This window comes from Narcine bancroftii, unplaced genomic scaffold (genome assembly GCF_036971445.1).
Source record: "Narcine bancroftii isolate sNarBan1 unplaced genomic scaffold, sNarBan1.hap1 Scaffold_180, whole genome shotgun sequence".
NCBI classification, from domain to species: domain Eukaryota; kingdom Metazoa; phylum Chordata; class Chondrichthyes; order Torpediniformes; family Narcinidae; genus Narcine; species Narcine bancroftii.
The window spans coordinates 1-143,574 of NW_027211915.1; the positions used below are offsets into that span (position 1 = coordinate 1).

Sequence of the window (143,574 nt, forward strand, 5' to 3'; positions counted from 1 at the left end):
CTAGGGAGGGGAGTAGGTTCAGAAGGGGTTTTCTAGTTGAATGTCGACCGCACATTCACTGAAGGTTCTGGCAGCAAGGGGCAGTACAACATGATTCATGACAAATAACATAACATAACAATTTACAGCACGGAAACAGGCCATTAGACCCTTCTAGTCCGCACCGAACCAAACACCCCTCTCTAGTCCCATTTACATTTGCCTCACAATGTGTCCCTGCAAACATACAGAAATGAAGGTGGTTTAAAATTCCTGGCAGCTCCCTCTATACCATACTGTCACATACTCCCAAGGATACAGAGTGAAGATCCCTCCGCACCATCCCATAATACACTCTGGGGACAGACACAGATTGACGCTCCCTCCACATCGTCCCGTCACATACTCCCAGGGACAGGCACAGAGTGAAGCTCCCTCCGCACTGTCCCATCACACACTCCTGGGAACAGACAGAATGATATTCCCTCCGCGCCGTCCCGTCACACATTCCCGGGGACAGAGAGAGTGAAGCTCCCTCCGCACCCTCCCAAGCACACTCCCGTCACACACTCCTAAGCACAGTGTTGCGTGTGTGAAACTGGTAAGATAGTTTCCAAGGGCAACAAATCTGAACATGGGCTGGCTGAACTGTACTGTTTTATTTACACACGTAGGGGAATTTTGTAATGGGGTAAAAGACACACACATACACACACTCGGCAGATTAAATGACACACTCGCAACCACTCGCAGACAGAAAGCTATACGATCAAGTTACAAAATACGATACCCGCCACTCTTTGATATCTCTCAAAGGCACGGCTCCTAACTAAACTAGGGACAGTGATTTGTAGACACAGTACCACAGCTCCCACCCTTTGTCCACATCTTACCAACGATTCTCCTGCCTTGCCCACAGTTCCAACCTGGAGTGGAGCTAGTGTTCGTCCCAGAAGAGGCAAACGGTCCACACATGGTGAACTTTATAGTGCCATCAGCTGGAGAGTCCGGCCCAGGTATTGATGAGGCAGGGCTTGATCTTGATTGGCAGGTGAGGTGACTTCTGACTAGGTTCCAGACAGAGAGGTCGCATGACCCTCCACAATCCACACCGCAGACTCCCTCGGCGCCAATAAAGTGACACACTCCCAGGAACAGAGGATGAAGCTCACTCTGCACTGTCCCATCACACACTCCCGGAGACAAAGGGTGAAGCTCCCTCTGCACTGTCCCGTCACTCACTCCCAGAGACAAAGGATGAAGCTCCCTTTGCACCGTCCCATCACACATTCCTGGGGACAAAGAATGAAGCTCCCTCCTCGCCATCCTGTCACATAACATATACCTGGGGCAGAGATAATCACCGGCTTTTATTCTGTTGCATTTATCTCTCTCTCCCTGGACGGCTCCTGATCAGTGCCATTGATGAGCTGAGGGCTCCCAAGGGTATGGCAGATGACCTAGAACATGGACCAATCTGTAGGGTGATGATGTTGTTGGGGTGGGGGGGGGGCAATGTCACAGGGTTTCATTGTTGCAGGCAGGAAAGGGAGAGGTGGAATGGAGATGGGGAGTAGTTGCATGAAAGCCAGGAACATCACCGAAACACACCCTTTGTCCTTCTGAGTCTGTGCCAAACTATTATTCTGCCTAGTCCCCTACTGACCAGCACCATCACCCTTCATACCCCATCCATCAACGTAACTCACCAAATTTCTCTAAAAAGTCAAAATTGATCCCACATTTATTCTTTACCTGGCAGCTTGTTCCACACTCTCACCATTCTCTGTCTGAAGAAATGCCCCCCCTCCCCACCATGTTCCCTTTAAATATCTTGCTCTTAAGCCATGTCCTCCAGTTCTTGCCTCAATGGATAAAGCCTGCTTGCATTTACTTCATCAACAGTTTTGTACGCTTCCGTCAAATCTCCTTGGTTCGATGAGGCTCCAGGGAATAAAGTTCTCACTGAACTAAAGTCCCTGCATCCTGCTTGTACATTTTCTCTGCACACTTTCAATCTTATTGATATCTTTCCTGGCCAAAACTGCACCCTGCAATCCAAATCTGGCCTCATCAATGACGTGGAAATCTTCACTGACACTTTTACTGAAGGAGGCAAACATGCCAGAAGATGTTTATCTGCTGAACGGAGTCCATGGCCACAGGAAACTCAAAGGTGATAGCGTTAAGAAGGCATGTGAACTTGGTTATTTCTCCTTGGAGTGACAGAGGATGAGGGGTGACCTGATAGAGGGGAATAAGATGATGAGAGGTATTGGGAATGGACGGACGGAGGGTATTCCCCCAGAGTAGGAATGGTTAACATGAGGGGGGAGAGAGGAGGGGGAGAGGAGGGGAGAGGAGGGGGGAGAGAGAGGAGGGGGGAGAGAGAGGAGGGGGGAGAGAGGAGGGGGGAGAGAGGAGGGGGGAGAGAGGAGGGGGGAGAGAGGAGGGGGGGAGAAGAGGGGGGAGAAGAGGGGGGGAGAAGAGGGGGGGAGAGAGGAGGGGGAGAGAGGAGGGGGAGAGAGGAGGGGGAGAGAGGAGGGGGGAGATAGGAGGGGGAGAGAGGAGGGGGAGAGAGGAGGGGGGAGATAGGAGGGGGGAGATAGGAGGGGGGAGAGAGGAGGGGGGAGAGAGGAGGGGGGAGAGAGGAGGGGGGAGAGAGGAGGGGGGAGAGAGGAGGGGGAGAGAGGGGGAGAGAGGAGGGGGAGATAGGAGGGGGGAGATAGGAGGGGGGAGAGAGGAGGGGGGAGAGAGGAGGGGGAGAGAGGAGGGGGAGAGAGGAGGGGGAGAGAGGAGGGGGAGAGAGGAGGGGGGAGAGAGGAGGGGGAGAGAGGAGGGGGAGAGAGGAGGGGGAGAGAGGAGGGGGAGAGAGGAGAGAGGAGGGGGAGAGAGGGAGGGGAGAGAGGGAGGGGAGAGAGGGAGGGGAGAGAGGGAGGGGAGAGAGGGAGGGGAGAGAGGGAGGGGAGAGAGGGAGGGGAGAGAGGGAGGGGAGAGGGAGGGGAGAGAGGGAGGGGAGAGAGGGAGGGGAGAGAGGGAGGGGAGAGAGAGGAGGGGGAGAGAGAGGAGGGGGAGAGAGGGGGAGAGAGGAGGGGGAGAGAGGAGGGGGGAGATAGGAGGGGGAGAGAGGAGGGGAGAGAGGAGGGGGGAGAGAGGAGGGGGGAGAGAGGAGGGGGAGAGAGGAGGGGGAGAGAGGAGGGGGAGAGAGGAGGGGGAGAGAGGAGGGGGAGAGAGGAGGGGGAGAGAGGAGGGGGAGAGAGGAGAGAGGAGAGAGGAGGGGGAGAGAGGGAGGGGAGAGAGGGAGGGGAGAGAGGGAGGGGAGAGAGGGAGGGGAGAGAGGGAGGGGAGAGAGGGAGGGGAGAGGGAGGGGAGAGAGGGAGGGGAGAGAGGGAGGGGAGAGAGGGAGGGGAGAGGGGGAGGGGAGAGAGGGAGGGGAGAGAGGGGGAGAGAGGGGGGAGAGAGGAGGGGGGAGAGAGGAGGGGGGAGAGAGGAGGGGGGAGAGAGGAGGGGGGAGAGAGGAGGGGGGAGAGGAGGGGGGGAGAGAGGAGGGGGGGAGAGAGGAGGGGGGAGAGAGGAGGGGGGAGAGAGGAGGGGGAGGGGGAGAGAGGAGGGGGAGGGGGAGAGAGGAGGAGGAAGAGAGGAGGGGGGAGAGATGAATGGAGAGACCACTCACTCCCCAGTGCCAACGCATTCCTGCGTGTTTACAGAATTCCTGGCCTCTCCTCATTACTGCTATTATGGGATGTCAGAGATCCCGGCGACAGCTGACAGGGCGGATAGACTCCAGTCAGGGTATTGGGTTACAGCGTCTGACCATCCCGTGGGGGTTTACCCCTCCTGCCCCCACCACTGGGGTTTACCCCTCCAGCCCCTGCCTGGTAGAGGCACCACCCACTATGGTTCAATCCCTACCTCCAGCAAGACAGAAGCCCCTTTTCCATGGGCATCCCAGTTAATTGGCCATGCAATGTCTCCCAGGATAGGACGCCCTTTGTGCCGTTTCCGCTGGGTCACCCTTCACTGGGACACTAATTGCTTTCCCACTGAACACAACTCATCCCTGGAGATCAGAGTGTTCAAACTTCCACTGAAAACGGGTACCTTTCTGCTGTCCCTTTTCCATTGGTTTTATCAGCAAACACCGGGAGTTGTGATTAGGGGCCCAGGTGGTTAATCCCCGACGTGAAATGACATCATCTGATGCCAGCGTTCGGACACCATTCCTTTTCCATTGGACCCTGTCCCAGTAAATTCCCAGTTAATTCCTGGGGGAGGGTGCCAGTGAAAGGGAAGAGAGACAGTGTGTGGGTGCAAATACCTGTGTCCCCGGGAGGGAGATATTGTGTGTGCATCTAAGAGAATGGGAAGAGAATGACCATATCTAAGAGAGAGAGAGAGTGTGAGTGTGAGTGGGTGTGTGTGAGTGAGAGAGAGAGAAATTGCATGGGAAAGATGTCAGGGCAGTGGTGGGGAGAGAAGGGGGTAGTGGCAGGTGTTGGCAAGAGGATGAGGGAGGGTGAGAAGCAACTAAAGCGATGAGGGTTTGAGAAAAAGAGGGAGGGAGGGGATCGGGGAGGAGGTGGGAGAGAGTAGGTTGGTAGAGAGGGGGAGAGTGGGAGAGGGAGGGAAGAGGTGAGAGAGGGTGTATGAGAGCGGGGAGGAAATAAGAGGGAGGGGTGTGTGAGAGTGAGAGGGGGTGTATGAGAGAGGGGGTGTATGAGAGAGGGGAGGGGGTGTGAGAGAGGGAGTGAGAGAGAGGTGTGTGAGAAGGAGGTGGTGAGGAAGGGGAGGTAGGGGATGTGAAAGAGAGAGGGAGGTGTGAAAGAGAGGGAGAGAGGGAGGGAGAGAGAGGGAGGGAGGAGAGGGTGAGAGAGAGGGAGGAGAGGGTGTGAGAGAGGGAGGAGAGGGTGTGAGAGGGAGGAGAGGGTGTGAGAGAGGGAGGAGAGGGTGTGAGAGAGGGAGGAGAGGGTGTGAGAGGGAGGAGAGGGTGTGAAAGAGGGAGGAGAGGGTGTGACAGGGAGGAGAGGGTGTGAAAGAGGGAGGAGAGGGTGATAGAGAGGGAGGAGGAGAGGTTGGGAGAGAAGGGGTAGGGAGTGACGGTGGATCTGACAGACTCCATGTCTGTATTTCCATGCGTGAGAGAGGTGAGGAGGGAGGTCATGGGGGTAGGTGATGTGTTGGGGGAGATAGTGTGTCTGAGAGGGAGAGTGTGCGTGAGTGTGTGCACGTCTGCATATGTGCATCTCTCCCTCTGTGGTTAATCAGGGCCCCTCCCATTTCTGCCCTGCTGGCAACATCTCTTCCAAGGACTTTTCTGATCACGCTCTTCAACACCTTCCCATTTGTCTGCTGAGCTATAACTACAAACTCTTACTTCATCCAAACCCACTTGGCCTTGCCCCACTTCAGGATTTTAGATGTGGTCCTTTTCCATTACGGTCTTAAACCTGATGTGACATTGATGAGAAGGCTCGGGCCCTTCACGTTCCTGGGGTGGTCTATGTGTTGGCGGAGCTCTCCTGGAGCCAGCACATCATGGCAACAGTGAAAGAAGAGGCTCATTGACTGGAACATGCCATTTGGCCCATTGAGGCTGTACAAAACCATCATTCTGCCTGAACCCAGATCATATCTCTCCATACACCTCCCATCCATGTTTCTGTCCAAATATCTCTCTAATGTCAAAATTGAGCCTGCATTCACCACTTCAGTTGGCAGCTCCTTCCACTCTCTCACCGCTCTGTGTGACGATCTTCCCCTTATACATTTCCCTTCCTATCCTAAACCCATGTTCTCCAGTTTTACTCTCACTCAACCACAGTAGGAAATCCCTGCATGCATTTACACCATTTATACCAGTCATCATTTTGGAGTCAGAGGAGATTTGGCAAGTTGTTTGATTCTCTGGAGAACTTTTCAGATGCACTGTGGTCGCAACCAAGCGTAGTTTGGGAATTCACTTGCTCAGGAATACGGCCTGCTCCAGAATGCAGAAGATGGAACCAGGACCATAACAAGCTCTAACGTTCTGGCCATTGAGTGCATCATCGTGAGGCGCTGTGTCAAGAGGTCAGCCAAACATCACAAAAAAGTCCCCTACACACTGGGTACAACCGAGGCTAATTCAGTGAGGGGGATCTTCAATCTGTGTCTGTCCCCAGTTGTATGTGATGGGACAGTGCAGAGGGAGCTTCACACTGTTTCTGTCCCCAGGAGTGTTTGACGGGATGGTGCGGAGGGAGCTTTACTCTATCTATCCCCAGGAGTGTGCAATGGGACGGTGCAGAGGGAGCTTCACTCTGTATCTATCCCCGGGAGTGTGTGATGGGATGATGCGGAGGGAGCTTCACTCTGTGTCTGTCTCTGGGAATGCCTGGTGGGATCGTGTGGAGGGAACTTCACTCTGAATTTGATGTAGGTGTGTGTGATGGAACAATACGGAGGGAGCTTCACTCTGTGTGTGTCCCCAGCAGTATGCAACGGGAGAGTGCGGAGTGAGCCTCACTTTTTGTCTGTCTCCAGGAGTGTGTGACAAGACAGGATAGAGGGAGCTTCACTCTGTGTCAGTCCCCGGGAGTGTGTGATGGGACAGTGTGGATGGATCTTCATTCTGTGTCGGTTCGTGGGAGATGGGACAAGACGTAGCAGAGGGTGTGTGAGATGGGAAGGTGCAGAGGGAGCTTCACTCTCTGTCTGTCTCTGGGAATGTGTGACAAGAAGTGGAGAGGAACCTTCACTGTCCCTGTTCCTGAAAGTCTGTGACAGGACAGTGCGGAGGGTGGTTCACTCTGAGTCTGTTCAAAGGAGTGTGTGACAGGATGGTGCGGAGGGAGTTTCACTCTGTGTCTGTTCCCAGGAGTGTGTGATGGGAGAGTGCAGAGGGATCTTCACTCTGTGTCTGACCCCAGGAGTGTGTGATGGGATGGCGTGGAGGGAGCTTCACTCTATGTCCGACCCCGGGAATGTGTGATGGGACAGTGCGGAGCGAGCTTCATTCTACTGTCTGCCCCCAGGTGTTTATGACAGGATGGTGCAGTGCAAGTTTCTTTCTGTGTCTCTCCTTGGAATTGTATTATGGGACGGCATGGAGGGAGCTTCACTAATTGCCTGTCCCTGGGAGTGAAGGCACGGTATGAAGGGAGCTTCACTGTGTATGTCTGTGCGAGTTTTTGACAGGACAGTGTGGAGGGAGCTTCACTCTGTGTCTGACCCAGTAGTGCTTGACGATGCGGTGCAGAGGAATGTTCACTCTGTTTGTGTGCTTGTGCGATGGGTCAGTGCAGAGGGAGCATTACTCTGTGTTTGTCTTGTGACAGAGTATATAGATATGTCTATGGGATATAAATTGGGAGTAGGTCACATACTCCTAGAACGCTTCCACCAGCGTTGTCTCCGCTCCATCCTCAACATCCATTGGAGCGTTACATCCCTAACGTCGAAGTACTCGAGATGGCAGAGGTCGACAGCATCGAGTCCACGCTGCTGAAGATCCAGCTGCGCTGGATGGGTCACGTCTCCAGAATGGAGGACCATCGCCTTCCCAAGATCGTGTTATATGACGAGCTCTCCACTGGCCACCGTGACAGAGGTGCACCAAAGAAAAGGTACAAGGACTGCCTAAAGAAATCTCTTGGTGCCTGCCACATTGACCACCGCCAGTGGGCTGATAACGCCTCAAACCGTGCATCTTGGCGCCTCACAGTTTGGAGGGCAGCAACCTCCTTTGAAGAAGACCGCAGAGCCCACCTCACTGACAAAAGGCAAAGGAGGAAAAACCCAACACCCAACCCCAACCAACCAATTTTCCCCTGCAACCGCTGCAATCGTGTCTGCCTGTCCCGCATCGGACTTGTCAGCCACAAACGAGCCTGCAGCTGACGTGGACTTTTTACCCCCTCCATAAATCTTCGTCCGCGAAGCCAAGCCAAAGAAGAAGGTCACATACAAACACTTTAAAACAGATCTTATTTGAAATACTGGAGCTATGCTAGGAAGAGTGGCTTCTCACACCTTTTTTGTAAGAGCTTTGAAGAGTGCTCATGAGAGTCACTAATGGATTATTGTTTGCCAAAGCAACAGATGAAAGAGCAGGCTAGAGCCACTGCTGTCTGAAAGGAGAATTTGCTGTTGTAAGAGAGTCATGTGGTTTTGTAAGCAGAGAGAGTCAAACAGGCTTTCTCTCAGTCTCAGTGTGTGTGAGAGAGAGAGAAGCAGAGATCACTTGACAGTGTCTGTGAGCAGAAGTTGCCAGGACTGAAACAGGACAAACTGACAAGCCCTAGTTTGGAAGACGGCCTGGTTGAAGCCCTTGTGTTTCATGCAAGAGGAGAGGGCTGGCTGTCTAATGATTCACTTGGAATAAATGAAACAAAAAGGAACTCTGTGGTGCCCTGAAAGAAAGAGGTCATCATCTGAAGAACCCTGATGGGGCAGGTTTCGTCAGCAAGACACTGAGGTGACTGATAGAAGTACATTAGTTGTGGATGTCCTGGAACAACACATCTCTCGGAAAACTGACAAGAACCTTCCTGAGCAGTAACCATTTACCTTTTGAGCACCAAAACCTGATTAACATTATACATGTTAAATTCTGTGCACTGTTTAAGAATTGCCTGCAACCAGTGAATTTGGAGGAATGAAAAATGAGATTGGACTGTGAACCAAATAACTTTTCTGAACTTACACACATATTACATACTCATGTGTTTAGAATTAGAAGGGGGTTAAGTTAGGTTAAGCTAAGTTAATAATAGATAAGTTAAAGTGTGATTCTGTTTTCATGTTTAAAGATAATTAAAAGCAACTTTTGTTTAAGTAACCATTTGTCTTGGTGAATATCTACTGCTGCTGGGTTTATAGGTCCTCTGGGCTCGTAACAGTCTCCAGTAGTGTGTAACAGGACTGCATTGAGAGAGTTTCACTCTGGGTCTATCCCTGGGAATGTGTGATAGGACGGTGCAGAGGGAGCTACACTGTCCATCTATTCCTGGGACTGTGTGATGGGACAGTGCTGAGGAAGTTTCACTCTCCATCTGTCCCCGGGAGTGTGTGACGGGACGGTGCGGAGAGAGCTTCACTCTATGATTGTCCCTGGAGCATGTGACAGGACGGCGTGGAGGGAGCTTCACTCTGTATCTGTCCCCGGGAGTGTGTGATGGGACTGTGCAGAGGGAGCTTCACCCGGTGTCTGACTCCAGTTGCCTCATAAGTTTAAATTTTTTTTTTGCCTCAATCCAAGCCGTCAATCACTGCCTGAGCCCCTCCAAAAGAAACACAAGGCAGGTAGGGTTCCAAACAAAAGTGCACAACAGCGCATGTGTGAGGAGTCGCGCATGCGCAGTGCGCTCACTAAGGAAAAAAAGAACACCGACGGGAGGGGGGTCCAGCTGAGGAGTGAGCAAACACAGCACGACAGGAAAGGGAGTGATAGGAAAGAAGAGCAGCAACAGGAGGCCCAACAGTGAAATGAAAAGAATTTAGTGAAAAGAAAAATGAAAAGTACAGGAGAAAAAGTGAGTAGAATAGAGCTGGTCGTGGCAGAAATAGGGAAAAGATTAGAAAATGTGGAAGAACGAGAAATGGCTGTAGAAATGGACAAGAAGAAAATTGGAAGAAAGTGACAAAAATGTTAGAGTCACAAGAGTTAGTGCAGAAGATGGATATAATGGAAAACTATAGTAGGCAAAACAACAAAGATAGTGGGACTAAAGGAGGTCGTGAAATGGATTCAGCAATGGTTGGATGGGAGGTGAGTAGTGGTAGAAAATTGTTTGTCCAATTGGAGGCCGGTGACTAGTGGAGTTCCTCAGGGATCGGTCCTGGGTCCACTATTGTTTGTTATATATATTAACGATCAGGAAGTAGGGGTGGAGAATTGGATAAGCAAGTTTGCGGATGATACAAAGATTGGTGGTGTTGTGGACAGTGAGGAAGATTACCGTAGATTAAAATGTGATTTAGGAAGGCTGGAGGTGTGGGCTGAGAAATGGCTGATGGAATTTAATACAGATAAGTGTGAGGTGTTACATTTTGGAAAGGCAAATCTAAATAGGTTATATGCATTAAATGGTAGGCTATTGAGATGTGCAGAGCAACAAAGGGATTTAGGAGTGATGGTAAATAGTACCCTCAGGGCTGATACTCAGGTAGATGGTGTGGTGAAGAAGGCATTTGGAATATTGGCCTTCATAAATCGAAGTATTGAATTCAAGAGTAGGGAGGTTATGATGAAATTGTACAAAGCATTGGTGAGGCCAAATTTGGAGTACTGCGTACAGTCTTGGTCACCAAATTATAGGAAAGATATAAACAAAATAGAGACAGTGCAGAGAAGGTTCACGAGAATGTTGACAGGATTTCAAGGTTTGAGTGACAAGGAAAGGTTGTGCAGACTAGGACTTTTTTCTCTGGAGCGTAGAAGATCGAGGGGGGACTTGATAGAGGTGTTTAAGATTTTAAAAGGGACAGACAGAGTAAATGTGGATAGGCTTTTTCAATTAAGAGTGGGGGAGATTCAAACGAGAGGGCATGGTTTAAGATTGAAGGGGGAAAATTATAAGGGGAACATGAGGGGAAATTTCTTTACGCAAAGGGTGGTAGGGATGTGGAATGAGCTTCCGGGAGACGTGGTTGAGGTGGGATCATTGGTTGCATTTGATAGACTGGATAGTTACATGGAGAGGACTGGAGGGGTATGGACCAGGTGCTGGTCAGTGGGACTAGGAGGGTGGGAATTTGTTATGGCATGGACTAGTAGGGTCGAACTGGCCTGTTCTGTGCTGTAAGTGGTTATATGGTTATGAAGAAGGCATAAATATGAAAGAATTTATAAAAGAATGGATCCCAAAGGTCCTGAGAATGCCAGAAATATAGAAAGGAATGGAAATAGAAAGGGCACACAGAACACTAGCCCTGAAACCACAGTCACAACAAAAACCAAGATCCGTTTTAGTAAAATTTCTGAGATACTCGACAAGAGAAAATATACTGGAGGGCAAGGAATAAAATTAGAGAAGACAAAAAACCACTGGAATCTAAGGGTCAAAAAATATTTTTTTACCCAGACATAAGTTTTGAACTCCTAAAGATGAGGAAGGAGTTTAATACAGCAAAATCAATCTTATGGAAAAAAGGTTATAAATTTATGTTAAGATATCCAGCTGTGCTTAAAATCTTTATCCCGGGGGAGAAAAACAGACTGTTGTCGCATCTGGAGGAAGCACGAGAATTTGCAGAACGCCTGCAGGACAGAAGGAGAGATGAAGAGATGTAACAAGAATGAAGAACAACGACAAAATACATATAAAGATATAAAAATAATGTACAAGTAAGAACTAAAGGGAAAGAAAAGGGAAGAAAGGAAGTAAGGGGGAAAAAAAGGAGGGGGAGCTTTGATATATGTGAAGATAAAAGTCTTTTCTGGCGGGGGTTGGGTGGGAGAGTTGATGCTTGAGAGCAGGTTCACAATCCAAATGAAGAGGGGAGTTGTGGTTGTCTGGCAAGGGACAAGGGGCATCTCAGAGAAGTGGGGGGGGGGACACACTTGGGATTAAGGGAATTTTAGATGTGGGAGTTGTTGAAGTATTTTATGTTTTAAAAGTGTTGTCATACATTGAGTTCAAAAAGAGAAAACAGATGAAAAGGGGGATGGTGGTGGTGAGGAAGTGGAAATGAGGTGTAAACAGGATATGAGATGGCCATGTTGAACTATATGACTATAAACATTAATGGAATACATAACCAAATTAAATTTCCTGAAAAAAGAAAAAATAGACATAGCATTTGTGCAGGAAACACATCTAACTGAAGTGGAACATAATAAATTAAGGAGAGACTGGGTAGGGCACATAGCGGCAGCATCATATAATTCAAAGGCCAGAGGTGTAGCTATATTAATCAATAAAAATGTACCAATCAAAATTGAGGAGGAAATAATATTATGTAATGATAAAGAGGTATGTAATGATAAAGAGTCAGATATATTCAGAATTCTGGAATTTGATCAATATATATGCACCTAATGAAGAGGATCAAAAGTTTATGTAAGATATTTTTTTGAATATTGTAGATATGCAGGGGAATATATTGATAGGAGAGGATTTTAACCTTAATCTGGACCCAATGTTGGATAAAACTGGACAAAAGATGAGCAAAAAGAATAAACTGGCCAAATTTATGGTTAATCAATGCAGGAAATGAAACATCAATATATGGAAGAGGCAGCACCGAAGGGAGAAGGAATACTCATATTATTCGAATAAGCATAAAACATACTCAAGGATTGATATGTTTTTGTTGTCGGCCCATATTCGAGGGAGAGTTAGAAAAACTGAATATTTCTATCTGATCACTCACCCCTGTTATTAGCAATAGAACTGGAGGCAGGTAGGGTTCAATGTCAGCCTGCGTCAGTAGTGTGGAATCACTGGTGATGTCTCAACTAATCCAAACAACAGAGGAACCTTGCATCATGTCTGCATTCTCCTCCCTGGAGTGTGCTCCTGCCACTCCCAGGAGAGGGAAAGGCTCCTCCTGAAAACGATAACATCCTTTCTGTCTGTCTGATTATGTCAGCTCGCAGAGAAGGCAACCTGCCCTGCACTCCCATCGTCCCCAACAGATCCCTTGCAAGAGGGAGAGTGGAGCCATTGGGGGAGTAACAATCGTGCTGGAGACCCTAAGCAGGTCATGCAACATCCATAGGAAGCAAAAGACTTGAGGGTTCGGGCTGACCTCTTTATTGAACATCAATATCAGCCTCCAATTTCTGTAAATCCCCTCCCCACAGGCGTCTCTTTCCTCCAGCTCCCCACACCCAAACCTTCCTTCTTCCATCGGAGAGCTACCTCCTCCCTCCATCACCTCAGCTTCTATCCTCCCAGCTGGATCCACCTGGGGCCTGCTACCTGTTGGCCTATGCCTGTCCCTTCCTCCTGTTCCCTTTTTATTCAGCTGCCCGCATTTTTTGCTTACCCTTCACAGCGAGCGGGACGGATCAGTCGGGAGCAGTAAATCCATATATAAACTGTCGCCTGTGACTCGAAGGCGAGACAGATGCACTGACTCACACCTTCTAATGCAGAATACCTCACAAACAGCACATTCTCCCAGCACCCTGTAACTGACTGTACCCTCACTAACATTGACCCCATTCCCACAGCACTCCATCACTGACTGTACCCCCAATGATATTGACCCCTTTCCCCCAGTGCCTTCACTGACTATACCACCACTGACATTGACCCCTCCCCAGCACCCCATCAGATTGTATCCCCCTTCCCTCAGTGATCCCTCTCCCCCAGTGCCTCATGTCACTGACTGTACCCCGAGATTACCCCCTCCCTCAGTGACCCCTCTCCCCCAGTGCCCCATGTCACTATACCCCCACTGATGTTACCCCTTCCCTCAGTGACTCCTTTCCTCCAGTGCCCAATGTCACTGTACCCTCACTGACATTAATCCCCCTCCCTCAGCAACTCCTCTCCTCCAATGCCCTGTGTCACTGACTGCTCCCACACTAGCATTACCCTGTGTCACTGACTGCTCCCACACTAGCATTACCACACACTGTCCCTCAGTGAACCCTTTCTCAGAATGAGTGGTCTGTGTTGATTAAACCCTCTTGGCCCCAATTCATTTTCCAGGATGAGTCAAGATCAGGGAGCTTGGCACAGATTGTCACCAGCATGCACACAGGTCTGAGACTCTGTCCCCTACCCTGCTTTCAGTCCAGTTCCCAGTGCCTCCCTGCCTCACCTTGCCAAGGTCACCAGAACCGAGACACACACTGGTACATGGGTGCACACACAAACACGCCTGTACACAACCCCCCACCAACTCACACACAACCAGAACACACTTGGTATACAAGCAAACACAGTCAACATTGCACTCAGTCCTGGCTCTCACACACCCTGAAATGAGTATACCCCTCTTGCTCTCTCACTCACACACAGGGTGCCATATGCACATCACCTACAACCTACTCACCTCTACAGACACAGTCCCACACTCCAACCACAATACCCTGACACATCCCCTCCTCTCTCTCTCTCTCTCACACACACACACACACACACACACACACACACACACACACAGTCAGTTTAAAACACACACAGCCAAGCATCTGGACATAAATGAACACTCAAACACACCTACATAGCCAGACACACGAATATTCAGATACTCAAATACACACAAACACCTCCACACAGTCGACCACACCCCCATATCCAAACACCCACACCGTTAAAGATCCACACATCCCTACAATGAAACCACCCTTCACACACCAAACACACCCTCAACCCCACACAGGAAAACACCCAGCACATCTAGTGAAATAATCTTTCACATAACAGACACATTAGACCCTCATTCAAATAAAAACACAATTTCCCCACACACATCCACCCCAACACATCCACTTCTCTCATACACACACATTCTCACACTCAGTCAGACACTCTCACGCACGTGCACTGTCTCTCACACACTCACACACACACAGACCGTCTCATATACACAGACACACACACTTGCACAGACCCGCGCGCAGACTCTCACACGCACACACACTCAGATACACAATCTCCCCACGCGCGGACACTCACAGACACTCCCACTCTCTCGCTCTCTCACACACACACATTCAACACCCGGAGGCTGGCTGACAGCGAGATAAATAGACAGGTACGCATCTGCCCAGACAAGAAGGTGCAGCGGCGCCAGCGACTGCAGCCGCGCAGGGAGCGCCCCAGGGCGGCTGACCAAGTAGGCACCTCTTACCTGGCTCCGCTGCTCTCCGCTTCGCCTGCTCGGCTCTCTCCCGTCCGCCGCTTTGCTGGGTTTTACCGGCCGGCCCCTCCCTCCCCTCCGCCCGGGAGCTGATCTCAACAACCCCTCTGTTCCCTGTTGTCAGTCAAACGGAGACAGGCGGGTCCCAGAGAGACCAGGAGAAACGGAGGGAGGGGGCGACAGGTATTTTACTTCAATGCACATCGCATTCGTAACTAGGTGGATGATCTTGCTGCACTGCTACAGGTTGGAGAGTACGTTGGAGGGCCATGACTGAGCCATATGATGGATGCCATTGGGAGCTGAACGTCCAAGGATACAAAGTGCATCGGAAGGACAGTCGAGGAGATAGAGGGGCAGGTTTAGCTCTGCTGATAAGCAGCAATATTAAGATGGTGAGTCCTTCTGGATTGAATTAAGGAATAGTAAAGGTAAGAGGCAGTTGTATACAGGCCCCTCAACAGCAGCCAGGATGTAGACTACAAAATACAACTGGAAATGATTAAGGCATGTCAGAAGGACCGTGTTACGATCATTATGGGGTATTTTTAATATGAAAGTTGATTGGGAAAGTCAGGTTGGTAAGGGACCTCAGGAGTTTGTGGAACGCCTACGGGACGGCTAGCTAGCGTGTTGATGAGTCCACGGGGGGGGGGGGGGGGGGGAGAATCGGCTGTTCTGAGATAGCTGCTGTGTACTGATTAAAGAAATTAAGGAACCCTGAGGAGGCAGTGATCACAACATGATTGAGGTCACTTTGTTCTTTGAAAAGGAGAGCTGTCGCTATTGACCCCTTTCCCCCAGTGCCTTCACTGACTGTACCACCACTGACATTGACCCCTCTCCCCAGCACCCCATCACTGATTGTATCCCCCCTTCCCTCAGTGATCCCTCTCCCCCAGTGCCTCATGTCACTGACTGTACCCCGAGATTACCCCCTCCCTCAGTGACCCCTCTCCCTAGCACCCTGTGTCACTGACTGTATCCCCACTGACGTTACCCTCTACTTCAGTGATCCCTCTCCCCCAGTGCCCCATGTCACTATTTCCCTTACTCCGCAATGGAGTAAGGGAAATTACAGTCGCAAGAGAGAGGAACTGGCCAAATAAAACACACGAATGGGGAAGGCAGCGGATCAGCAACAGCTGGATTTTATGTACAAAATGAGGAAAGTGCAGGGCAGGTACATACCAAAACGAAAAATGAGACAATTGTGGCCGATGAGAGAAGGTAAAGCAAAAGAGAGGTCATAGAAGAAAGCAAAAATTAGCAGGGAGACAGAAGACTGGGGAAATTTAAAACTTGGAGAAGACAGCCAAGAAGGTGATTCGGAAGGAAAAGATGAATTATGAAAGGAGGTTAGCAAGAAACATCAAAGAGGATATTAAAAACTTTTAAAGATATATAAAGAGTAAAAGAGTGACCAAAGTAGACGCAGAACCAATAGAAAATAACACTGGAGAAATTGTAATGGGAAACAAGGAGACAGCAGAAATGAATGAATACTTTGGATTAGTCTTCACTGTGGAAGACATGAGTAGCATACTGGACTCTCACGGGTCTCTTGGTAGAGGAGTGAGGTTGGTTGAGATCACAAGAGAGAAGGTACTTGAGAAGCTCAACGGTCTAAGGGTGGATAAGTCTGCTGGACAGGATGGAACGCACCCTCGGGTTCCGAAGGCGGTAGCTGTAGAGATTGTGGAGGCACTGGTAATTAGTCTGGCGAATGTCACCTGTTTAAGAAAGGAGCAAGGCAGCAGAAGGGAAATTATAGATCTTTTAGCCTGACTTCAGTGGTTGGGAAGATGTTGGGAGTCAATTATCAAGGATGAGATTACAGAATATGGAGGTGCATGACCACATAGGCCCAAGTCAGCATGGTTTCCTTAAAGGAAAATAATTCCTGACAAACCTATAGCCATTTTTTAAAAAGAGATCACGTGGGAGATTCAGTGGATGTTGTGTATTTGAACTTTCAAAAGGCCTTCAACAAGGTGCCACACATAAGGCCCCTAAACAAGATGAGAGGCCATGGAATTACAGGAAGGACCCTAGCATGGGTAGGGCATTGGCTGGTCCGCAGGAAACAGGTGGAATAAAGGGATCCTATTCTGCGAGGGTACTGGTTTCACAGAAGTCAATGTTGGGGCTGCATCTTTGTATATAAATTATTTGGATTATGGCTTTATGTCTAAATTTGCAGATGACACCAAAAAAGGTGGGAAGGAAAGACTCCAGAGGCTTGGATAGATTAGGAGAATGTGCAAAGAGGTGGCAGATAAAATGCACTGCTGGAAAGTATATGGTCACTCTCCTGTCACTCCATTCCCTTTGCACTCTTCCCCCATCCACACTCTCCCCTTCCTCCCTCACCCCTCCCCTCTGTAACCCTCCACCTATGCTCTCCCCTCCCTCCTGTAACCCTCCCTCCCATAACCCTCCACCCACACTCTCCCCTCCCTCCTTCACTCTCCCATCACCCTCCACCTTGCTCTTCCCTCTGTCACCCTCCACTCTTGCTCTTCCCCTCTCTCTTCTCCCTCAGTCTCCCTCCTTCCATGTTCAGCCTATCCTACCTCCAAACTCACTCTCCCTCCCCTCACCTCTCTGGCCCCTCTGAGGGCCTCCGTTCACTTTGCTCCAATTCCAAGGTGACTGAGGGGCGATGCGTTGATACCTTGTGATTCTTCTCCCTACCCTGGTACCATCACACCAGGACAACCAACTCCAGGTCAATTGACTCCTCTGACCTCCTCCAAAGGATGAGGACCAGGAACCTGGGCCTCAGCATCAAGACCAACTTCAATGTCACCATCTCTGTCCGGGACCCTCCGCTTTCAGAACTGTTGACCTCTGGCCAGTCCTGAATTGAGCCACCAGTGAGGTTCTGTCTTGATGGTCCAAATCTTACTGACTGTAAGGCGTCTCAGGGAGAATTCAAGAGACAGCGAGAGAGCAGGGAGAGAGAAAGAAAGACACAGACAGACTGACTAGGTCGGGCTTTTGGCAGAATCAATAACTTTTCTATTATCATGCTCCAATTATCAATCTGTGATTGGACACAATGTATGGTGGAGTGTCATCCCAGGGCATTGATGAGGTCACAGTGCTAATGATTCACGGAGAGCTTCACCTTTATCTGTGAAGGACCTCGATGTACAAGGGCCTTTATCTGTGAAGGACCTCGATGTACAAGGGCCTTTATCTGTGAAGGACCTCGATGTACAAGGGTAGGACCTGGGAGTGGTGGGGACCTGGGAGTGGTGGGGACCTGGGAGTGATGAACAGAGGGACTTCAGACACTCACACACCACTCTCCTTCATGCACTCACACACTCTCTCATGCACACTCACTCTTAACACACACACACACACACACACACACACACACACACACACACACACACACACACACACACACACACACACTCACACTCAAAGACACTTCCTATCTATTGGTGGAGCTGGTGTGAGTGCAGTCACCAGGAGTGTGGAGCAGAGCAGTGAGTTAACAAGGGGTGACAATATGGATGGAGTGACACTCAATGGGAGTGACTGGGCCTGGAGAAAGACACTGTTTCTGTTTGGGGGAGGTGCCCAAGGGCATCAGCAAGACCTTAGCCTGACGGCCAATCCTTTCCCAGCTAGTCCAGATCGGCACTGCTGCCTGGGCCTAACCAGAAGGTCATGGCTGCCCCCTGGGCATGGAGAGGAGACACTCTCCCAATCAGACCCTCAGGCAGAGACCAGGATCATCCATCCTGAATAACTACAACCCCCAATCTAAATCCACTCTCACTTGTTCCGCAAAGTTGAAGTGGGAGGGGGAGGGGCCAGAAGGGAGAGAAGGTATGGAGGGAGGGTAGGAGAGAAAGGGTAAGAGAGGGAGTGAGAGGGTGAGAAAGGCAGAAAAGATTAGGGAAAGGGAAAGAGAGTAAAAACTAAGAGGGGGATTGGTGGGGGTGTGTAGAAGGGGAGAGGGTGAGAAAAGGAAGGACAGAAAGGTGGGGGAAAAGAGAGGGAAGGAGGGAAAAATATAGAGCAAGGGGGGGAGACTGAGGTGAGAGGGAAATAGGGTGTCAGATAGATAGAGAGCAGGTGTCCAATGTGATAGAGGGAAGAAGTGGGCTTTGGTGTTGGCTGTAGTGCCAGTTGTTGAGTGAACAGTTTGGGCAGAATCCTGGTGACAGATGCTTCTGAGTCGTGGGAAAGTCCCGGGGAAGTCACTCACCACTGTGTGGGGCTGTGGGAGTTGGGGTGGGGGGGGGGGGCGCAGACAGGTCCTCTCACAGGATTAACCCCTCTTTTGTGCAGCCGGAAATCTGTTCCTCCTATGATGGGGCGGAGATCAGGGGAGAGGGAGGTGGTTACTGGTCTTTCTCTCCTCCACTGATGCTGCTCGACCTATCAGTGAGGCAGGAGGAGGGGTGGAGGAAGGATTGAGGGGGGTACAAGTTGGGAGAGCAGTGGGGCAGGGGCTGAATGTCCTGCTCCTGTCCCAGAATTTCTGGGCTAGAAGTCTGGGGACTGCAGGATCCCAGGGTTGGTGGGGATCTAATGGAGAGTCCATGGGAGGGAGGGGGGCGGGGTCAGAATTAGAATTTGATTTTATTGTCGTGAACATGTCACAAAATTTGCTGTTTTACGGCTGCAGTATTGTACAACACAGGTGCGAAAATTGTTATAAATCACATTTCAGTAAATACACTCATTAAAAATAATTAGTGGCAACAAAGAGAAAAGAAGTGAGGCACTATCTGTGGTTCATTGTTCATTCCAAAATCTGATGGCGGAGGGGGAAGAAGCTGATTTTGCCACATTAGATGTTTGTCTTCAGGCTCCTGTACCACCTCCTGGATGGCAGCAGTGAGAAGAGGGCATGGCCTGAATGGTGAGGGCCCTTGAGGATTGAAGATGCTTTCTTGAGACACTGCTTCTCAAAGATGTGCTAAATGGAATGAAAACTAATGCCCATGGCCAAGTTCACAACTCTTGTCACCTTTTCCCATCCTGTGCATTGGCACCTCCATACCAGACATGATGCAACCAGTCAGAATGCTCTCCACGGTACACCTGCAGAAATTGGCAAGTCTTTGGTGACATACTGAATCTCCTCAAACTCCTAACAAGATATAGCTGCTGGCAAGCTTTCTCCATGATTGCATCAACACAATGGCCTCAGGTCAAGAACTTCAGGACTTTGAAGTTCCTTGCTTTTGCCAATGTGACAACAAGGTTGCTGTTGTGACACCACTCAACGAGCTGATCCATCTCCTGTACACTTCCTCATTGCCGTCTGTGATTCTGCCGACAACCGTGGTGTCATCGGCAAATCTGTAGAATTGTGCCTGGCCTCACAGTCATGGGTGTCGCGAGAGTAGAGCAGTGGGCTAAGCATCCATCCTTGAGGTGCGCCTGTGTTGATCGTCAGTGAGGAAGAGAGGTTACTGATCCACACTGACTGTGGTCTTCCGATGGGGAAGTTAAGGATCCAGTTACAGAGAGAGGTGGGGAGGCCCTGATTTTGAGGCTTGCTGACCAGTTACTGAGGGGATGATGGTGTTGAAAGCTGTAGTCATTGAAAAGCAGCCTGATGTATATATTGGTGTTGTCTTGTGATCTAGGGCTGAGTGGAGAACCAGTGAGATTGCACCTGCTGTGGGATGATTGTGGTGGCAGATGAATTGCAGTGGGTCTGAGTCTTTACTTAGGTACAAGTTAATTCTGGCCGTGCCCCCAACCTCTCAAAAAGCATTTCATCCCGGTGGATGAGTGCGATGTTGAGGCTGCTCACCCTGCTCTTCCTGGGCTCCAGGATGATTGAAGCCCTTTTGAAGCAGGTGGGAACCTCCAATGGCCACAGTGAGAGATTGAAATTGTCCGTGACCACTCCAGCTAGTTTGTCGGGACAGACCTTTCAGTACCCTGCCAGGTTCACCCTCTTGAAAGACATTCGGATGTTGGCCTCTGAAACAGGTATCACAGGGTCGCCAGCATCTGCAGGGATTCTCACTGGTACAATCGAGTTCTCCTTTCCAAAGCAAGCATAAAAGGTGTTCAGCCCATCGGGGAGTAAAGCATCACAGCCATTTGTGATGCAAGGCTTTGCCTGGTAGGATGTAAAGGTGGGGTAAGGAAGAGAACGTGCAGTCAAAAAGATTCACATCAGGCTGCAGACTGCTGGAGACTAGCTTGAGAGGTACCAGGTATGGGAACCAGAATGCAAATAGCACTGATGCATTCATCAAGATGCTCTTTATCCACTACAGTTTGCCAGTTTAACACCATAATTCCCCTCAAAACTAATCAACAAACTCCTAGACCTGGGACTCAACACCCCACTGTGTAATTGGATCCTTGATTCCCTCACCTCCAGACCACAATCAGTGAGGATTGGAAAGAACTTCTGCACAATCTCCATCAGTACCGGAGCACCATAGGGCAGCAATACTTTGCCCCCCGTCCTACTCACTTTACACCTACAGCTGTATGGCTCGGTACAATATCACCGTCTACAAATTTGCTGATGATACCTCAGCCATTGGGTGGTTGTATGGAGATTGAAAACTTGGTCGAATGGTGCACCAACAACAATCCTGCACTCAGCGCCACCAAAACCAAGGAGCTGATTGTTGATTTCAGGAAAGGGAAGTGAGAGGTGTATGATCCAGTGATCATTGGGGGAAATCAGAGGGGGAGAGGGTGAGCAAATTTAAGTCCTTGGGAGTCACCATTCCGAGGATCTTTCCTGGACCCGACACACCAATGGCATCAGGAAGAAAGCCCATCAGCGCCTCTGCTTCCTCTACCTACGATGTCCTGGGCTTTGTCCACTCCCTTTTGCAGGGCTTTAAGCTCAGGGATATTGGTGCCCCACACCAGACTGTGATGCAGCCAGTCAGCACACACCTGTAGAAATTTACCAGGGTTTCCGATGTCATCCCAGACCCCCGCAAACTCCTGAGGAGGTAGAGGTGCTGACTGGCTTTTTTCACAATGCCATTGGTATGTCGAGTTCAGACAAGATCCTCTGAGATGGTGACTCCCAGGACACTCACCCTTTGCATACCTCATTCCTTGAGGAAGGGCTCAGGCCTGGAATGTTATTTTTCTTTACTTCATGTGGATGCTGAGTTTCTTCAGTGTTTTTCCTACAATCACAGCACTGGCAGACTTTGGTGTTTCACTTCTAGTGCAGGCTTAGCGTGGTGGCAGATTGGGCAGCCGCTTCGCTCCGTCTTGGATCAGGTGAGGTCATGTTGCCATGGAGATGCCAGAGAATCTGCCAACTGAGCCACCTGCTAGTGGGAGGTCTGCACGGCAAGCGCACAAGCAAGACTGGAATCGGGAAGCGATGCTGTCTGCTGGTGGGAGGACCACACTGCAGAAGCAAAGGAGGTGCTCGGCATGCCCTGCGTTCGCCAGTCAGGGGCACAGAGTCCAGGAGCTGGGAGGTCAGTCACACCTAACTAAGTGGCGAGCCTGGGCTCAGTGTACAGTGCACAGTTCCACTCTCCCAGCTGTAGGAAGGAAGCCACTGAGTCGGGTCACTCCTGAGGACTAGAGGGGCCTGAGTTGCTGAAACATTTCTCCCTAGAGTTTCGGAGACTGAGGGGGAATCTTGTCCTGCATATGTATTGTTTGTGTGTGATGGCTTAGCATCGAGGAGCGGCAAATACAGTTTCCTCAGGTTGGACCTGTGCAATCAGGTGACCCTAAACTGGACACGAGAGCTTTCTAAAATCAGGAAGGCCAGTGCATAAGATGGACGGTCACCCCAGGATCAGGAGACGAGGACACGAATTTAAGGTGGGAGACTTCAAGGGGACACGAGGGTGCACCTTTTTGCACTAAGAGTGGTGGGTGCAACAGGCTGTCAGAGGAAGGATAGAAGCTGGGGAAATTCCATTCAAGATATTTCGGTGAGTGTCAGGAAATGTTTTGAGGGAATGTGAGCTGAATGCAGGCAAATAGGTGCAGCTCAGGAAGCCACAGAGCACAAAATGTGAGTAATAAACAAATGTCAGGAAGGCGAATTTGGTTTTCATATTCTTCAAATGTTTAATTAACCCAACAGTACTGATACAGTGTGAAAGTCTAGAAAACATACAGACTGCGTTCTACTGCTGGACTCGTGGAGGCCCAGCATGCCTCGACACAACCCACACCCCACCACCTCCCCGCTCTCTGAAGCGGGCAGTCTATTTAAAAAAAGGTAATAGCAGGTAAAGCTTTCAGCTTTCATGACTGGACAGGAGGGGATGGAAAGAGGAGGAATGAGTGGTTGGGTCTGAAGAGGTGGAGGACTCGAAAAGATCTGTCAGCTCCTCCCAAACCTGCTGATAACTCAGCCACGAGACTCCCCACACCTGAGGGGATGGGGGGTTATCTGCCCCATATTGCAACCTGATCACCTGGAGGGAAGTGGGGGGGGTGGTTGTAGAGATCCAGAGGCTGGACCCCAGTTAGCACCCTACCCCACCCTTGACAGGGGGTCTGAGGGGGCACAGGGTCACTGCCATGGAAAGAAGGGGGGGGGGGTGGGGTGAATACACCCCTCCACAGACCTATAACTCGCTCCTGTACAGTGCCCAAATCCTGGCCCCAGTGACAGGAGGAGGTAGGATTTGCCTCCCAAATCCATCACAGACACAGAAATTATCTATGTTTAATGAAGAGCCGAGCTCTTCACTTGCACCCCCACCTCACCCAAAAAGGTGCACCAGAACCTTTTTAAAAAAACCACTCGATCAGGGAGGAAGGAGAGAGTAGGTTTGAAGGAAGTGAGAGGCGACATCGGGAGGGGGTAGGTATTGAGACCTGGGTGGGGGAGGGTGGGTGTATTCTCCCCTCCCTGTGACCAGGAGATACCCTGAAATTCTGACAGAAGGAGCGAGCAAAGAGGGGTAAAAGGCAGGGAGGGGGGTGGGTGAGAAGGTAAGATGGGTGAACAGATAGCCTTACCCCTCCCACTTTTTTCATTTTGTTTTTTTTAAGATGCTATGTTTAAAGTCACAATAAAAACCAGCTCGAAACAGCTGTTGTCTGACCAACAGAAAGTTTTTTTTTAATATAGAAAACAAGAACCCAACGAGGAGAGGGGAGGTGGAGGACAGAAGAGTAGGAATGGGTTTCAGGGGGGGGAGGGGGGGGAATTATCGCATTTGTTATTTCCCGCAGCGCTGATTTGGGACCGGGTGCTCCTAGTGGTCGTCCTGGCCGTTGGCATCATCCCCTCCATCCTCTTCACCCTCCTCTCGTTCCTTCCGGCCCTTCCTGTCCTCCAACTAGAAAGAGGGGAGGTGGGGGGGGGGAAGATCAGTTTGCAAGGCTTGGAGCAAAGGGACCCTGGGGGATCAACATCCTGCACCCCCTCCCAAAGGACCCAAATCCTGGCGTGCAGGCCCCCTCTCCCCAATTCCCCCGCCACTGCCGTGGATCCCACTCTCACTATCCTGCACCTCACCCTCCCACCCCCGCAGTCCAAACCTATCAACCCCCCCCCCCCACCCCCTTCCCCTACTCTCCCCTCAATCAGTGCGGAGGTTCCACTCTCTTTCCTGCACCCATCCTTCCCACCCCAGGACCCAAATCCCCAACCCCTCCCAACATCCAATCTAAGGCCAGGTCCCTCCCACATGTCCACCTGACTCCCCCCATCCCACCCGCTCGCCAGTCCATGCCACTGGCTGCTACCTGCTCATCCTCCTCGTCCTCCAGCAGGTCTCCCTCTTCGCCTGTGCCTTCGCTCTCTGTCTTCTTCAACTCGCTGGCCCCCTTGGCGCTGCTCCCCTCTTCCACCTTCTCGCTCTTGGTCTCTGTCCGGGATGGGAGGGATTTGGGTTGAGAGAGGAGCCAGAATTTAATCAGGATGGCCTTGGCTGCAGGAAGACCCCTACCATGGATGGGTCCCATGCATTCCAGTGTGTGGTGCACATAGAAGGGGTGTGGGGGAGCAGGGAGATGCAGCAATACTCAGCTTCCTCCCCCTCCCCAACTCCAATTATGGAGGAAGGAAGGGGTGTCACTTCTACAATACCTCAACAGTGAAGGTGGAGGGGGGTGGTGAAGAGGGGTATGTGGGGGTCACTGGGAGAGCCTACTCACTCCTCCCTTTCACTGTCCTCCACACCCTCTCCCCCCACCACAACAAGCATCTCACGTACCAGGCCCAAAATTTCTCACCTGAGGTAGGGGAAGAGGAAGGATAGAGAACAAATCTGTCACTGAAGGCCCACCATCCCATCCATCTGGTTTGGGGGGGGGGGGGGGGGGGGGAGGGAGGGGGGGGGGCGGGGGGCAGTGATGGGGAGGGAGGTTCAGACACACTTACCTGTTGAAGTGGGACATGTCCATATCTCTCAGCCGTCCACCCCCAGAGACTAACTGACAACACAAGGCACAAGGGGAGGGGAGTTACTGGTGAAGGTGGCAAGGGCAGGCGAGGTGCATCTTGGGGCTCAGCGTTTGCCAGACGTGGCGACTGAGGTTCAATCCCCGCCTCTGGGCAACAGTGAGAAGAGTCCATAGCTTCTCCTAGAACCCACAGCCTCCACGTGGAAACAGAAAGGGACTGGGGGGGATTGAACCAGGTGCAGGAAGGTGGAGTCTCTACAGACACAGCGGGAGAGAGTGGGTTTGGGGGAAGGAGGGGATCCAACTAGTGTGGATAACCAGGCGTACAAGCCTCAGCCAGCTCACGGATGGGCAGAGCTTGGTGATGCTTGGATGTAGACAGCTCACCGGTCTGGTTAGATTGCTCCTTCTCAATCTTTTCAAGGCTGTCGAGCAGCGAGTCCACTTTGCTCTTGATCAGCGTCAGCTCCTTTTTGATGGTGGCCAGGTCGTTGGCTTTCACTTGTCGCCGGCGAGGGGTGCGGGCAAAAAGGCGAAGACGGAAGTCTGTGAGTACATGGGGTGGGCAAAGTTCTTCCCAATTATCCCACCCCCCATCATCAGCCCTCAAGAGATTCACATCTCTGACGCCATCCTCAGGAGTACGTGACGGGAAAGTACAGAGGGAGTCTCACTCTGTGTCCATCTCCAGGAGTAACACGGGACAGTGAGGTGGGAGGTTCACTGTCTGTCTGTCCCTGGGAGTGTGAGACAGGACAGTAGGCTGGGAGCTTTACCTGGTGTTTGACCTGGGAGTGCGTGACAGGCCAATGCGGATGGAGGGAGTTTCATTCTGTCCAACCCTGCCCTTGGTGGAGGGTGAAGGGATGGTACACAGGATATCTGTATTCTCTAATACATATGTTGTTGCCCTGGGATTGGGCAACCAAAGAAGGCGAAAAAAAACTTTGTGTCAAGGTTGAGCTGGATCGGGTCGAGAGCCGAGGACACAACCTAGAGTGAGTGAAACCTCTGACGCCAGTACCTGGTTTCCCTGATGATGCCGACTTCTGCCCAGACTTGCTATTGAAGTTCCCTTTCCCTCTCCTTGGCACAGGCACCGTGACCCGTGGACGCTTGGCAATGGTGACAGGTCGGGGTAAGGGGGGAGGTACCCGGCTGGGGAAGGGGTACATCCTGCAGAAGAGGAAAAAGTGGACACATCAGTATACGAGTACAAGGTATAGATGAGGCGAGATTATTGTCATGTACAATAATCGTGTGCGGATGGGGGAGACACGGCGTACGTGGTGCGGATGGGGGAGACATTGCGTACGCGGTGCGGATGGGGGAGACATTGCGTACACAAGTACACGGTGTGGATGGGGGTGGGGAGATATTTTGTACACGAGTACATGGAGCGGATGGGGGGGCAGATATTGTGGACACGAGTACATGGTTCAGATGGGGGAGATATTGTTGTGTATATGAGTACACGGTGCGGATTGGGAATGATTATAGTCCTGTACATGATATGTGGGGGCAGGGGGGGGGGGGTGGAGAGATTATTGTTGTGTGCATGAGTACACAGTGCAGATGGGGGAGAGATTATTGTTATGTACGTGAGTACAATGGGTTCATGAATCCACAAGAGCAGGAGGGGAAAGTGGGACAGATTTGTTTCCCACCCTCTGTAACTGCAGCAGGGTCAAATGCTTCATGGGGACAAGGAGAGGGGCACAACTGAAGGAAGGTCAAGCCTCCTTCTTTCCTTTTCAATATTTGTATTAATCATATTAAAGGTAATACAAGAATAAAAGTACGTAATCTAGGATAAATAATATTACCATATAACATATGGCATTACACCGCCATTAACGAATATGTTCTCAGCTCCTCAAACAGAAATCTTCAAAACTTATTTTTATTATATAAAACCTCACCTAATCTCAGGAAAAAAAAAACTGGGAAGCCGATCCTGAGAGTTTATTAATAAAAATTAATCTGGTTTTCACCAACAAAGAGAAAAGAAATAAAAGTCATGGGGAAATAATTTAAAAAAGGTGGCCAAGTCTCCAAATTTAACAGAGGTATCAAATGTGCAACTCCTAACTTCCTCTAAACTTAATCATGACACAATTGGAGCGAGCCACTCAAAGTATGTGGATTTCAATCTTTTAATTTAAATAAGATTGCTCTTCAAGCCAACAATGTAGAAAAGATTACAATCCAATACGTGGAAGTGGGAACTTGTCCCACTTTTGGAAGTATAATTCCAAAAAGAGCAGTCAATGGGTTAGGTTGCAAACTAATATCCAGCAGAGCTGACAAAGTCTTAAAAATATCTACCTTTCCAAAATAGGGCACGACCTAAACATTCGAGCAAGAGAAGTCACTTCTGATTTACATCATAAATAGGACTAACAACAGAATAAATATGGGGCAATATGTCTTTCGATATAGGAGCCCGATGTTCCACTTTAAATTGAATCAAAGAATGACGAGCACATATTGAAGAGGTATTAACCAATCCAAAAATCTTCTCCCATCATTCCTCTGGAAGATGTAACTGAAGTTTATCCTCTTAGGGCCTTTTAATTTTGGCATTAGAATTTGATTCCAATCTTAATAACATTATAAATGTTACCTATTAAACTCTTATGAGAAGGGTTCAAATGAAAAAAGTATCAACCAAATTCAATTTGTACAATGTTGGAAAGTTAGGCAGTATTCAGAAAATTTTTAATTTGGAAGTATCTAAAAAAAAAAAGGGAAGTAGGTATATATTTATTAGATAATTGTTCAAAAGACATTAAGCTATCATTTATAAACAAATCTGAAAAAAAAGTGATTCCTTTAACTTCCCATAAAGGGAAGGCTTGATCACTTATAGACAGTTGGCGAAAAAAATTAAGAGAAACAGTATTAGATAAAATAAACTTTTTCAAGTCAAAGAACTTCTGAAATTGAAACCAAATCCGTAATGTATGTTTACATATTGTGTTGAAAGCATGTCTACTAATCTTAGAAAGTGTAAAAGGAAGAGCTGGTCCCAATAAAGAAGCCACTGAATACCTCTGCATGGAATTTAATTACAAATCTACCCAATAAGGGTGTTCAAATTTATCAGAATGGTAGATCCAGAAAATAATATAGCGGATGTTAACTGCCCAATAATAGAATCTAAGATTAGGTAAAGCCATACCACCATCTTTCTTTAATTTCTGCAAATGGAATTTGGGATTCTTTTTATTCCAAATATAAAGAAGATATTTTAGAGTCAATATTATCAAAAAAGGATTTTGGAATAAAGACTGGGACTACTTGAGATAAATCCCAAAATTTAGATAAGATTATTATTTTATATGACCATTAATTAATATGACCTATTAAAGATAAAACCAACAGAGACCATTTAGAAAGAGATAATTTCACATAATCGATCAAAAGAAGAAAGTTAAACTTGCATAATCTTTGAATATTTTGGTAATTTTAACCTCAAGATAGATAAAATGATTGTTAACCACTCTAACAGGTACATGAATGTTTATGGGAAATAATTTGCTCTGATAAAGATGGGCCAAGCCTTCTTACCGGGTTAGTGATGGGATCTCATAAGCTTCCGACTGCCTGCTTGGGGGTGCGCTGAGGGGAGAGAACATCGTGCACACATGATTAGTTCTATGGTCCAAGGCCCAGCAAATTCTACAGATTTCCTCACAGCAAACAGCCCATCCTTGTGCTGGGGTCTCAACACAAACCAACCAATCCTGGTTCTCCAGTCCTGCATCTCCTCTGCTCTATGTCCTGGGGCCATTTCTCCCCACACCACCAAACGCCTGGGCCGTCTCTCTCCCCACCCCTCAAACTGTGCAGACTTATGCTTGAAATACAGTAATCTCAATGCCCTCCCAGCCCTATCACATCTTCCACACCACCATTTTCCTTTCAAGTCTTCTTACAAGTTTGATGATCAGCCTTATCACCTGGATACCTCCTTCTCCCCAATCTAACTCAGCATGCTGAAATGGCTCTTGTTCTTACACTTTACATTGCTGTACACACGTTAGAATTTACCTCAGACTGATCACTGAACAACCCTTCTCATAGTGCCAAGTACAAGGTAGTTGAGCTTAAACTACCCTGTTTCTGATGCCACTTACCTGTGAGCTCCCCCGCCAAGGGTCCGCGAGCCCCCGGTCCCCCCCGTCAAGGGTCCGCGAGCCCCCGGTCCCCCCCGTCAAGGGTCCGCGAGCCCCCGGTCCCCCCCGTCAAGAGTCCGCGAGCCCCCGGTCCCCCCCGTCAAGGGTCCGCGAGCCCCCGGTCCCCCCCGTCAAGGGTCCGCGAGCCCCCGGTCCCCCCCGTCAAGGGTCCGCGAGCCCCCGGTCCCCCCCGTCAAGGGTCCGCGAGCCCCCGGTCCCCCCCGTCAAGGGTCCGCGAGCCCCCGGTCCCCCCCGTCAAGGGTCCGCGAGCCCCCGGTCCCCCCCGGCCAAGGGTCCGCGAGCCCCCGGTCCCCCCCGGCCAAGGGTCCGCGAGCCCCCGGTCCCCCCCGCCAAGGGTCCGCGAGCCCCCGGTCCCCCCCGCCAAGGGTCCGCGAGCCCCCGGTCCCCCCCGCCAAGGGTCCGCGAGCCCCCGGTCCCCACCCGCCAAGTGTCCGCGAGCCCCCGGCCCCCCCCCCGCCAAGGGTCCGCGAGCCTCCGGTCCCCCCCCGCCAAGGGTCCGCGAGCCCCCGGTCCACCCCGCCACTGACCCGCGAGCCCCCGGTCCCCCCTGCCACTGACCCGCGAGCCCCCGGTCCCCCCCGCCACTGACCCGCGAGCCCCCGGCACCCCACCGCCACTGATCCGTGAGCCCCCAGCACCCCACCGCCACTGACCCGCGAGCCCCCGACCCCCCCGCCCCTGGGCCCCCCCCACCACTGACCTGCGAGCCCCCAGTCCCCCCGCCAATGAACCGCAAGCCCCCGGACCCCCCGCCAATGACCTGCGACCCCCTGCTCTCTCCGCCACTGACCCGCGACCCCCTGCTCTCTCCGCCACTGACCCGCGACCCCCTGTTCTCTTTGCCACTGACCCGCAACCCCCTGCTCTCTCCGCCACTGACTCATGACCTTGCATCCCTTCCCTTTCATGCAATATTTCCTGACCATCTCATGTAGAAAGGAGGGCACCTGCAGTTTGGGGGGGAGGAACAAACCTCAGCATTGCTGTCTGGATAAGGGAGGGTGAGAGCCATGTAGGGGTGGATCCCACAGCGAGTATGGGGGGGGGTTGGGTGAGCCATGCAGGGTGGATCCCACAGTGAATATGCGGGATGGAACAAACCTAACGGGCTGGATCCCACAGCGAGTATGGGTGGGGGGATGATGGGCCATGCAGGGTGGATCCTACAGCAAGTATGGGGGGGGGGGGGCGGTTAGGGTGAGCCATGCAGGGTAGATTCCATAACGAGTATGTGGGCGGATCCCACAGTCAATATGCAGGATGGAACGAGCCTTGCAGGGTGGACCCCACAGTGAGTACTGGGGGTGGAATGAGCCTTCCAGGGTAGATCACACAGTGAGCATGGGGGGGGGGGGGGGGGGGGGGGAGGTGGAATGGTGAGCCATGCAGGGTGCATCGCACAGTGATGATGGAAGAGGTAGCATCCATACCTGTCATAGAAGTCGGTCCTGAAGTAGTCGTAGTCGAGGTCTGATGTGGACCTGTGAAGATAAAGGGAAAGGTGTTTCAAATGGAGAGAGAGAGAAACAGAGGGAGGGAGGAGAACCCAGGGTAGGGATGGAGGAGACTCGGGGAGGGAGGGAGGGAAACAACAGGAAAGGAGGATGGGAGGAAGGAGGGAGACACTGGGGATGGAGGAAGGGAGGGGAAGGAGGCAACCGGTGGCCCTCAGACCCTTGCGCACAGCTGACTCACCCGTACATATCGGAAGCCGACCTCTTCTGGCCGCTCTTGGGCCTGTTGGGTTTTGGCTCACCGGCCAGGTTGATGTCTACAATACGGAAAGTGGATGGGGGTCAGCAACCGAGGGAACTTCCCCGACATTAGTGTAGAGACATGGCCCACCCCAGGACCTGTCCACACATTGCTGCCAGCTCCCCATCACATCCTCCATCCCTTGAACATGCATGTCCAACATCTGCTCCATCCCCCGTGATTGGAGGGATAACTGCCCCACAGCCTAATCCCCCACACTCTATGGATGAGAGGGAAAGGTGGGTGGCTGGGAATCAAATTAAGGGCAGTGTATTTGAGAGGATGGGAGCCAGTGGATGGACCAAAAGGTCTCCTCCACCCAGTGGACCAGCCTTCCCTCGTAAGACCACCCCTTTCCCCACTCACCACTCCCTCACACCACTGTCTCGTAAACCATCATGTTTACCTTCAATAGGGGAGAAGGTATGGACACCCATCGTGCATTTGGGGCTGGGGTATCAGCAGTACCTCATCTCAGCACCCAGCCTGTGAACAGCCATGCTCCCTCCCAGCCCCTTCCCTCTCTGACCCCTCCATCACGCTACCTGCTCTCACCCTCCCCATCCTCCTCCCAGCTCACCCAGTGGCTGCCCCGCAATGATTCGACCATCCTCTGCCGCCACCGCAGTCCTTGCTGTCCTCTCGTTTGCATACTGCACAAAGGCATAGCCCTTGTGCACGGAGCAGCCTACGATCTTGCCATACTTGGCGAAGAGAGCCTCCACATCAGTCTTCTTCCACACCGCCGTGTTGAGGTTGCCGATGAAGACCCGGGAATTCAGAGACCTGGGGTCATTCTTGTTGGTCACGTTGCTGGCCATCAGCTTGGCTGCCATGAGGCTCTCGTACCCCTTGGAGAGTTTTGTCCCGAAGGGAGGAAAGTGTTGGGGAGGGAGCGGGGTTGGGGAGTGAGGGAGGGAGAGAGGGAGAGAGAGAGAGAGAGAGAGAGAGAGAGAGAAAAAAGAATCGATCGCAAATTATTAGCCCCTCTTAGACCTCTCACCCATCCCTTCACCATTTTGGTGCTCCCGAAGCTTCTCGACCAAAATCCACCTCTCAGTTCGGGTTTCCCATTGGACCGCACCCTCTCCAGCACCCATGCCCTTTCCCACCTCCTCCAAACTTACCGAGGACAGAGGGCCCCAACTCTGTCCAAATTCACCGGGGGTGGTGGGGGGGGGGGGGGGGGGGGAAGAGGGAGAAGGAGAGAGAGTGGGAGACGCACACCAGACAAAACTTACCCCCGCCTCCCAAGGCGAGAAGGCCCAACCGCTTGGTGAGGGCAACAAGGAGCGAATATCAAGGCCCTGGTTCCATTCTCTCACCTTCACCCTAATCTCAACTCATGGAAATGGTGCCAGGATCACACCCGCTGGTCGTTCTTGAGTAGCAGGGCCAGAGATTGTGGGGAGGCAGATGTGAGAAAGGCCAAACATTCCTTCTGGGCGCCACACCATTGCCATGAGGGTCCAGAGGCCTCCGCGCCCATCTTGGATTCCATGGGCCCAGTCTTGTCTTTCAGGGGAGTGGAGACAGTCTCCACCTGTGGGGGAAGGGGACGACAGCAGGGAGCCAGTCGGCCTGCGGGGGAGGGGACGACAGCAGGGAGCCGGTCGGCCTGCGGGGGAGGGGACGACAGCAGGGAGCCGGTCGGCCTGCGGGGGAGGGGACGACAGCAGGGAGCCGGTCGGCCTGCGGGGGAGGGGACGACAGCAGGGAGCCGGTCGGCCTGCGGGGGAGGGGACGACAGCAGGGAGCCGGTCGGCCTGCGGGGGAGGGGACGACAGCAGGGAGCCGGTCGGCTTGCGGGGGAGGGGAGGACAGCAGGGACCCGGTCGGCCTGCGGGGGAGGAGACGACACCAGGGACCCAGCCTGCAAGGGAGAGGATGGAGGGATGGGGAGGTGGCCCCCAGCCAAGAGTTGGTTGGGAAGGGGGGTGGCACTCTGCAGTATTCCCAGGATCCGAGGCTGGTTACCACCTTCCCTCCACGGATGGGCTGTGGACTCATTACCCCCTCAACTCCTGGACTGAGCAGCTGGATGCAGTGCCAGGTGAGGAGGGACAGAGGATCTCAAACTTGCCAATGCCACATTTCTACGGAACAGGTACGAAATGATCTCCGGCCAATCATCCAGGGACTGAGTCGGGTTTGAACGATCTAGTTACTTCATGTATCAGAGCAGAGCTATCAGATAGGATGGAGAGAGCAGGCAGGAAACTTCCGTCAAGACTGATTTGCACTCTCCCTCTCCCCCAATATGCTCAGTTGCCCTGGTATGCTTCACCCACCTGCCATTTGTCCTTAGTCCCCAGCACATCCCTTTTGACCCTCCACCCCAGTAAATGGAAACCTTTCCCTCCCCCAGCCTCTCCCTTATAGAGGCTCCTCATCCTATGCCCTTAACAAGCTCAGAGTCATGGCACAACCCGCTCCCCAACACAGCCCTCCAGACTGATGATTCTGCAATGGTGTCCCATCCCCATCAGTTCCACTGGGGATGTGTGAGGGGAGGGAGAGAAAGGCAGCCTCCTGGGCCATGTGGGAAAGCTTCAATCTGCTCTCATCATTCAAACACCACAGCACAAAAACAAGCCTTTCAGCCAACTCGTCCATGCCAAACTATCATTATGCCTAGTACCAATACCTAGAAATAATCACCCAGAAAGAACTGAAACATTGAATAGACACATGCACTTTACCCAGCTTGATGGGGCAGAATCTCCGCCCACATCTGCACTCATGCCCCACTCCTTCTTGGGCATATCCACATGAGGGCCACTCTACCATTTTGTGCTCTCAACACCTTATCTGAAATTCTTGTAACGTGCCAGCAGCAAATAAGAAGGTCAGGGCCACCTGCATACTGCACTGGTACGTATGCCAATAAACTGTTCATTATGAAAAGGAGTGGAAACAAAAGACACTGCAAGCTCGCCAGCGACTAGGGTTCAAATCTGACACGGTCCATAAGGAATTTGAATGTTCTGTTCTGTGCCAGTGTGGGTTTCCTCCAGGTTCTCAGAATTCCTCCCACTTTTCAAAAAAAGGGTTGGAGTTAATTTGGGTATTTTGGGTGGCACACACTTGTGGGCTAGATGGGCCTGTTACTATTCTGTATGTGTAAATCTAATACACAAGAAAACATTCTTTGCCCTTCAACAAAAACCCCACCCCAATGACAGAGGATTTTACTCGGGTATTGGAGGAGGGAGGGAGCCATGTCCTCCCATCCCAAAGGGATTAAAACGACGAGGGGACTGACTGTATACGAGCTCAGCCTTACACCCCAATATCTGGCCTTGTGAGGCAGGTGTCATGGTGGGGGTGGATTTGTCCACCCTAGCTGATTCAGCTGGCAGCAACACAATCCATCTCAGCTCCCCAACCTCTCGAGACACTTGCCCTGTCTACCCATGAGAAGGATGAGCAGGATCTGCTGATTAGGCCACTGATCATTGTTTATGGCTTATTTTCTTGCTTAAAACTTCTGTCCTATCCCATACCCTTCAATCCCCTGAACATCCAGAAATCTACCACCCACCTCCTCTCTCCCCATCCCTGTTTCCTCCTCACCATCCTCCAGGAAAGAAAATTCATTTGCAGGCCCTTTGGCCCAACTTATCCCTGCCATCCAAGTCTACCTAAGCTGGTCCCATTCCCCTGTGTCCAGCACGTATCCCTTTAAACTTATCCCTCTCCATGTCCCCGTCCAAATTTCTTTAAACCATTGTATTGCCCCCTTCCTCCATCAACATCCCACACAGCCACCACCCTCTGTGTGAAGGTGCCCCTCCCTCTCTCTTGGGTCCCCTTTAAATCTCTCTCTGATGCCCTCTGGTTTTAGATTCCCCTACAACGGGGGAAAAGACTGACTGAATCCATGCCCCTTCAGACTTTTTTTTTAATGGCCATCAGCCTCCTCTGCTCCAGGGAGGGAATTTAAAAAAAACATGGTCTTCTCGACAGCCTTTCCAACCGAATAACGACCTTCCTACGGCTGGGCAACCAGAACAGCTCGCATTGCTGTTTGTGGCCTCCCATGAAAGCAGCCCATCTTAATGGGGGGGGGGGAGGGGAGAGAGAATTTAAGGTGGCACAGTTAGCCTGGTGGTTAACGCAATGCTATTCCAGTGCCAGCGACCCATGTTTGAATGCAGTGCCGTAAGGAGTTTATAAGTTCTCCCTGCGACTAGTGTGGGTTTCCTCCCATCCTTCAAAATATATGCGTTAGGTTAACTGGTGGATGGGGGAGGGGCGTGGGGCAGGCTCGTGGGCTGGAAGGGTGTGCTCTCATGTCTAAATTTTAAAAATATTTTAACCTCATCTTGGTCTTGGAAGGCAGAAATGTTTCCCAATTTCTTCTCAGAATGATAAACCACCCCCCTCCCCCACTTTTTTCCTCCTGAGCCAATGAACCCCAAGACTCCTGAGTCAGAGCATGAAAATAGGCCCTTCAGTCCAACTTTCTCAAGGTGACTAAAATGTCCCATCCACACTGGTCCCACCTGCCCGAATACAGCCCTCTAAACCAGTCATTTCCAAAGTGGGCAGAGGAAAGATTCAAGATGGCGGTGAGGAAAAAGGGGAAGGTCAATGTTTATGCAGTTACTCTGAATCGAGCAGTGTTATCCCCTTACACAATTATCTTTAACTTGAAAAGCTGCTTTCTCGCAGGAGAGGTTGATGTCAAAATCCTTAATTCCCGAAGAGATCAACAGTGATGAATGTAACCAAAACATCTCACTCACAATTCATCAGTTGAAATAGACAAACAAGAACCCACCTACAGTGAGCAACACAAGGCAGGGAAACACACGCTGCTCCCTCTGCTGGTCATTCAGTCATACACGAAATCTTTTAATTTAGACATACAGCATGGGGACAGGCCATTTCGCCTGAGTCCGTGCCAATCAATTTACATCCAATTAACCTACAAACACCCCCCCGGTACATTTTTGAACGATGGGAAGAAACTGAAGCATCCAGAGAAAATCCATACTTGGGAAGAACAAACAAATTCCTTATAGATAGCGCAGGAATCGAACCTCCATCCTGATTGCTGGCAGCATAAAGGTGTTGCGATAACTGCTACGCCAACCATGCCGCTAGCTGTTGTTTAAAATAGCAGTGGACCTAATACCAAGAGAAGGCTGAGGTGTGTGTATGCATGCGAGGGATGCGGCCTGGGAGCCAAGGGGGCAGCAGCCCGGAAAAGTATGGGAACCACTGTTCTGAACCAATCCTATCAACATATCTATTTAGATCCCAAGTTCCCATCCCATTGAACCCTATAAGTGTCAAGAGATCTCCCAATCTTCTCAAATGCAGTCACAGTCTTTTCTATCTTTCCTCCCTCTGCAAACCCAAAAGCCTTGGTAGCTGACTGGCAAATCATCACTGCAGTCCCTCCATGGTAACAGTTGCCTATTTTGGGTAAGGCAGACAGTTCTGAATGGTCCCAACCCACCCAATAATGTAGCCTCATGGGTAGACAGGGCAAGTGTCCAGCATGGCTTGTCCTCATCAGTCAGAGCTGGCATATCCTGTGACACCTGCACAAGATGTGGGCAAGCATGCTTGAGGGTATTACATTCTAGTCTCACCCAGCGAGAAAGGCACCACTGAACTGAGGGGGCACAGGAAATTCACAAGGATTTTGCCTCAATTTGGGAGTTTTCTCCCTAGAGAATCGGCAGCTGAGCAGTGACCAAATAGAGGTCTATAAAACCAAGATGAACGCACATGGCCTTTATCCTAGAGTCTAAAACTACAAGATACAGTTTTAACATCTGAGAGGGGAAAGATTTAAGAGAGACCCAAGGGGACAACCCCCCTCTAAAAAAAGGGGAGAGGGTAGAAGGAATGAGCTACTAGAAGTGGGTAAAATTGTTATATTTGAAGGGCATTAGATAGGTAAATGAGTAGGAATGGTTTATGAGTCAAATGTGGGCAAATTGGACTCATGCAACCTGGACAGAAGGTCCTGTTTTGCTCTGTAACACTCAGCTCTGTGCTTCTGCAACCAAACCATATCTTAACCTGGCTACTGGCCTTCTGTGTGGCAAGCATTCCAGAACTGACATCACTCGATCTCTCCACCAATAAATCGTCACAAGTGGATGGACTCTTTCAATACAATCTTAATGGAAGGACTCCAAGCAGTGAGGAGGAACTGAGAGAACTCGGGGCCTGAGTCCACATGTCACTCCAAGCTGCTACACAGGCTGATAGCTGCTGCACAAGTTAACTTGCCTGGATAGCACACAAAATGAAGCCAGTTACTGCATTCCAGTAAAATGTGGCAAGAAAACAATTCCATTCCACCTTCTGCCAACTTGGGCCCAAGCCACCACCACCAATGCTGAGTGAACTCTGCTTCCAGCCGGGTGACCGATACCCAAGCACAACCCCAATTCCAGGTGCCTACCGACCTGGCAGAGAGTATGCTTCACCGATTTCCAGCCAGTCAGTGACAGGTTCTCCATTCTCAAGTTGATGTGGGCCCTGATCCTGGCACAAATCAGCAGGGAGTGTCAGAGAGACACAGCAGCAAAACAGGCTCTTTGGCCAATCAAATGTGTCCCAGGCATCAACTGCCCCATCACACCATCCCACATTCATCTTGAATTATTTTTTAAAATATTTGTTTCCTCCCTACATTCTACACCCTCACCCACCCAGAAGGGGCAATTCACAGCAGCAGATGAATTCGCACATCAGCACAGGTCTTTGGGATTTTTTTTAAGACGTACATATAGTAATAGGACTTTCTGGCCCACGAGCTCATGCTGTCCAAATACACCAATTAACCATGTTTTTGGAAGGTGGGAGGAAATCCAAACAATGTGGGAACAGACAAACTTCTTACAAACTGTGCTGAACTCCAACCTGGGTCACTGGAGGTGTAATAGTATTGCACTCACCATGCTGTGGATGTGGAGAAAAAGAGCACAGGGCAGGAGTTGGGGGTGGGAAGAACCTACCCGATGACAGGTCTGCACACAGAAAGCACCCAAGATGAGGACTAAACTTTTTTCTCCGGAGCAAAAGAGGCAGTGGGTCGATTAGCTGTGCCACTGAGGACTGCTTTACAGTATACCAGAACAGACCACTTACCCCAAGCCACCTCCTTCCCTTGCTAGCCCCTGCCTCTTCTCACCTCCCCTTACCTTTCTATTCAGGAGTCTGTCTGCTTTTTGCTCACACCTTGATGGGCTCAGACCCGAAATGTTGGTTATACATCTTTGCTTCCGAATGGCACTGTGTGATCAGCTTACTTTCTCCAACATGTAATCAAACTACAATCACAGAATCAGCAAACTTTCTTGTTTAAATTTTTCATGAATCTTTTTACCCAACAATAGGCCTCTATCCCATTGACCCTTTCCTGTCTGCATATCTGCCCAAATGTCTTTAAACCATTATGATTGCCCCCCTTCCCTCTACTGCTTCCTCAGCAGCTCATCCCACAGATCCATGATCCTTTGTAAGGTGGCCTCTCGGGTCCCCTTTAAACCTCCCCCACCCCTCACCTTAAACCTGTGCTCTCTTCCTTTGGTCTGCCCTACCTGGGGGTGGGTGGTGGTGGGTGAGGAACACTGAAAAGGCCCCAATTTTATGCCTCAAAGTTCACATCAACCGCCTTTGCTCCAAGGAAAACACTTGCTGTTTCATCTACCTTTCCCAATTTCACTGGCAGCTTGTTCCACACATCCACTTCTCTCCGAGTGAAGGAGGTGCCCCCTCAGGTCCCCTTAAACCCATGCCCTCCATTTTAGACTCCCCAAACTTTGGGGGGGGCGGGGCAGTCTACAACCGGACACCTTATCCACACACCTCCAGGTTTTATAAACTTCTACAACATTCCTCCCCTCCCCCAGTCCCTCTGCCTCCTGTGCTCCAGTGAGAATAAATCCAGCCAGTCCAATCTTTCAAGTGCAGCCCTCTATTGCAGGAGACATCACTGTCACACCCTTTCAGTAGCATTACAACCAAAATGGCACACGAGTACCCAGAAAACTGAAGGAGACTGTGTCTGGATAAACAAGAGTAACAACTATATAGGAGTAAGGCCAAAAAGGAGCTGGGGCCCGCCCCTCCCCAGAGTGTGGGTGGAAGGAAGAATCAAAGCAGGTTAATAAGCACCAGAGGACAGGTCACAGGAAAGCAAATGACTGAGACTGTTTTATGGACCACGATGAGATGGGTTGTTCACTGCTGTCTTCTGTCCCAACAAATTCAGGACTCTGTTGAACCCATGAGAGCAATCTGGTCATCGAGTGACCCATGGAACCCAATTACCCACCAGGGTTGGCAGCCAGCATATGTGCTCATGATCCTACGTTGAAAGCAACCTCTTTGATACAGGGCATTCGATAGGACAGGCTAACATATTACATGATACCTCCCACCCAGCTTCATCCATTCCCCCCCCCCCCCCAGCGTATGAAACTCCAATGGCCCAGAATCCCCCACACTTGCCGGAGCTTTGGCTTTTCTGGACTATTTGATGCTTCCCTTATTAATACTCCAACACATCCCTGTTTGTGGTTTCTTTTTGCACATACACAAAGTCAAAACGGGACACAATTAGTGCAACACTATTACAGTTCAGCAAAAATGTTATAACTGTGGCTGGCTAAGGAAATTAAAGGCAACGTGAAACCAAAAGAGGGCATATAGGAAGCAAAAATTAGTAAGAAGATCATTGAGAAGTTTTTAAAAACTTACAGGAGGTAACAAAAAACGAGAGAAAAGATGAAGCAGGCTAGCAAATAAGATCAGAGGATACAAAAAGCTTCAAGTATATAACGAATAAGAGGAGAGAGTAGATACAAGACCACTCGAAAATGGCGCCGGAGAAATAATAATAGGAGATAAGGTGATGTCAGAGGAACTAAATGAGTATTTTACATCAAGTCTTCACTGTGGAAGACACTAGCAGTGCGCCAGACGTCAAAGGGAATCAGGGAAGGGAGGTGAGTGCAGTTACTACTTCAAGGGAGAAGGTGCTCAGAAAGCCGAATAGTCTAAGGGTGGATTAGTCCACTTGACAATGTGGATTACACCTTCAGGTCCTGGAAGAGGTAGTGGTAGAGACTGTGGAGGCATTGATAATCTTTCAAGCACTAGATTCTGGCATGGTTCCGGAGGACTGGAAAATCACAAATGTCATTATTCCAGAAGGGAGTGAGGCAGCAGAAAGGAAATTAAAGGCTGGTTTGCATGACGGCAATGATTGTGAAGACAGGAGTGGAGTGTCAAGGATGAGATTATGGAGAAATTGGAGCCAGCATGGTTTCCCAGGGGAAAATCTTGCTTGAGGAAATGACAAGCAGACTGAATAAGGAAGATGCTGTGGATGTTGTGTATATGGATTTTCAGAAGGCCTCTGACAATGTGCTGCACATGAAACAACTTTACAAGAGCCCATGGTATAAGGAAACATATTAGCATGGGTAGAGCATTGGCTAATTGGCCAAGACAGAATACAGGGATCATATTCTGGTTGGCTGCCAGTTGCTAGTGGTGTTTATATTCTATTCCTCTCAAAATGAAGGCCAACCTTGCATTTGCCTTCTTCACTGCTGACTCAACGTGCAAATTTACTTTAGGCTATTCATCACGTGGTCTCCCAGATCCCTTTGCATCTGGGTAGTTTCAATTTTCTCCCCATTAAAAAAAAACTGCCCTTTCTCTCCATTTAAAAAAAGTCTGCCAGTTTATTTTTTTTTCTGCCTAAGTGCATAACCGTCCACTTTCCAAGATTAGATCTCATTTTCCACTTCTCCGCCCATTCTCCTAATCTCAGTCCTTCTGCAGCCTCTGCGATTCGGACCTACCTTCATACTATCCCCAAACTTAGCCTCAAAACTATTCATTCCATCATCCAAATCATCAATAAAGTAAAACCTCTGGTATCCGGCACCTAGGGGAATTGGATAAAGTTCTTATATAAAGTGTCTTATATTGTATACAGTAAAACCCTCATTATTCTGAATTGAAGCAGCAAGCAAAAAAAAAACTGAAATTGGTAAAAAGCATCAATATTTAAAATAAGCATACCTCGCAGTTAGTTCACACACCTCAAGCAACTGGAAAATTGACTTGTGGGCATCTACCAATTCCCCTAGGTGCCAGATACCAGCGGTTTTACTTTATTGATGATTTGGATGATGGAATGAATAGTTTTGAGGCCAAGTTTGGGGATAATATGAAGGTAGGTCCAAGGAGCAGGTAGTGTAAAGGCTGCAGAAAGACTGACAGATTAGGAGAATGGGCGGAGAAGTGGAAAATGAGATCTAATCTTGGAAAGTGGACAGTTATGCACTTAGGCAGATAAAAAAAAACTGGCAGACTTTTTTTTTTAAATGGAGAGAAAGGGCAAAGTAAATGGGGAGAAAATTGAAAATACCCAGATGCAAAGGGATCTGGGAGACCACGTGATGAATAGCCTAAAGTAAATTTGCACGTTGAGTCAGCAATGAAGAAGGCAAATGCAAGGCTGGCCTTCATTTTGAAAGGAATAGGATATAGGAGCAGGGATGTATGTGATGTTGTTTTATAACAAGCCCTCACTTGGAGTACTGTGAGCCGATTTGTGCTCCTCATTCAAGATATGCTAAAGTGTGAAAAGGTTCAAAGGAGGTCCATTGAGATTATTCTGGAAGTGATAGGGTTATCAAGTGAGGAGAGTTTGACAGTTCTTGGTCTATACTTGTTGGAACTTAAGAAAATGAGTTGGGGGGGGGGGGGGGGAAAGAGATCTCATTGAAACAGTTGGCATTGCTAGCATAGCTGTTAGCACAACACTCTTATAGAGCCAGCGACCAGGGTTAGAATCTGGCGCTCTCTGAAAGGAGTTTGTACGTTCTCAAGTCTGCGTGAGTTTCCAACTGCCCTTCAAAACGTACGGGGATTTGTAAGTTAATTTGGGTGTATTTGGGCACCATGGGCTTGAGCTCAAAGGGCACATTTCCATGCTGCATGTCTAAAATTGAAAAAAAACAATTTAAGAAACATTTCAAATGTTGAAAGGTGTGGAGAGTCCATGTAGAAAGGTCGTTAATGGTAAATCTGTGGACTTTCTTGCCACAGGACAGTTGTGGAGGTTGTATACAAGAGATGGATAAATTCGCCAGGGCACATCAGAGGTTATGGGGAGAAGGTTGGGCAGAGGGGCTGAGTGGGGAAAATGGCAGGCTCAATGGGCTGAATAGCCTATTCCTGCTCCTATGTCTTGTGGTCTAATGGACTCAGGTTTGAATCCAGTGCTGTCTGTTTGTATGTTCTCCCAGTGACATGCATGGGTTTCCTCCAGGTGATTCGGTTTCCTCCCACCCACCAAAAACAGATGGGGTTTGTAAGTTAGATTCATGGACTCCTGGGCAGAACAGCCTGTTACCATGCTGCATGTCTAAATTTAAATTTAAAAAGAGGTTAAAGGGTGAAGAAATAGTAACCTAACACATTCTGGTGTTCCTAACTGACCTTACTGGTGCTCTCTGTGCATGTGCACTTCACACCTTCTATTGGTGACCAGGTGGGTTTCCTCCCCATGCAGTAACACCCAATTCCTCCCACACCCCAGAAGAGTGGGCTGTGGGAGTTAATTGGTTACTGCCACCTCAGCAGTGAGAGTGAGGAGCAAAAATCTGGGGGGGCAGGGGAGGAATTGACAGGAATGCTGGGATAATAAAATGTGAATTATTGATGGCCAACAAACAATTGGTGGGCTGGACTGGGCTGTGTGACTCCATTACTCTCTGATCCTCCAAAACCGAGTTCCTGGATAATTTTGAAGACCTTTTAGCAGGTCATCCTTCTGGAAGAAATAACCCGATTGTGTTTTACTTCAGACTGTTTCTGCCCTGGCTGGTTTTTTTTTCCTCCAAACAATATTTTCAATTGCTTTAGCCAAGACAGATCGGAACTCCACAGTGATCCAGCTGCTGACATATCTGCAGGGTGTCAGGTTCAGTGGAGGAGTGAAGAATTGGGGGGGGGGGGGGGGGGGGTGAGTGAGGGGCTTGCAGGAGCGAGATGACAGATCAGTGGGGAGGATGGTGTAAATGGAGAGGGGCAGGAAATGACTGCTATGCCAAAACTCCCAAGGAAGCAAAGCCTCTTCCTTGAAACCCCAGACTATTCCAGTTGTAAAGTGGCATGAGGAGGTAACAGGCCCTTCAGCCTATAAAATCCCTACTGACCAAGAACCCACTCCATTCTCTCCCCATATTCCTTTCAAATGCTTCCCTAAATTCTACCCCACCCACAAGGACCAATTCATAGCGTCCAATTAACCCACCGACCAGTACAGGTCTTTGGGACATGGGAGGAAACTGGAATACCGAGGGAGCAGGGGAAATCCACGCAGTTACAAGGAAAAGCTGCAAAACCAAATGCACAGCTACAGAGGTAGAGATCAAATCTAGGTCTCCAGAACCGCGAGCCAGCATCTCAAATGACCTCAGCCATTCCACCTCCCATTATTTCCCTGGTGTCCCTCTTGCAGGCTTGTTAACTCGCCCCAGTTCTCCAAGTGTCTGGTGCGACTAAGGGATAACCGAAAGCAGGCAACGAACACACCAACATTGATCATACTCTGACAAAAGGCCCAGGACCCTTTATTTCTTGTGGATGCTGCATGACCTGCTGTTTATCTCCAGCATATTTGCGTACTGAGTTCAATTGTATCCTTCAACTAGATGTTATCATCAGCTTCTCCGCTTTCCAATAAACCCCTCCCTCCCCGTCACTCTCCTATCCACCGGTCTCCTTTCTTTCAGCTCCCCACCCTCTTCCCTTCCGTCCCCACTCAGTTGCCCCATTCCACTTATCACATCTCCGATTTTTTTCCTCTTCTGCCCTCCCGCCCATTTCCTCTTGCCTGTTGGGCCTTGCTCCCTCCTCTCCCAACACTTTTATTCCAGCACCTGCCTGCTTTTTTCTCATACTTTGACAAAGGGCTCAGGCCAGAAACATTGCTTCCTATAGATGCCTTGTGACCTGCTAAGTTTCTCCAGCAGGTTTCCATGTTACATGACAATCACAGCATCTGCAAACTTTCTTGTTTAACTTCAGTCTTATTGATATCTTTCCTGTAGGTAAGTGACACTATTTCAGACTTGGCTTCACCAACATCCTGTGCAATTTCACCATAACATCTCAACTCTTGTACTCCCTGGAGCTCGCAATGAAGCAAATTCCACCAGGGGGTGGGGGGTATTGGTCGAAGAAAAGGGCTGGTGGGTGGAACAGATGGCAAGTCAGGACAGAGTCGAAGAAGGGACTGCCCTCCATCTGACTAAACGGAGGACAGGCATCCAGGAATAAATGGTACCCTGGCATAACCCATGGCTCCCTCAGAGAGATAATTTGTGCTGTGTGTGATGCCCCTCAGGGTGCAGACAGCAATCGTGGCGACACGCAGAGGAAGGGAGTGGTGGGCAGAGGGTTGAAGAGCCAGGCCCAACCCAGTTAGGCCAGGGCTGCTCGCTCCCATTCTTCCTGCTGCAAACCTTTGTTTCGATCAAGGGAGGACTGGGCTCAGTGAATTTGCAGGTGCCCCAATAAACCAAAAGGTTTTGCTTAGCCTGACAGGTATGAGACCAGCAGGGGAAGGCAGGCTTCTCCTGTTCCATCAGGTGGAAGTGGGGGAGAGAGAGAGGGCTCCTCTTTCCCCATCAAGTGGGGATCAGTGTGGTGGGGGGGGGGGGGGGAAGAGGGTGGGAAGAAAGAGAAGGGCTCCTCGCCCTATTGTGTAGGTGAACAGCACAGGAGGGAAGCAGCCCTCAATGAGACTGCACTGCCCAGTGCTCAACGTGGCGTGTTTGGGGACCGCAGACCTTGCAGTAGGCACAGTATAAACACAAGCTCATTTCGATAGCATGCTGGCGGCGGGACCTAGGGATCTTGTGCCATTTTGGCACACCCAACACTGCCAAGCACACCCTCTGGGAAGGCCGTAACTGCTCGGATAGCCATGGAATCCACAACCCGTGATGGGACGTGGGGCTTGGGGGCCGCAGAATGCACCTCTATACTCGCACAGTAAATGGCTTATCTGCAGGTCCTATGGTGCATCAGCTGAACACCTCTCCCAGTTCGACCCTAAGATTTCAAAGGAGTGGGGAAATGGGAGGGCCGGGTTGCACTTCTCCCCAAAATACTTGTCATTGATCATTACTGACATGTGCTGGTCTTGACTTCTCGTCTCTGATGATTTCCCCACACCCCTTCAGTCCTACGATCTCCCATTTATCTCCAACTTGAATATATAGAATCAACTGGCCTACACCAGCCTTGGAGGAGGGGTGAATGTTGAGAACCCTGGAGTTTCATAAACCCCCTCAACCCAGAAGAAATTCCTGCAGCTCATGTTTGTAACAATTAATCCCCTTATCTTGTAACTCTGCCCCCTTGTTTTGAAACTCTGTGGGAAGTGGAAATATCCCAACATCTGTCCTGTCACTTCCCTTCCCCTTCAGCATCTTGCAATTCAGTAAGATCACCTCATCATTCTTCCAAATCCCAAAAGAATATAAGCCTAAGCTAGCCTCTCTGGATAGAGCAACCCTCTCATTCACCACCCTAGGAGTTAGCCTAACAAACCTTGCATCTGTAGGAATGAGTTTTTTTTTTTTAAAAACACAGCCTTCCAAACACAATTGCCTCCTTGGAAGCACCCCTCTCCTTTGTCTCCACTGTCAACTCCAGTGTCAGTTTTAAGATACAGATGCTGGGGTTGAATGCAATACACAAATATGGAGAAACACAGCACATAATGAAGCATCCATAGGGAGTGATGGATAACCAACATTTCGGCCCTGGAAGAGGAGGGGGGAAGGCAGGGAGAGCATAGGTCCACAGCCAAGTGGTGGGAGGGCACTTCTCAGCTTATTTCTCTTCTACTCACCCATCTGTATCCACCTGTGACCTCTTACCTGTTTCCCTGTGCTCCTCCTTCCCCCTTCCTCTGGATGCTGCATGACCTGCATTACGCCAGCACTTGTGTATTGAAATGAACTTTAATGCAAAGGTGACTGCATGAGAGGAGGGAAAGTGCTTGGCAAAAGGACCAATCAGGTTTTCATTTCTTCCACCACCGCTTTCCTCTCTCCAGTCATGCTTGCAAGGACCCCCCCCCCCCCAGAGAATGGGCATTAGTCGTACTGATCACAGGAGTATCAGCACTGCAAAGTGCTGGAGAAGTCGACACCCCCTCCCCTTCATGGATTGTGGGGCCTCTGAATGTACAAATCGGACCCTTCCTCTCTCAGCATCCTATATTGACATAAGATTAGGACAATGGGAAGGGAAAGAGGAAAGGGCAGTGGGAGGATAGGAGCATGTGGGATAGAGAGCAGCACAGAATTTGGAGGGGTCAGAGTTCACTTCTTGCTACTAAGACAATCAAAAAAAGAAGAAAATTAGAGAAATGGAGAGGAGAACTGAAAGGGGTGGAGGGGATGGGAGAGAAATAAATGAATGTCAGTACTAGAGAAGGGACACTAGATGGGGTTATGTGAACACAAGATGATTGATAATGGCATATCTATAAAAACCACCATGCCTGGAACTAGCCCAGGGAACAGAGGAGAAATGTTTGGAGGGTAGCCTTATGTCTCTTGGTAACAGTTACAAGGGCAGGCTATTAAGATTTCACATTCCCCTTAGCAACCATCCTCTGAGCCGGGGTCACTTTGGTGATCTCCTCCCTGCTCCCAAGTCCACCACCTCCCTTTAAATCAGGAGCAGGTAGAAGCCTCCTCAACCATCCTCCCAGATTAAGATTATGGCCAATCAGATTGCAACTCTGGTGACCTCTCATTCCCCTCATTTAAAGAACGTCTCCCTCCATCTTAAAAGACATACAGACTCTGCTTCCACTGCCCTTGAAGAAAGGGACCTCCAAAGATCCATGGAGGGAATCGCCCCCTCATCTTGTCTCATTGATGTTATTTTAAAGCTGTGACACCCCCCCCCCCCCACCATGCCCCCAGTTCTTTCACACAACCTCTCTGCATCTACCCTGCCAAGACACCTTTGCAGAGTCAATGGATGTACAATACGCCAGGGGCATGGGGCCAATGAGTCGTCAGTGTTTTCTGCACAAAGCCTCCTGATGAAAGATGTGCACACGAGCGGGATTCCTCCCTGCCCCAAATGCTCAAAACTAGATGATCTGCCTGTTTTTCCATGGTGGTCTCCCATTCTTCTCCAGCAAGGATAACCTTACTGGCTGTGCCCTCAACCTCCCTTCCCCCATCCCCTGTCCCCTGTCCCGTGACCATGGCTGTATATTTGAAAGTACCCCCCCCCCCCCCTTCAACACCTGCTAACTCTAAACCGTCCCACACCCAAATAAAATTCTCCAGTGGATACTCCTTGGACAAGAAGCCTCTCCTCACCCCATCCCCTCTCCCAAGTTTTATATCATCTGGAACACTCCTCAAAGCTCACTTGCATTCTCTAGGACTTAATTCCTTGTGGCCTCTCTGGTCCCTCTCCATTCCTCTCTGCCAATCCTCTCGCCACACACCCTTAACCTGGCCAAAGTGATAAATATTCCCCTTCCCCAACCCAGTTGCAATTTCTGCCACCCCACAGACTGCACTACAGAGTGGATGGAGATGAGGATTTTTTTTTACCATGGCCTCCCTCCCAGAGATCCAGGATAGTTGCTTCTCGTTTGGAAGTGCTTGCAGTGTTTCAGGAGGAAGCCTGGGTTTCCAACGAGGGAGCAGAAAATGCTCCCTCAGAACAGTCAAGCACCCAGAAATGCACACAGCCCTCAACCCCCACCACCCTCCTGGATGGAGCTAAGACAACAGGCTGATGAATAGAGCTTTATGGGATCCTCCCAGCAGATCAAGGGTAGCTGTGGCTTGACAATAGTGCCTCCTCTCTCAGGGCACATGGGGCATTTGTAGATTGGGGTCTGTCCAACAGCCATCATGCAGAAGGGGACCCAGGGTGGGCTCCTGCTGCTTCCCCCATGACTCAGCCAACTTTCACATTTGGCCCCAATTCAGAGGCAGAAGTGGGGAGAATGTCACAGGCCTTGCGGAGTGAGTCCCTGGCCAGGTACCGAACTTCAGGCTGAGCCAGCATCACATCAGCCTGGCAATGAACTACTTAACATAACAATTACAGCACGGAAACAGGCCATTAGGCCCTTCTAGTCCGCACTGAACCAAACACCCCTTTCTAGTCCCACCTCCCTGCACAATGCCCATAACCCTCCATCTTCTTCTCATCCATATACCTGTCCAACCTTTTCTTAAATAATACAATTGACTCCGCCGCCACTATTTCTCCCGGAAGATCATTCCACACAGCTACCACTCTCTGAGTAAAGAAGTTCCCCCTCATGTTACCTCTAAACCTCTGCCCCTTAATTCTTAACTCATGTCCTCTTGTTTTAAACCTTCCTCCTCTTAACGGAAATAGTCTATCCACATCCATTCTGTCTATCCCTTTCATAATCTTAAATACTTCTATCAAATCCCCTCTCAACCTTCTACGCTCCAAAGAATAAAGACCCAATCTGTCCAATCTCTCCCCATACTCCAGATGCTTAAACCCAGGCAACATTCTGGTAAACCTTCTCTGCACTCTCTCCACTCTGTTTATATCCTTCCTATAATTAGGCGACCAGAACTGCACACAGAACTCCAAATTAGGCCGCACCAACGTCTTATACAATCTCAACATCACCTCCCAACTCCTATATTCCATGCAATGATTGATAAAGGCCAGCATACTAAAAGCCTTCTTCACCACCCTATTCACGTGAGTTTCTACCTTCAGGGAACGATGTACCGTTACTCCTAAATCTTTCTGCTCTTCTGTATTCCTCAATGCTCTCCCATTTACCACGTATGTCCTATTCTGATTCTTCTTACCAAAATGAAGCACCTCACACTTATCAGCATTAAATTCCATCTGCCATTTTTCAGCCCACATTTCTAAGCAGCCCAAATCCCTCTGCAATCCTTGAAAACCTTCTTCATTATCCACTATTCCACCTATCTTAGTATCGTCTGCATATTTACTAATCCAATTTACCACCCCATCATCTAGATCATTAATGTATATAACGAACAACAATGGGCCCAATACAGATCCTTGAGGCACACCACTGGTCACCGGCCTCCAACCTGACAGACAATTATCCACTACCACTCTCTGGCCTCTCCCTTTCAGCCAATGTTCAATCCATTTGACTATCTTAAAATTTATACCTAAAGACTGCACCTTCCTAACTAACCTTCCATGTGGTACCTTATCGAAGGCCTTACTGAAGTCCATATAGACAACATCCACTGCGCTACCCTCATCCACATTCCTAGTCACCTCTTCAAAAAATTCAATCAGATTGGTCAAACATGGCCTTCCTCCCACAAATCCATGTTGAGTGCTCCTGATCAGACCCTGTCTATCCAGATGTTTATAAGTACTATCTCTAAGAATTTTCTCCATTAATTTACCTACCACAGACGTCAAACTTACAGGCCGATAGTTGCCAGGCTTCCTCCTTGAACCCTTTTTAAGTAACGGAACCACATGCGCAATGCGCCAATCCTCCAGCACTATCCCCATATCTAATGACATTTGGAAAATTACCGCCAGAGCCTCTGCTATTTCCTCCTTCACTTCTCTCAATGTCCTGGGGAAGATCCCGTCTGGTCCCGGAGACTTATCCACCTTTATATTCTTCAAAAGCCTTAAAACTACACCTTTTGTAATCTCTATATTCCCCATATTTACCCAATTTGCTTTTTTTAATCTCACATCTCCCAATATCCTTCTCCTTAGTGAATACCGAAGAAAATAAACTGTTCAATATCTCCCCCATTTCTCTAGGTTCCACACACAGTTTTCCACTCTGATTTTCTAAGGGACCAATTTTGTCTCTAGCTTTCCTCTTACCATTAACATATTTGTAGAACTCTTTTGGATGAGTTTTCACCCTGCTTGCCATAGTTTTCTCGTACCTTCTTTTAGCTTTCCTAATTCCTCTCTTAAGATTCCTCTTACATTCAATGTACCTTTCAAACATCTCCTTAACTCCAATGCTTCTTATATCTAATGTACGCCTCCCTTTTTCTTCGAACCAAGTTTCCAATATTCCTTGAAAACCACGGCTCTCTCAAACCTTTTGCCCCTCCTTTTAACCTAACAGGAACATAAAGCTTTTGCACTCTCAAAATCTGATCTTTAAAAGACTTCCATCTCTCTACTACATCCTGCCCATAAAACAAATTGTCCCAATGCACACCCTGCAAGTCCTTTCGCATCTCCTCAAATCTAGCTTTTCCCCAATCAAAAACCTCAATCCTTGGCCCTGATTTCTCTCTTTCCAAAATGACATTGAAGCTGATGGCATTATGATCACTGGACCCGAAGTGCTCGCCAACACTAACCTCCGTCACTTGACCCATCCCATTTGCCAACAGTAGATCTAACACTGCTCCTTCTCTGGTCGGCACCTCTACATATTGTTGTAAAAACTATCTTGCACACATTTCACAAACTCTAACCCATCTAGTCCTTTCACAGAATGTGTTTCCCAATCTATATGTGGAAAATTAAAATCTCCCATAATTACAACCCTGTGCTTATCACAAATATCCACTATCTCCCTACAGATTTGCTCCTCTAGGTCTCGGTCCCCTCCGGGTGGTCTATAATACACCCCTACAAGTGTAACCTCTCCTTTCCTACTCCTCAGTTCCACCCAAATAGCCTCCGTGGATGTGCCCTCTAATCTATCCTTCCTAGGCACCGCTGTAATATTTTCCCTGACAAACAATGCAACCCTACCTCCTCTTGCCCCTCCGACTCGATCACACCTAAAACAACGAAACCCAGGGATATTCAGTTGCCAATCACATCCCTCCTGCAACCATGTCTCACTAATCGCTACCACATCATACTTCCAAGTATCAATCCACACCTTCAGCTCATCCACCTTTTTTACAATACTCCCGGCATTAAAATATATGAATTTCAGAGATTTCCCAATTTTTAATCCCTGTTTTCCCAACCCTCTGACCTAGTCATTGTGGCCCAAACCTTACTGGCCCCAGAGGCCAATCATTACTGAGGTGGAGAGAGGTTGAGGACAGATTTCTCTTCCATGAAGGACATCCAGCAAACTTTGCTTCACTGAGTCCAATTTTCCAATTTAATTTTTAAATTTCAATTGCTTCTTTTTAAGTTCCCTCTCAGCTGCCGCAGAGTAATTCGATCCCTTATTTCTGCATCAACTGCACAGCATCCTGGCTGCAAACAGAGCCGCTACCACCCACTTCCTGACTGGGGACCAAGTCCAAGAAATGAAGCAAAGGACCATGAAGTCATGCTTAACACTTACAGAAGGCTTTCAGTTATCTAGCAGCCCTGTAATCACGCTAACACCATCCTCCTGTCAGTGGCAATAGAAGGGAGAAGGGGAAAGTATACCATTCACAATAGTCGCAACCTGACCTCCCCCTCCCAACTTTAAACCCACTCCCCACCACTTCCCATGTGCAGAACAGGTTTCCCAAAGTATCCCACCCTCTGCATGTTGACATATTTCCTCACTTTGGTCTGCTGATTATTTTATTTCATGAGGGCAGCAGCAATCTTCTTCACCAACCTCTCCCCCACCAAACAAAAACCAGGAGAAGGAATTCGCCACACCTTGCCCTCATTGGATTCCATCAACAGACTCAGAACCTTAATTACCTTCCAGAGAAGGAACACATCCCTTGCCTGTTTGAATGCTCATGTATTTATCACTGATTCACCATATTCCAAATTATAACCAATTCACATTCATTTTCTGTAAGGTATTATGACCAGTGAGTAATGATAATGAAGTCTGCCCACAGAAGAGGCAGCTACCCCCAAAGCCACCACAAAATCAACGGCGTGGAAATTGGAAGCTGAGGCAGTTGCCCAACCGCACTTCTCCCGACCGTGGCTTTCAGGTCTTTGATCCCTTCCCCACCCCACCGCCCGATGGGGAAAACGTCTCACCTCAAGGAGGAAACCTCCATCCCGCCTCAGTAAGCTTGGAGTGGATGACCACATAAATACAAGGGAATGGGGAAATGGGACAGGTAGGAAGAGAGTGCTCACTCAGTCCTGTTGCTACAGACTTTTGGTCAACCCCGTCTCCTGGCAGGGGGGCAGAGAGTGGGGATGTCTCCTGTCTCCAGAACCCTTTCCTGCAGCAGGCAATGGGTGACTGAATAAACTTCCCCAATATCCATTCCACCAATCAATTTCACCCCCTCCCCCCCCAATAATGAAAATTGCTTTGTTCTGTCTTTATGCTCTTTGATTACACCTTCTCCTCCACACCCAAGGAAATCACCCAGCCTGGATGGTTTCTCCTCAGAACTAGAACCCGAAGGGGCCAGCAATTTCCTTGAGATGCCCCTTAGAATTGCTGGCACCACAAGAGCTAGGATGATGCACTGAAGGGGCAGAGCTAGGGGATGCAGAGGTGGAGACGGCATGATTTGGTGTGGTGGAGGGGTGATCCTCATTCCCAACTTACAGCGCTTCCTGTCTTCCTCTCTCCCACCCTGCAAAGGGACCTTTGCCATTATCCAAGCAAAAATGGTGAGCCTGGTCAGCAGCAACAACCAGTCAAAGCCATTGCTGTTGAGGGCACGAGTGGGAAACCTGCGGTGGGGTGGGAAGGTGGGCGGAGAAAAGAACAAGTCCGTCACTTCCCAACCACCAAAGTGGATTGCTTTTTACTGAGGCCACTTAGCTAAAACTTACTTGGTTTGCACAACCCTTCAGGCTTCATCTTAAGACACTGTATGCAGCAAGAATCACGACTGACCCAGCTGTGCCATGAAACACAGAGGACAAACTGTGGCAGCCCCCAACCCCACCAACCTTTATTTGGGTGTGAACGGTACAGGAATGTCTCTTTCAGGAATGTGGGCAACGGCAATGCGATTTGGGAGGGATGAAGCCAGGACAAGGAACACTTGTGACTTGTGTATTTGTAAATGAAGTAGCGATTGGAAGCAACTTTATTTTTCTCTCTCCTTCTCTCCCTCCACACCCCCCCCCAACTGCCATCCACACCCTTTCCCACCATCAAGCGTGCTCTGCTGGTAAATGTACGTTGTGGGCAGTGGGATTTTTAGGGAGGGAGGGTGAAAGAAGATGAAGGGTAGGGAGAGGGAAGGAAGGAAAAAAAACGTCACCGTCTGTTTAACCACACCAGAGACCAACATTTTTAAAAAGTTAAAGATGAAGGCACAAAAAATTCTAATCTGCTATTGAAAAACCCTCTAAAAAGGCACTATTTAACTATAAAAATTGAACGGAGGGATGGAGAGCTACATAAAAATTATATATATGTTTACACTCTCTACATATACAAAACATTACTGTAAAACGGACAAAAACTTAAAAAATTTCACTTAAACAGTTCAAAATTCAACATTTCGATGCAAGCTTGGAGAAAAAGGAGGAAAGGAGGAGCAAGAGTTTTCTTGATACAAAACTTGTCAAGAGATCACTTCTGTAAAAAATGTTAGTTTGAACAATAGTATAAAAAAGGGGAAACACTTGGAAAAAGAGAAGTTAAAAAACCTTATTTGAAAAACACTTCCTCAGAATTTTAAATTAAAAAAGACTTTAAACGGAATATATCAAAGTTATCTATGCGTGCTTTCAGAAAATCTACTCGCACACTGCTAAAACTACAGATTTTTTTAAAAGAGTATACAGCTTTTTTTAAAAAAAGGAAAAATATTTTGCATCTCTTAAACACTTCAGCTTTAAAAAAAGGTTTTGTGAAAAAATGTTGGTGCTTACTTCTGCATTCATGTTGATCTTATAGAGAGGCCCACAACCAACTGGTTTTTAGGGAAAAAGTGTCCACAAAACTGCGAATATAAAAAAAGATTAAGAGTACAAAAATTCAACAGAAGCAATTTGAGGAAAAAGAAAACATTTTCACTTTCATTAAAACTCCCAGCCTGAAAAATCGCCAACAAATCTGCGATACCGGCCTGGGATATGGGGCCTAATTGGCTGCCTGCTGTGACATTGCTGCCAGCACCATATTGGATGCACTAGCAGTCCTGCCAGTAAAACAGGAGGCAGGTCAAGCTTCTGCCCGCAAGCAGCAGCCACACCTTGCCATGGCTTCAGAAGTCACAGTTTACGGATTATATAAACAAAATATTAACTAATCATGACATTAAATTTGTTTAGGAAAAATCCAACAAAATTTGCACCCAAAATGCTCTGGGCCTTCCTGTGATCAACATCTTCGTGGCAACAAAGTATGCCAACTCTTGCTTCCACATCCTCTCCCCTTAAAGTAGAGAACATCTTTGATTTTGCAGCAAATTGCCTCATGTATCTATTTTTATAATTTCAAGATGCAGAGGTAAAAACCAACAGGGGAATTTTTCAATCATTTTAACCCCTTCCATCTGCTCAATTTACAAAATTTATATTGTAAAACATTTTCATTAGCAATGTTTTCAAAGCAGGATACGTGGAGAAACAGCCTTGAAGGTCTTTTTCCAAAATGTATCTATTTAGGAAAAGTATCTGATGTCTTAAAACAGGTTTCCAATTGTTACATTTAACGATCTTTATTTTTGTATTAGTTTTGCAAAATGTTTGAAAAAAAGTGTCTTACCAAGTAAAAAATTAAGTTTAGAGTTACAAAATATGAAATTTTCCTTTTTTCAAAAGGCCAAATATACACAAAACACAATATGCTCCAATTCAAAAGATCTAAAACATTAAAAAAGTCTAAGCCTCTTCTCTCTGCTTTGAAAAGAGGAGAAAGATCCTTTCTCTTGAATCAGTTCTTTTTCTACTCCCTCATTAAATGTTTCATGCCAAGATGCACTTGTGGCAAATACAAAAAGTATGGAAACACCTTAATTTTCTGCTTTGTAATCGAACATATGCATAAAAAGGCATCTGAGCTATCATCAAAAATCCGATGTGCAAAGCATAGATTAGAATATAAACAGTTTATAAAAAATGTTTCCTATTATGAAAAATGAGGCTTTCTAAAAAGCTGTTGCCTGCAATATGCTGATTTCAAAAATAATCCCTTCAATCTTAAAAACACAAATCTTAAAGTGTTCCACTCTCCCACTCCTTAAAAAAAGGCAAACTATATATAGTATATTTTGGAAAATACAAAACAAAGGGAGCTTTCTATCCCATTTTATTTTTAAAAATGTGCTAATTTTATATTTTTATAAATTCTAACTCTTCCTTCCTAGGAACGTGGATATTAAAAAAATTATATTCCCATTTGTTACCATAAATATATATAAATGTATCAAGCAGGATGAAGTCCACACTTAATTAGGTTTATTGTATTTTAATGCTCAAATTGCAAGATTACATTTAGAATTTAAATATTTTTTCATAAAATTTGGTATTAAATTTAGCAACAACCAGCATCCAAGTAAAATGTTAAAAAAAGTAATCATTCAAAATTAAAATGTGTTTAAATATAGCTGTAATTTTCATGTTATGATTTTAGAATTTGATAATGAACTAACCAGTTTAGAAATAAACTATTTGAAATTATATTGGGTACTGGAATCCCAAATAGACTATTAAATAAATAATTTCCTTTGAGATGTTTAATAAAGAATTCCAGAATGAGATATTTTATTTAACACCAACTCAATGACTCTCAAAACCTCATGGTAGTTAGGATCTGGAATTACATTTTCAATAGATCATTCAACTGTGGTGGTGTACTAGATTCTCTATTAACTCAATGTTTTAAACAATTAGCCATTCTCAACCTTTCCCTGTGAACCAGTCAAGTTTTGGTTCGTGTTCTTCTCGCCTACTGAATGGATATACATTTGTTCAGTGGGGGAAAAAAAGCAAGGTTTTCACTCAAATGTGTTTCCTCCCCCCCCCCCCTTGCATTTCATGTTTTAACTAGTTAAACGATTGGTTAAAAAATTAAACTTAAGTAGAATTTAATTTGGGGAAGTTGGTAATTATCAGCACAATGTTATTATAACCTGATGTTAATTATCCTTTCATTATCTGATTAAAATTATCGAAGCAGAATTTCTTTTCCATTCATATCTTGGCTCACAAGTTAATATTTCCTAAATGATCTGCAAAGCTTTTAGGTTTAACAAGGTTTTAAAGTGAAGCAAAAATCACATTCACAGCTAAAGTTGTTAGCACCTGGATAATTGATAACAAAATAATTAAATTTAACTAAAATAATTAAATTTCAGAGATTTTATTACTGCTGCATTAAAAATCATATTTTATCCTTGTTAATAACAAGAGAGTATTTTTATCCAGAATTGTTGAGATTTCAACTACATATGGAAAAGAATTTATAACTGTCTAATAATCAGTACTGTATTACAAATTTAGCTAGAACTATCCTTTTAAGAACCAAGTAATATTACTGGTGAAACTTGACTAGATATTAATTAAAATTATAATTGCTCCAAATGTGAACTTTCAATAAGTGTTCTATAAAAGAAAATGCTGAAGCAATTTATAAATGCAAACACTGTATGGAGGGGCTCAGTAGGCTGAACTGCATCTGTGGGGATGGAGGAATTCCTTCCTTTCCTTCCTGCTCCCCCACCCCCTCAGATGCTGCTCCACTTGCCCAGTTCCTCAGTTTGTTTTGCACCAAATTCCAGTGATTGCAGTTTTACATCTCTAGAATATACAAATGCTTCACATTCACAGCAGTTAAATATCATCAATTTTTAAACTAGATTTTAAAAAAGCCTAACCAGGTTTTCTCTTCAAAACCAAAGTTTAATACTTAAATAAGTTTTAATAACTTACTATCAAAGCAGAATTTAAAACTATGTCACATTAAATATTTCTGAGCACGCAATTAAAACTTCAAGAAACAAGGACCGTCAAGATTTAAACTGTGCAAACAAAATAATTTAAAGGTTTTAGGATTTAGTTAAAATTTAGCCTGAATACAAAAGGGCAGACTGCTGAGTAATCAATTTATTCATTTTTTGGCAGTTTTATACATTTTGACAATCATCAACTGAAAATATATATTAATCTATTTATGGGTGCAGTGCTAATGACAAAACCATAATTAACCTTATATGTGCCTATTTTGTAACAAACCCACCATTCACATAGAAACAGTTTGGTTCCCAACTCCAGTACACATATATATTTGTTGAGGTTAGTGCAGGCTTAATGGTTTAAGAAGATTTAGCCGAGAAACTCCCCCTCCCGCCCCCCACCGAACAAATAAATGTCACATTACTTTTGCAATTTAGGCAAGCCTCCTAGAGTTTACTTCGATCTGTACTGATTTCAAGAAAGGAATCCCTCTCCCATTTTAGACAAGGCTTGGAAGCTGAAAGTTATGTAATATTTCTCAACAAATTAAATCCCGTGAATGGTAGAGATTTAAACAGGGCCTCTCCATTTCTCTGGATTTCTCTATGCTGAGGTTTAGTGAGGTTCCAAATGTTCCAGGTTTGTGCACATTTTGTGTGACAATCATACAAATTTATTCAGATTTACGTTGTTTCCGCTCCTGGGGGTCAGCAACAGAGGGGACAATTTATTCAAGTTCACATCAAGTCCTCCTTTTCCTGGTAGTTTAGCCAAGGCCTCACAAGCAGCTTGCTGATGTTCACATTTGTGCAGATTTATTTACATTTGTATGGTTTCTTCTCTATTCCTATGAAATTAGAGGCCACAACACCAAGGTGTTTGTACTGAAGATGCTCATTTACAGATTCCTTTTATATGGATTTCTGGTCATTAACAGCAAGGCTCTGGGACTAGAATATTAGTTAACCACATTTATATAACTTTATCTTCATTTATACAATCACACATCCATTCCTTGGTGCCAAGACAAGGCTACAGGATCAAACGTTACCCTTTTTCATGATTATACATGTTTATTAATTACTCTTGATTCCAAGGAATTAAATGTTACTGAACCATTTGTATAGAATCCAATTTATTTTGAGGCCCCAGGCCTAGAATTTTAAATTTATCCATATTTAAGTAATTTATCCATATTTGTATGTACTGATCTTTATTCGTGGAAGTTTAGATGAGATCCTAAGTCTATTTAGCCAAATGACAAGCCCACACCACCAAAATGTTCTTATCCAGGATTATCCACATGCACTTAGATTAGGCCTTAGCACCAGTATATGTTATTTATCCACATTTTATATCAATTCCTAACTTTTTAGATGAGGCCCTAGCACCAAATAAATGTTACTCTTATCCAGGATTATTAACATTTACAAGAATTTATCAACATTTGCTATCGATTCTACTCTATTTCTGGGTAATTAGACCAAGGCCACAATGCCCCAAGAATGCATTCTTATCCAGGATTATCCACTTTTAGACAGATCTATCCATATTTAAAGACCTAACAAAAGGTTTTGTTGTCCTCATTTATATAGAATTTGTGCACATTTATATGGGCATTTAGGCCACAATCTAACAAGGCCCACATTTCAACAGATTTACCAACCTTAAAATAGGCATTTAGACAAAGACCTAGCAATAGAACGTTTAGTGCCAAAATTTATAGATTTATCCACCTTCGATATTGATTCCACACTATTTCTGGGCAATTAGATGAAGGCCATAGAACCCCCAAAATGTGTTCTTAGCCAGAATAACCTACATTTAGACAAATTTGTTTATATTGAAATCCCTAATGAAAGGGTTAGCATTTATATAGAATTTGTCCATATTTTATATTTTAGATGTCCATACTTCAATAGATTTATCAACATTTAGAGAAGTCCTAGCAAGTGTTTAGCTGTCCACATTTATATAGATTTATCCACATTTCTACAGCTCCCTATCCCTGGATTCCCAACCCTTACACCCAACCCCCCACCCTCCACCCACCAGCCTTTGCCCAAACACCTCCCAAACCCCCCCTCCCCACACCCAAAAAAACCCCAGCCTTCCTGTTTTCTGTCGTTAAAACTGTTGGTACTCACCGAGGAGAGGACAAAACCCCCGAGAGACAGAGAAGGAGGGGAAGGGTGATGGATGGAGGGAGGGAGGGTGGAGGAGGATGGGGGGGGGAAGATGGGAGAGGTGAGGCGGCTTGAGACGGTGCTGGTTGGGGAGGAGAATGGAGGGCAGCTGTCGTTATTAATGATTTGAAACGTGTATATCACTGAAGGGGAGGCGAAGGAGGAAGAAGGAAGCACAGACTCCTCCAAAGCCTCCCCCCCCAACACAGAGGGAAAGACAGAGAGAGGAGGGAAGGGGAAAAAAAGAGATCGGATCCCCCAAACTCCAAGGTTTTTTTTACCCCTCCCCCCTCTGTCCTCAAATTTTAAAAACAACGGCGACGATTAAAAACAAAAACAACGAAAAAAATAACCCAAAAAAAATCGTACTCCAGGTGCGGGAGAGATGGGGAAAGTAGAAAAGAGAAAGAAAGAGAGAGGGAGAGAGCGGAGGGAAAAGTTCCCCACAACAACCAACAAAATGGCGGCCGCTGACAGTGGTAGAAAGACCGAGACGCGCGGCAGAAAGGAGGGGGGGGGGCGGGGAAGCCTTGACACCAGGGCGCTCGGTTGCTAATTGGCTGGGTCCCGGAAAAAAACAGGTCCCATTGGTCGAGGGCGTCGACGGTGGCGAGGAAGAGTAGGCGGGGCTATCGCTCGTTGGCTGGATGGCTGAGTTTCGGGATGCGCCTCGTCCCCCTTGGTCGGAGGCGACGTCCATCAGGGGGAAGAGGCGGGGAAAGATTGCAACGACTCCGCGGTCCTCGCTTGCTGATTGGCTGGATCTTCTGCTCGCCCATTGGTCAAAAACGACGACCATCAGTGGGATGGGCGGGTAAGACCTCAGGCTTCCACTGACAACTCCTTTTTTTAAACCCGCCGTCCTCTCCGCTCTGCCAATCGTTTTGCAGCCCCTCCCCGCACCACCATTGCCTGCCGTCGATTGGTCGGGTGTGAGTGACTAGACGGGGTGGTTCCAAATGGACCTGTCTCCGATAGACAGACGCTTCGCACGTGGTGTTTAAAAATCTTTTGTCGATTCAAATCAAATCTCCTCGACGTAATCAAAATATATAAAATGATTAACAGTCAAAGCTTTTAAAACCGAGTCTTGTAGAGGGATGAAACGGCGAGTTGTAATTGGGCAACGCGAACGGGTCAGTGCGTGATGACGGAAGACGCCTGGTCAAATCGCTCCATTCCCGCCTTGAGTTGAAGGCATCTGGCGAGGAGGAAAAAAAACGTAGTGCAACGCATTCCCGATTGGCCGTGGGATCTGCTCGTCAAGCATAAGATAGCTAGGCCTGCCCCTTTGAAAGGTGGTCTTTGAAACTACTTTCCACACTATACGTTGCTGCCATTTCAAAAGCAAAATTTATTGTCATGAACAAGTTAGAATTTGCAGTAGCATCATAGACCAAATGTTTATATAAACCACCTTACAAAAATAAATTAGAAGTAGTGCATGAAAAGTCAAAGTAAGGCAGTGCCTTTTGTTCATTGATCATTCAGGGACCTGATGGCGGAGAAGCTGCCCTTGTGCCACTGAGTGCTCGTCTTCAGGCTCCTGTACCTTTTCCCTGATGGTAGCAGAGTGAAGAGGGCATGGCCTGGGTGGTGGAGGTCCTCAAGGATAGAGGCTGCTCTTGTAGAGGTCCTCGAATAATTTTAAGCAACTACTATATGGACTGTTGCAATATTACTCATCAATGAAATCGTTTACCTCTTGTGAGAAGCAGAGGTGCCTTCACAGATTTCACTGAGACAAAAATTGAGAACAAAGAACATTTATTATAATTTTACAACAATGGAAAGTTGGGTGCTTCCACTTGCCCTGGGAATACACACTGATACTGGGGCTTACTCAACTTTTTATACATTTCATTTCAGTACAGAGGCTGCCTCCTGGATTGGTTTAGCATTAGGTAATTCTGTCTACTGTATTCTAACTTCTTATCAGTTTATGTGTCTTCCTGCAAACTTGTTTACCAGGAAATATCATGTCTTTGTTCTTTACTCATTAATCAACCCCCAAGACTTGCTAAATCTATTTGCTATCCTGTTTTGAAGACCCCTATTTTATTATACTTGTTTAAACCTTCCTCACATTCCATGATCTCTTCACCCTGATTTAACCCATTATACTTCATTCTTAATTAGCACTTACTTGACTCGTCACATTCCAGGATTTAACCCAACATACTTCATTCTTAATTAGCACTTACTTGACTCCTCTCATTCCAGTATCCCTTCACCCTGATTATTTTTAAATGTTTACCTCAGTTAAAAAAAACATGGTGGAACCGAAAAGTGTTGGAATCTAGGGGTTTAAACATTATGAAAGAAATGATTAATTAATAAGTTTATATGTACTGCATGGTTCAGGGAAAAAGAGGAATGTGATTAAGTGGCAATCACAGCATGGAGCAAAGTTGGCTGAGCAAAATTGTCTGCTCCCAAATACAGGGAGAGGAAATGCATAAAACGATTTAGGAGGAATGCTCAAACTGAAGGAGGTGGTGAGTAGCACAGGAGACACAGGCCAGACCAGAACAAAGAATGGCCTGCAAGAAACAAAGGGAATGGAAAGCCAGTCTAGGAGGAAGATTAAGGCATGAGGAGGGACAGAATGGTGATTAGAAATATCTGGGGATGAATTAATTTCTGATCAAATCAACAGGATAGTCTGGCCTGGAGGATTAAGATGGGGGTGCTACACCCCAGATATCTACAAAACAGGAGATAACTTGTGATAACCCTTATGCAAAAAGATCTAGCAAAGGAAGCCAACTTTTGTTCTGTATGATAAGGTTGATTTATATAAACTGAGCCAACTGGACAATAGGGGTCAGTCTTGGGGAATAGCTCACAGTGCAGGTGACCTATGAACTAACGACTGACCCAGAGCTCTGTTAAGTTTTATTCTTGTGCTGTGTAATAAACTGACTGTTGAACTGAATACCTTCTCCTATCACTTCATTCAAAGAACACGCTGGACTCAGACCACACATAGACTAAATTAAGAGTAAGGTAAAGCCAGAGTCCGACAATTTGGTGACCCCGACGTGATGAAGATGGAGAAGTGACGGAAGAAAAAGATACGAAACACCGGTCGATTGTGGTGTGGTGATAACAACAAGTGACCATTCAACAAAGGGAGGTAAGCAGACGCCTGTTTAAACGAAGTTCTGCTATTGGCAACGATAAAATTGTGTGTTGTCACTACTCTGCAAAAGCCCCAGTTAAAGCCAAAGAATAAAAGAAACGGGGGTTAGAGTCCCCCGTAAGGAGCGGGGGTTAGAGTCCCCTGCACAGAAAAGGGGGTTAGAGGCCCCTAGTAGAACGGGGTTGGAGTCCCCTGTAGAAAAAAGGGGGTTAGAGTCCCCCTAGTAGAACGGGGTTGGAGTCCCCTCGTAGCGATCTCGAGAGATAGGTTTAGACACTTGGCCAATTAGAATAAGGTGTATTGTGATAGTTATTTGTTTCTATAGTGTGTAATAAGTATTTGATTAAGGATCGTGTACCATAGTAGTGTATAATAAGTATCTGTATAAGGTGTATTGTGTTATAGTTATTTGTTTCTATAGTGTATAAGTATCTGTTTAAGAATCGTATAGTATATCATAATAGTTTATAATAAGTATTTGTTTAAGGATTGTGTACAGTGTGCCGCCGCTGGTGTTTATAATAACATGGGAAGGGTCAAAGTAGATTGCAGGGTGTCAAAATCCTACCAGGGGAGAGACCCAGTGAAGTACGAAGTCTAAAGGGTTAAAAATCGGAACATAAGATGGAAGGAGTAATTAGGGATGTAGGGCAAGAGTTCGGGGAAGACAGATGGGTTCCCCCATCTGTAAACCGACAGTGGGAAAAAACAAGGAATCAATTTCTGGGAGGATTACCGAAGGGAGAGGAGGTACAGGCTATGGCACGGTACGAACAGATATGGAAAGAGCTGCAGAGTCAGGGGAAGGTACCACGAGGGTTTGAAAAAATCCGGCTGGTACTGTACTTAGGAGAAGCAGAGAGGGAAGCAGCCAAGGAGGTACAGGAACATGAGGCAAAGGGACAAGGATCTATATGGAATCTTTCTTTGGCTTGGCTTCGCGGACGAAGATTTATGGAGGGGGTAAAAGTCCACGTCAGCTGCAGGCTCGTTTGTGGCTGACCAGTCTGATGCAGGACAGGCAGACACGGTTGCAGCGGCTGCAGGGGAAAATTGGTTGGTTGGGGTTGGGTGTTGGGTTTTTCCTCCTTTGCCTTTTGTCAGTGAGGTGGGCTCTGCGGTCTTCTTCAAAGGAGGTTGCTGCCCACCAAATTGTGAGGCGCCAAGATGCACGGTTTGAGGCGATATCAGCCCACTGGCGGTGGTTAATGTGGCAGGCACCAAGAGATTTCTTTAGGCAGTCCTTGTACCTTTTCTTTGGTGCACCTCTGTCACGGTGGCCAGTGGAGAGCTCGCCATATAACACGATCTTGGGAAGGCGATGGTCCTCCATTCTGGAGACGTGACCCACCCAGCGCAGCTGGATCTTCAGCAGCGTGGACTCGATGCTGTCGCCCTCTGCCATCTCGAGTACTTCGACGTTAGGGATGAAAGCGCTCCAATGGATGTTGAGGATGGAGCGGAGACAACGCTGGTGGAAGCGTTCTAGGAGCCGTAGGTGATGCCGGTAGAGGACCCATGATTCGGAGCCGAACAGGAGTGTGGGTATGACAATGGCTCTGTATATGCTTATCTTTGTGAGGTTTTTCAGTTGGGTGTTTTTCCAGACTCTTGTGTAGTCTTCCAAAGGCGCTATTTGCCTTGGCGAGTCTGTTGTCTATCTCATTGTCATTGTCAAGGTGGCTTAAACAACAGAAAGAAGTGAAGGAACAGAGAAGGGCAGATTTACACAATATGACATTGGCTTGCATGGCTGTGGAAGCGAACCTTCAACATGATATTAAAAAGGGATCCCATATCACTAAGGAGAATACGGGGGAGGTTAAGCTGTCAGCCCCGCTATATCCAAAGTTACCGGAGAAATTGCCACCACCTTATCCTATTCCCCAAATGCCAGCGATGCAGATAAGTGAGGGAATAGTGAATGTCACTGAGTTAACAGGTCCAGAACTACATGAGGCGAAGGAGAGACTTAAGAGAGTTGCGCAGGAGAGAGTGGAGGAAACAAAGGAGTGGGTGCACGAAGTACAGAACGGTATATGTGCAGTAAGGGAAAATAGTAGGGGCTTGGGAAATACAGATGAGAGAGAGCTGGGACAAGAAGAGGAGAATAGGAAGGGAAATGACCCAGCGAGTGTCAGATGGGAGCGGGAGAGAGAGCAGAACGAGGAAACTGATATAGCTAGTGTGAGTGTTGAGAGTGAAGAGGAGGAACAGCCAGTCACGATCAGGGGAAGCATGATCACACACATAAGACAGGGTCAGGAGAACCCTCGCTCCCCTTTGGGATATGCGTTGCGGGACAGGGAGGAAGTACGGCTTCCAGAAAGGTATAGACAGATGCCGCTAATTTATGAGGGTCCGCAAATTGGGGAAAGGTATCAACCCTTCTCATTCACCAACATGAATTGTATTTTGGACAAAATGCCACCTCCGACTGAGGGAGGTGGAGCGTGGATGGGAAAGTTCTACCAATATACGATGGGACATAAGATAGCCATAGCGGATTGGAGAGCATTATTGGGTAAACAGCTTGGGCTGTGGGAGATACAGCAGGTAGAAATGATCGCAGGAATCACTAGGTGCCTCGATGCCGAGCCATTTGCCAAACATGCTACGGCAGTAGGAGGGGCAATGCGGGATAAGTTCCCCGTTCCCCCCGGTGTCATGCAGTCCCTGACCTTTTCCATAAAGGAGGATGAGGAGATCTTGACCTTTTTGAGTCAGTGTAAGGAGAGTTGGACAGATAAAGCAGGAGTTCACCCAGCCACAGATCCCTTGCAGACTACACTCTTTAGGGCTGCAGTAACAAGCGGACTGCCAGCTGGAGTTAGGGAGGCGTTAGAGAATAACCCTGATATTCCTGGCTGCTTGAATGAGCAATGGGAAAAACATTTGACCCATCACATGAAACGTTACAGGGCTAAGCAAAAGGAGGACAAACAAACTACGGAGTCGGCACAAGTGCAACTCCTTAAGCTTCAATTGGAAGAGGCTAGGAAAAAGGCAAACGAGGCAAAAAAGATTTCCTCAAAGGGTGCGAACCAGATGATTCAGCAGCCACCGCAGCCACCACAAGGGAATAATATGAGTTGACACCCGGCACCATATTGGGCACCGGGTCCCACCTATGTGGCCAGAATGGGAGGTCCAATGGGGGGATTCCGAGTAAGAGGGAGAGGTCGGGGTGCTCCACGAATGCAACCAGCCGTATGTTTTGTATGCGGTCAGCCAGGACACTGGAAAAGAGACTGCCCCCTAGCTTGGGATCCTCGGGACACTGGGGGAAGGGGATATGGACCACCACAAAATGAGCATTGGGTCCAGCCCCAGAGATCGTCAGTGCCACCCCCGGTACATCAGGCACCCCATGCGGCTCTAGCTCCGAAGAGACAATTCCCTTTGCTGACAGAGGAGGAGCAATATTGCCCACAGTGACGGAGCCCGAGCACCCACGAGCAGGCTAGGTTGGCAGACCCTTTCCTGCAGATTAAAGTAATGGACATGGAAGTATCCTTTTTAGTGGATACGGGAGCCAGATTTTCAACACTCACTGGCGCTGAATTTCAAGCTAAAATATCATCCTCTAGCGTCCAGCTGATAGGGTTCTCGGGTACACCAGAAAATCTGCCGTTTTCTACACCACTAGTCACTTCTATGGCGGGACAGACTTTTGCACATCAATACATTTTGTCAGCCAGGTGCCCTACCAATCTTTTGGGCAGAGAGACCTGTTGGTCAGGTGCGGAGCATCGATCCTTTGTGGACCCAGCGGAATAGAGGTCACCTTTCCAAATGGATATTCTATGAACTGTTCAGTAACTACACTTCATTCCGGTTCTCAGATGTTGTTGGCGGCAGCTGGAGGATCCGCGTCTGAGGGACAATGGGCTGACATTTACTGGGGGCTGTTGGAACCGGAGGACCCACAAAAGGGAGGGCTGCTAAAGCTTTATAATCAATGGAAGCCGTGGATCCAGACGTTACACCCGTATACCCCTCCCTCGGACTCCCCCCATATGACCCTCTTTTACGATAGGGATGGGGATGAAATGTATCAGCATGCCTTTTATGAAGAGGTAGAGGGCATGCTATGGGAAATTAATTCGGACTACATAGTGGTAGGAAAGGAGGGAGTGGCCGCTACAGTGGCACTGACATCTGAACAGCTGGAATGGTATGAGATGGCAGGTGAGGCCATTCCTCCTGTCACCCTTGCAATTGGCACTACTCACCAGGCAAAAGATTTGGGACCGATGTGTCGGAACTTGATGTCCCTTAGTGACTGGTCTGACACCCAATTACCAACAGTGCTGTTCTCCTCATCTGGTCAGGCATACAGAATTTTGTCCCCGACATATGATCGAGTCCTCCTTGAGCATAGACAGATTGAACGCTTTCATGGTAGAGAGAAGATGGATCACCCCGACTCGGCCCCTATGCTAGATTCTCTCCCTGAGAACCTGTGGTCAGTGGGATCAGCAGACGTGGGTTTTTGTCAGCAGGTTGATCCCATAACATTTGAACTTTCAGATTATACTACCATTTGGCAGACACAGTATCCCCATAAACCTGAAGCTGAGGAAGGTTTGGCAGATACCATTGATGGCCTTATGTATTCAGGGGTGTTGGAACATTCGTGTTCTAGTTGGAATACACCTATCTTACCTGTTCCTAAACAAGACACGGGCAAATATCGGATGGCCCATGACTTAAGGCGCATCAATGGTATTGTGTGAACACCCACAGTTCCAGTACCAAACCCATATACTGCCATGACTGCTTTAACCCCTAACCACGAGTGGTTCTCTTGCATAGATTTAGCGAATGCTTTCTTTTGCTTGCCGCTGGCAGAACCATTGAGAGATGTGTTTTCTTTCACGTATAGAGGTAGAAAGTTGCGGCATACTAGGCTTCCGCAGGGCTTTATCTTATCTCCAGGGATTTTCAATCAGGTGTTGAAAGAACAGCTGGGGGGGCTAGCACTGCCAGGTGGGGTAGTTCTGATCCAGTATGTAGATGACATCCTATTAGCAGCACCTGATCATACTTCCTGTTTGGAGGCCACCTGTCTCCTGCTAGTGCAGCTGTTCAAGGCAGGCTTTAAAGTCTCTCGCTCAAAGCTGCAATGCTGCAGACAGGTGGTCACCTTTTTAGGGAGAATGGTCTCAGCGAAAGGCACAGGGATTTCCCCTGCACATCCAACAGCGATACTACATCATCCAAAACCAAAGACAGTTAAGGAAATGCTTTCGTTTTTGGGTTTGTCAGGTTATAGTAGGCAGATTATCCCATCGTATGGTGAGTTGACACATCCACTGTGAACTTTAGTGAATGAGCAGGGGATGAGGAATCTGGGAGCTACACTTGATTGGACTGCACAGGCTGAGATGAGTTTTATTCTATTGAAGCAAGCTCTTACAACAGCTATAGATTTGGGGATTCCAAATTATAAACTACCTTTCTTTTTGGATGTTTCTGAAAAAGCACACAGTGTTTCTTTTTCAGAAAAAAGGGGGTGGAAGATGTGTGGTCATGTATGTGAGTATCACACTAGACCCGACAGAAGACAGACACCCACCATGTACGAGACATGCAGCGGGAGTAGCAAAGATTCTACAAAAGGTGGCACACATAGTAATGGGACATGGCCTGACAGTATTAACAACACATAGTATTGTAGCGGGTTGGTGCGAGAACACAGCCTTGCTTCACGCCATTGTTAATGGAGAAGGGTTCAGAGAGCTCATTGCTGTATCTGACCCGACCTTGTTGGTTTTCGTGCAGTTGGATAATCATGTTGAGGAACTTTGGGGGACATCCGATGCGCTCTAGTATTTGCCAAAGCCCTTTCCTGCTCACGGTGTCGAAGGCTTTGGTGAGGTCAACAAAGGTGATGTAGAGTCCTTTGTTTTGTTCTCTACACTTTTCTTGGAGCTGTCTGAGGGCAAAGACCATGTCAGTGGTTCCTCTGTTAGCGCGAAAGCCGCACTGTGATTCTGGGAGAATATTCTCAGCGACACTAGGTATTATTCTATTTAGTAGAATCCTAGCGAAGATTTTGCCTGCAATGGAGAGCAACGTGATTCCCCTGTAGTTTGAGCAGTCTTTTCAATCTTCTTCAGCATGATGCTGAACCAAGCCATGAAAGACCCCAACAATGAAGACGCTGTTTACATCCGGTACCGCACGGATGGCAGTCTCTTCAATCTGAGGCGCCTGCAAGCTCACACCAAGACACAAGAGAAACTTGTCCGTGAACTACTCTTTGCAGATGATGCCGCTTTAGTTGCCCATTCAGAGCCAGCTCTTCAGCGCTTGACGTCCTGCTTTGCGGAAACTGCCAAAATGTTTGGCCTGGAAGTCAGCCTGAAGAAAACTGAGGTCCTCCATCAGCCAGCTCCCCACCATGACTACCAGCCCCCCCACATCTCCATCGGGCACACAAAACTCAAAACGGTCAACCAGTTTACCTATCTCGGCTGCACCATTTCATCAGATGCAAGGATCGACAATGAGATAGACAACAGACTCGCCAAGGCAAATAGCGCCTTTGGAAGACTACACAAAAGAGTCTGGAAAAACAACCAACTGAAAAACCTCACAAAGATAAGCGTATACAGAGCCGTTGTCATACCCACACTCCTGTTCGGCTCCGAATCATGGGTCCTCTACCGGCACCACCTACGGCTCCTAGAACGCTTCCACCAGCGTTGTCTCCGCTCCATCCTCAACATCCATTGGAGCGCTCACACCCCTAACGTCGAGGTACTCGAGATGGCAGAGGTCGACAGCATCGAGTCCACGCTGCTGAAGATCCAGCTGCGCTGGATGGGTCACGTCTCCAGAATGGAGGACCATCGCCTTCCCAAGATCGTATTATATGGCGAGCTCTCCACTGGCCACCGTGACAGAGGTGCACCAAAGAAAAGGTACAAGGACTGCCTAAAGAAATCTCTTGGTGCCTGCCACATTAACCACCGCCAGTGGGCTGATAACGCCTCAAACCGTGCATCTTGGCGCCTCACAGTTTGGCGGGCAGCAGCCTCCTTTGAAGAAGACCGCAGAGCCCACCTCACTGACAAAAGGCAAAGGAGGAAAAACCCAACACCCAACCCCAACCAACCAATTTTCCCTTGCAACCGCTGCAATCGTGTCTGCCTGTCCCGCATCGGACTGGTCAGCCACAAACGAGCCTGCAGCTGACGTGGACTTTTTACCCCCTCCATAAATCTTCGTCCGCGAAGCCAAGCCAAAGAAGAAGAAGAAAAGAAGCATTGTAGCATTTGTGAGCTCAACAGCATTTACAATGACTTCGCTAAGGCAGACGAGACTAGAAAAGATCCTGAATGCTCCAAATGTTACGTTTACCCATGAAGGCATTAACATGGCAGACAATATGGGAGAGGGAGAACCACACTGTTGTGAGAAGAGGGTAGTAAAGGATATTAAAATAAGACCTGACTTACAGGCTACACCCTTAAGAGAACCAGATGAAACCTTGTTTACAGATGGGTGTTGTTACAGACACCCCACAGATGGATTGAAAGCTGCCTATGCGGTGGTACGAAAAACTACAGGAGGATTTGAAGAAATCATTGCAGGGACGGTGAGAGGAAAGGAGTCAGCACAACTTGCAGAACTACAGGGAATGATAGCAGCATTAGAATGGGCAGAAGGGAAGGAGGTCAATATATATACAGACTCGGCATATGTGGTAGGGACAATACAGGTTGAGCTTAGTCAATGGATTAGAAGTGGGTTTTTAACAGCAGCAATGACCCCAATTAAACACGAGAAGGACATTAGGAAACTGGCTGAGGCCCTCCTGAAACCAAGGGCATTACCAGTTCTTAAAGGTAAAGGACATGATAGAACAGATACGATGGTGGCTCGGGGAAATCAGGAAGCGGACATGGCCGCTAAAAGGGCAGCAGGATACGGCCCTCAGTTTATTATGATACAGGCAGACAGAACAGCACACGACTTATTACCACCGTGTAGGGTAGAAGTAATAATACAGGAACAAGCAAAGGCATCACCTCAGGAAAGGATGGTATGGGAGGAAAGGGGGGCAACCGAGGATCAAGGACTATGGAGATCGATAGATGGGAGGCCAGTTTTACCATCTGGACTCATGAAACCCCTCCTCGAGGAGGCGCATGGGCTAACACACTGTGGAAAGAAGCAGATGATAAGGTACTTGATACATTGGTGGCACCCCTTCCTGCCGGCGATGGTGGAGAACCATATTAGAGAGTGTGAGGTATGTATAACTTTCAATGTCAAGGCAACTGTAAAGCCACATGAAGGACAGTTCCCGTTACCTAAGTTACCAGGGCAGGAAATCGTACTTGATTATACGGACATGATTGAGAGGGTAAGTGGCTATCGATACCTCTTAGTAGCAGTAGATGTGTTCACAGGGTGGCTGGAGGCAATCCCTGCCAAAAGAGAAGATGCAAGGACGGTATGTAAATTCCTGATCAACCGGTATATTCCGAGACACGGATTTCCTAGAAAAATTAGGTCCGATAATGGAAGTCATTTTAAGAATAACGATCTACAGGAGGTAGAAGCAATGTTGGGATTGAAACATGCCTTTGGAATGGTGTACCATCCACAATCCCAAGGGAAAGTGGAGAGGATGAACCAAACAATAAAAGGTAAGATTGGGAAAGTATAGGCACGGACCAAACTAAATTGGGTGGATGCGTTGCCCCTGGCATTAATGTCAATAAGGAGTTCGGTAAGTTCTGTGACAGGATTTACTCCATATGAACTACAAACGGGGCACCAGTGTCCGGGACCGGGAGCCGGAATTCAGACTACGAAGAATGAGGTAAGTTCAATGGGATGCAAGCTTTATTATGATAAACTAACGGCTCTGGTGTCAGATTTTTCACAACAGGTCACAAGTCCCAACAGAGAAGGGGAAACACCGATACTTTCAGTCGCGGAGTGGGTTCTGCTAAAGGTCATCAAGAGAAAGTGGTCGGAGCCCAGGTGGACAGGACCCTACAGAGTGGTGGAGAGGACGTCCCACGCAGTTCGACTACAGGGAAAAGGCGAGACATGGTATCATTGGAGTCAATGAACAGCAACAGACCCACCTACACGGACACTGGAACAGATTCGAACGGAGGTTACTGGGACTCTGTGAAGAAACCACGGACTAAGAACACTTAACACGTCCCTTTTTAAAGAGACTATTGGACTACGGTGACTGTATATCAGTGGTCGACGGTATAATCGATTTATTGGCATCAAAACAATGAAGGGAGCTGTGATGGACACTATGTGGGGACTATGGGTGATGTTGTTCCTAGCCCTTGAAGCATCTGGAGAAGGAAACAACTGTACAAAGTGTTTGTGGTCAGCCTAGGAGGCCCATAACGAACCGAAACAGTACTTTGCGGATTGGACTGATGTTCCTGAACACTGTGTTGGGGCCCCCACTGGACTGAAGTGTGTTCATAATGGCCAAGTTTGTGAGGTTAAGTTTAACAAGGGGATGCCGGTCCTTGCAAAAACTCCTGAGGTCTTGGTCCCATAAGTTAACTGGTGGTTGGTCTCACTTTCATGAGACCAAAAGGGGGACTGTTGGAATCTAGGGTTTTAAACATTATGAAAGAAATGATTAATTAATAAATTTATATGTACTGCATGGTTCAGGGAAAAAGAGGAATGTGATTAAGTGGCAATCACAGCATGGAGCAAAGTTGGCTGAGCAAAATTGTCTGCTCCCAAATACAGGGAGAGGAAATGCATAAAACGATTTAGGAGGAATGCTCAAACTGAAGGAGGTGGTGAGTAGCACAGGAGACACAGGCCAGACCAGAACAAAGAATGGCCTGCAAGAAACAAAGGGAATGGAAAGCCAGTCTAGGAGGAAGATTAAGGCATGAGGAGGTGTTAAAGAGAACAGCAGGAAATTGGCCAGACAGGGACAGAATGGTGATTAGAAATATCTGGGGATGAATTAATTTCTGATCAAATCAACAGGATAGTCTGGCCTGGAGGATTAAGATGGGCGTGCTACACCCCAGATATCTACAAAACAGGAGATGACTTGTGATAACCTTTATGCAAAAAGATCTAGCAAAGGAAGCCAACTTTTGTTCTGTATGATAAGGTTGATTTATATAAACTGAGCCAACTGGACAATAGGGGTCAGTCTTGGGGAATGGCTCACTGTGCAGGTGACCTATGAACTAACGATTGACCCAGAGCTCTGTTAAGTTTTATTCTTGTGCTGTGTAATAAACTGACTGTTGAACCGAATACCTTCTCCTATCACTTCATTCAAAGAACACGCTGGACTCAGACCACACATAGACTAAATTAAGAGTAAGGTAAAGCCAGAGTCCGACAAAAGACAGAAAATAGCAAGGGAGGGAGTTCCATAAATTTCAGACACGGCGTAGCAACACCTTGAACAGCACCAGCGATCGGGACCGGGGTTTGAAATCTGCGCTGTCTGTAAAGAGTTTGTATGTCCTCCCCATGTCTGTGTTTTCCCCAGGGGCTCCTGTTTCTTACCACCATTCAAAACGTATCAGGGTTGTAGGTTAATTGGGCAGCACAGTTTCGTGGGTCAAAAAGGCCTGTTAATGTGCTGATTGTCTAAAGGATTTTTAAAATTAAAATGAATACTTTTTCCACAGAAGTCAAGGGCAAGTGTGTTTGTCTGATATGCAAGGAATCTGTTGCGGTTGTTAGAAACAGAAGTACACCTTCCAGACCCTCAGGGCTGTGTCCTCTTCATATGTCAAACCTGCTAATTCTATCTGGGGCTAGAAGACCCTTATCTCATTCAGACTAACTCTACTTCTACTATTATCTATTGTCTATCCTTATCTCATTCACACCAACTTTCTGATTCTGTCTAAAGGCTATGAGATTCTTATCTTACTCAGACTGATTCTGCTTCCTGCATTCTAATATCTATGTCTTATCCTGTTCATACTGGCTTTATTCATTTACCCATGTATCTATTTTAGTTTCCTCATCTTCATATTTTTATATCAGTTGTACTCATCTCTCACACGGTGATAAAAGATTATAATATTCAAAGACAGTACAAAATGAAACATCAGTCCTACACTTTGTAAACTGGCGCAGAACATTAAACAACTGACAGCTCGCCGGTTAACTCAACAGCAGCAGTTGTCTGCGTGCCAACAGAATACAGAAAAATGCCCACAATGGCTAGCTACGAGGTAGTTCAGCTCATCGCCCAGCATGGAAAACCTTTCTTGGATGGTGAGTTTATTAAAGAGAATGTCACTAAAGTTTCTGGGATAATGCGCCCAGAGAAAACACAAGAAGTCAGCAATGTCAGTGTGAGAGATGAGTAAAACTAATATGAAAATATGAAAGATGAAGAAAACTAGTATGGATATATGTGTAATGAATAAAGCCAGTATTGTGAGAGATGGGAAAATTGACCTAAAAATTATGAACATGGAAGAAACTAAAGTTCATCAGTAAAATGGCTGAAACCAGTTCAAACAGGATAAGTTTGGGGCTTAGGATGCAGGAAAGCAGAGTCAGCACGATTAACATAAGAATCTTCTATCCTTTGTGACAAGACCATAGGACTAAGATAAGGAATGGTAAGGTACAATAGAATGTAGGAAGTTGAGGTAGTCTGGATCAGATAAGGGTCTCCTAGCCCTGGACAGAAGTACCAAGTCATACATTTCTAATTAGCTAACCATACACAGATTTATACATATGAAATTAGCCAACCCTAGATAGAATGAGTCAACTCTGCATATTAAGAGACTGTAGCCCAGAGAATCAGGAAGGTGTGAATAAGGACAATGACATGATGGGGCACCCACAGGATACCCCCTGGTCCTCCAAGTGTACTGAAACTGCACGTAGGCAGGAAGAATTACCTATGCCAAATCCATCCAGGGGGCAGAAGAATGTAAGGGGGAGGGCATTCTGATACTGAAATTGACTGTATAAAAGTTGGGTGAGCCCCAGTATGTGTGTGTATTCCCAGGGTAAGGGGAAGCACCCAACTTTGCATTGTTGTAGTAATAAATGTTCTTTGTTCTCAATTTTTGTCTCGAGCAATTTCTTTAAAGGTACTTTAATTTCTAACAAATGGGGGCTCGTCCGGGATCACACTCCCTCCACTGACAGAGTACCCCGACGACGAGAGTAGGTGCACCCCGGCTGATTCAGCTGGACTCACGGGCGACGGGTGGCTGGTCAGTGGAAGAAGCGAGTGATATCCGAGAAGAGGCATTGAGAACAAACGGCGGAAGGACGCGCGCTAGAGCAGTACTGCCAGAACTCGGTAAGAGTATTTTACTTGTTCCTAAGTATGGGAATAGCGGGCAGTAGAGATGAGAGTCCTGACACAGGACGTGACCACCAGATAGCTACGTACAGCCCGCTTGGGATGATGTTATCTGAGTGGGGCACAGGAAAGACCCGCGGTAAAGACAAACTGACGACGGTCAGGTATTGTTGTAATGAATGGGTGAGATACCCGGTTAAAGGGAGCTCCGTGTACTGGCCAAAATTCGGATCCGAGGATGAATGGATGTGTGAAGCTTTGAACTTATGGCTCTATCAAAACCAGCCAGACAATGTTGAGAGCAGGGAATATGCAGCCTGCTGGCTCAAGGGATCCATTGAACAGCTGGTTTTGAATGAGAAAGAATCCAGGGATAAGAGAGAGGAGGAACCTCTTGTCCCTGAATCACAGGGTTGGGATGTGTTACATTCCCTCCCTCCACCCTATGTTCCTCCTATGCCGGCTCCTATCTTTCCTTCCCCTCCTATGACCTACCCTTCTGCACCTTCCCCACCTCCCCCACCACTAGAGAAGAGAGCAGGAGTGGTATGATAACTTGCTCACAAAGCGCTCGATTACCACCCCCGTTAACAGTAGAGGTAGAGCATTGTTACTCCGAACAGCGTGAGACCCCTCAGGAAGAAGTGGCAGAACCTTGCGATGTATTCCTCAGGGAACAGGAAAACAAATCAAAGAAACCAGAAATTAGCTGGATGCGACCCCTACGGGAGGTTCCCGTAGGAGAAGGTCTTGGGTTCGTAAATGTGCCCCTGACCAGTACTGAAGTGTGTAACTTTAAGAAAGAACTGACCTCCCTGATAGAAGATCCCCAGGGATGTGCCGAACAGTTAGACCAATTTTTGGGACCAAATATATATACAATATGGGGGTCTCGACATAGAATCCCCAGCAGGGGAACAATAGGTACTAACAGGTTTTGTTACCAACTCAGCCCCAGACATTAAGAGAAAATTACAAAAGACAGAAAATTGGCATGAGCAGGGAATAACCCAGCTTCTACAGATCACACAAAAAACATTTGTCCAGACATCTGAGGATAAGCAGAAAGCAAAGGCTAACATTTTGATGCAAGCAGTTAAAGTAATAGTAGATGAGTAACATGGAAAAGGCAGGGACTGTGTGCCAGCTCCTGAATGTTGGGAGAAGTGCAGGGAGTGGGAGAGTAGAGACCAGAGATAATTTCATAAATCACGACTTCCCACTTCAGTCACTGACCAATATTGATTAAAATTCATGCTAAAAATTAAATGTCATAAAGGATCATTTTTCAATACTGTAGAATTAGCGAATTTAACTACCAGTTAATTCCAATTTATGAAATAAATTGTATTCAAATGTGATTTTGCACAGGGACTACCTGAGAATAGTGATGTTATAACATTTGCAGGGAGAAATGTTTGCGCAAATAGGGTGAGTTCTATACATCTTAACTTTAAGTGTATGTGAGATAAAGAAAGGATCTGATGTGTAAAGTGGCTGGATCAGCCAGTTGAAGGGGGAGTGTGCATGTCCCTTTAAGTGCACTGTGGCACTTGAAATTGAGGCTTCAGGCTCTTGTCTTGCAGTTAGAGGTATGGAGCCCTATCAACACATTTAATACATTTCTTCTACACATTCAGCAGTCAAGGTCCGTGAGTTTAACGATCACCCACCTCTGGAGAATAAAGATACCTCTGGGGATTCCTATGGGGATTCCTATAAGTTTAATCATTCATTTCTCTGGTGCATTTTCCTCCGGAGTGAAATTAATGCCTCAGCACAATTTCTCTGTATTGCCGCTGTTATTTAATTCATGATAACTTTCCCCCATTCATCAGGTTTATATTTAAATCCGGTAGTGCGGAAGTTACATTGTAAATAATCACGGAGGTAAATCCTGCGCAACTGGATTCAGCTTAATGGAGAAATAAACCTGCGAACTGGTCTATGGTGGTGTGTGAGTACTGCAATAGGTGGAATATGATTTAAATTGGTGGCATTGTTCAGAACAATTGGGTGCATAAGAATAATAATATCATTAAGAACTCACAGATCTTGTACCAGATGCTATTCAGTACATCTTGACTTAAGGACTGGAGAAATTGGCATGTTAGAATGAGATTGGCATGGTACCAATATTTCTTGATTCAATAATGACTCCACAAGCTCCAGGATTCATGCAGCAGAACTTTTAAGTGGAATATAATAGAAACTAGCCTGTACTTAAATTATTGTGTGTGCAATCTTCATAAGAACATCTTTTAACTTTTTTTGGTGCCTGTTTTACAGACTGTTTTAAATAAGGCCAGCTCCTGTGAGCTGTGGCACAAGGCATTTTACTTAAGGCAGAACTAAAGGTTGAATATGTTTCAAGTTCTCTTGCAGGGGCTCTTGTGCTGCAATGTCTGTTATGTACTCACTCTAACAAATTGGAGGGTTGTGCCCCATACAGACAAGCAGCTCCAACTGCATTTTAATAAGGTCTAACATATTCAAAACCCATGCAAATATGGTTTGTGTTTCATTTTACAATTTTTACACTAACACAAAGGAAAGTCAGATTGTTATTCATTTTATTAAAATCTAGTGATTGGTTATATGTAAAAGCATGGCAAGAGGATCAACTAAAACCTGCCTGGGATGGTCCCTTCTGTGTACTTTTAATTACAGACACCGCAGTAAGAACAAGAGAGAAAGGCTGGACCCACATTCAAAGAATTAATGACAAAGTGCCATAATGTTACAATTTTATTCGTTTTTTTAATGGTTTATTCAGTTTTGTGTATTTTATTGCTGTTTTCAATGAGCTTTACATTTATTGTTGTTTATTCAGTTATTGTTATATTTTATTGCTGCTTTCAATGGGTTTTACTTTCATTGTTGTTTTACTCATTTTTTGGAATATTGTTCGTTAATGTTTTAAGTCCCCCTGGAATAGGGGCAGCAGAGGTTACAATTGTGCTCCTTTAGAATGTAGACAGGGCATAGATTTAATGTATAGTCATAGTGGGATATGGGTTAACAAGGGATTCCAATACGGACCAGGGGAACTGAACAGCTTTAGTGGAGTACATCTAATTTGTATCTTAGCCTACACAGGTATTAAAGACAGGAGTTTTGAAGCGATAGCACAAAGGACATGGTGGGACAAAGACAGACAGAATGGTAGTCAGGATTGTACATGTAACAGAGAGAGAGAGTTAATACATATGCTAATGTACACAGACAGGCTGCAACTCACAAGTTCAATGATACATATGCTAATGTTAGCAGACAAGCTGCAACACACAGTTAAATCACAAGAAACAATCCCCCCCCCAGCTTGGTCTCTTTTCATCACCCCATGAAAGGGAGCACCAGTTTCCAACAACGTGAGCTGCTTGACACTTTAATATCAGGCTCCAAACAGCCTTCGGAGATCGGTGGCCCTAGGGTTCGGGGCTGAAGAGGACATCAGATACGAGCCACAATCAAACGGAACCGCCTGACTACTGCTACTCGTTCGCTGCTGAAGGCAGCGTTTCTCACAGACTGCTACTCGTTCGCTGCTGAAGGCAGCGCTTCTCATAGACTGCTACTCGTTCGCTGCTGAAGGCAGCGCTTCTCATAGACTGCTACTCGTTCGCTGCTGAAGGCAGCGCTTCTCATAGACTGCTACTTGTTCGCTGCTGAAGGCAGCGCTTCTCAGAGACTTCGTCGGGACAACACTTACAAAGGTCGTGTGCTTCAAAGACACTGCTTCAATATTTCAACGTATGGGATGGACTAGACTCTTTACTGAGAACTGGAGCCTGATACTCCAAACCCTAATAAGCAGCTGGACTCACTCCCCTGACCTTCATGGTGCTCCCCTACCTAAAGACTTTACACAGGTGTTACAATTCGGTTATTGACCAGCTGGGTAAAACTACACCTTACACTTGAAAGATCAGTGTTACTGATCTAAAAGAAAAGTGAGGAAAGGGGGGGGGGGATCAGTCACACTGACACTAGTAACCAAAGATCAGTAACACTGATCATGGTGAAAGATCAGTATTACTGATCTAAAAGAAAAGTGAGGATTGTGAGAGATGGGAAAATTGACCTAAAAATTATGAACATGGAAGAAACTAAAGTTCATCAGTAAAATGGCTGAAACCAGTTCAAACAGGATAAGTTTGGGGCTTAGGATGCAGGAAAGCAGAGTCAGCACGATTAACATAAGAATCTTCTATCCTTTGTGACAAGACCATAGGACTAAGATAAGGAATGGTAAGGTACAATAGAATGTAGGAAGTTGAGGTAGTCTGGATCAGATAAGGGTCTCCTAGCCCTGGACAGAAGTACCAAGTCATACATTTCTAATTAGCTAACCATACACAGATTTATACATATGAAATTAGCCAACCCTAGATAGAATGAGTCAACTCTGCATATTAAGAGACTGTAGCCCAGAGAATCAGGAAGGTGTGAATAAGGACAATGACATGATGGGGCACCCACAGGATACCCCCTGGTCCTCCAAGTGTACTGAAACTGCACGTAGGCAGGAAGAATTACCTATGCCAAACCCATCCAGGGGGCAGAAGAATGTAAGGGGGAGGGCATTCTGATACTGAAATAAACTGTATAAAAGTTGGGTGAGCCCCAGTGTGAGTGTGTGTATTCCCAGGGTAAGGGGAAAGCACCCAACTTTGCATTGTTGTATAATAAATGTTCTTTGTTCTCAATTTTTGTCTCAAGCAATTTCTTTAAAGGTACTTCTGTTTCTCACAAATGGGGACTCGTCCGGGATCCCACTCCCTCCACTGACAGAGTGCCCGATGACGAGGGTAGGTGCACCCCGGCTGATTCAGCTGGACTCACGGACGGCGGGTGACTGGTCAGTGGATGAAGTGAGTGATATCCGAGAAGAGGCTTTTTTTAAAATTTTTTTATTTTTCACACCATAAACCACATTGACCATGATACATACATTTTCCTTTTCAAATATATACAGTGTCATTTTCTCCCCCCCTCCCTCCTCCCATCCCACCCTCCCTACCTCCTCCCATCCCACCCTCCCTACCTCCCCCCATCCATTTAAAGTACAAAATCTAAGATACATTAAACCAGTCAAACAATGTTGTCATTCAATAAAAATAAACAAGAAATTCCACCGAGTCAATTATTTTCATTTCCTTCTCCTTTCTTTAATTTAGGTGGTAAATGTCCCCGGTAGGTCTTCTCTATTGTGTTTCATGTATGGCTCCCATATTTGCTCAAATATTTCAATATTATTTCTTAAACTATATGTTATTTTTTTCTAATGGAATACATTTATTCATTTCTATATACCATTGTTGTATTCTCAAATTATCTTCCAATTTCCAAGTTGACATAATACATTTTTTTGCTACGGCTAGAGCTATCTTAACAAATCTTTTTTGTGCACCATCCAAATCAAGTCCAAATTCTTTGTTTTTTATGTTACTTAGGAGGAAGATCTCTGGGTTTTTTGGTATATTGTTTTCTGTAATTTTATTTAATATCTGGTTTAGATCTTCCCAAAATTTTTCTACTTTCTCACATGTCCAGATTGCATGAATTGTTGTTCCCATTTCTTTTTTACAACGAAAACATCTGTCAGATACTGTTGGGTCCCATTTATTTAACTTTTGAGGTGTAATGTATAGTCTGTGTATCCAGTTATAATGCGCCCAGAGAAAACACGATATAATACATAACCTCGTATTTCTCATCGTTCCAGAGCATAACTTCTCCCATGTTTCCTTTTTTATCTTTATATTTAAATCTTGTTCCCCTTTTTTTTTAGTTTTACCATTTGTTTCCTCATTCTCCTTTTCTTGCAGTTTAATATACATATTTGTGATAAATCTTTTGATTATCATTGTATCTGTAATCACATATTCAAAGTTACTTCCCTCTGGTAACCTCAGACTGCTTCCTAATTTGTCCTTCAAGTAGGATCTCAATTGTTAATATGCCAGCACTGTATCTTGAGTTATATTGTATTTATCTTTCATTTGTTCAAAGGATAATAATATATTTCCTGAAAAACAATTTTCTATTCTTTTGATCCCTTTTTTCTCCCATTCTCTAAAGGAAAAGTTATCTATTGTAAAAGGGAGTAACTGATTTTGCTTCATTATTAGTTTTGGTAATTGGTAATTTGTTTTATTCCTTTCTACATGAATCTTCTTCCAAATATTGAGCAGATGATGTAATACTGGAGAACTCCTACGTTGTACCAATTTTTCATCCCATTTATATAATATGTGTTCAGGTATCTTTTCCCCTATTTTATCTAATTCTAATCTAGTCCAATCTGGCTTTTCCCTTGTTTGATAAAAATCTGATAGGTATCTTAATTGTGCGGCTCTATAATAATTTTTAAAGTTTGGCAGTTGTAAGCCTCCTTGTTTATACCATTCTGTTAATTTATCTAGTGCTATCCTCGGTTTCCCCCCTTTCCATAAAAATTTCCTGATTATTTTCTTTAACTCTTTGAAGAATTTCTCTGTCAAATGTATTGGCAATGCCTGAAATAGGTATAATATCCTTGGGAAAATGTTCATTTTAATACAGTTTATCCTTCCTATTAGTGTTAATGGTAAATCTTTCCAATGCTCTAAATCGCCCTGTAATTTTTTAATTAGAGGATAATAATTGAGTTTATATAGATGGCCGAGATTTTTATTTATTTGTTTACCTAGGTATCTTATTGCTTGCATTTGCCATCTGAATGGTGATTCCTTCTTAAATTTTGAGAAATCCGCATTATTCATTGGCATTGCTTCACTTTTATTTACGTTAATCTTGTAACCCGACACTTCTCCATATTCCTTCAATTTCTTATATAATTCTTTTATTGATAGTTCTGGTTCTGTTAAGTATACTATAACATCATCCGCAAATAAACTGATTTTATATTTCTTGTCTTTTATTTTTATCCCTTTTATATTATTTTCTGTTCTTATCAATTCTGCTAGTGGTTCTATAGCTAACGCGAACAATAAGGGTGATAGTGGGCATCCCTGCCTTGTTGATCTGCTTAAGTTAAATTGCTTTGATATATATCCATTTACTGTCACTTTCGCCAATGGCGCCTTATATAATGCTTTAATCCAATTAATATACTTCTCTGGTAAACTGAATTTTTGCAATACTTTTAATAAATAATTCCATTCTACTCTGTCAAAGGCCTTCTCTGCGTCTAAAGCAACTGCTACTGTTGGCGCTTTACTCCCTTCTACTGCATGAATTAAGTTAATAAATTTACAAATATTGTCTGTTGTGTGTCTTTTTTTAATAAATTCAGTTTGGTCTAGATTTACCATTTTAGGTACATAATCTGCTAATCTGTTTGCTAATAGTTTAGCTATTATCTTATAATCTGTGTTAAGTAATGATATTGGTCTATATGACGCTGGTGCGAGTGGATCTTTCCCTTGCTTTGGTATTACTGTAATTATTGCTGTTTTACATGAATCTGGTAAGCTTTGTGTTTTGTCAATCTGGTTGATTACTTCCAGGAGGGGAGGAATTAATAAATCTTTAAATGTTTTATAGAATTCTATTGGGAATCCATCCTCTCCTGGTCTTTTATTATTTGGTAGTTTTTTTATTATCTCTTGTATTTCTACTATTTCAAATGGTTCTGTTAATTTATTTTGTTCCTCTATTTGTAATTTTGGTAGTTCAATTTTAGTTAAAAATTCATCTATTTTGCCTTCTTTCCCTTCGTTTTCAGTTTGGTATAATTGTTCATAGAATTCTCTAAAGGTTTCATTGATCTCCGTTGGGTTATATGTGATTTGTTTGTCTTTTTTCCTTGATGCCAATATCATTTTCTTAGCTTGTTCTGTCTTAAGCTGCCATGCTAGAATTTTGTGCGTTTTTTCCCCTAGTTCATAATATTTCTGTTTTGTCTTCATTATGTTCTTCACCTTTTATGTTTGTAGTGTTTCATATTTTATTTTTTATCTGCCAATTCTCTTCTTTTAGTTGTATCTTCCTTCATTGCTAATTCTTTTTCTATATTTACTATTTCCCTTTCCAACTGCTCTGTTTCCTGATTATAGTCCTTCTTCATCTTGGTTACATAACTTATTATTTGCCCTCTAATGAACGCTTTCATTGCATCCCATAGTATAAACTTATCTTTCACTGATTCCGTATTTATTTCAAGGTACATTTTAATTTGTCTTTGAATGAATTCTCTAAAATCCTTCCTTTTAAGTAGCATGGAGTTTAATCTCCATCTATACATTCTTGGAGGGATGTCCTCTAACTCTATTGTCAATATCAAGGGTGAATGGTCCGATAATATTCAAGCTTTATATTCTGTTTTTCTTACTCTATCTTGCATACAAGCTGATAACAGAAATAGGTCTATTCTTGAGTATGTTTTATGTTTACCCGAATAATATGAATATTCCTTTTCCTTTGGGTGTTGTTTCCTCCATATATCCAAAAGTTGCATTTCTTGCATCGATTTAATTATAAATTTGGTTACTTTGTTCTTTCTGTTAATTTTTTTCCCAGTTTTATCCATATTTGAATCCAAATTAAGGTTGAAATCCCCTCCTATTAATATGTTCCCTTGCGTATCTGCTATCTTCAAAAAAATATCTTGCATAAACTTTTGATCTTCTTCGTTAGGTGAATATACATTGAGTAGTTTCCAAAACTCCGAATATATCTGACATTTTATCATTACATATCTCCCTGCTGGATCTATTATTTCCTCTTCTATTGTAATTGGTACATTTTTACTGATTAATATAGCTATTCCTCTTGCTTTTGAATTATACGACGCTGCTGTTACATGTTCTAACCAATCTCTCTTTAATTTCTTGTGCTCCAATTCTGTTAAATGTGTTTCTTACACAAATGCTATATCAATTTTTTCTTTTTTCAGTAAATTTAGCAGTTTCTTCCTTTTGATTTGGTTATGTATTCCATTAATATTTAAAGTCATATAGTTCAACGAAGCCATTTCATACTTTGTTTATCTTTTCTTTCCGTTTCTCCATCATCACCTTTCCTTCTTATCCATTTCTGCTTTCTTGTTTTGAACACTTTATAAGACAACATTTCTAAAACATCAAACATTTTCCTTATTCTCCTATTTAAAACTTCTTTAACCCCATTCTCCCCTCCCCTTCCTGAGTTGCCCTTTATCCCTTGTCGGGCAACCACATCTCCCCTCTCCATTTGGATTTGCGTATTCACTCGCATACGTCAACTGATTTTGCAGTGACCGTAATTCCTCCCCACCCAGCACCCCCCGTAAAAGATTTCAATTTGCATATGTAACAAAGGTCACTCTTTTAATTCCCTCCTTATTCCCTCTATTCCCTTTCATTCCCTTATTAATTCTTATCTATACTCTATATATTTTCCTCTAAATACGGATACATTTATGTATACACACATATACATACACATCTACATACATATATATATACCCATATATACACAAACACATAGTTTGTGGTCATTTTTACTCTCATTACATGTCTTCATCTCTCTGCTTGTTTTGTAGTTGTTCTGCAAATTTTCGTACTTCCTCTGGATCCGAGAATAGTCTGTTTTGTTGCCCTGGAATAACTATTTTAAGTACCGCTGGGTACTTTAACATAAATTTATATCCTTTTTTCCATAAGATCGTTTTTGCTGTATTGAACTCCTTCCTCTTCTTCAGGAGTTCAAAACTTATGTCTGGATAGAAAAAAAATTTTTGACCTTTGTATTCCAGTGGCTTTTTGTCTTCTCTTATTTTCTTCATTGCTTTCTCCAATATATTTTCTCTTATTGTATATCTTAAAAATTTTACTAAAATGGATCTTGGTTTTTGCTGCAGTTGTGGTTTCGGGACTAATGTTCTATATGCCCTCTCTATTTCCATTTCTTCCTTTAATTCTGGTCTTCCCAGGACCCTGTGGTCCAATCTTTTATAAATTCTCTCATATTCTTGCCTTCTTCATCTTCCTTAAGGCCCACTATCTTTATATTATTTCTTCTATTATAGTTTTCCATTATATCTATCTTCTGAGCTAACAGCTCATGTGCCTCTTTAACTTTTTTATTAGATTCTTCTAATTTCTCTTTTAACTCCTCTACTTCCATTTCTACAATTATTTCTCGTTCTTCCATATTTTCCACTCTTTTTCCTATCTCTGATATGACCATTTCTATTTTATTCATTTTTTCTTCTGCATTCTTAATTCTTCTTTTTATCTCATTAAATTCTTGTAATTGCCATTCTTTCACTGATTCCATATATTCTTTAAAAAAAGATATATCCATTGTCTTGCCTTTCTCTTCTTCTTCCATTTCTTTCTGTTCTTCTTCTTCTTCCTCTGGGTTGACCATCTGTTGTTTCCTTGTTTTCTTTTTACCCTCTTCTTTCTTGTTGTCGTTATTTTCTATGTTCTGCACCTGTTGCTGTGTTGCAGGTGTCTCTCTCAGCTGTGGAGATCAACTCCGCAGCTGTTCCCCCCTCCCGTCAGTGTGTTTTTTTTCATGCGCGGTTACTCACTTTTACTCGGCTCTGCGAGCCATTTTTGTAGTTCCGAGCCCGGAAGGAGCGGGCTTCTCTCTCCGCGGCGGGCCTCCTCGGACAGGTTAGGCCTTCACCTTCTTCTTCCGACGTTCTTTCTTCTTCTCTTCTTCCCGTTGTTTTCGACTTTTCTCTCTTCGCTGCCATTTTCTTCTCACCTTTATTTTTACTTTGTTTTAAATTTTAATCTTGTACCTTTGTGTTTTGTGCGTTTTTTTTTTAACTTTTCCGGAGAGGGCTGGAATTCCCTGACTGGCCACTGCTCCATCACGTGACTCCTCTCCGAGAAGAGGCATTGAGAACAAACAACGGGAGGATGTTAAGGAAGCGTGCTAGGAATAGCTACTGGATCCCAGGAAGAGGAATTTTACTTACCTGTTAGTATGGGAGGTGTGAGTAGCATGGAAGATAGTCCTAGGGAAAGACGGGACGATCAGATAACTAAGCAAAGTCCGTTAGGATTAATGCTATCTGATTGGGGTCTGGGGAGAACCTGCGGGAAAGACAAACAGACCATGGTCAGATATTGCTGTCTGCAATGGGTTAAAAGCCCGATAAAAGGGAATTCGGTATATTGGCCAAAGTACAGATCCGAGGAGGACTGGATGTGTCAGGCATTGAACATCTGGCTCTATCAAAACCAAAGAGATAATATTGAGAGCAGAGAATATACAGCCTGCTGGCTCAGTGGATCAGTTGATCAACTGGTTTTGAATGAAAAGGAATGTAAGGAGAAGAAGGATGAGGAACCTTATGTCCTTGAAACACAGAATGGGATGTGTTACATTCCCTTCCTCCACCTTATGCTCCTCCTATGCCGGCTCCTATCTTTCCCCTCTCTCCTATGCTCTACCCTTCTTCACCTTCCCCTCCTCCCCCCCCCCCAGCTAAAGAAAGGAGAAGAAAGTAGGGGTGATATGATGACCCGTTCACAAAGTACTAGATTACCACCTCTATTGACAAGAGAGGGAGGACACTGGGACTCAGAACAGTGTGAGACCCTCTGGGAGGAAAGGGCAGAACCCTTTGATTCATTTCCCAGAGAGCAGGAACCTAGACATTATAAGCCAGAAATTAACTGGATGAGACCTCTACGGGAAGTTCCCATGGGAGGGGGTCTCGGTTTCGTAAATGTGCCCCTGACTAGTACGGAGGTGCGTAACTTTAAGAGGGAAATGACCTCCCTGATAGAGGATCCTCAGGGATGTGCCGAATAATTAGATCAATTTTTGGGACCAAATATGTATACATGTGAAGAGTTAACATCGATTTTTAGGGCTCTATTCACTTTGGATGAACGTGGAATGATTCGCCAGGCAGGGATTAGAGTCTGGGATAGGGAACACCAAGGGGGACCAGAGGATACCTGGGGAACTTAAATTCCCCCTGGCAAAACCAAATTGGGATAAGAATACTAATAGTGGTCACACATTAATGGAGGAATATAGGGTTAATCTGATAAAAGGAATCAAGGAATCTGTTCCAAAGGGACAGAATTTTAAGAAAGCATTTGAGGTTCCCCAAGGTCCCGAGGAGACCCCCTCTGCATTTCTGAATAGATTGCATATGGCCATACAGCAATATGGGGGTCTGGATATAGAATCCCCAGCGGGTGAACATTTGGTATTAACGGGCTTCGTTACAAACTCAGCCCCAGACATTAGAACGAAATTGCAGAAGACTGAGAATTGACATGAGCAGGGAATAACACAGCACAAAGGGCATACGTCCAGAGGTCTGATGATAAACAGAAAGGAAAGGCTAAGATTTTGATGCAGACAGTCAAGGAAGTCGTGGAGGGACAGCTCTGTGCCAGCTCCTGGACATTGGGAGGAGCGCCAGGAGTGGGGAAGTAGAGACCAGAGCAGAGGCAGGGGGAGAGGAGAATTCCGGGGACGACGAACATTCCCGGGATCCCGTGGAGACCCTGGTAGGAATTGGGAAACAGGAGCATTAGTTTGCCTCCATTGTAAAAAGGAGGGACATTTTAAGAGAGAATGCCCAATGCGAGCCAGGGAGACGCGATCTTACGCCCTGATGGAAGCACATTATGAATAGGGGGGCCATGGTTCTCAGTCAATACACACCGTGGGGCTGCACGGAGAACCATTGGTAAATTTAAGCATAGGACCCCACAGTGACAAGATGACCTTTTTAGTAGATTCTGGGGCAGCCCGGTCTAGTATTTTACAACCACCCGAGGGTGTTAAGATAGAGGGGACAGTGATGATTTCGGGAGTAGGAGGAAGAGATTTTATGGTCCCTGTATTAAGGGATGTAAGAATACAAATGGGAGAAAAGATAATAACAGAGGATATTTTACTAGTTCCCCAAGCTGGAGTTTGTTTGTTAGGATGGGATTTACAGGACCAATTGGCTATCGGAACCAGACCACAGGAATCGGGTATCGGGGTTCAATTGTATGTATTAAGCGAGGAAGATCGGGAACTAATAAATCCCGGAGTATGGGCAAAAAGAGGCAATAGAGGAGTGTTAGATATTCCTCCCCTGCAAGTTACTTTAAAAGATCCTGAGCAAGTAATTAGACGAAAACAGTACCCAATTCCTATGGCTGGCCAAAAGGGGCTGCAGCCAGTAATTGACCAGTTGGTGAAAGATGGTATACTCGAACCTTGTATGTCACCTTTTAATTTTACCTGTCGAAAAACCAGACGGTACCTATCGATTAGTGCAGGACTTGAGGGACCTGAACAAAATTATTCTCACTCGTCACCCGGTTGTACCTAATCCCTATACGATAATGGGTAAAATCGATCCCCATAGTAAATGGTTTAGTGTGATTGACCTCAAAGATGCTTTTTGGACCTGTCCATTAGCAACGGAGAGCAGAGACATGTATGCCTTTGAATGGGAAAATCCTTTTACTGGACGCAAGAATCAATACCGGTGGACAGTCCTTCCCCAGGGCTTTACAGAATCACCAAATTTATTCGGCCAGGTCTTAGAACAAATACTAGACGAGGCTCCTCGGAGAGAGAATTGCCAGTTGATACAATATGTTGATGATTTGTTAATTACGGGAAAAACGTACGAATTAGTTAAATAGTATACTGTTGAACTTTTGAATTTTCTGGAGAATAAGGGTCTCAGGGTGAGCGAATTCAAATTACAATTTGTTCAATCAGAAGTTAAATATTTAGGTCATCTGGTAAGTCAGGGAACTAGGAAAATAAGTCCAAAGAGGATACGTGGTATTCTACAGATCCCACCTGCCAAGAATGCCCAAGAACTTAGGAAATTCCTTGGTTTAGTGGGATACTGTAGAATCTGGATTGAAAATTATTCTAGCCTGGTCAAGTTTCTCTATGATAAACTCACGATTCTAGGGGGCGAAGGTGTTGTCTGGACAGAGGAAGAGATTAAAGATTTTAACTTGGTGAAACAGTGCCTTATTAGTGCCCCAGTGTTGGCTTTACCTGACCTAAATAAGCCATTTGACCTATATACCAATGCGAAAGGAGGTGTAGCCACCGGAGTACTAACACAAGAGAGGGCAGGCTGTAGACAGCCAGTTGGTTTTCTGTCAAAAGTCTTTGACCCTGTTTGTCATGGTTGGCCAGAATGTGTGCAAGCCATTGCAGCCACTGCTATTTTAGTTGAGGAAGGACGAAAGATTACGATTGGTGCCCCGATGGTAGTTCACACCCCTCACACAATATTCTCTTACAACGTGCTGGAAGGTGGCTTACAGACTCTAGAATTTTAAAATATGAAGCGATCCTAATGGATAGGGATGATTTGACCCTGATTACGAATAAAGAACACAATCCAGCAGCTTTCTTGGTTTCTCCAAATTCTGACAATACCATGAATGAGTTAGAGCATGTATGTTTAGAGGTAATAGATTTACAAACCAAAATTAGAGAGGATTTAAGCGATGAGCCTTTACAGGAGGGTGAAAGGTGGTTTATTGATGGATCTTCCCATTGCATTGATGGCACTCGCTATAGAGGGTATATTGTAGTGGATGGGAAGGAAGGAGTAGTGATTGAAGCCGGTCGCCTTCCCGGTCATTGGTCAGCACAATCTTGTGAATTGTATGCCCTCTGTAGAGCTCTCCAGGGTCTAGAGAACAAGGTGGGCACGATCTTCACAGACTCAAAGTATGCTTTTGGAGTAGTGCACACCTTTGGGAAGATCTGGAAAGAGCGGGGAATGATAATTGGAAAAGGACAAAAGTTGATCCATGAAAACTTAATTGTCCAATCTCTAGATGCTCTTACATTACCTGAGGAAATAGCTGTAGTTCATGTACGGAGCCATCAAAGTGGTGACGGTCCTGAAGCACAGGGGAACAGACAGGCAGATGCAGCTGCCAAACAGGCAGCGCACACGGAGAAAATAGACATACAGCTGTAACTGCCCACCCCATATGAGGTTCAAAAGACTCCCATCTTTTCACGGGAAGAGGAGGTTTACTTGAAATACCAGGGATGCGTCAAACTGTTGATGGGTTGTGGTGGACAGCAGAAGGACGGCAAGTGCTGAACAAAGCCTTGGCTCGGCAAATTATTGATCAGCTCCACCAGCAGACACACTGGGGAATACAGGCACTTGTGGATACTTTTGTACGGTCTTTTCATTGTTCGGGCATATCTTCTTCTTTGGCTTGGCTTCCGGACAAAGATTTATGGAGGGGGTAAAAGTCCACGTCTGCTGCAGGCTCGTTTGTGGCTGACAAGTCTGATGCGGGACAGGCAGACACGGTTGCAGCGGCTGCAGGGGAAAATTGGTTATATATAGCCAAACAAAGTACTCGGGGTTGTCCAATCTGTCAGAGAGTAAATAAGAAAGTTATGCGACAGGTAATGCCTGGCGGTCGCGATATAGCTGTACGCCCGTTTCAACAGATACAAATTGATTTTACGGAATGACCTAAGATAGGGGTTTACAAATACCTCCTGGTGATGGTAGATCATTTCACACGATGGGTTGAGGCTTTCGCACAGAATATCCATCGGGACCTGGTGCTTTCCCCGAGTTCAGTGAGAAAATAGTATTATTGATCTCCGAATCTGTAATGGGTTTACTTAATTCTAAGTTATCTTTTTTTTTAAATTTTTAAAAAAATTTTTTTTATTTTTCACACCATAAATCACATTAGCCATGATATACACTTTTTCCACACATATACAGTGACTTTTTCTCCCCCCACCCTCCCTCCTCCCAAGCCACCCCCCCACCCCCCCTCTCATCCATTTTAGGTATACAATCTAGGTTGCATTATGCCAGTCAGACAATGTTGTCATTCAACAAAAATACACGAGAAATTCTACTGAGTCCATTCTTTTCTTTCCTTCTCCTTCCATCAACTTAGGTAATGTTTGTTCCCGGTAGGTTTTCGCTATTGTATTTAATGTAAGGCTCCCATACTTGTTCAAATATTTCAATATTATTTCTTAAACTATATGTTATTTTTTCTAATGGAATACATTTATTCATTTCTATATACCATTGTTGTATTTTCAAATTATCTTCCAATTTCCAGGTTGACATAATACATTTTTTTGCTACGGCTAGGGCTATCTTAACAAATCTTTTTTGTGCATCTTCCAAGTCAATTCCAAATTCCTTATTTTTTATGTTATTAGGAGAAAGATCTCTGGATTCTTTGGTATATTGTTTTCTGTTATTTTATTTAATATCTGATTGAGATCATCCCAAAATTTTTCTACTCTCTCACATGTCCAGATTGCATGAATTGTTGTTCCCCTTTCTTTTTTACATCGAAAACATCTATCAGATACTGTTGGGTCCCATTTATTTAACTTTTGCGGTGTAATGTATAGTCTGTGTAACCAATTATATTGTATCATACGCAGCCTCGTATTTATTGTATTTCTCATCGTTCCAGCACATAATTTCTCCCATGTTTCCTTTTTTATCTTTATATTTAAATCTTGTTCCCATTTTTGTTTAGTTTTACCATTTGTTTCTTCATTCTCCTTTTCTTGCAGTTTAATATACATATTTGTTATAAATCTTTTGATTAACATTGTATCTGTAATCACATATTCAAGGTTACTTCCCTCTGGTAAACTCAAATTGCTTCCTAATTTATCTTTCAAGTAGGATCTCAGTTGGTAATATGCCAGCGCTGTATCTCCAGTTATATTGTACTTATCTCTCATTTGTTCAAAGGATAAGAATCTACTTTCTGAAAAACAATTTTCTATTCTTTTAATCCCTTTTTTTTCCCATTTTCTAAAGGAAAGGTTGTCTATTGTAAAAGGGAGTAGCTTATTTTGCGTCAATATTAGCTTTGGTAATTGATAATTTGTTTTATTTCTTTCTACATGAATCTTCTTCCATATATTGAGGAGATGGTGTAATACTGGAGAAGTTCTATGTTGTACCAATTTTTCGTCCCATTTATATAATATGTGTTCAGGTATCTTTTCCCCTATTTTATCTAATTCTAATCTCGTCCAGTCTGGTTTTTCCCTTGTTTGATAAAAATCTGATAGGTACCTTAATTGTGCGGCTCTATAATAATTTTTGAAGTTTGGCAATTGTAAGCCTCCTTGTTTATACCATTCTGTTAATTTATCTAGTGCTATCCTCGGTTTCCCCCCTCTCCATAAAAATTTCCTTATTATTTTCTTTAACTCTTTGAAGAATTTTTCTGTCAGTTGTATTGGCAATGCCTGAAATAAGTATAGTATCCTTGGAAAAATGTTCATTTTAATACAGTTTATCCTTCCTATCAGTGTTAGTGGTAGCTCTTTCCAATGCTCTAAATCGTCCTGTAATTTTTTCATTAGTGGATTGTAATTGAGTTTATATAATTGGCCTAGATTTTTGTTTATTTGTACACCTAGGTATCTTATTGCCTGCATTTGCCATCTGAATGGAGATTCCTTCTTAAATTTTGAGAAATCTGCATTATTCATAGGCATTGCTTCACTTTTATTTACGTTTATCTTGTAACCCGACACTTCTCCATATTCCTTCAATTTCTTATATAATTCTTTTATTGATAGTTCTGGTTCTGTTAAGTACACTATCACATCATCCGCAAATAGACTGATTTTATATTCCCTGTCTTTTATTTTTATTCCTTTTATATTATTATCTATTCTTATCAATTCTGCTAGTGGTTCTATAGCTAGCGCAAACAATAACGGTGATAGTGGGCATCCCTGCCGCGTTGACCTGCTTAAGTTAAATTGCTTTGATACATGTCCATTTACTGTCACTTTCGCTAATGGTCCCTTATATAATGCTTTAATCCAATTAATATACTTTTCCGGTAAACTGAATTTTTGCAATACTTTGAACAAATAATTCCATTCTACTCTGTCGAAGGCCTTCTCTGCGTCTAATGCAACTGCTACTGTAGGTGCTTTATTTCCTTCTACTGCATGAATTAAGTTAATAAATTTACAAATATTGTCTGTTGTGCGTCTTTTTTTGATAAATCCAGTTTGGTCTAAATTTACCATTTTCGGTACCTGTTCTGCTAATCTGTTTGCTAATAGTTTAGCTATTATCTTATAATCTGTTTAGCAAAGATATTGGTCTATATGACGCTGGTGAGAGTGGATCTTTCCCTTGTTTTAGTATTACTGTAATTATTGCTGTTTTACATGAATCTGGTAAGTTTTGTGTCTCATCAATCTGGTTGATTACATCCAGGAGGGGCGGTATTAATGTCTTTAAATGTTTTGTAGAATTCTATTGGTAATCCATCCTCTCCTGGTGTCTTATTATTTGGTAATTTTTTTATTATCTCTTGTATTTCTACTGTTCCAAATGGTTCTGTTAATTTATTTTGTTCCTCTATTTGTAGTTTTGGTAGTTCAATTTTAGTCAAAAATTCATCTATTTTCCCTTCTTTCCCTTCGTTTTCAGTTCGGTATAATTGTTCATAGAATTCTCTAAAGTTTTCCTTAATTTCTTTTGGATTATATGTAATTTGTTTGTCTTTTTTCCTTGTTGCCAATACCATTTTCTTACTTTGCTCTGTCTTAAGCTGCCATGCTAGGATTTTGTGTGTTTTTTCACCTAGTTCATAATATTTCTGTTTTGTCTTCATTATATTCTTCTCTACCTTATATGTTTGTAATGTTTCATATTTTATTTTTTTATCCGCCAATTCTCTTCTTTTAGTTGTATCTTCCTTCATTGCTAATTTTTTTTCTATGTTTACTATTTCCCTTTCCAACTGCTCTGTTTCCTGATTATAGTCCTTCTTCATCTTGGTTACATAACTTATTATTTGCCCTCTAATGAATGCTTTCATTGCGTCCCATAGTATAAACTTATCTTCCACTGATTCCGTATTTACTTCAAAATACATTTTTAATTGTTTTTCAATAAATTCTCTAAAATCCTGTCTTTTAAGTAGCATGGGGTTTAATCTCCATCTATACATTCTTGGAGGGATGTCCTCTAGCTTTACTGTCATTATTAAGGGTGAATGGTCTGATAGCATTCTCGCTTTATATTCTGTTTTTCTTACTCTATCCTGCATACTAGCTGATAACAAAAATAGGTCTATTCTTGAGTATGTTTTATGTCTAGTCGAGTAGTATGAGTATTCCTTTTCTTTTGGGTTTTGTTTCCTCCATATATCTAAAAGTTTCATTTCTTGCATTGATTTAATTATAAATTTGGTTACTTTGTTCTTCCTGTTAATTTTTTTCCCCGTTTTATCCATATTTGGATCCAAATTCAGGTTGAAATCCCCTCCTATTAGTATGTTCCCTTGCGTATTAGCTACCTTCAAAAAGATATCTTGCATAAACTTTTGATCTTCTTCGTTAGGCGAATATATATTAAGTAGATTCCAAAACTCCGAGTATATCTGACATTTTATCATAACATATCTTCCTGCTGGATCTATTATTTCCTCTTCTATTTTAAATGGCACATTTTTGCTAATTAATATAGCCACTCCTCTTGCTTTTGAATTATACGATGCTGCTGTTACATGTCCTACCCAATCTCTCTTTAATTTCTTGTGCTCCAATTCAGTTAAGTGTGTTTCTTGGACAAATGCTATATCAATTTTTTTCTTTTTCAGTAAATTTAGTAGTTTCTTCCTTTTAATTTGGTTATGTATTCCATTAATATTTAAAGTCATATAGTTCAGCGTAGCCATTTTATATTTTGTTTATCTTCTCTTTCCGTTTTTCCATCATTACCTTTCCTCCTTTTCCATTTCTGTTTTCTTATTTTCAACTCTTTATAGGACAACATTCCTACAACATCCAACATTTTCCTTATTCTCCTATTTCTATCTTCTTTATCCCCAATCTCCCCTTCCCCTCCTGAGTTGTCCTTTATCCCTTGTCGGACAACCACATCTCCCCTCTCCATTTGGATTTGAAAATCCACTCGCAAGCGTCAACTGATTTTGCAGTGACCGCTATTTCCCCCCACCCAGCCCCCCCCAGAAAAGATTTCACTTTTCATATGTCACAAAGGTCACTCTTTTAATTCCCTCCTTATTCTCTCTATTTCATTACCTTCCCTTATTAATTCTTGTCTATACTATCTATATTTTCCTCTAATTACAGATACATTCACGTATGCACCTTGTCTCTATTCACTCTTATACCTCTTTACTCTCATTACCCGTCTTCATCCCTCAGTCTATTTTTGTAATTGTTCTGCAAATTTTCGTGCTTCTTCTGGATCCGAGAATAGTCTGTTTTGTTGTCCTGGAATAAATATTTTCAATACCGCTGGATGCTTTAGTATAAATTTATACCCTTTCTTCCATAAAATCGCCTTTGCTGTATTGAACTCCTTTCTCTTCTTCAGGAGTTCAAAACTTATATCTGGATAAATGAAGATTTTTTGCCCTTTATACTCCAGTGGCTTATTGTCCTCTCTTACTTTTTCCATTGTTTTCTCCAGTACCTTTTCCCTTGTAGTATATCTTAGGAATTTTACTAAAACAGATCTTGGCTTTTGTTGTGATTGTGGTTTAAAGGCCAATGCTCTATGTGCCCTTTCTATTTCCATTTCTTGCTGTAGTTCTGGACATCCTAGGATCCTAGGGATCCAATCTTTTATAAACTCTCTCATATTCTTGCCTTCTTCATCTTCCTTAAGGCCCACTATCTTTATGTTATTTCTTCTGTTATAATTTTCCATTATATCTATTTTCTGAGCTAACAGTTCTTGTGTCTCTTTAACTTTTTTATTAGATTCCTCTAATTTCTTTTTTAAGTCCTCTACCTCCATTTCTACTGCTGTTTCCCGCTCTTCCATCTTGTCCATTTTCTTTCCCATTTCTGTTAAGGTCATATCTATTTTATTCATTTTCTCTTCTGTATTGTTTATTCTTCTTCTTAAATCATTAAATTCTTGCGCTTGCCATTCTTTAAATGACTCCATGTATTCTTTAATAAGAGAAAGTATATCCTTTATCTTGCCTTTCCCTTCTTCTTCTATTTCACTGTACTCTTCCTCTTCCTCTTCTTCTTCCTCTGGGTTGGCCATCTGTTGTTTCTTTGTTGCCCTTTTCTTCTCTTCTTTCTTGCTTTCGTTGTCTTCTATGTTTTCCTCTTGCTGCAGGTGTTCTGCAGCTGTCATTGCCGGCTGTGGAGATTGACTCCCCAGCTGGTCACCCCTCCCGTCGGTGTGTTTTTTTTCATGCGCATCCGCGCATGCGCGACTCCTCGCGCATGAGCGGTTGCGCACTTTTACTCGGCTCAGCGAGCCATTCTTGTAGTCCACTTTCTACCGACCTGAGGGAGCGGGTTTCTCTCTTCACCACGGGCCTCTTCGAACAGGTAAGGCCTTTTCCTTCATCTTCCGTTGTCTTCTCTTCCTCTCTTCTTACCGTTGGTTTCGACTTTTCTTTTTTCGTCGCCATCTTCTTTCCACCTTTATATTCACTTTACTTTGATTTTTAGTTTTGTGCCTTTGTGTTTTGCTTTGTTTTTTCTGACTTTTCTGGAGAGGGCTGGAGTTCACCGTCCGGCCACTACTCCATCACGTGACTCCTTCCCTATTGTGTACTTTTGATTACAGACACTGCCGTGCGAACGAAAGAAAAGGGATGGAGCCACATCCAACGAATTAAACGAGCTGCTGAACCACAGACTAACGACATTGATAATCTACCCTCCACCTGGCGTGCAGTCCTTCATCCTTCTGATCTGAAAGTTACACTATGCCGGGAAAAAGTGCTGTAATGTTGTTTTTACCATTTGCTGTTTTGTTTACTTGTTGGTTCCCAATTTTTGGGAAATCACCAAATTGCTCACAATGTATTAAGTCCTCCTGGAATAGGGGCAGCAGAGGTGACAATTATTTACCTTTAGAATGTAGACAGGGCTCAGGTATAGAATATAGTTATAGTGGGGTGTGGGTTAATATAGGATCCCAACATGGACCAGGGGAACAAAACGGCCCTAGGGGAGTAGATTTGATTTGTATTTCGGCCTCTACAGGTATTAAAAAGAGGAGTTTTAAAGAGATAGCACAAAGAAGATGGTGGGACAATGACAGACAGAATGTTCGTCAGGATTGTACATGGAGGAGGGAGTCACATGATGGAGTAGTGGCCGGTCAGGGAACTCCAGCCCTCACCGGAAAAGTTTAAAAAAAATACACGAAACACAAAGGCACAAACATAAAAATTAAAACAAAGTGAAAGTAAAGGTGGGAAGAAAATGGCAGCGAAGAAAGAAAAGTCGAAAGCAATGGGAAGAAGAGAAGAAGAAAGAACGTCAGAAGAAGAAGTTGAAGGCCTTACCTGTCCGAGGAGGCCCGCCGCGGAAAGAGAAGCCCGCTCGCTAAGGTCAGTTGAAGTCCCGAGCTCGGGACTACAAAAATGGCTCGCGGAGCCAAGTAAAAGTGCGCAACCACACATGCGCGACTCCTCGCGCATGCGTGATGTGCATGAAAAAAAAACACTGACGGGAGGGGGGACCAGCTGAGGAGTCGATCTCCACTGCTGAGGATGACAGCTACAACACAACAACAAGAAGAGAACATAGAAAACAACGAGAACAAGAAAGAAGAGAGTAAAAAGAGAGCTACGTCCGGTACTCAAAGAAGGATCCCTTGGTTGACCGAGTGACTCTACTCCATGTGAACCCACATTATATCTACATTGATTACCCAGACGGGTGGGAGGACACAGTCTTGGTAAGGGACCTAGCCCAAGCCGGATCGGGCCCAGCAGTACTTCCAACCCAACCTCCCCCAAATCCTTCTCCCCCAGGTCATGTGCTTGAACAGAGGGACCAGCACCACCCCACCAGCTCAGGCCAGACTGTCAACAATGCCGTTGTGGAATTGAGTGAAGCAGTGGCCGCACCCAAAGAGCCTGCCAGTGACACGACTCCAACGACCCCAATCCCGGCACCACGATGGTCACAATGGATGGTCAGACCCCCTGAATGGTACAGCCCCTAACCAGGCCATTTTTTTTCTTTATTTTACAGTCTTCCATAGAAGGGGTGAATGCGATAGTACAGATTCTATCACCAATGTGTATATGTACAGATTGTAGTGCAGGATGACTGTGATTGGCTGAGAGCATAGCCAAGCCTACTGGCAGGTCTTAAAGGGTTGCTCCTAGCCAGACCAGGTCGTTCTGGACTAGTCGATCTATATGTGATATGCTCCAGTCTTCTAGTTAATAAAAGCCTTGGTTTGGATCAACAAGTCTTTGGTTCTTTCGACTTGCTCTATAAGGGGGAGTGTTGGAGATGGCCTCATCCCTTTCTTGGTCTTTTTTCCTGTCCTTATTTTGCACCCATCTTTTTATTTTGCACTGATTTTGAAAGTTTTTATTTTGTATTCATTAAATTAAATTGTAGAATGGCGGATACAGAAATACCAACTGCAATATGTAAGCAAACCCTTGCTTTACGCAATTAATTTGTCCCATTTTTACTCGTGTAAGACAAATTTGCATTGTGATTAATAGAATCAATGGGAATAATTAGAATGAATCCCTGTCCTTTCAGATTATCCATAAAAATGTGTTTTAAGAACAACTTTTAGCTGCATATAATGTCAAAACTTATAAGGTTAATAAAAATAATTCTGATATTTTTCATTTATTGCACACTAGCAGGATACCCAGTGTTGCCCAGGAAATAAAACCCTCTGTTGTTGTTGGCTCCAAAAGAGGTCATCTGAAATGCTGAATTGTGGGCTCTGATCCTGTTTAGGAAATGTTTGGACTCTGAGGCGTTGACAAGCAGCAGCATTTTCAATGGCTGTGGGGGCTCAGCCAGTCGAGGCCAAGGGTCAGTTTTCCATCAGAACAATGTATTTTTTAAAAAATTTTTTTTATTTTTCACACTATAGATCACATTATTCAAGATATACACATTTCTCGTTTCAAATATATACAGTGTCATTTTCTCCCCCCTCCCTCCTCCCCTCCCCCCCCACCTCCCCCTCCATCCATTCAAAACTCTGAGTCCAAGATACATCAAACCCATCAAACAATGTTGTCACTCAACATTAACGAACAAAAACTTCCACTGAGTCAATTCTTTCCATTCTCTTTTCCTTTGTCATTTTAGGTGATAGATGTCCCGGTAGGTTTTCTCTATTATATTCCATCTATGGCTCCCATATTTGTTCAAATAATGTTATATTATTTCTTAAACTATATGTTATTTTTTCTAATGGAATACATTTATTCATTTCTATATACCATTGCTGTATTTTCAAATTATCTTCTAATTTCCAGTTTGACATAATACATTTTTTTGCTACAGCTAGGGCTATCTTAACAAATATTTTTTGTACACCCTCCAAATCAAGTCCAAATTCTTTATTTTTTATGTTACTTAGGAGGAGGATCTCTGGGTTTTTTGGTATATTGCTTTCTGTAATTTTATTTAATATCTGGTTTAGATCTTCCCGAAAATTTTTCACCTTTTCACAAGTCCAGATTGCATGAATTGTTGTTCCTATTTCTTTTTTACAACGAAAACATCTGTCAGATACTGTTGGATCCCATTTATTTAACTTTTGAGGAGTGATATATAACCTATGTATCCAATTATATTGTATCATACGTAATCTCGTATTTATTGTATTTCTCATAGTTCCTAAACATAACCTCTCCCATGTTTCCTTTTTTATCTTTATGTTTAGATCTTGTTCCCACTTTTGTTTAGTTTTATCATTTATTTCCTCATTCTCCTTTTCTTGTAATTTGATATACATGTTTGTTATAAATTTTTTAATTATCATTGTGTCTGTAATCAGATATTCAAAATTGCTTCCTTCTGGTAACTTCAGACTACTTCCCAATTTATCCTTTAAATAGGATTTCAATTGGTAATATGCCAGCACTGTATCTTGAGTTATATTATACTTATCCTTCATTTGTTCAAAGGATAATAATTTATTCCCCGAAAAACAATTTTCTATTCTTTTAATCCCTTTTTTCTCCCATTCTCTAAAAGGCAGGTTATCTACCGTAAAAGGGATTAGCTGATTTTGCGTCAGTATTAGTTTTGATAATTGGTAGTTTGTTTTATTTCTTTCTACATGAATCTTCCTCCAAATATTAAGCAAATGGTGCAATACTGGAGAATTCCTATGTTTTACCAATTTTTCATCCCATTTATATAATATATGTTCAGGTATCTTCTCCCCTATTTTGTCTAGCTCTAATCTAGTTCAATCTGGCTTTTCTTTTGTTTGGTAAAAATCTGATAGATATCTTAATTGTGCAGCTCTATAATAAGTTTTAAAATTTGGCAGTTGTAAACCTCCTTGTCTATACCATTCTGTTAATTTATCTAGTGCTATCCTCGTTTTCCCCCCTTTCCATAAAAATTTCCTTATTATTTTCTTTAACTCCTTAAAGAATTTTTCTGTCAAGTGTATTGGCAGTGCCTGAAATAGGTATTGTATCCTTGGAAAAATGTTCATTTTAATACAGTTTATCCTTCCTATTAGTGTTAATGGTAAGTCTTTCCAATGCTCTAAATCTTCCTGTATTTTTTTCATTAGTGGATAATAATTAAGTTTATATAGATGGCTGAGGTTTTTATTTATTTGTATACCTAGGTATCATATTGTTTGCATTTGCCATCTAAATGGTGATTCTTTCTTAAATTTTGAGAAATCCGCATTATTCATTGGCATTGCTTCACTTTTATTTGCATTAATCTTGTATCCCGACACTTCTCCATACTCCTTCAATTTCTTATGTAATTCTTTTATTCATGTTTCTGGTTCCGTTAGGTATACTATAACATGATCTGCAAATAAACTGATTTTGTATTCCTTGCCTTTTATTTTTATCCCTTTTATTTTATTTTCTGTTCTTATCAGTTCTGCAAGTGGTTCTATGGCTAACGCGAACAATAAGGGCGATAGTGGGCATCCCTGTCTTGTTGATCTGCTTAAGTTAAAATGTTTTGATACATCTCCATTTACTGTCACTCTTGCAAATGGCCCCTTATATAATGCTTTAATCCAATTAATATATTTCTCTGGTAAAGTAAATTTTTGTAGTACCTTGAATAAATTATTCCATTCTACTCTGTCGAAGGCCTTCTCTGCGTCTAAAGCAACCGCTACTGTTGGAGTTTTATTTTCTTCTACTGCATGAATTAAGTTAATAAACTTACAAATATTATCTGTTGTTCGTCTTTTTTTTATGAATCCAGTTTGGTCTAGACTTACTATTTTTGGTACATAATCAGCTAATCTGTTTGCTAATAATTTAGCTATTATCTTGTAATCTGTGTTAAGTAGAGATATTGGTCGATATGATGCTGGTGCAAGTAGATCTTTCCCTGCCTTTGGTATTACTGTAATTATTGCTGTTTTGCACGAATCTGGTAAGCTTTGTGTTTTATCAATCTGGTTGATTACTTCCAGGAGGGGAGGAATTAATAAATCTTTAAATGTTTTATAGAATTCTATTGGGAGACCATCCTCTCCTGGTGTTTTATTATTCGGCAGATTTTTTATTGTCTCTTGTATTTCTACTATTTCAAATGGTTCTATTAATTTATTTTGTTCCTCTATTTGTAATTTCGGTAGTTCAATTTTAGTTAAGAATTCATCTATTTTGCCTTCTTTCCCTTCGTTTTCAGTTTGGTATAATTGTTCGTAGAATCCTCTGAAATTTTCATTAATTTCCTTTGGATTATATGTGATCTGTTTGTCTTTTTTCCTTGATGCCAATACCATTCTTTTAGTTTGTTCTGTCTTAAGCTGCCACGCTAGAATTTTGTGCATTTTTTCTCCTAGTTCGTAATATTTCTGCTTTGTCTTCATTATATTTTTCTCCACCTTATATGTTTGAAATGTTTCATATTTTATTTTTTTATCTACCAATTCCCTTCTTTTAGTAGTGTCTTCCTTCCTTGCTAATTCTTTCTCTATATCTGCTATTTCCTTTTCCAACTGTTCTGTTTCCTGATTGTAATCCTTTTTCATCTTAGTTACGTAACTTATTATTTGCCCTTTGATGAACGCTTTCATTGCGTCCCATGATATAAACTTATCCTTCACTGATTCCGTATTTATTTCAAAATACATTTTAATTTGTCTTTCTATGAATTCTCTAAAATCCTGTCTTTTAAGTAGCATGGGGTTTAATCTCCATCTATACATTTTTGGAGGGATATTCTCTAACTCTATTGTCAATATCAAGGGTGAATGGTCCGATAATATTCTAGCTTTATATTCTGTTTTCCTAACTCTATCTTATATACAAGCTGATAACAGGAATAAATCTATTCTTGAATATGTTTTATGTCTATCCAAATAATATGAATATTCCTTTTCCTTTGGGTGTTGTTTCCTTTGGTTACTTTATTCTTTCTGTTAATTTTTTTCGCGGTTTTATCTATGTTTGAATCCAAATTGAGATTGAAATCCCCTCCTATTAATATATTCCCTTGCGTATCTGCTATCTTCAGAAAAATACCCTGCATAAATTTTTGATCTTCTTCATTAGGCGAATATATATTAAGTAAATTCCAAAACTCCGAATATATCTGACATTTTATCATTACATATCTTCCTGCTGGATCTATTATTTCCTCTTCTATTTTAATTGGTACATTTTACTGATTAATATAGCCACTCCTCTAGCTTTTGAGTTATATGACGCTGCTGTTACATGTCCTATCCAATCTCTCTTTAATTTCTTGTGCTCCACTTCAGTTAAGTGTGTTTCTTGTATAAATGCAATATCAATTTTTTCTTTTTTCAGTAAATTTAGCAGTTTCTTCCTTTTGATTTGGTTATGTATTCCATTAATATTTAAAGTCATATAGTTTAATGTAGCCATTTTATACTTTGTTTATCTTTCCCTTCCGTTTCCTCATCATCACCTTTCCTTCTCATCCATTTCTGCTTTCTTTCTTTGAACAGTTTATAAGACAACATTTTTAACACATCAAACATTCCCCTTATTCTCCTACCTAATATTTCTTTAACCCCATTGTCCCCTCCCCTTCCTGAGTTGCCCATTATCCCTTGTCGGGCAACCACATCTCCCCTCTCCATTTGGATTTGCGAATTCACTCGCAAGCGTCAACTGATTTTGCAGTGACCGTAATTTCTCCCTACCCAGCCCCCCCAGAAAAGATTTCAATTTTTATATACAACAAAGGTCACTCTCTAAATTCCCTCTTTACTCCTCTCTTCCCCTTTTTTTCCCTCATTAATTCTTCTCTATACACTATATATTTTCTTTTAAATGCACATACACTTACGTAATATATGTATTATATATGTATATAGTCCTATACACATGTCATTTTAGTTCACAGTCTTTTGTACTTTCGTTACACGTCTTCATCTCTCAGTCTATTTTGTAATTGTTCTGCAAATTTTCGTGCTTCCTCTGGATCCGAGAATAGTCTGTTTTGCTGTCCTGGAATAAATATTTTCCATACTGCTGGATGCTTTAGTATAAATTTATACCCTTTCTTCCATAAAATCACCTTTGCTGTATTTTGCCTTCTCTTCTTCAGGAGTTCAAAACTTATATCTGGATAAAAAAAAATTTTTGCCCTTTGTACTCCAGTGGCTTGTTGTCCTCTCTTACTTTCTCCATTGTTTTCTCCAGTACCTTTTCTCTTGTAGTATATCTTAGGAATTTTACTAAAATGGATCTTGGCTTTTGTTGTGGTTGTGGTTTAAAGGCTAATGCTCTATGTGCCCTTTCTATTTCCATTTCTTGCTGTAGTTCTGGACATCCTAAGATCCTGGGGATCCAATCTTTTATAAACTCTCTCATATTCTTGCCTTCTTCATCTTCCTTAAGGCCCACTATCTTTATATTATTTCTTCTGTTATAATTTTCCATTATATCTATTTTCTGAGCTAACAGTTCTTGTGTCTCTTTAACTTTTTTATTAGATTCTTCTAATTTCTTTTTTAAGTCCTCTACCTCCATTTCTACTGCTGCTTCTCGTTCTTCCACCTTCTTTTTCCTATTTCTGATATGGTCATATCTATTTTATTCACTTTATCTTCTGTACTGTTTATTCTTCTTCTTAAATCACTAAATTCTTGTGCTTGCCATTCTTTAAATGAATCCATGTATTCTTTAATAAGAGAAAATATATCCATTGTCTTGCCTTTCCCTTCTTCTTCCATTTCACTGTACTCTTCCTCTTCCTCTTCTTCTTCCTCTGGGTTGGCCATCTGTTGTTTCTTTGTTTTCTTTTTCTTCTCTTCTTTCTTGTTTTCGTTGTCTTCTATGTTCTCCTCTTGCTGCTGCTGTTCTGTAGCTGTCATTGCCGGATGTGGGGATCGACTCCCCAGCTGGTCGCCCCTCCCGTCGGTGTGTTTTTTTGCATGCGACTCCTCACGCATGCGCGGTTGTGCACTTTTACTCGGCTCAGCGAGCCATTTTTGTAGTCCACTTTCTACCGACCTGAGGGAGTGGGCTTCTCTCTCCACCGCAGGCCTCTTCGAACAGGTAAGGCCTTCTCCTTCTTCTTCCATTGTCTTCTCTTCCTCTCTTCTTACCGTTGGTTTCGACTTTTCTTTTTTCGTTGCCATCTTCTTTCCACCTTTATATTCACTTTAATTTTTATTTTTGTGCCTTTGTGCTTTCCTTTATTTTTTTCAACTTTTCTGGAGAGGGCTGGAGTTCACCGTCCGGCCACTACTCCATCACGTGACTTCCCATCAGAACAACGTATTGATGGCTTTTCACCTTTCCACTGCTTTGCTCCAATGTTGATGGACCTCTGACATGGAGCCAATGACAGCTGCATGAATGGAAGAATATTCAATGTCGACTGAGTAAGTGAACGCAGCACTTAGCAGGCTGGCTGCAGTAAATGGTGCTGCCTTCAGCTGGTGGCTTTTGCTTGGAGTCTTACTTGTTCTCTCTCAGCAGACTCGTTGTCTGCTCATAGAATGCCTGGCGGCACCAGCACTGGGGCGGGCTTGGCCTTGCCCATCACTTCCCTGCTGCCTGCTCCTTGTTTGTCTGGAGGCCTGATAACTAAGGCGGGCCTGGTGTTGCTTTCGCCACTTGTTTTTATTCAGAATGTACATTGATGCACAGCACTGGAACTAATTGAGGTGCCCCTGGGGCACGTTCAATTTTTTTTTCAACTTCATATGGCCTTAAATGTGGTCATGACATTCAGCATCAAATGTTACCATACTTAAACAGTAATTCAAAGTCAGTGCTAATAAATACTTGTTTACTAAACAGTAATGCATGTCAGGGCAAGCTGGTCAAAATACACTTTTGAACTTCATATGACCTTAAAGGTTAAATTCAACAGGGTCATGCCATTCAGCATCAAATGCTACCCCTCCTGAACCTCCTTGGACATTTCTGGAGTGCTCCATATTGATTTGCATGGAGAACAGACAAGCAAAAGCCCCTTCTACACGGGCACCAGGGACAGGGTCCAGTGGAAAAGGAGCACTATCCGAACACCAGCGTCAAATGATGTCATTTCATGCTGGGGATTAACCAACCTCGACCCCTACTCATATCCCCAGCGTTTGCTGACGCCGGCAGGCTGCTAAAACCAGCGGAAAAGGGACAGCAGAATGTTATCCAGTTCCAGTGCAAGTTCAAAGACTCTAATCTCTGGGGATGAGTTGAGTTCAATGGAAAAGCGATTAGTGTCCCAGTTGAGCGTGGCCCAGTGGAAACTGCACAAACTGGGATGCCAGTGGAAAAAGGCATACATGCACAAATATTAGATCACATTATAACTATTTCTTAAAATAATATTTGTCCAAAGTTGTCTGCCCAGATTTTGATTTTTTTTTCTCATTATACAATTTCCTACAACTAGCAATAGCAGTGAATGATTATAAGGGTAAAACAGGAAATGATCAGAGTTTTCCAAATCATGGGGAGGGAATTTCGCTTTGAGACTGGACTGTAAGGGCAACAGTTAAACTGTTCAGTAGTGTAGTAGAGATATTTTGATGGAAAAATTAGTTTTTTCTTGCAGTGTGACTGGTTGAAAACTGTCGGGCTTAATGATCGGCCCGTAACTCCTTATATTCTTCTGTATGTGGCCCACAACCCAAAGTGTTGGTACACCCCGGAGTGGAGGTTTAGGTGGTTGAGGGTCAGCACAGGGGACCGAAGGGCTGGCTGAGCCCGCGATGGGGGTGGGTGAAACGGGGCCGTGATTGAGAGACGTTCCCTGCATTCCGAGTTTCCGGGGAAGTTGCCGCTTAAAAAGGGCGAGGCAGCTGAAACTGCGCAACAGGCTGGGAAGGCAAGAGGGATTGCAGCAGAACTCTTCAGGGACGACACATTCACGGCAGGATAACACAAGGAGCGCAACAAGCAGGAGAAAAGGTAAACATATGTGTGAAAGTATTAAACTTGCGAGATGATAGGCACTTGACAATTCAGAGAAATTGCAAGGTCTGGAGAGAACCAGCCGGGAAGGGGTGGGGGTGAAGTGGGAGGCAGTAAACATTCGGGTCCAGAGAGAGGTCTCGGGACAGGGGGGGGGGGAATGAACATTCGGATCCAGAGAGAGATTTCGGGACGGGGGGGGAATGAACATTCGGGTCCAGAGAGAGATTTCGGGACGGGGGGGGGGAATGAACATCCGGGTCCAGAGAGAGATCTCGGGACGGGGGGGGAATGAACATTCGGGTCCAGAGAGAGATTTCGGGACGGGGGGGGGGAATGAACATCCGGGTCCAGAGAGAGATCTCGGGACGGGGGGGGGGGGAATGAACATTCGGGTCCAGAGAGGATCCAGAGAGAGGTCTCGGGACGGGGGGGGGGGGGGAATGAACATTCGGGTCCAGAGAGAGGTCTCGGGACAGGGGTGGGGGGGGAATAAACATTCGGGTCCAGAGAGGGGTCTCGGGACAGGGGGTGGAAATGAACATTCGGGTCCAGAGAGAGATCTCGGGACGGGGGGGGGGGGGGGAATGAACATTCGGGTCCAGAGAGAGGTCTCGGGACGGGGGGGGGGGGGGGGGAATGAACATTCGGGTCCAGAGAGGGGTCTCGGAACAGGGGGGGGGGGAATGAACATTCGGATCCTGAGAGAGGTCTCGGGACGGGGGGGGGGGGGGAATGAACATTCGGGTCCAGAGAGGGGTCTCGGAACAGGGGGGGGGAATGAACATTCGGATCCTGAGAGAGGTCTCGGGGCAGGGGGGGGGAATGAACATTTGGGTCCAGAGAGGGGTCTCGGAATGGGGGGGGGGGGGGGAATTAACATTCGGATCCAGAGAGAGGTCTCGGGACAGGGGGGGGGGGGGAATGAACATTCGGATCCAGAGAGAGATCTCGGGACAGGGGGGGGGAATGAACATTCGGGTCCAGAGAGAGGTCTCGGGACGGGGGGGGGAATGAACATTCGGGTCCAGAGAGGCGTCTCGGAACAGGGGGGGGGGGAATGAACATTCGGATCCAGAGAGAGATTTCGGGACGGGGGGGGGGTGAATGAACATTCGGGTCCAGAGAGAGATTTCGGGACGGGGGGGGAATGAACATTCGGGTCCAGAGAGAGATTTCGGGACGGGGGGGGGGAATGAACATTCGGGTCCAGAGAGAGATCTCGGGACGGGGGGGGGGGGGGAATGAACATTCGGGTCCAGAGAGAGGTCTCGGGACAGGGGTGGGGGGGGAATAAACATTCGGGTCCAGAGAGGGGTCTCGGGACAGGGGGTGGAAATGAACATTCGGGTCCAGAGAGAGATCTCGGGACGGGGGGGGGGGGGGAATGAACATTCGGGTCCAGAGAGAGGTCTCGGGACGGGGGGGGGGGGAATGAACATTCGGGTCCAGAGAGGGGTCTCGGAACAGGGGGGGGGGGAATGAACATTCGGATCCTGAGAGAGGTCTCGGGACGGGGGGGGGGGGAATGAACATTCGGGTCCAGAGAGGGGTCTCGGAACAGGGGGGGGGAATGAACATTCGGATCCTGAGAGAGGTCTCGGGGCAGGGGGGGGGAATGAACATTTGGGTCCAGAGAGGGGTCTCGGAATGGGGGGGGGGGGGGAATTAACATTCGGATCCAGAGAGAGGTCTCGGGACGGGGGGGGGGGAAATGAACATTCGGATCCAGAGAGAGGTCTCGGGACGGGGGGGGGGGGGAATGAACATTCGGATCCAGAGAGAGGTCTCGGGACGGGGGGGGGCGGAAATGAACATTCGGATCCCGAGAGAGGTCTCGGGACAGGGGGGGGGGAATGAACATTCGGGTCCAGAGAGGGGTCTCGGAACGGGGGTGGGGGGGGAATGAACATTCGGATCCAGAGAGAGGTCTCGGGACAGGGGGGGGAATGAACATTCGGATCCAGAGAGAGGTCTCGGTACGGTTGGGGGGAATGAACATTCGGATCCAGAGAGAGGTCTCGGGACGGGGGGGGGGGGAATGAACATTCGGGTCCAGAGAGGATCCAGAGAGAGGTCTCGGGACGGGGGGGGGGAATGAACATTCGGATCCAGAGAGAGGTCTCGGGACGGGGGGGGGGGGAATGAACATTCGGGTCCAGAGAGGGGTCTCGGAACGGGGAGGGGCGGAAATGAACATTCGGATCCCGAGAGAGGTCTCGGGACGGGGGGGGAATGAACATTCGGGTCCAGAGAGGGGTCTCGGAACGGGGGGGGGGGGGAATGAACATTCGGATCCAGAGAGAGGTCTCAGGACGGGGGGGGGGGGGAATGAACATTCGGTTCCAGAGAGGTGTCTCGGAACAGGGGGGGGGGGGAATGAACATTCGGGTCCAGAGAGGCGTCTCGGAACGGGGGGGTGGGGGGGGATTGAACATTCGGGTCCAGAGAGGGGTCTCGGAACAGAGGGGGGGGGGGAATGAACATTCGAATCCAGAGAGAGGTCTCGGGACGGGGGGGAGGGAATGAACATTCGGGTCCAGAGAGGGGTCTCGGAACAGGGGGGGGGGGGGGAAATGAACATTCGGGTCCAAAGAGGGGTCTCGGAACAGGGGGGGGGGGAAATGAACATTCGGATCCAGAGAGGGGTCTCGGAACAGGGGGGGGGAATGAACATTCGGATCCTGAGAGAGGTCTCGGGGCAGGGGGGGGGAATGAACATTTGGGTCCAGAGAGGGGTCTCGGAATGGGGGGGGGGGGGGGAATGAACATTCGGATCACGAGAGAGGTCTCGGGACGGGGGGGGGGGGGGAATGAACATTCGGTTCCAGAGAGGGGTCTCGGAACAGGGGGGGGGGAAATGAACATTCGGGTCCAGAGAGACGTCTCGGAACGGGGGGGTGGGGGGGATTGAACATTCGGGTCCAGAGAGGGGTCTCGGAACAGAGGGGGGGGGGGAATGAACATTCGAATCCAGAGAGAGGTCTCGGGACGGGGGGGGGGAATGAACATTCGGGTCCAGAGAGGGGTCTCGGAACAGGGGGGGGGGGAAATGAACATTCGGATCCAGAGAGAGGTCTCGGGACGGGGGGGGGGGAATGAACATTCTGGTCCAGAGAGAGGTCTCGGGACGGGGGAGGGGGGGGGGAATGAACATTCGGGTCCAGAGAGGGGTCTCGGAATGGGGGGGGGGGGGGAATTAACATTCGGATCCAGAGAGAGGTCTCGGGACGGGGGGGGGGGGGAAATGAACATTCGGATCCAGAGAGAGGTCTCGGGACGGGGGGGGGGGAATGAACATTCGGATCCAGAGAGAGGTCTCGGGACGGGGGGGGGCGGAAATGAACATTCGGATCCCGAGAGAGGTCTCGGGACAGGGGGGGGGGAATGAACATTCGGGTCCAGAGAGGGGTCTCGGAACGGGGGTGGGGGGGGAATGAACATTCGGATCCAGAGAGAGGTCTCGGGACAGGGGGGGGGAATGAACATTCGGATCCAGAGAGAGGTCTCGGTACGGTTGGGGGGAATGAACATTCGGATCCAGAGAGAGGTCTCGGGACGGGGGGGGGGGGAATGAACATTCGGGTCCAGAGAGGATCCAGAGAGAGGTCTCGGGACGGGGGGGGGGGAATGAACATTCGGATCCAGAGAGAGGTCTCGGGACGGGGGGGGGGGGGGAATGAACATTCGGGTCCAGAGAGGGGTCTCGGAACGGGGAAGGGCGGAAATGAACATTCGGATCCCGAGAGAGGTCTCGGGACAGGGGGGGGGAATGAACATTCGGGTCCAGAGAGGGGTCTCGGAACGGGGGGGGGGGGGGAATGAACATTCGGATCCAGAGAGAGGTCTCAGGACGGGGGGGGGGGGAATGAACATTCGGTTCCAGAGAGGTGTCTCGGAACAGGGGGGGGGGGGAATGAACATTCGGGTCCAGAGAGGCGTCTCGGAACGGGGGGGTGGGGGGGGATTGAACATTCGGGTCCAGAGAGGGGTCTCGGAACAGAGGGGGGGGGGGAATGAACATTCGAATCCAGAGAGAGGTCTCGGGACGGGGGGGAGGGAATGAACATTCGGGTCCAGAGAGGGGTCTCGGAACAGGGGGGGGGGGGAAATGAACATTCGGGTCCAGAGAGGGGTCTCGGAACAGGGGGGGGGGGAAATGAACATTCGGATCCAGAGAGAGGTCTCGGGACGGGGGGGGGGGGGAATGAACATTCTGGTCCAGAGAGAGGTCTCGGGAAGGGGGAGGGGGGGGGGAATGAACATTCGGGTCCAGAGAGGGGTCTCGGAACAGGGGGGGGGGGGGAATGAACATTCGGGTCCAGAGAGGCGTCTCGGAACGGGGGGGTGGGGGGGATTGAACATTCGGGTCCAGAGAGGGGTCTCGGAACAGAGGGGGGGGGGGAATGAACATTCGAATCCAGAGAGAGGTCTCGGGACGGGGGGGGGGGGAATGAACATTCGGGTCCAGAGAGGGGTCTCGGAACAGGGGGGGGGGGAAATGAACATTCGGATCCAGAGAGAGGTCTCGGGACGGGGGGGGGGGGGGGAATGAACATTCTGGTCCAGAGAGAGGTCTCGGGACGGGGGAGGGGGGGGGGAATGAACATTCGGGTCCAGAGAGGGGTCTCGGAACAGGGGGGGGGGGGGAAATGAACATTCGGATCCCGAGAGAGGTCTCGGGACAGGGGGGGGGAATGAACATTCGGGTCCAGAGAGGGGTCTCGGAACAGGGGGGGGTGGGGAATGAACATTCGGATCCAGAGAGAGGTCTCAGGACGGGGTGGGGAAATGAACATTCGGGTCCAGAGAGGGGTCTCGGGACAGGGGGGAGGGGGGGGAATGAACATTCGGGTCCAGAGAGGATCCAGAGAGAGGTCTCGGGACGGGGGGGGGAAATGAACATTCTGGTCCAGAGAGAGGTCTCGGGACGGGGGGGGGGGGTGGAATGAACATTCGGGTCCAGAGAGGGGTCTCGGAACGGGGGGGGGGAATGAACATTCGGATCCCAAGAGAGGTCTCGGGACAGGGGGGGGGAATGAACATTCGGGTCCAGAGAGGGGTCTCGGAACAGGGAGGGGGGGGGAATGAACATTCGGATCCAGAGAGAGGTCTCGGGACGGGGGGGGGGGGAATGAACATTCGGGTCCAGAGAGGATCCAGAGAGAGGTCTCGGGACGGGGGGGGGGGAATGAACATTCGGATCCAGAGAGAGGTCTCGGGACGGGGGGGGGGGGGAATGAACATTCGGGTCCAGAGAGGGGTCTCGGAACGGGGGGGGGCGGAAATGAACATTCGGATCCCGAGAGAGGTCTCGGGACGGGGGGGGGGGGGGGAATGAACATTCGGATCCAGAGAGAGGTCTCGGGACGGGGGGGGGGGGAATGAACATTCGGTTCCAGAGAGGGGTCTCGGAACAGGGGGGGGGGGAATGAACATTCGGGTCCAGAGAGGCGTCTCGGAACGGGGGGGTGGGGGGGATTGAACATTCGGGTCCAGAGAGGGGTCTCGGAACAGAGGGGGGGGGGGAATGAACATTCGAATCCAGAGAGAGGTCTCGGGACGGGGGGGGGGAATGAACATTCGGGTCCAGAGAGAGGTCTCGGGACGGGGGGGGGAATGAACATTCGGGTCCAGAGAGGGGTCTCGGAACAGGGGGGGGGGGAAATGAACATTCGGGTCCAGAGAGGGGTCTCGGAACAGGGGGGGGGGTGGAAATGAACATTCGGATCCAGAGAGAGGTCTCGGGACGGGGGGGGGTGGGAATGAACATTCTGGTCCAGAGAGAGGTCTCGGGACGGGGGGGGGGGAATGAACATTCGGGTCCAGAGAGAGGTCTCGGGACGGGGGGGGGAATGAACATTCGGGTCCAGAGAGGGGTCTCGGAACAGAGGGGGGGGGGGAATGAACATTCGAATCCAGAGAGAGGTCTCGGGACGGGGGGGGGGAATGAACATTCGGGTCCAGAGAGAGGTCTCGGGACGGGGGGGGGAAATGAACATTCGGGTCCAGAGAGGGGTCTCGGAACAGGGGGGGGGGGAAATGAACATTCGGGTCCAGAGAGGGGTCTCGGAACAGGGGGGGGGGTGGAAATGAACATTCGGATCCAGAGAGAGGTCTCGGGACGGGGGGGGTGGGAATGAACATTCTGGTCCAGAGAGAGGTCTCGGGACGGGGGGGGGGGGGGAATGAACATTCGGGTCCAGAGAGGGGTCTCGGAACAGTGGGGGGGGGGAATGAACATTCGAGTCCAGGGAGGGGTCTCGGAACAGGGGAGGGGGGGAATGAACATTCGGATCCAGAGAGAGGTCTCGGGACGGGGGGGGGGGGGAATGAACATTCGGGTCCAGAGAGGGGTCTCGGAGCAGGGTGGGGGGGAATGAACATTCGGATCCAGAGAGAGGTCTCGGGACGGGGGTGGGGGGAATGAACATTCGGGTCCAGAGAGAGGTCTCGGGACGGGGGGGGGAATGAAAATTCGGGTCCAGAGAGGGGTCGCGGGGCAGTGGGGAAAAACATTCGGCTCCAGAGAGGGTCTCTGGGGGGGGGGGAGCGGGTGGTGTAAACATTCAGATCTCGAGAGGGATCTCGAGATCGGGATTGGGGGGGCGGGTGAAATTGAAGTGCCAGTTAATGAAGTAGACAAAGTAGTTAAACAATAATCATGGCTTTTATTAGCAGAAACTAATGGTACAATAATGAAATACAATGGGTGCATACACAGTTGTACCCAAGGGGAATGTCTTTAATGGTAGAGGTAATACACGGCCAATGTCAATAAGGCAAGGCTAGCCGAAAGGAAGACTGACAGCTCAGCGGAGATTCACCACAGTCTCCCCCTGACAGACTGGGACAGCTGCTGGGTAAAATGTAAGTAAGCAATTTAAAGCAAACAATACATTGATACCATACATGGCATTGAGAACTCACTAACAGTCAAAACATACCAGTATCTAGCAAAGCATAGGAATATAATGAGATGTTTATGAATACTGGAGCCTCTTGGGTTGTTTACGGATACAAGTAGATTTTCTAATTGGGACAGGTGCTGGCTTTGCAACCTTGGGTGCCATTCTTTCTGGTTTACTCTTGTGAACAATAGCCCAGAATGGGTAGCTCTGTTGTGTTGAAAACACATTTGTCCTCGTTAAATGTAAGGTTGAGTTCTTTAGCTGTTGTTAGGAATTTCTTTAAGTTGCTGTCGTGTTCAGTCTGGATGACTTTGTACGGCCCTTTGTAAGTCCTCTTCAGAAGGGTCGTGAACGGGCCTCGCTGAATAAAAACGTACTGTGCGGAGTGCAGCTCGCAAGAGGCCCATGTCCCGTGTCTGGGCGGCGGTGGGGGTGTGAAGGAGCCCAACTGGTCCTGGAGGTGGGGGAGTAGCTCATGTGGTGACCACCGGGGTTTGTGAGGTGCATTGACGAACTCACTGGGTAGTGCTAGTGGTGTGCCATAGACCAGCTCGTCTGATGACACCTGTAGATCATCTTTGGGTGTCGAGAGGATGCCCAGGAGCATCCAAGGCAGTTCATCCACCCAGTCGGGACTGTTGAAGTGGGCCATAAGCGTCGACTTGAGGTGGCAGTGTAGTCACTCGACTAGCCCATTGGCCTGTGGGTGATAGGCTGTGGTGCGGTGTAGCTCGATCCCCAGCCTGTTGGGGAGCTGCACCCAGAGTGCAGAGGTGAACTGGGCACCCCAGTCACTGGTGAGGTGATTCAGGATGCTGAACCTGGCGACCCAACCGTCCAACAGCACTCGGAAGCAGGAGTCTGTGGAGGCATCTAGCATCGGGATTGCCTCAGGCCAACGAGTGATGCGGTCCACCACCATGGAAAGGTAACGGTTACCACGGGAAATGGGTAAGGGCCCGATGATGTCCACATGAATGAGGCTGAACCATTCCCGGAAGTGCTCGAACTCCTGTATGGGCGCTCTGGTGTGCCTGTGCACCTTGGAAAGCTGGCAATGGGTGTAGGTTCTAGCCCAGCCCGCGATCTGATTCTGCAGCCCGTGCCAGACAAAATGCTCTGCCACCATACAGACCATGGACCTGATGGAAGGGTGCAAAAGGGCATGGATATGGTGGAAGACTTGCCTGCGCCACTGCTGGTGAACCACTGGTCGTGGGATGCCCATGGAGACATCACACAGGACTGCTAGGAGCCGGGAGGTCCTGGAATCGCAGGCCCGTGATGGCAGTCCTAAGGTTCACGTCTCCTCGTTGGACTTCTGGTCCTGGGTGAGCTGGTCAAAGTAGAGGCCAGGTGTCAGGACACAGATGGCCGGTCATGAGAGTTCATCGACGACCACGTTGTCTTTCCCCACCTTGTGCTGAACGTCGGGTGGTAAACTCCGACATGAAGGAGAGGTGACGTTGCTGGCGGGCTGACCAGGGATACTTTGCCATGGTGAGTGTCTGAGTGAGGGGTTTGTGGTCGGTAAAGATGGTAAAAGCCCTTCCCTCCAAGAAATAGCGGAAATGCCGCACCGCCAGGTACATGCCCAGTAACTCACAGTCGAAGGCACTATACTTGCCCTCTGGTGGGTGAAGAAGCCGGTGGCTTCCACTGTTCATTCACTTGCTGCTTCAGGACAGCGCCAACAGCTGTGGCAGAGGCATCGACGGAGAGCGCAATGTGCAGGTCGGTGTGTGGGTGGGCGAGCATGGTAGCCTTCACGAGGGCATCCTTTGTGGCCTCTAATGTCCTGAAGGCTCTGGAGTCCAGGCAAGTGTTTTGTGTTTGGCCGCGATGAGGGCGAAGAGTGGCTGCATGATGCGCGCAGTGCCTGGGATGAAACGGTTATAGAAGTTGACCATACCTGCAAAATCCTCCAGAGCTTCTTGAGGTTGTCCGGGCGTGGGAACTCCTTGATTGCGGCGGGCGTAGCTCCTTCGGCCGTGATGGTATGGTCCAGGAACTGCATGGACTCTTTCCCGAACTGGCACTTGGCCGGGTTGATGGTAAGGCTGAAGTCGGCCAGCCGGGAGAAAAGGGCATGTAGGTGGGCCTTGTGTTGCGCCTGATACCTGCTGGCAACAAGGATGTCATCCAAGTAAATGAAGACGAAATCCAGGTCCCTGCCCACTGAGTCCATGAGGCGCTAGAAGGTCTGAGTGGGATTCTTGAGCTCGAATGGCATGCGAAGGAATTCGAACAAGCCGAAGGGGGTGATGATGGCCATCTTGGGTATATCCTTGGGGTGCACCGGGATTTGGTGATACCCGCGCACCAGGTCGACCTTGGAGAATACCCTCATGCTATGCAGGTTGGCCATAAAGTCCTGGATGTGAGGGATTGGGTAACGGTCAGGAACTGTCGCCTCGTTGAGCTGACGGTAGTCTCCGCTGGGGCGCCAGCCACTGGAGGCTTTGGGACCAGTTGGAGTGGTGAGGCCCAAGGGCTGTCAGAGCGTCGAATGATCCCTAGCATCAGCAGATGCAAAAAAATTCTTCGCCACCTGGAGCTTATCCAGCAGGAGCCAGTATGCCTTTCTGTGGACTGGTGGGGATGTGATGGAACACCCTGTGGTCCGGTGAGGCAGCGGAGAACTGTGGCTTGAGGGCTGGAAACTCATACAAGATGCGCTGAAACTTGTCCTTGGGTGTGCTGATCGTGGCCATCTGCGGCTGCTCTGTGCTGGAGACTTTGAGGCGAATGGCCTGGAAGGTACGGGCATCTACCAGACACCTACCTCGAATGTCAACCAGGAGCCCGTGGGTGAGGAGGAAGTCGGCACCCAGGATGGCAGTCGGAAGGGACGAGATCGTGAACCTCTATGAGAACTTTTACCAACCAATCTGGAAGTGGAAGGTCTTGTCTCCATATGTCCGGTTCTCCGTTGCATTGGCCGCACTGAGGGGAGGTCCTCAAGGCCGGTTCCTAGAGTCTGTGGCCATGGTCGGAATGATGCTGATGTGGGCCCCACCGTCGACGAGCAAATGTTGGCCGCTGACTGAGTCCTGCAGGTAGAGAAGGCTGTGTTCTTGCCAGTTGCTGCAGCCATTAACAGCGGCCGGCCTGCTCGTTTCCCTGGAATGAGCAGGGCTGACGACACTTCTGAGCCTTGGCTCCCCAGCGTTGGTGGTAGAAGCAGAGGCCTGGAGCAGATGTCTTGCCTCTGGTTATGCTCTTTGTGGCCCCTGCAGGAACCAGGTGTTCTACCGCAGCGCTAGAGGAAGGCTTGGAGTGGTCATGCCCATGACTCGCGACCTGCTGGACTGCTGAGCCCTCCGGGAATCACTTGAGCCATAGCTCTTGAGCCTTCTGAGCGACCTTCCTCGGGTCAGCAAAGCTCTCTTGGGCCAGTAGTGGCCAGATGTTCTCAGGCAGATGGTCGAGAAAGATGCGCTCAGAAAGTGGGCAGTTGGTGTGATTGCCCACGAGTGCGAGCACCTCGTCCATTAGCTCCATCGGGGACCTGTCCCCCAAGGCGTCGAGGTGCAGCATCCGAGCAGCACGCTGGCACCTGGATAGTCCGAAGGAGCTGGTGAGCACCTGCTCGATGGTCCCATATTTATCTTCTGCAGCTGGGTGTTGAACGAGGTGCAGCACACGTTTGCGGTGGCCTGGTCCAGGGCGGCGACCACATGGTAGAACCTGGTCGTGTCTGATGAAATCTGGCGGAGGTGAAACTGAGCCTCTGCGTGGCTGAACCAGGTCTCTGGCTCCTGAACCCAGAAGTCGGGGAGTTTGATGGCTATAGCACTGATCGAAGGGTCACTCGTGTTGGGTTCAAAGGCGTTTGAACCTGTTGAGGTCACCAATTGTAGCGGCAGCTACACTGCTAACTGAAATAACACACAACCAGATGGATTGAGCTCAGTGAGCAGAACTGATTTATTGCTGGCTGCCTGGCTGGCCTTGTACTCCCAGCCCGGACCTGGCTGAGAACCACGCTGGGGGCACTGATGTCACCAGGGCGTCATGTGGGTCCCCAAGCGTGGACTTCTGAGTCTGGTGCCGAGGTTGAATGGGAAATTCCCGACGGCACCGTTTTGGCTGGCTGCCTGCTGCATGTGTTACAAGTGGGGCCGGTTCGCCTGCCCAATGGCGTGCTGCCACACCCCAGTCTCCGGGTCTCAGCTTTAATAAACTCATGATCCTCCTTGCTGTAAGAATGGCTCTTAGTAGCGATGGGCCGACACTCGGGATAAATCACTGAAAAGGGAGGGAGCTTTGATCTTTAATGTGGACAGTCCGCAGTAACTAGTGTGGGGGATGGTAAGTGTAGGTGGTAGCCCATCAAAATTTAACACTACACTTTTCATCTGAGATTGAATATCCAACCCCAGTAACACAGGAGTGCAGAGCTCAGGCATTACAAAGAGCCAAACATCATCATGGCAATGTCCCTGCAAGTTTAAAGTAATTTTACTCTTGTCCCGTACAGTTTTTGTAAGTTCATTACAAGCCATCGATATCTTTCAGATCGCTGGATATCTCTGCAAATTTAAGGCTTTGGCGACCTTCTTGTGGATGTAGCTGTCAGTACTTCCCGAGTCTATTAAGCAATCGAGAGTCTCACCATTCACCTGCCCCTTCATAGTCGACCGTTCCAGTCTGTAACAACCTCCAAGCTTTACAGTCAATTGAGCCGTCACAGGGGAACTTTGTGTTGATCTCACCTCGCCGTCACTTGAAGATTCCTCCTTTTCACAGTTGTCTTCCATTCCCGCAGCTTCAAGATGAATTTCCTTGGTGCTACTCTTCTTCTTTCAGTGGGAGTACTTTTTGCCCTACACACTTTAGCAAAACATAGAAAATAGGTGCAGGAGTAGGCCATTAGCCCTTCAAGCCTACACCGCCATTCATTATGATCATGGCTGATCAGTACCCGGTTCCTACCTTCTCCCCATACTCCCTAATCACCTTGGCCACAAGGGCCAAATCTAACCTACACTTAAATATTGACAGGGAACCGGCCTCAACTACTTCCTGTGGGAAAAAAAAATTCCACAAATTTGCCACTCTCTGAGAGAAGAAAATTTTCCTCATCTCAGTTCTAAAATCTTCCCCCTTTATCCTTAAACTATGGCCCCTGGTTCTGGTTTTTCCCAGCATTGGAAACCTCTTTCCTGCATCTAATCTGTCTAAATCCTTAAGATTCCCCCCCCATCTTCTAAATTCCATAGAATATAAGCCTAGTCTATCCAACCTTTCTTCATATGCGAGTCCCTCCATCCCTGGTATCAGCCTAGTGAACCTTCTCTGGAACCCCTCCAAGGCAACGATATCCTTCCTCAGATAAGGTGACCAAAACTGTACGCAGTACTCCAGGTGTGGTCTCACCAAGGCCCTGTCCTGCTGCAGCAGGATCTCCCTACTCCTGGACTCAAATCCTCTCGTTACGAACGCCAACATACCATTCGCCCTCCTCACCACCTGCTGCACCTGCTCGCCCACTTTCAATGACTGATGCACAGCAACACCCAAGTGGCCGAGTTTCCCACAATAGCTGCAGGTAGCAAATAGAGCTGGGCACTTCTGTATGGGGTGCCAGCTCTTATCACAGAAGTAACATTTGCCAGGGGTTCGCCTTTTTCTTTGGGGTTCCAGCACTCCTGGGTTTCCTTTTCGATTTCTAGCATTTCACTGGACCGCATGGCGCTTCTCAGTGTTTTGGCTAGAGTGACTGCCTCCATCTCCAGCAGCCTCTGACTGATGTAACTGGAGTCAATCCCATTGACGAAAGCATCAGCTTCAAGGCATTGTGGTGTTGTTGCACATTGACATCATATTTGTTTGCCAGTGAGTTGAGGGCCAGTGTATCGGCAGCATCGCTTTCCCCGAGTTTCTGGCATTTAGTCAGCAAATGGTGTCGAGCAAGTAAGTGGTCAGAGGTTCCCGGGCTATAGCCAGAGTGGTAGCTCCTTGCATTACGACAAAAGGGACTTCACCCAGCAGGGAATTCAAGTGGCCTCATCGACCATGTTGTTTTGAGCTATGTAGTAATCTAAACAAGCAATCCAGTGGTTGAAAATTTCTCTAGCCCTCAGGGCAGACTGGTCGATTCAGCCGCTCATCTGAAGATTCCTCCCTTTCACAGTTGTCTTCCATTCCCGCAGCTCCAGGATGAATTTTCTTGGTGCTTCTCTTCTTCTTATCAGTGAGAGTACTTTTCACCCTACACGCTTTAGTGAAGTGGCTGAGTTTCCCACAATAGCTGCAGGTCCAGAGAGGGGTTTCAGGAGAGGGGAAGGGGGAGTAAACATTCAAGTCCAGAGAGGGGTCTCAGGACGGGTGGGGCGGGGGTAGTAAACATTCAGGTCCAGAGAGGGGTCTCAGGGCAGGGGGCGGGGGGAGTAAACATTCAGGTCCAGAGAAGGGTCTTGGGACAGGGGGGGGGGGGGGGAGACATTTGGGTCCAGGGAGGTGAATTGGAATGGATCCATGTCACCACTCAGGCAAGAGCTGATGTACTTCAGCACCAGCCTCTCAAACACTTCATCACTGTTGATGTGAGTGGCACTGGTGGACAGTCATTTCAACCATTTACCACACTCTTCTTGGGCAATGGTTTAGTTGAGGTCTGTTTAAAACAGGTAGGTACTGCGTCCTGTCCGAGTGAGATGTTGAAGACATCGGTGAATACATTGGCAAGTTGGTCAGCGCAGGTTTTAATTTAGGCCCTCCTACAGCTGTTGGGTATCCTTCGTTGTTTCCATTCTTGTCTGGAATCTTCACTTCATTCTTCCTTGATTGAAGAGACCAGAACTGACTGTAGTATTCCAGATGCAGCCTTACCCTGTAGACTTGCCTGTGCCTAAATCCAATCTCTCCAGCAAAGATGGCCAACATTCCATTGGCCTTCTCAATTACCCATTGCACCTGTAAACTAACCTTTTGTGAGTCATGAGCCACCACTCCGAGGTCTCTTTGCATCTCGCATCGCTGAAATTTTCCAGCTTGAGTGGACAAAGGTGCCTTCTTTTCCATCATTCTTTGGGGTTGCCAACAGGGCTGCAACAACGGGGAAAACCTTCCCGACCTAACTCCCAGATTTGGGAGCAAGGGGGGAAAAAAAAGCAGAAGGCCTGAGTGGATTACAATGGACCTGTGGGGCCAAATGGCCGGTACACTATGAAAACTTTCTCCTTTCTTTGTCTTTCCACTGAGTTAACTGGTGAGGGATGTGTCACGAGTTGACAGGACTGGTTTCACCCTATTGTGAAATGGAATGGGTTTGTAAAGGTTAGAGTTTCTCAGCTATGAAGTCACTCAACTGTTCCAAAGACCTGCCTGGGTTTGTAAAGAACTCCATTCCCTGCTGAAGTAAATAAACTCCAAGGGTGTGGTTGCCCCAGGTCCTATGGTGATTTTTATATTTAGTTTGAAAGGTTATACACCACAGATGATGAAAACCTGAGCTGGTATCTCTGATGGCCTGGACGGGGTGGCGGAGCCAATTGCGTAGACTGGTTGCCTGTGGAGGGAACCTTGTGGCATGCAGAAAAGCCTCCTTGGCTTTGCGGTGTGGGGTGCTGAAATCTGTTTGAAACTGCCGAGGATGCGTGCACTGGTAGTTTCGAGAGGAATAGGTCTTTGAACAGGAAACCGTCTATGCCTGCCTGCCAGGACCACCATCTCGTGCATAGCTTGGTGATGTTGAGGATTCTAATGGTGTGCTTGTGCTGGATGAGCTCTAGGATGTCAAAGAGCTGTTGTACTTATGCTCCATTGGTGAGTTTTCTATGAATGAGCTTATTTTGGCAGCTGTGCTGGCGTCCATGGCGCTGATGATGTGCCCAACCTGGTGTCCTCTGAAATGATTCCTTTTTTAAAAACTTTTTATTTAATACTTCACCATGAACCATGTCAATAACAATATATACAAATATTCATCATTAAAATATACACAGTGACATTTTCATTTTCCTCCCGCCCTCCCCATCTCCTATAATGTAAAGCAAGAAATAAAAAGAAAAAAAATAAACAATTAAAAAAAACACAAAAGAAAAGAAAAAGAAATAGTGTCGTCCAAGATACCACTTTGAATTATTTTCGTACTTTTATCTTATCACTTTAAGAGATCTGAAATCTGCAGATTCTAAAATGGTCAAATCCCAAATTTGTTCAAATAAAGTATGATTGGAGGTATTTTTTTCTAATGGAATACACTTGTTCATTTCTATGGACAATTGGTGTATTTTTAAGGTTGCCTCCGTTTTCCAAGTTATCATTATGCACTTTTTTGCTGCTGCGAGCGCAATCATGGTAAATCTTTTTTGAGTTTTGTCTAATTTTAGGCCTAATTCTTTGTCTTTTATGGTGTTTAACAGGAAGATTTCTGGATATTTTGCTATCTTATTTTTTGTAATTCTATTTAATATTGTTTAAATCCTCCCAAAAAGTTTTCACTTTTGTACATGTCCAAATTGCATGTAATGTTGTTCCAATTTCTTGTTTGCAATGCAAGCATCTATCTGATATTGTTGGATTCCACTCTTTTAACTTTTGAGGTGTAACATATAATCTGTGTAGCCAATTGTATTATATGAAACCGAGTATTTATTGTATTACTCATGGTTCCTGTGCATAGTTCCTTCCATGTTTCATTCTTTATTCTGAAACAATTCCCCTGATGTGGAACTGGGACTCAGCCAGCTGTAGCCAGTTCCTGGGCTGGCTTGCCCAGAATGGCGGGAGATGTACACCCACCGGGTTGGTCGTGGGTGCTGCGACTGGATTCAGCCAGTTGCTGTGGCACAGCGGCAATGCCAAGGGTATGTGGAGCAGAACAGTGAGTACTGTTTCTCCCACCACCGATGAGGCAGGAATGTCCGGTGGTGCATCTTCCCCACCTCCCGCCCCCCCACCCCCATATTGTACCCCACCACCAGAACCAACATAGAAATGGGCAGGCCGGCTGCTGATAGGGGCCTTGGTGGTTGGCACACAGAGGCCTTCTCTACCTCTGAGACTAGAGGACCAAGAGGGTTTCCTCGTCGACACCGGTGTGGAGATCAGTCTCATCTCGCCCATTTTCTTTGAGGCGCGAAACAACACCAAAAGCTTTCCCCTGCAAGCAGCCAATGGGTCCTTCATTCCCAGCTATGGGACCCGCCTGGTCACCATCCATCTTGCAGATGGTACAGAAGAGCACCGGTAGTTGGCATCTGTGTGGCAGCTACTAACGACTAAATGAGGTGATGGTCCCAGACAAGTACCCCATCCCACATGTCCAGGATTTCACCACGAGACTACAGGGCTGCAGAGTATTCTCCAAGGTGGACCTTGAAGAGGTACCAAATCCTGGTACACCCTAGCGATGTCCAAAAGACAGCCATCATCACACCTTTTGGACTCTTTCAATTCCTAAGAATGCCTTTCAGACTCAAGAACACGGCCCAGACATTCCAGCGGTTAATGGACTTGGTCGGCAGGGACCTCAACTTCACCTTCGTTTATCTATATGACATCCTCATTGCCAGCCCCAAAACCAGCACCTACAGGACGCACTTCATCCGCCTGTTCGACAGACTGCAGCAGTTTGGGCTCACAGTGAACCCGGCCAAGTGCCAGTTTGGCCTGCAAATAATAGACTTCCTAGGGCACTGCATCACCCCTGAGGGTGCCACGCCACTACCCAACAAGAGGGAGGCCATTCAGAATTTCCCCAGCACAAGCACGATCAAAGGGCTACAGGAGTTCTTGGGGATGGTCACTTCTACCACTATTTCCTCCCAGGAGCAGCCACCCTCATGCAGCCCCTGTTCAACCTTGTCAAACTCAGTGACAAGACACTGCAATGAATGCCAGAGGCCGCAGGGGATAACCACACCACCAAGGCAGCACTGGCGAAGGCCACAGCATGGGCACACCTGAATCCCACCTCCCCACTGGGCCCTCACAATGGATGATTCAGACAGAGTGGTGGGTGTGTTGCTAGAGCAATGGATCGATGAACACCGGCAACCCCTGGCCTTCTTCAGTAAGCTCCTCTGAACACCAGAGCTCAAGTACACCGTGTTTGACTGTGAACTGCTGGCCTTGTACCTGGTGATACAGCACTTCCACTACATGATAGATGGGAGAGTGTTCACCACCTACACAGACCACAAACTGTTGTCCCGACACTGAACAAGGTTTTGGACCCGTGGTTGGCAAGACAACAACTGCACCTCTTGGAATTCATCACGGATATCCGCCACGTTACAGGCAAAGCCAACGTAGTAGTTAATACGCTGTCCTGGCCCATGGTTGCCTCAAGTTGCCTGGTGGTGGGTAAGATTGGCCTTGGGGATCTAGAGAGCCAGAGGGAGGATGCAGAAGTCCAGGAGTACTGGACTACCACCACCAGCCTGAAGGTCAGAGACGTCTGCCCCATGCCAGGGGAACTGGCCCTGCTGTGCGACACTTCTACCAGATCCCCAAGGCCGATCTTTCCCACCTCGGGCAACTTTGGGTTTTCAACCAGATACATGGTTTATCACACCCCTCCATAATGTCCATGGTCTGCCTGCTCTCAGTCAAGTTCGTGTGGCATGGGCTCTGCCGAGACATTACCCTGAGGGCCAAAACCTGCTTACAGTGCCAGTGTGCCAAGGTCCACCGGCCCTTGAGCTGGAGCAACGCAGGTTTGAATATGTCCACATTGACAATGTTGGCCCCCTTCCCGGTAAGCCAAGGTATATCTGTTCACGACCATCGACAGTTTCACCCCCGGCCAAAGGAAATACCCACAGCTGCCATCATGGACCGGCTGCATGTTGCAGCGATTTGGCCTGTTTGCTCTCACAGTCGCTCAGCCTGCTACAACCTGACATAAAGACGGAAGAAATGCAAATAGCCTACAGGTCAGACTGTCTGTGGAGAGAGAGAGTGAGAGAGACTAAGAGGATAATATTTCATCTGTCAGCACAACATACAAGGCAGCTTCCTTCTTGAAACATTGACTCCATTCCTGCTTCCTTAGATGCTACTCAACCTGCTGAGTATTTCCAGCATTGTGTCAGACAGCAGAGGCATAGAGCGGCCACTTAGGCAGATACTGCAATGGATCTGTGTTCATACTTGACCTCTGGTGCTGCTTGCACCAAGGTTACCCTTTCTTTGTTTTCTTCCCACCTACATCGTGGTCACTTTTGCCGGGATGCTCCCCAGTTCAGTGATGTAAGTGATTATTTACAGTCTCTAAACACAAGGAACAATGGTTGATATCCCTGCTTGCAGAGAAGATTCATGGGAATGTTGCAGTGACTGGCAGGGTTAAACCAATGCACGATTTAAAAGTGAACGGTAAGGCTTTGGTGAGTGTTGTAGAACAGAGGGACTAAGGGATAGTTCCACGATGGTGGTGATGCAAGGACACAGGGTGGTGAAGTCCTAGAGCACAACTAGACAAGAGGTGGATGAGACAGTGCTTGGAATACTGTGCTGTTTTAAGGACACCCCAGAGAGAGGAAGTGGGTGGGAAAGATTCTCTGAGATACTCCCATGGACCTGAGGGGGCTCAGGTTACAAGGAGAGGCTGGGATGTTTCTCTCTGGAGCATCGGAGGCTGAGGATGAACATTATCGAAGTTCATCAAATCAGGATAAAGTGGACAGTCACAGACACTTTTCCCAAAGGTCGGACAATCAAAAATTAGAGGAACTGATTTAAAGTTGGGGTGGGGGGAGGGGTTGGTGGGAGACTTAAAGGAGACCTTCTTCACACAGAAGGTGGCAGGTGTGTTGGACAACCTGGCAGAAGAAGGGTGGATGGTTGTGAAACAACTTTGGTTGAAAGATATTTGGACAGGGATATGGGCCGGATGCATGGAAACAAGACAAGAATAGACAGGTTAGTGTATCAGGATTGGGAAGAGATTGGACAGGGTGGACGGGTTAGTGTATCAGGATTGGGAGGGGATTGGATAGGGTGGGCAGGTCAGTGGATCAGCATTGTGAGGGGATTGGATAGGGTGGGCAGGTCAGTGGATCAGCATTGTGAGGGGATTGGATAGGGTGGGCAGGTCAGTGGATCAGGATTGTGAGGGGATTTGATAGGGTGGGCAAGTCAGTGGATCAGGATTGTGAGGGGATTGGACAGGGTGGGTGTGATGGAATCTGTACTATCACCAATGTGTATATGTACAGATGGTAGTGTAGGATGACTGTGATTGGCTGAGAGTGTAGCCACACCTACTGGCAGGTCTTAAAGGATTGCTCCTAGCCAGACCAGGTCATTCTGGACTGGTCGACCTACTTGTGATATGCTCCAGTCTTTTAGTTAATAAAAGCCTTGTTTTGGATCAACAAATCTTTGGTTCTTCCGACGCGCACTATAATTTTATTAACTAAAACATTTTGAAGGGATGGAGCATATGGTACAGCTGGAATGCCTCGACATTGACCCACAGTCAGCTACAGCCTCGAATGACTTTAAGTACTGGGTGAGATGCTTCGAAACATACTTGCAGCTCTCTGATCCTGCCGTGGTAGAGGACAATCATCGACTACTAATATTGATGACTATGGTGTCCCCAAGAGTCTACCAGAATGTCCAGGACGCGACCACTTACGCCGCAGCCATGAAGGTGCTGAAAGGGCTCTATGAGCGACTGGTGAACAGGGTCTATGCTCGGTACAAACTTGCTACAAGGAGGCAACAGCCCTGTGAGTCCTATAGAGCTTGTATTCAGGCACTAAGGGCAATGGGCAGGAACTGTGCCTGCACAGACAGAACTGCTGCGGAGACCACAGACAATCTGATTCGGGATGCCTATGTGTCCGGGATTCGATTGAATGAGGTGAGGCAGCGCCCGCTAGAGCACGGGGAGAAAACCTCAAGGACGTGACCCAGATCGCAGAGACGATGGAGGCTGCGGTCTTAAGTATGGACATGTACTCTCGAGGCTGGACCCCACACTCTGATGTAAGTAGGATGCCTTCCCTCTACTCTACTACTACTGCCGCTACGATGCAAACCCCAAAGTGTTATTTCTGCGGGAGGAACAAGCACAGCAGGGGTCTCTCCAGTGCCCAGCAAGAAAAGCCAGGTGCCAGAAGTGCCTTAAAAATGGCCACTTTGCTGTAGTCTGTCACTCCAAAGTGGCTGCCGTCAAACAGTGCCTCGTGTGAAGCCCAATCGCCACTCTCTATTTCAAACACTTCTTCCTCAGAGCTCGCATCCAATGTGAGCGAGGACTCCACTGCGCGGCAGCGCCTGATATCACGGGGCAGACGCTGAGCGCGGAAGGTACAACCCACCCTCGCCGCAATGACGTTCACCCTACCTCACAAAGCAATGTCCGACCAGGCCCCAGCCCTGACCTCAACGCCCACAGACACGGCTGAACAGGGACCCGCCACCGCTGACTGCCCCACCGCCAACGGCAAGCAGCGACTCCCAATACTTACCGTTTCCTACAGGCAGCAACACTAACTCCTCGACACTTTTTTCAGGCCCAACTGTTTGCGTGACATCATCACACAGGACTCCACTGTCCCCATTACAAGTCTCGGCATCAATAACCCTCGACCAGGACTTCCTCAACCCCTCACAAAACCAATGGAAATGATTAAAGTGCACGGACCACTATACCAATTGCTTATTTGACTCTGGGTCAACTGACAGTTTTATCCACCCAGACCTGGCCCACCGTTACGGACTGGCTATTCTCCCCACTGCACAGAGAATTTCATTGGCGACCAGATCGCACTCGACTGGGGTATAGGGGGTACTGTGTGGCGGCCCTGAAAGTCCAGGGCATCATGTTCACAGACTTCAAACTATTAGACCTTCCCCAATTGTGTGCCCCTGCACTGCTGGAACTGGATTTTCAGTGCCAGTTTCAAACCATTTCCCTGCACTTTGGCTGTCTCTAACCACTCCACCTCTGAAACCTCCTGCCAGCGGCAGCCTGAGCCACCTGCCCCCATGCCCCGGGACCTCACCTGTAGTCTCTCCTCCCTCCAAGTTGCTCCGCCAGCACTTTTCGCAAATCTCAGCCCCTGATTGGAAGCCTGTGGCCACCAAAAGCCGACAATATAGTTATGAACACAGGAAATTTATCACAAGCGAGGTGCGCAGACTGCTGGATGAGGGCATTTTCAAACCTAGCTCGAGTCCATGGAGGGCCCAGGTGGTGGTTGTTAAAAATGGGGAGAAGCCACAGATGGTGGTTGACTACAGCCAGACAATCAACCGCTTCATGCTCCTGTGATCCTTCCACGGATCACTGGTGTGGTGAATCAGATCGCCCAATACCGTGTATTTTCCACCATTGACTTGGGTTCGGCCTATCATCAGCTCCCGATCCGCTGAGAAGACCGACCTTACAGCTGCCCATTTGCTTTGAAGGCTGTGAATCAATTCCTCGGGGTACCCTTTGGGGTCACAAATGGCGTCGCTGTCTTCCAGCGGGAAATGGACCAGATGGTGGAGCAGAACGGGCTGACTGCTACTTTCCCGTATCTGGACAATGTCACCATCTGCGGCCATAACACGGAGGATCATGATGCCAACTTTGAGAAAATTTTTTCAGACTGCAAATCAGCTGAACTTGACCTACAATTTCAACAAGTGTGCCTTCCGGACCACTCGGCTCGCAATTCTAGGTTGTGTGGTAGAGAACGGGGTGGTCACGCCGGACCCTGACCGCATGCATCCCCTCATGGACTTGCCACCCCCCCCCCCCCCCTTACATCCAGAAGGGACTCCGACACTGCCTGGGTTTTTTCTCTTACTATGCCCAATGGGTCCCACACTATGACAAGGCACAGCCACTCAAGACCACCTCCTTCCCCCGTCAACTAAAGCCAGAGCGACCTTCGACTGCATCAATCGGACATCGCTGCTTCAATGCTGCACGCAATCAAGTCCATTCTGTTCCCAGTCGAAAGCGATGCATCTGACTTTGCACTGGCGGCCACTTCGAACCAGGCCGGCTGGCCAGTAGCCTTCTACTCCTGAACGCTCCAGGGTCCTAAGAGCCGACACTCCTCTATCGAGAGGGAGGCCCAGGCCATAGTTGAAGCAGTACGTTGTTGGAGACACTATCTTACTGGCAGGCGCTTTACACTGCTGACCGACCAACGCGCAGTCTCCTTAATGTCTAGCAATACCCAACGAGGTAAGATCAAGAATGACAAAATTGCCAGGTGTAGAATCGAGCTCTACACCTTTAATTATGACATCCTGTATCGGCCTGGTAAACTCAACGACCCGCCAGATGTGCTCTCCAGGGGGACTTGCGCCAACATACAATTGGACAGGCTGCAGAAACTCCACGAGGAGTTCTGTCATCCCGGGGTCATTAGGTTCGCGCACTTTGTCAAAGTTCGCAACATGCCCTACACGGTTGAGGAGATTCACTACATGACCCGAGCCTGCCTAGTGTGCGCTGAATGCAAGCCCCACTTCTTCTGTCCGGAGAACACCCATGTCATCAAAGCCACCTGCCCCTTTGAGCGTCTCAGCGTAGATTTCAAGGGGCCCCTACTGTCGACCAACTATAACACCTACATCTTTACGGCCATCGACGAGTACTCCAGCTTCCTGTTCGCTGTGCCCTGCTCTGACATGACTGCCTCCTCAGTTATAGAGGCGCTGCACAGCATCTTCGCCATCTTTGGGTACCCCAGTTACATCCACAGTGACAGGGGGTCCTCGTTTATGAGTGCAGAGCTGCAGCAGTACCTTCTGGAGCGTGGTATTGCTTCAAGCAGGACCACCAGCTATAACCCACAGAGTCATGGGCAAGTCGAAAGAGAGAATGCCACCGTCTGGAAAGCGGTTACGCCTGCACTCTGGTCCAAAGGTCTCCCCACCTCTCGCTGGCAGGACGTGCTCACTAGTGCCCTACACTCCATCCGGTCCCTCCTATGCACCGTGACCCATGAAAGGATGTTCTCTTTCCCAAGGAAATCAGTGTCCGGTACGACCATATCGGCATGGCTCACGGTTTCCCGGTCCAGTCCTCTTACGACGCCAAGTCCGGTACTCAAAGAAAGACCCCTTGGTTGACCGAGTGACTCTGCTCCATGCGAACCCCCATCATACCTACGTTGAGTACCAGGACGGACGGGAGGACACAGTCTCGGTAAAGGACCTAGCCCAAGCCAGATCAGGTGCAGCAGTGCCTTTAACCCAACCTCCCCCTATTTTTTTCTCCCCCAGGTCATGTGCTTGAACAGAGGGCCTAGCACCACCCCACTAGTGCCGTTGGGAAATTGAGCGAAGCAGCGACCCCAATCCCGGCGCCACGACTCCAGCGACCCCAATCCCGGCGCCACGACATCAGTCACGCCAGATGGTGTGGCCCCCTGACTGGTACAGGCCCTAACCTCCATCCCACCTTGGGGTCGATTCTCATACACCAATGTGTACATATGGTAGTGTGGGATGACTGTGATTGGCTGAGAGTGTAGTCACACCTACTGGCAGGTCTTAAAGGATTGCTCCTAGCCAGACCAGGTCATTCTGGACTGGTCGACCTACTTGTGATATGCTCCAGTCTTTTAGTTAATAAAAGCCATGTTTTGGATCAACATCTTTGGTTCTTTTGACGTGAACTACCGTGGGTAAGTTAGTATATAAGGATTGGGTGGGCATTGGGGCAGGGTGGGCATTGGGCAGGGTGGGCATTGGGCAGGGTGGGCATTGGGCAGGGTGGGCATTGGGCAGGGTGGGCATTGGGCAGGGTGGGCATTGGGCAGGGTGGGCATTGGGCAGGGTGGGCATTGGGCAGGGTGGGCATTGGGCAGGGTGGGCATTGGGCAGGGTGGGCATTGGGCAGGGTGGGCATTGGGCAGGGTGGGCATTGGGCAGGGTGGGCATGTGTATCAGGATTGGGAGAGGTTTGGATAGGGTGGGCAACCACCACCCTTTTCCTATGGCAACAGAAGCCAATACCACAGTTTATTGGTTTAAGGTGAGTGGAGGAATGTTCTGGGAAGGTAAATATTTTTTTAACGCAGAGAGTGGTGGGTGCCTAGAATGCATTGCTGGGAGTGGTGGTGGATGTTGGTTCAATAGGGACAGTCAAAATGCAGGATGGAGGAAAGGTCATTGGTCATGGCTGTCCCTCAACATCAAGGTTGTTGGCTTCGATCTGACAGAGTGAAGATGCCGCGCGTGTATTTGTTTACCGTGTACATGATGTTGCACTCCAAGAATCACACGATACTTCATAAATCAACCAATAACATGGAAACCATGATAATGGGATTGTTGTAACCTTCGTCTGCCTTAATGGCCGTTGCGTTCAGAGTAACTTTGTTTGCCTATTCCACCGCTGAGGTTTTGGTTGGGCAAGTTCTTTTTCAGCGACCTTCCCTTTAAGTGGCCCTACCAGGAGCGTAGCTCCAGGCGGCATTGCTCTTGAGATCTCAGGACCACATAAGCTTCTCCACAAGGTGACAATCCATGGAGGAAAAGTAGAGGCTATAGGTGTGAGGTAGGGAAAATTGGATTGCTGTGGGGTGGGTATACATAAGTCAGCATAATATTGTGGGCTGAAGGGCCTGTACTGTGGACTGTGCTGCAATGTTCTGTGTGGCACTGCTCTCCCGCCATCTGTACCTTGTATTTGTGTATATGAATAAAATTGTTAACTGGTCAATTGTATTGTTCTCTATATGTTGGATCAAAGGTCTTTTTTGGGCCAGTCTGTTTGGGGAGGAGTAGGAAGGAGGAGGAGGGTAGTGGATTGAAGGGCCACATTCAACCCTCGCATCTCATTTTGCCTTTCAGCCATACAATGGAAAGACCCTGTGGACTCCTCACGTGTGAGAACAGCCCAGGTAATAAACCATCCAGGTTCTTCACTCATTCCTGTGCCCTGAACCCCATTTACTCCAGGGAATAGTCCCATCCCATTCCACCCTGTTTTTTCCCACTGCCAGAGAGCAATTCAGCAAAGGACAATTCCAAAGTTTGAGAGTGGATGGGAAGGGGTGGGGATCATTGGGAATGTGGACAGTGGGAGTGAATGGGAAGGGGTGGGGATCATTGGGAATGTGATCAGAAGGAGTGAATGGGAAGGGGTGGTGATCATTGGGAATGTGATCAGAAGGAGTGAATGGGAAGGGGTGGGGATCATTGGGAATGTGATCAGAAGGAGTGAATGGGAAGGGGTGGGGATCATTGGGAATGTGATCAGAAGGAGTGAATGGGAAGGGGTGGGGATCATTTGGAATGTGATCAGAAGGAGGGAAGGGGTGGGGATCACTGGGAATGTTGACAGTGGGAGTGAAGGGGTGTGGACTATTGGGAATGTGGACAGTGGGAGTGAATGAGAAGGGGTGGAGATCCATTGGGAATGTGGACAGTGGGAGTGAATGGGAAGGGGTGGGATCATTGGGAATGTGGACAGTGGGAGTGAATGGGAAGGGGTGGGATCATTGGGAATGTGGACAGTGGGAGTGAATGGGAAGGGGTGGGGATCACTGGGAATGTGGACAGTGGGAGTGAATGGGAAGGGGTGGGCATCACTGGGAATGTGGACAGTGGGAGTGAATGGGAAGGGGTGGGGAACTATTGGGAATGTGGACAGTGGGAGGGAATGGGAAGGGGTGGGGATCATTGGGAATGTGGACAGTGGGAGTGAAGGGGTGGAGATCCATTGGGAATGTGGACAGTGGGAGTGAATGGGAAGGGGTGGAGATCCATTGGGAATGTGGACAGTGGGAGTGAATGGGAAGGGGTGGAGATCCATTGGGAATGTGGACAGTGGGAGTGAATGGGAAGGGGTGGAGATCCATTGGGAATGTGGACAGTGGGAGTGAATGGGAAGGGGTGGAGATCCATTGGGAATGTGGACAGTGGGAGTGAATGGGAAGGGGTGGAGATCCATTGGGAATGTGGACAGTGGGAGTGAATGGGAAGGGGTGGGGATCATCGTGATTGTCTCTGATTAAATTCTGTTTTCCCCCCATCCCTATACTTCCTTCTCTCTGGTAACAGTGCCTCTGAAGAGCATCTCAGTGAAAGTGGAGGTGAAGGGTTTTGTGGCCAATGTCTCAGCCAGCCTGGAATACCAGAACAATGAGCCCAACCCACTGGAGGCTATCTTTGTCTTTCCAATGGATAGTGATTCCGCTGTCTACAATTTCCAAGCAGTGGTGGATGAGAAGACTATCGTGGCCGAGATAAAGGAGAAGGAGCAGGTGATGGGCAGGATGGGAGTTGTAGATGGGCTTCCCTTGGGGAGGGAGACTCGCAGAGGACCACAGTGGCTGTAGGCTAGTTCTGGTCCCTCATCTGTAGGAACGATGCCACCAGTGAATATCTGTAAGCATGTGTGTAAAACTTCAGCGAGACTGCACTCAAATTACCGTGCGCAGTTCCGATCTCCCGACCTTAGGAAGAATGCCACTGAGCCTATGGGGTGGGGGGATGTGCCCAGGCCTTCGGTTATGAGGAGAGACTAGGATGTTTCTCCTTGGAATGTTGGAGAGGGGAACCTGAGAGAGGTTTATAGGAGGTGAGGTGGAAGGATCACAGCCTTTCTCTTCCAGGGTTGGGGAACCTTAAACCAGAGGGCATGGGTTTAAAGTAAGGGGTCAGGGAGATTTAAAAGGGACTCGAGAGTGGACACCTTCTTGGTGATGCCCCAGGTGGACAGGCAATGTGAAGAAGAGGACCAGATTGAGAGTTTATTGTCATCTGACTGTATTGGACAAGATAAAACATCATTTTTCCAGTCTACAATGCACACACATGCACAAAACACAGCAGGTGATTTATTATCACAAGACGTAATTATAATATAAAATATCAATATTTTGGGATGATTTACCCGGTTACAGGATACAGTTCATCAATTTCACAGCCTGCAGGAAGAAGCTATTTCCCAGCTTGGCAGCTTTGATTTTAATCTCCCTTTACCTCCTTCCTGATGGCAGTGGGTCATAGATACTGTGTGGTGGATGGAAAGGGTCCTCAATAATTGTCTGAGAAGGTCCACAGTCTGTTTGGGGATGTAGGGAGGGAGATCAGTGAGCTTTGCAGGGACACATAGATTGTTGGTGCGGTGGACAGTGAGGAGGGTGGTCTGATACAATGAAGGATCCAGAGCCGCTGGGTCAGAGGGTCAAGGAGGGGCAGGCAGTGTTTAACCTGGACAAATGCAAGGTGTTGCATTTTGGGAGGTAAAACTTGGGCCAGGTCTTGCCTGGTGAACGGTGGGGTCCAGGGGAGCAATGGGGTCTCGGGGAGTGGTGGGAGCATCCTGGGGGGGGAGATAATGGGGTATTGGGGAGTGGTGGGAGGATTCTGGGAGATTGTGGAGTCCCAGGGAGAGCTGTACAATGCAGAGAACTTGGGGGGTGGGGTGGGGGGTTGAAATTGTTAACTTACCAGAGGGCAGCAGGAGGTCCCACTCAGACAGGATCTGGTGGGAACCAAGAGTCTTGGGTACTGAGTGATTGCAATGGTGGGGGGGGGGTTGAAATTGTTAACTTACCAGAGGGCAGCAGGAGGTCCCACTCAGACAGGATCTGGTGGGAACCAAGAGTCTTGGTACTGAGTGATCGCAATGGTGGGGGAGTGGGATGGGAATGAGGGGAATACTTCAGTGATCTCTTCACAATTAAAACTCATTCCCCTCTCCTCTCGCCCTCAACCCACTCAGGCCAAGGATGACTACGATGATGCCATTTCCTCAGGACAACAAGCCTTTCTGTTCCTGGAGGATGAAAGCAGCAGTGACATATTCACCTGCTGCGTGGGGAACCTACCCCCTGGCCAGTCAGCCAGTGTCTCCTTCAGCCTGGTCCAGGAGCTGGAGCTCGAAGCTGAGGGAATTGTCCGCTTCACCCTGCCCACTGTCCTCAACCCTCGATACACGCCTGCAGGTGAGGCCCTGGATGCCAGGTTGCACTGGTCCCCAAAGTTAGAGAGTAATGCTTCCTCCCTCACCCTCCTGTCACACTACCCCAGGGACAAACTCAAAGTGAAGCTTCCTCTGCACCATCCCATCACGCATTCCCAGGAACAGACACAGAATGAAGCTCCCTTCACACCATCCCCTGGAATTTAACCAGACTGCCTTTGATACTTCCAGGAGTTGAAGGTCCAAAGATCCTCAAAGTCTCAGGCCCTAAGAGCAGTGCTCCCTACACCTTGAGCCTTGATGCTGAGTTCCACAGCCCCCTAGGAATCTCAAGGGTACAATCCAACTGCCAAGTGACGCCTCTGGAGTTCCTCAGCCCCGACAAAACGTCAGCAAAGGTAGAGTTCTGCAGTCTCAATATGTGTCACTGGGAGGGAAATGTGAGAGGGAATGTGGGGGCATGAGACAAAGATGGGGACCACTTTGTGGAATAAACCTAGAAGCAGTGGTCTTGTCGCTGACTGCTGGCTCTCTGTCCCTCTCCCTCAGGGGGATATCTGTACACTGACCGATGTCTCTCCGCCCCTCTCCCTCAGTGGCGATCTGTACACTGACTGTTGTCTGTCCCTCCCTCTCTTTCGGGGGCGGGAGGGTATCTGTACACTGACCAGTGTCTCCATCCCCCTCCCTCAGGGGGATATCTGTACTCTGACAGATGTCTCTCCGACTCTCTCCCTCAGGGGGATATCTGTAGTCTGACAGATGTCTCTCTGTCCCTCTCCCTCAGGGAGATATCTGTACACTGACTGGTGTCTCTCTGTCCCTCTCCCTTGGGAATATCTGTACACTGACAGATGTCTCTCTGACCCTCTCCCTCAGGGGGATATCTGTGCACTGACCAGTGTCTCTCCATCTCTCTCCCACAGAGGGTATCTGTACACTGACTGGTGTCTTTCTGTCCCTCTCCCTTTGATTTCCCTCTTGTCCAGCTCTCTCTGGTGGAACCGCACAGCTTTGACAGGGATGTGGAACTCTTGATCTATTACCAGAACATCCATGAGCCAAGTGCCATCCTGGAGGCTGGCCAGGAATCTGCAGCTGCAGGTCAGGGGGAGCAGCGTACATCAGCGCAGGCAGGGTTTGGCGCTGACTGTGTTCTACAGTGAGCTGGCTGTTTTCCCCAAAAAACACTCATTAGGAGGACTCATCCTGTTATAGGAGTGAGTGGGGTGGTGGGGGGGGGGGGCATGGGTGGAGAGTGTTGTTGTTCCCTGAGATGCTTGGATGAGGGTGGGGGGGGTGCTATGGTTCTCAGACAGGGTGAGGATGGGGGGTGGGGGTTGTTGTACCCTGGCAAGGCGGGGAAGGGGAGTGGGGGCTGTTGATCCCAGACAGGGTGAGGGAGTCGAGTTATTGTTCCCTGACAAGGTGGAGAAGGGGAGTGGGGGCTGTTGTTCCTTGACAGGGTGGGGAAGGGGAGTGGGGGGCTGTTTTGTACCATTGTGGGGTTATGGTGAATGCTCTTGGCCTTGAGTCAAAATGTTCTCAGAAAATGCCCCTTCCCTCCCTTCCATCTCCCACATCCCTCGAGTTCAAGTTCTCCGCACTATATTGGGTGAGTTTGGTTTGCCGGAAGCTTGGCTCCTCAACCCGGACCTTGTGCAGCAAGCAGAACACAGCACAGTGCACAGGGTTGGAATATGAACAAACTGTCTCTTGTCTGCAAATTACAGGCTGGGGTGATGCATGGATTTACTGTACGCCGTCCCTGTCTGTTGGCTACGCAGCAAGGCCAGTGCCATTGTGGTGTTGCTGGCCTTTAAGCTGCCCTTGCCATTCACTCTCCAGTGCCCAGAGAGCAGGCTTGATCGCTACCACAGCGAGCCACCACACCTCTTCCATTCCCCCTGTACTTATTCCCAAGCACTGTAAAACTCTGCCCCCTTGTGTTAGCCATTTCAGCCCTGGGGGAAAAACCCTCCGGCTGTCCACATGCCTCTCATCATCTTGTTCATCTTTATCCTCTGGAGCCCCAAGGAAACAAGACCGAGTTCACTTAACATCTTTGTAAATACCCCTCTGCAGCACCCACATCCTTCCTGTAGTGAGGTGACTGGAACTGAACACAATATTCTTAGTGGGGTTGAACCAAGGTCTTTCATAGCTGCAACATTACCTTGTGGCTCTTGAACTCGATCCCATGGTTAATGAACGCCAACACACCTTCCACTACCGCCCCAGCAGTCCATTCCAAGCACCTACCATCCTCTGGGTGAAATATTTCCCCCACTGGGGAAAGGAGAGAGAGGTGGGGGAAGGAGAGAGAGGTGGGGGAAGAGAGAGAGAGGTGGGGGAAGGAGAGAGAGGTGGGGGAAGGAGAGGGAGGTGGGGGAAGGAGAGGGAGGTGGGGGAAGGAGAGGGAGGTGGGGGAAGGAGAGGGAGGTGGGGGAAGGAGAGGGAGGTGGGGGAAGGAGAGGGAGGTGGGGGAAGGAGAGGGAGGTGGGGGAAGGAGAGGGAGGTGGGGGAAGGAGGGAGAGGGGGGGAAGGAGGGAGAGGGGGGGAAGGAGGGAGAGGGGGGGAAGGAGGGAGAGGGGGGGAAGGAGGGAGAGGGGGGGAAGGAGGGAGAGGGGGGGAAGGAGGGAGAGGGGGGGGAAGGAGGGAGAGGGGGGGGGAAGGAGGGAGAGGGGAAGGAGGGAGAGAGGGGGGGAAGGAGGGAGAGGGGGGGAGGAGGGAGAGGGGGGGAAGGAGAGGGAGGGGGGGAAGGAGAGGGAGGTGGGGGAAGGAGAGGGAGGTGGGGGAAGGAGAGGGAGGTGGGGGAAGGAGAGGGAGGGGGGGGAGGAGGGAGAGGGGGGGGAGGAGGGAGGGGGGGGAGGAGGGAGAGGGGGGGAGGAGGGAGAGGGGGGGGAGGAGGGAGAGGGGGGGGAGGAGGGAGAGGGGGGGAAGGAGGGAGAGGGGGGGAAGGAGGGAGAGGGGGGGGAAGGAGGGAGAGGGGGGGGAAGGAGGGAGAGGGGGGGGAAGGAGGGAGAGGGGGGGGAAGGAGGGAGAGGGGGGGGAAGGAGGGAGAGGGGGGGGGAAGGAGGGAGAGGGGGGGGGAAGGAGGGAGAGGGGGGGGAAGGAGGGAGAGGGGGGGGAAGGAGGGAGAGGGGGGGGAAGGAGGGAGGGGGGGGAAGGAGGGAGAGGGGGGGAAGGAGGGAGAGGGGGGGAAGGAGGGAGAGGGGGGGAAGGAGGGAGAGGGGGGGAAGGAGGGAGAGGGGGGGGAAGGAGGGAGAGGGGGGGAAGGAGGGAGAGGGGGGGGAAGGAGGGAGAGGGGGGGAAGGAGGGAGAGGGGGGGAAGGAGGGAGAGGGGGGGAAGGAGGGAGAGGGGGGGAAGGAGGGAGAGGGGGGGAAGGAGGGAGAGGGGGGGGAAGGAGGGAGAGGGGGGGGAAGGAGGGAGAGGGGAAGGAGGGAGAGGGGGGGAAGGAGGGAGAGGGGGGGAGGAGGGAGAGGGGGGGAAGGAGAGGGAGGGGGGGAAGGAGAGGGAGGTGGGGGAAGGAGAGGGAGGTGGGGGAAGGAGAGGGAGGGGGGGGGAAGGAGAGGGAGGGGGGGGAGGAGGGAGAGGGGGGGGAGGAGGGAGGGGGGGGAGGAGGGAGAGGGGGGGGAGGAGGGAGAGGGGGGGGAGGAGGGAGAGGGGGGGGAGGAGGGAGAGGGGGGGAGGAGGAGAGGGGGGGAAGGAGGGAGAGGGGGGGAAGGAGGGAGAGGGGGGGGAAGGAGGGAGAGGGGGGGGAAGGAGGGAGAGGGGGGGGAAGGAGGGAGAGGGGGGGGAAGGAGGGAGAGGGGGGGGAAGGAGGGAGAGGGGGGGGAAGGAGGGAGAGGGGGGGGAAGGAGGGAGAGGGGAGGGAGAGGGGGGGAAGGAGGGAGAGGGGGGGAGAGGGGGGGAAGGAGGGAGAGGGGGGGGAAGGAGGGAGAGGGGGGAAGGAGGGAGAGGGGGGGGAAAGGAGGGAGGGGGGGGAAGGAGGGAGAGGGGGGGAAGGAGGGAGAGGGGGGGAAGGAGGGAGAGGGGGGAAGGAGGGAGAGGGGGGGGAAGGAGGGAGAGGGGGGGAAGGAGGGAGAGGGGGGGGAAGGAGGGAGAGGGGGGGGAAGGAGGGAGAGGGGGGGAAGGAGGGAGAGGGGGGGAAGGAGGGAGAGGGGGGGAAGGAGGGAGAGGGGGGGAAGGAGGGAGAGGGGGGGGAAGGAGGGAGAGGGGGGGGAAGGGAGAGGAGAGGGGGGGGAAGGAGGGAGAGGGGGGGAAGGAGGGAGAGGGGGGGAAGGAGGGAGAGGGGGGGGAAGGAGGGAGAGGGGGGGGAAGGAGGGAGAGGGGGGGAAGGAGGGAGAGGGGGGGAAGGAGGGAGAGGGGGGGGAAGGAGGGAGAGGGGGGGAAGGAGGGAGGAGGGGGGGGAAGGAGGGAGAGGGGGGGGAAGGAGGGAGAGGGGGGGAAGGAGGGAGGGGGGGGAAGGAGGGAGAGGGGGGGGAAGGAGGGAGAGGGGGGGGAAGGAGGGAGAGGGGGGGGAAGGAGGGAGAGGGGGGGAAGGAGGGAGAGGGGGGGGAAGGAGGGAGGGGGGGGGAAGGAGGGAGAGGGGGGGAAGGAGGGAGAGGGGGGGAAGGAGGGAGAGGGGGGGAAGGAGGGAGAGGGGGGGAAGGAGGGAGAGGGGGGGAAGGAGGGAGAGGGGGGGGAAGGAGGGAGAGGGGGGGAAGGAAGGGAGAGGGGGGAAGGAGGGAGAGGGGGGAAGGAGGAGAGGGGGGGAAGGAGGGAGAGGGGGGGAGGGGGGAAGGAGGGAGAGGGGGGAAGGAGGGAGAGGGGGGAAGGAGGGAGAGGGGAAGGGGAGAGGGGGGAAGGAGGGAGAGGGGGGGAAGGAGGGAGAGGGGGGGAAGGAGGGAGAGGGGGGGAAGGAGGGAGAGGGGGGAAGGAGGGAGAGGGGGGGAAGGAGGGAGAGGGGGGGAAGGAGGGAGAGGGGGGGAAGGAGGGAGAGGGGGGGAAGGAGGGAGAGGGGGGAAGGAGGGAGAGGGGGGAAGGAGGGAGAGGGGGGGAAGGAGGGAGAGGGGGGAAGGAGGGAGAGGGGGGGAAGGAGGGAGAGGGGGGGAAGGAGGGAGAGGGGGGGAAGGAGGGAGAGGGGGGGAAGGAGGGAGAGGGGGGGAAGGAGGGAGAGGGGGGGAAGGAGGGAGGAGGGGGGGAAGGAGGGAGAGGGGGGGAAGGAGGGAGAGGGGGGGAAGGAGGGAGAGGGGGGGAAGGAGGGAGAGGGGGGGAAGGAGGGAGAGGGGGGGAAGGAGGGAGAGGGGGGAAGGAGGGAGAGGGGGGAAGGAGGGAGAGGGGGGGAAGGAGGGAGAGGGGGGGAAGGAGGGGAGGGGGGGAAGGAGGGAGAGGGGGGGAAGGAGGGAGAGGGGGGGAAGGAGGGAGAGGGGGGGGGAAGGAGGGAGAGGGGGGAAGGAGGGAGGGGGGGAAGGAGGGAGAGGGGGGGAAGGAGGGAGAGGGGGGGGAAGGAGGGAGAGGGGGGGAAGGAGGGAGAGGGGGGGAAGGAGGGAGAGGGGGAAGGAGGGAGAGGGGGGGAAGGAGGGAGAGGGGGGAAGGAGGGAGAGGGGGGGAAGGAGGGAGAGGGGGGGGAAGGAGGGAGAGGGGGGGAAGGAGGGAGAGGGGGGGAAGGAGGGAGAGGGGGGGGAAGGAGGGAGAGGGGGGGAAGGAGGGAGAGGGGGGGAAGGAGGGAGAGGGGGGGAAGGAGGGAGAGGGGGGGAAGGAGGGAGAGGGGGGGAAGGAGGGAGAGGGGGGGAAGGAGGGAGAGGGGGGGAAGGAGGGAGAGGGGGGGAAGGAGGGAGAGGGGGGGAAGGAGGGAGAGGGGGGGAAGGAGGGAGAGGGGGGAAGGAGGGAGAGGGGGGAAGGAGGGAGAGGGGGGAAGGAGGGAGGGGGAAGGAGGGGAGAGGGGGGGAAGGAGGGAGAGGGGGGGAAGGAGGGAGAGGGGGGGAAGGAGGGAGAGGGGGGAAGGAGGGAGAGGGGGGGAAGGAGGGAGAGGGGGGGAAGGAGGGAGAGGGGGGGAAGGAGGGAGGGGGGAAGGAGGGAGAGGGGGGGAAGGAGGGAGAGGGGGGGAAGGAGGGAGAGGGGGGGGAAGGAGGGAGAGGGGGGGAAGGAGGGAGGAGGGGGGAAGGAGGGAGAGGGGGGGAAGGAGGGAGAGGGGGGGAAGGAGGGAGAGGGGGGGAAGGAGGGAGAGGGGGGGAAGGAGGGAGAGGGGGGGAAGGAGGGAGAGGGGGGGAAGGAGGGAGAGGGGGGGAAGGAGGGAGAGGGGGGGAAGGAGGAGAGGGGGGGAAGGAGGGAGAGGGGGGAAGGGGAAGGAGGGAGAGGGGGGGAAGGAGGGAGAGGGGGGGAAGGAGGGAGAGGGGGGGAAGGAGGGAGAGGGGGGGAAGGAGGGAGAGGGGGGGAAGGAGGGAGAGGGGGGGAAGGAGGGAGAGGGGGGGAAGGAGGGAGAGGGGGGGAAGGAGGGAGAGGGGGGGAAGGAGGGAGAGGGGGGAAGGAGGGAGAGGGGGGGAAGGAGGGAGAGGGGGGAAGGAGGGAGAGGGGGGAAGGAGGGAGAGGGGGGGAAGGAGGGAGAGGGGGGGAAGGAGGGAGAGGGGGGGAAGGAGGGAGAGGGGGGGAAGGAGGGAGAGGGGGGGAAGGAGGGAGAGGGGGGGGAAGGAGGGAGAGGGGGGGAAGGAGGGAGAGGGGGGGAAGGAGGGAGAGGGGGGGAAGGAGGGAGAGGGGGGGAAGGAGGGAGAGGGGGGGAAGGAGGGAGGAGGGGGGGAAGGAGGGAGAGGGGGGGAAGGAGGGAGAGGGGGGGAAGGAGGGAGAGGGGGGGAAGGAGGGAGAGGGGGGGAAGGAGGAGAGGGGGGAAGGAGGGAGAGGGGGGAAGGAGGAGAGGGGGGGAAGGAGGGAGAGGGGGGGAAGGAGGGAGAGGGGGGGAAGAGGAGGGGGGAGGAGGGAGAGGGGGAAGGGGGAGGGGGGAAGGAGGGAGAGGGGGGGAAGGAGGAGAGGGGGGGAAGGAGGGAGAGGGGGGGAAGGAGGGAGAGGGGGGGAAGGAGGGAGAGGGGGGGAAGGAGGGAGAGGGGGGGAAGGAGGGAGAGGGGGGGAAGGAGGGAGAGGGGGGGAAGGAGGGAGAGGGGGGGAAGGAGGGGAGAGGGGGGGAAGGAGGGAGAGGGGGGGAAGGAGGGAGAGGGGGGGGAAGGAGGGAGAGGGGGGGAAGGAGGGAGAGGGGGGAAGGAGGGAGAGGGGGGGAAGGAGGGAGAGGGGGGGAAGGAGGGAGAGGGGGGAAGGAGGGAGAGGGGGGGAAGGAGGGAGAGGGGGGGAAAGGAGGGAGAGGGGGGGAAGGAGGGAGAGGGGGGGAAGGGAGGGAGAGGGGGGGAAGGAGGGAGAGGGGGGGAAGGAGGGAGAGGGGGGGAAGGAGGGAGGGGGGGAAGGAGGGAGAGGGGGGGAAGGAGGGAGAGGGGGGGAAGGAGGGAGAGGGGGGAAGGAGGGAGAGGGGGGGAAGGAGGGAGAGGGGGGAAGGAGGGAGAGGGGGGGATGGAGGGAGAGGGGGGGAAGGAGGGAGAGGGGGGGAAGGAGGGAGAGGGGGGGAAGGAGGGAGAGGGGGGGAAGGAGGGAGAGGGGGGGAAGGAGGGAGAGGGGGGGAAGGAGGAGAGGGGGGGAAGGAGGGAGAGGGGGGGAAGGAGGGAGAGGGGGGAAGGAGGGAGAGGGGGGGAAGGAGGGAGAGGGGGGGGAAGGAGGGAGAGGGGGGGAAGGAGGGAGAGGGGGGGAAGGAGGGAGGAGGGGGGGGAAGGAGGGAGAGGGGGGGAAGGAGGGAGAGGGGGGGAAGGAGGGAGAGGGGGGGGAAGGAGGGAGAGGGGGGGAAGGAGGGAGAGGGGGGAAGGAGGGAGAGGGGGGGAAGGAGGGAGAGGGGGGGAAGGAGGGAGAGGGGGGGAAGGAGGAGAGAGGGGGGGAAGGAGGGAGAGGGGGGGGATGGAGGGGAGAGGGGGGGAAGGGAGGGGAGAGGGGGGGAAGGAGGGAGAGGGGGGGGAAGGAGGGAGAGGGGGGGAAGGAGGGAGAGGGGGGGGAAGGAGGGAGAGGGGGGGAAGGAGGGAGAGGGGGGGAAGGAAGGGGTGAGGGGGAAGGGAGTGGGGGGTGAGGTGGGGTGGGGGTCTGAGGGGGTGGGAGGTAGCGGGGGGATGGAGGGAGTGGGGGGAAGGTCGGTAGAGGGGGGGAAGGTGTGGAAGATGTGGGATGGATGAAGGGGAGGTGGGAGAGGGGGGAAAGGACCGCATCCGGGGGGTGGAGGTGTGAGCAGTAGGTGTGAGGTGTAGGGGCCGTTGCAATGGGGCCTAGAGGGATGGGAACTGACACTGGTCACTTTCGACGGCAAGGAGGGGAGGGTAGGTCATGAGGGACGATGATGGTATAAGGTGGCCTAGGAAGACGGATTACTGTGAGGAACGGGGGAAACAAAGAGAACAGAAGGCAAAACAGAGAAAGAAAGGAAAAAAACGAGAAAGAAGGAAAAAAGAGAAAGAAGGAAAAAAAGAGACAGACGGACAACAAAGAGAAGAAGGAAAAAAAGCGAAAGACGGCAAAAAAGAGAAAGAAGGAAAAAACAGAGAAAGAAGGAACAAAAGAGAAAGAAGGAAAACAACGAGAAAGAAGGAAAAAAAGAGAAAGAAGGAAACAACGAGAAAGAAGGACAAAAAGAGAAAGAAGGCAAAAAGAGAAAGAAGGAAAAAAGAGAAAGAAGGAACAACAGAGAAAGAAGGACAACAAGAGAAAGAAGGCAACAAGAGAAAGAAGGAACAAAGACAGAAGGAACGAACGGAACCAAGAGAAAGAAGGAAAAAAGAGACAAGCGGAAAAAAGAGAAAGAAGGAAAAAAGAGAAAGACGGACAACAAGCGAAAGAAGGCAAAAAGAGAAGAAGGAAAACAGAGAAAGAAGGAACAAAAGAGAAAGAAGGAACAAAGAGAACGAAGGAAAACAAGAGAAGAAGGACAAAGAAAGGCAAAAGAGAAGAAGGAAAAAAGCGAAAGACGGAAAAAGAGACGAAGGAAAACAAGAGAAAGCAGGAAAAAAGAGAAAGAAGGAAAAACAGAGAAAGAAGGAAACAACGAGAAAGAAGGAACAACAGAGAAAGAAGGAAACAAAGAGAAAGAAGGACAAAAAGAGCAAGAAGGAAACAAGAGAAGACAGGAAAACAGAGACACAGAAGGAACAACAGAGAAAGAAGGAAAACAAGAGACAGAAGGAAAAACAGAGAAAGAAGGAAAAAAGAGAAAGAAGGAAAAACACGAGAAAGACAGGAAAAAAAGAGCACGACGGACAAACAAGAGAAAGAAGGAACAAAAGAGAAAGAAGGAAAAAAGAGAACGAAGGAAAAAAAAGAGAAAGAAGGAAAAAAGAGAAAGAAGGACAACAAAGAGAAAGAAGGAAACAAAGAGAAAGAAGGAACAAACGCGAAAGAAGGAAAACAAGAGAAAGAGGAAAAAGAGACAGAAGGAACAAAGAGAAAGAAGGCAAAAAGAGAAAGAAGGAAAAAGCGAAGAAGAAAAGAGAACGAAACAAGAGAAAGAAGGAACAAAGAGAAAGAAGGAAAAAAAGAGAAAGAAGGACAAACAGAGAACGAAGGAAAAAAAGAGAAAGAAGGAACAAAAGAGAAAGAAGGACAAAAGAGAAAGAAGGAAACAAGAGAAGAAGGAAAAACAGAGCAAGAAGGAACAAAGAGACGAAGGAAAAAAGAGAAAGAAGGAAAAAAAGAGAAAGAAGGAAAAAAAGAGAAAGAAGGAAAAAAAGAGAAAGAAGGAAAAAACGAGAAAGAAGGAAACACAAGAGAAAGACGGAAAAACAGAGAACGAAGGAAAAAAAGAGAAAGAAGGAA

At 47.8% G+C, this 143,574-nt stretch overlaps 3 protein-coding genes and 1 pseudogene across 8 annotated transcripts; 2 read left to right on the forward strand and 2 right to left on the reverse strand.

Moving 5' to 3' along the window:
• Nucleotides 1-22,814: 22,814 nt before the first annotated feature.
• hnrnpc (heterogeneous nuclear ribonucleoprotein C) lies at nucleotides 22,815-59,200 on the reverse strand. Of its 6 annotated transcripts, XM_069912701.1 has the most exons (10): nucleotides 59,111-59,200; nucleotides 53,937-54,007; nucleotides 31,672-31,942; nucleotides 31,032-31,107; nucleotides 30,767-30,817; nucleotides 28,708-28,758; nucleotides 26,159-26,310; nucleotides 25,522-25,659; nucleotides 24,475-24,596; nucleotides 22,815-24,065 (listed from the first exon to the last, which is right to left on the reverse strand). In XM_069912701.1, exons 2-10 carry the CDS (start codon nucleotides 53,946-53,948, stop codon nucleotides 23,982-23,984), a joined length of 957 nt encoding a protein of 318 aa, XP_069768802.1. In that variant the 5' UTR covers nucleotides 53,949-54,007; nucleotides 59,111-59,200; the 3' UTR covers nucleotides 22,815-23,981. The 6 variants fall into 6 exon arrangements, with proteins under 6 accessions (XP_069768802.1, XP_069768803.1, XP_069768805.1 ...); XM_069912702.1 differs by lacking the exon at nucleotides 53,937-54,007 and having other exon boundaries at nucleotides 59,111-59,191; XM_069912704.1 differs by lacking the exons at nucleotides 53,937-54,007; nucleotides 59,111-59,200 and adding an exon at nucleotides 52,884-52,993.
• Nucleotides 59,201-105,781: 46,581 nt separating this feature from the next.
• On the forward strand, nucleotides 105,782-134,905 carry LOC138750586 (von Willebrand factor A domain-containing protein 5A-like). Its single transcript, XM_069912698.1, has 6 exons — nucleotides 105,782-105,938; nucleotides 130,625-130,674; nucleotides 131,837-132,039; nucleotides 133,506-133,728; nucleotides 133,938-134,104; nucleotides 134,696-134,905. The coding sequence occupies exons 2-6, from the start codon at nucleotides 130,632-130,634 to the stop codon at nucleotides 134,870-134,872; spliced, it is 813 nt and encodes a 270-aa protein (XP_069768799.1). The 5' UTR covers nucleotides 105,782-105,938; nucleotides 130,625-130,631; the 3' UTR covers nucleotides 134,873-134,905.
• On the reverse strand, nucleotides 109,141-110,256 carry LOC138750590 (uncharacterized). The gene has a single exon (XM_069912706.1). It carries the CDS (start codon nucleotides 110,254-110,256, stop codon nucleotides 109,141-109,143), a length of 1,116 nt encoding a protein of 371 aa, XP_069768807.1.
• A 7,187-nt stretch (nucleotides 134,906-142,092) lies between the features above and the next one.
• The window catches only part of LOC138750591 (cylicin-2-like), a 1,530-nt pseudogene continuing 48 nt past the window's right edge, over nucleotides 142,093-143,574 (forward strand).

What these genes read in the sequence shown, in the direction of transcription:
- hnrnpc (XM_069912699.1), bottom strand. Translation starts at nt 46,093, where the DNA reads ATGCAGGTCATGCAGCATCCAGAGGAAGGGGGAAGGAGGAGCACAGGG. An exon ending in CATTGCGGGGCAGCCACTGG is followed by an intron (nt 31,108 to 31,671) that starts GTGAGCTGGGAG and finishes TCCGTATTGTAG; the next exon opens with ACATCAACCTGGCCGGTGAG. An exon ending in AGGACCGACTTCTATGACAG is followed by an intron (nt 28,759 to 30,766) that starts GTATGGATGCTA and finishes CTCTCCCCTCAG; the next exon opens with CGCACCCCCAAGCAGGCAGT.
- LOC138750590 (XM_069912706.1), bottom strand. Translation starts at nt 110,256, where the DNA reads ATGTTCATTCCCCCCCCCCCCCTGTTCCGAGACCCCTCTCTGGACCCG.
- LOC138750586 (XM_069912698.1), top strand. Translation starts at nt 130,632, where the DNA reads ATGGAAAGACCCTGTGGACTCCTCACGTGTGAGAACAGCCCAG. An exon ending in AGATAAAGGAGAAGGAGCAG is followed by an intron (nt 132,040 to 133,505) that starts GTGATGGGCAGG and finishes CAACCCACTCAG; the next exon opens with GCCAAGGATGACTACGATGA. An exon ending in CCGACAAAACGTCAGCAAAG is followed by an intron (nt 134,105 to 134,695) that starts GTAGAGTTCTGC and finishes CCTCTTGTCCAG; the next exon opens with CTCTCTCTGGTGGAACCGCA.